Below are 115,548 nucleotides of genomic sequence, written 5' to 3' on the forward strand. Positions count from 1 at the left end.
CAAGTAAAAGAAACTTTGAGTAACGCAAAGGATTATTTTAAAAGAGAAAATTGACAAAGGTCCTTAGTGCCGGATGATCAGGTTTTTAAAAGAACTGTGCAGCACTAAAAGTTGTAAAAAAACACAGTAGGAAATGTAAGCAAATAAATTGCCTGGAGAGCGGTTAGAAACTGAGCACATCAAATAAAAATATAAGCAGGGCCAATCAAGATACTGATTTGGATGTTTTCGACAAAGATGCCATTCATTGTCACATATACTCATATTTTGGAAAAAAGTATTCACATTAAATAAACTCCACATTAATTTGAGAAAGGCCAACTTGTTTGAAGGAAGCAAATAATCACTTACTATTATGTTGAATAGATTACATTTTAGATACAAGAAGTTTGGCAATCGAATGATTTGGTATAAAGAAGGGACATTGTTGTTTCCTGGAGATGTGGATTTGTTAAAGAAATTAAAAAATAAACTGGATGGACAAGGCCTGGGTCCGTCCAAGGTCCAAGGGTGAACTAACTACACTGTTCAAGGTACCATAGAAATACCAATTGGGAAAGGGAGATACGGATTCTCCTACACGTTAGCATTTCTGCTGGATTCGGAGATGATTGAATGGTTTTGTTAGCTTAAGAAAACAAGTGACTATTGATGGTCAAAAATAAAAAACAGAACTACTGAAATAGTTGCAGAATCACGGTATATAATATGAAAAAGAAATTAAACGAGCCGGGCTATTACAGTTAGTTTGTATAAAACAAACCTATTGGGTTTATATGAAGTTGACGAACTCATAAAACAATTTGCACAAAATTATTCAACTCCTCCCTACCACTGCTATTACAACAGCATTGAATTAATTTGGCCACAACTAAAATGTTTTTTCGCAAGAAGCAACATAAATTTTACTGCCAATGAGATAAAACAACTCACAAAAACGCTATTAAAACATTGCAGGTTTAGAATGGACAAAAATAGGAGAACACACTTAAAAGGTTATATTGGGTCATGGCAGAAAGAAGTAAGTATTAATGAATGATGCAGTGAGAACACCGGGGAATCAGACAGTTCCAATGGCAATGAAGAGGAGGGCAATACTTATAGAGATGAGGAAATAGAAGAGTTTGGCTGGGACGATGAAAGAGAAGGGGGAAAGAGTGAAACTTAAATTCTCTTAACTCCTGCTTTAAACGACAGAATTTTAGACCTTGTTGAATATTGATTAATCATTATATATATATATATATACATGTGTGTGTGTGTGTGTGTGTGTGTGTGTGTGTGTGTGTGTGTGTGTGTGTGTGTGTGTGTGTGTGTGTGTGTGTGTGTGTGTCTTGTGTTCGTGTGTATGTCTCTAAACTCCTCCAAAACGACTGGACCGATTTTGATGAAATTTTGTGTGTGTGTTGAAGGAGATTCGAGAATGGTTTATATTCATGATTTGGTCCGATTTAAATAGTTTATTTAATTAATTTTTTATTTATAAATTGATGTTGGTTTTTAGAGTGTTTTATATTGGATCCGGCAGATTGCGCTACGACACGTAATACAAAGTGAACTGATACTTAACAGCTAGCTTAGAGCATTAAGCGACATGAGACAGAAGTATTTATGCTATTTTGCTCGAATCAAGCATATTATCTAAGAATGTGAGATTTAATATTTTCGACAAATATTAAATTCGGTAGTAATGTTTTATTTTACTAACTTGAACACCAACCTCGTGGTATTAAAGCAATGCGGCGTATTTCCTATCCTATAACCCAGTTTGATTCAAAGCAACTTGAGCCTTATGATGAGGAAGCAATTTTGCGACAGGGCGGTAAAATAAGGTGAGAACAGAGCATGCGTGAGGTGTTCGGTGGTAGTGACTGTCTGAGATTGCATAGTGCGGAAACATTGAACTGAAACCTCAGCTAGTTCCCTCCCGTTCAATCGTCCGCTATTGGGTGTTTTACTTTTAATTCAACAATAAGCAATCTTATTATAAAGTCAATATAATATTATTACGATTACATTTTTATATGTATATTATTATAAAATGTACATTTTACTATAAAGTATAGTATATACTTTATAGTAAAATTGACATAATAGTAAATACAGATTACTAATAAGAAAATTACAACTGTGTCATTTAAATTTAACATATGTTTAAAAGGTCCACATGTGTATATCTAATTGTTTATTATCTATTTATTTAGAGGTTAATGTACAAATGGTTAATGATGATGGTTAAAAACCGAAACACGTGCATGTCAATAAAAAGATTTTTAAACGGGTTTTAGTTACTTTCATTACGTTAATAATATTGTAGGATATGAATTGAATTATTCTAAATTATTTGTATTTATATGAGGTTGAACGGTAGAGAGGGCTAGACAACCTTTACTCCGCCTCTTTAATAAAGGTATTTTCATTTAATTTCTTTTTCTAATTTCCCTTTTTTATCCTTTCTTTTTCATCCATTATCGTTAATTCAAAGCGAATATACTCTTTATAAACGCTTTAAACATACAAGAGCTTAACACCAAAAATACACTGGACACAGGCAAGACACTACATTGTACACACTCATGGGACGAACAGTTAATACAACAAAATCACAAAATAGAAATAAAATTACTGATTTAGATTCTGTCCTATTGTGAAGGAGGTGCGAGACGACACTGAAATAGGCTATCTGATATTATTATTTGCATCGCGAAAGTAATAAGTAACCAGTATCATTAACCAAACAGCTGAGAGTTGGTCCATTGGGCGCAGGGAGAAATGGATGTGAGGTGTGTGAGGGAAGTGTGTTGGATACGAACTTACCCCCGTTATACTGCACTCTACAACACTAATGCCGGTTTCCATAAACCACGGGGCCTTTATCACTGTCACTGACAGAAAGATTCCTACAAACAGCTAACAATGTCTTGTATGCAAAGCGTGGAAATGTGGGGATAACATTAACAAAATGCGATACTCACTAAATCAAGAAAAATCCAAACGCTACAGCAGCAATGCCTATCGGTTAATATATGGTCTATCAATTAAGACAAAGCTGGACTGACTGAATGACAACAATCTCTTAAAGGAAGCGTATACATTTTCCTAATATTCGATTCTTAATACGAAGTTTTGATGTTGGTTCTTGTGTACAAGTACGAAGCTACAAGACACACAATGTAAAGCGGGAGATAGAAAAAGTAATTAGGAAAGAGGTCTACATTACTACATCGAAATAGACAACGAAGGATAGAGAAACACGTAAACGAAATCCAATATTTTCCACGTAATTCAAGGGGGAGGATGACTTCGCTCAATATTTTACCTCTGTGTTTAGGACCTAATCTATTCCGTCAATCAGCTGTTTACATTACTTTAGTGTAACAGCTGTTTACAATTAAACTCCAATGTTTATGTTCATTTTTCATTATTGTAAACTTTGACTTTTAGGTTAAGTTAATGTTCTGTTGATAGGAAATTATTAATATATGCATTGAAGGGAGCAGTAATTTACAAACTAATAGGCTATCGTGCAGAATTTATTTATACTTTAAAATCAACTCCATCAACGTAAAATATGAAAAATACGTGAAGATTATTTTAGCATAATCCAATCGGCTGTTTATTATATTCTAAACTCATATATAATTGTGATTTTTCGTTTTTTTTTATATAAAATAAGTTTATTGTTAACCTAGCTTGACTACAAAATGATGCAACAGTATATGAAGGAACTTGAACAGGTAATTTGTCCTATTAAACTTGAGTTTATAGGTATTTTGTATGTCTATTTTCGTTAAGAGACTAGTTGAGAGTAGATTGTTGATTGAAGAGTTTTATGACATTATGAAAGAACGACCCAGACGTAGGCCTAGCCTAATAATTATTGTTAGTGTGTCTGTGTTAGTTGCAAGTGGTGTGATTTCATGCCCCTACCAAATATTAAGTGGTAATTGTGAAATTAATGGTGCAGAATGGTAAAATATGATATTTTTTTGTTAACCTACTACTATCATCCTTACGAACAAGACAGTAAAAAGTATCATGGGTTAGGAATTACAAATAACGAAGTTGTAGAACATTAACAGTGGAACTCCCTTTACACATGGAGCAATATTTCCTTGTACATCTGCGCAGGATGTCACTTGATCTTGTGACAATGATTCAACTCTGTGTTGATGTTAGCTGCTGTGTCATCTTTGGGTACGTAAATTGACAATAATACTGAAATCAAGAGATTTTTGACCCAAGTAAACAATGTTTTGATTCTTTGGTATTATCCGGAGACCACTGTTTTTGGAAGAGTTTTTCTTACTGGGAACGTTTAAAATTACATTGTTGAAAGAACACAGACATTATTTGAATGTGAAAATTGCATGTCATTATCAGGTCTTGTTTTCTGCCTCCTAAAAAGAAGCAATGTTGGCAAGAAGGAGGCCACTCTGTTTCTATCTACTACTTTTTATCACATGGTTTAGATTAGGATCTCATTTAGGATCGTCTAATTTTTTCCACATCAGATCATGTTAAACGATGTCGCATGTGATCTGACATCTGAAAAGTAGGACAATTTTAGATATAATCTGAAAATTGGAAATGCCTATGGCCATCAGTGCAGGCTATAAAACAACCCTCGAGATCATGTGAGCACTTGTGAACTTTTTATGTTTGTAAAATGTAGTTCTCTACTTATATGCACTAATAACAAGTAATAGATAGGGATGTAGTGGCCTCATTTTTATTTATATCGCTTCTTTTTGGGATGCAGAAAGCAAGAACTAACCGTGATAATGACATGTAATTTTCACATTAGGTTAAATAAAGTCTGTTTTTTCTAATAATGTAGTTTTCTGGGATCCTGGTAAGAAAAACTTCCAGAAATAGTGGCCTCCGAGTAATACCAAAGTACTGACGATTTTGTTAATTTAGACCTGCGAACAATTTATTTACTCGAGTAGACATGAGTGCCTCTGCCCATAAGCGCGTGACAGCACGTAACGAAAAACCACTTGAGATTACCTATCACTAAAAGATCAAATTCTAGAGGGGCTGTTTACAAATGAAAATAATGCTAACAAATTTAACCAAACTTTCTAAAAACTTAATAAATAATATAAAAAACCAATAATTAAATAAATGGCCAAAACTAACCTAAACACATCAATATAAATTTTTACCTAAGTACAACCTAATAAGAAAATAACCGAGCTTTAAATGAATGGATAATTACTGAAGAACACTCAACATTACTGTGTTGGTGGATAGAGGTTAGCTGCAGCTACACTAAAGTTGTCGAGCTTCGAATATGGTTGGGGGTATTTATCCTTGAAGAGGAATTCTGCCAGGTACCTTACAAAGTGGTCAGCACGGACACCATATCGGCCCTCAACGTCTCTCAATAGTATTTGTGTGAACATCAGTATTTGGATTGATGAAATTGAGAGAGGTAGAATATCTTTATTTACAAAATCCTTAAGATTAGAAATGGCATCAATATTAAAAAATTTACAAACGTTTGAAGATTAATAGTCATTCAGATTAAAGCTTCTCCAATTTAGGATTTCAGCAACTGTGTAGAATGGTGGTGAGTGAATGATTGATGGGTGTCGAAATCCCCCGTTGCCCAGACAGTTATATGCTCTCCAGCAGTCGCTTACTATTGTTGTACCCAGCATAACCCATTCCTTTATAACTTCTAGCGGAGTATTCCTATCCCACTTTTCTAATGGGACAAGGAAAGATTCCCTACTCTGCCGTTCAATGCTCCTGAAACTCACTGTCACTGGATTCTTCTGCTGCGATCATGTTTCCTTTTCCCAAATTTCACATCATCAATTTCTACAACTGTCAGAGGACCAATTTTTTTTTAGATGATGTAGAAATATGGTGGACTTTATGGCAGAACTAATGTGCTAAGAGGGTAAGTGAAAGAGGAAGGAGTGAAATGAAGTATATGTGGCGTAATGTGAAGTCTGATAATTAGTGCACATGCTGACTTTGGTGATGTTTTATTTTATGCTTTTGCAGGAAGGTAAAATAACTCAATTCTACAGTACATTTTACTTTAAAAATATGTGGGAATCACTATTGCCTAATAGTAGAGGAACCAAGGGCCAATTTAAATTATATAAACATAAAATCTAGTTTATTCTAAACGATATGAGGAATTCCTCTTAAGAGATAAAATGATTGTTAGTCGATTGACCCTAAAAATGAAACTGATTGAAATGGGATGTTATCAAATAGGTTAAAATTCCAAGTGATTCTTTTTTTAGTTTACGTCTGTAGACTTAACTCAGTGATCCAGCATGGTGATCTGATTCAGTATGCCGACGACACGACTCTTTGCTTCAAAGGAAAAACTACACAAGATTTGGAAATCACATCATTTGTGGAACTGACTTCATGCATTCAGTATTTTACTGACAGGAATTTGAAAACGAACCAATCAAAATCAAATGTCATCAATTTCTGCCTAAGACCAAGGGAATTTGCAAGGCAACCTGCTGTATTTGTGGACGATGTCCTTTTAGAGGAAACTGGATCCACGAAATTCCTGAGGATGTACATTGATCAAGGTCTGAACTGGGACGACCACGTTAAAAATGTATGTGCTATAATTACTTCTGGCATATTTACCTTGTGAAGCCTAGCGAAATACTATTCCCCTGAAGTCTTAATGACGGCATATTTTGGTCTCATATATCCGCACTTTGCGTATGGCTTAAGACTGTGGGGGGGCTGTGCCAAACACAAGATGGAATGCGTTTTCAGGCTTCAAAAGAAGGCAATTAGAATTATTGCAAAGTTGAATTACAGAGAGTCGCGTAGGGACTTTTTTAGGGAGCTAGGTTTGCTGACATTGCCCTGTCTCTATATGTTTGATGTGATCCTGTACTGTCAATCGAAGTGCACTTTAGTCCGGGGCAGGGACTTTCATCAGTATGAAACTAGAGCCAGGGACAACTTAAGAGTCCATAGTCATAGACTGGCGGTATCTCAGCATTTACTGCATCAGGTTGGCGTCGGCTTAATCAACAAGCTCCCTGAAAGTATAAAAAAATGCAACTAATCAAAACCAATTCAAAACTCGTCTCAAATGCCTGTTGGTGTCAAAAGCATTTTATTCGCTAGAGGAGTTTATGATGAGTCGCTGGGATATCTAAAAATATCTTAAATTACCAAAATTTAAAATCTGGATCCAAAGATAGTGTGAATAAGTGAAATGTAAGTCTGACTGTGTGTGAGTGTGTAGAATATTTGCTGTTTGAATATATGACGACTGCTATACAATGGTATATATTGTCTAAAAGCAATAAAGAAATGATTTGATTTGATTTATAGGTCATATTTCTTTCCTTTTCATAATTATAACCAACTGCCAGTCACGTAATAATAGTTATATAAGCATCCAGAGAGATTGCTTTTCAGTTAAATAGTCGTTATCCAATTAGCTGATGTTAATTTAACTTTTATTCTATGTGTTTTATAATTAATTTTAGGTGTATAAAGCTAAAAATGTATGACATGTAAAATTATTTGTCATGTAACATTTTTAATTCATTCAATATTCTCCCATTTCAACTTCCTCTAAAAACTAGCATAATGGACCATGGGTTTCATTCATAGGGGAAATGCCTTTATTAATTTCATGGAACCTAGGTTATGTGTTTATACAATAATGACAAAAATCTTGCAACATGTGCCTACAAATCTCTGTTGATTTAAAATTTCAAGTTTGAAAACAAGCTAGTTCGGGATTGATTGATTTCAAGATGGTAGCCTTGAAATCTATGACAGTTTCCTTTCTTTTTCATCCACGGTTTTTGGGAAATGGTTGATTATTATGGTATTTCACATACAAGGTGTGTTCAAAAAGTAATGGGAGTTTTTAAGTTTCACATGTTTTTAGAGTGCGATAGCCAAGATTTTATTATTATGTTTTGGTACTCATGCTCTTGAAGTATAATAAAATTTCCACCTGTATACTTTTCAGTGGCAGCTGCTAAGGTTAAACATGTTTCATAACTCAGCAATTTTCCTTTGTTACGAAAATGGAGCAAAGAATATTTTATCAAATTTTGTGTGAAAAATGGAATAAAGTGTAACAAAATGTGGGAAATATTAACAGAGACCTATGGTGAGTCTGCTATGAGTAAAACAAGGGTTTATAAGTGATAAAATGTTTCAAAGATGGCCGTGAAGACAGTGAAGGTGACAAACACTCCGGACACCTTGCACAACAACCAATGAAAACGTGAAAAAAGTGGAAGAAATGATTATGAAAGATCGCTATATTACAATCAGAGAAGTTGCTGATGTTATTGTCATATCAATTGACTCATGCCATGACATTTTTTCAAATGTTTTGGGTTATGAAACTTGTGCCAGTAAAATTTGTTAAAAATTATTAAAGTTGCTCAGAAGTAACTAAATGAAGTAAACAACAATGCAGAATTACTGAAACTTGTTATAACAGGTGACAAAACCTGGGTTAACGGATATTACGTAACTAAGGGTCAATCATCCCAGTGAAGGCATTCTGGATCACCAAGACCAAAATAGGCTTAACAAGTGCAGTCGAACCTGAAGGTTAAATGTTCTTTGATTTTAATGATATAGTGCATGAATTCTTGCCACAAGATCAAACGGTTAATAAAGAGTTCTACCTGCTAGTTCAACATTGTTTGTGTGAAGCAAAAGAAACACCTGAAGTTGTGTAAAAAATTCATGGCTTGCATCATGATAATGCACCTACTTGCACTTCATTGCTTGTTCATGAGTTTTTGGCCGAAAACACAATGCTCCAGCCTCCATATTATCCAGACATGGCTCTGTTTGAATTTTTTGTAATGCTATTTTTTATGACATCATTTAACAAGCATAGATGACATCTAAGTACATCGTTGAAAGAGCTAAAAGCTATCCCAGAGATCGGGTTTGAGAAGGGTTTCAACGATTGGAAGAAGCACTGTGACATGTGGATAATATCTAACGGGGACTATTTTGAAGGTGACAACATTAATATAGACAAATAAATAAATATTTTTTCAAAGCATTACAATTCCCAATATTTTTTGAACATACCTCATACATACACAGACTTACCTTTAAACTATAGTTTACAAATCCAACAAATTTAGGAAGTATTATTCACCACTGAAAACTATGAAATTTTCAAAAAAAGTTTTTTGTCAGATTTTGTCATTTGGAACCTACTGAACAAGAACATAGTACCCTAAGACCTATATTTTAACCCTAAGTATGAAAAATAACGTTTTTTGCAAGCGTGTCAATGTCCAAAATTTCACATTTTTACTAGATACCTTATTTTTTACTAAAAACATCATAATCTTTATTTCTTTGATATATTTTCATTATAAATATGTAAACCAGATATTTAAATCTAGTTTAATACACATATCAATTATTGTACTGTTTTATTTTCATTACTCTATGCTGAAGAAGAAGAAGAAGAAGTAGTAATAGAATAAAAACAAAACAATTTGTGTTCTGTCATCCGTCATTCTACTGTTGAGTTTCAGGTTGTTTGTTTTGAGTAAATTTTAGTTCAGTTTTATGCCATAAAATATGGGAAGAGTCAAGAATACAAGAAAAAATGTTGCTAGAAGAAATAAGGACAATATTGCAAAGCAGTATGAGGAGCAACCTGCAAGTCTTGTAAGTATTGATACAGACACAGGTATCCATGATGAAAGTGAGGTTATGTTATTACCTAATGATGATGTTACTATACCAAGTACATCTGAACCAGTTACCTCATGTTCTAATAATGAGAATGAAGTTCCCGATAAACCTACTGACTTCGCGCTTTACAATAGCTATAAAACAGAAGTCACATTTGACGATAATGCTCCTAACTATATTTTTGTAGATGGAAACAAACTATCAAATTTTATGGAAACATTTCCTTGTCCTGAGTGTGCAGGGAACCTTCAAGTCCATCAAATGCCTTCAAAGGGATATGCACATGCTTTTAGTATATGGTTTCAAGAATGACAAAAATAATTTTGAAACGTCTAACAAAACAGTTATACATGAGGGCACGACTTCACGCTTATCGTACAATGTAAACCGAAGTATTGTACAAACCTTTAGTAGCTTAGGAAAAGGCCTTAGGGGATTAGAGGCATTCAGTATGTCAATGAATATGAAGTCTATGAGCTGTAACGCATATTATCAACATATGAGACAAATGGAAAAACAATACATCAAGACGGCAAATGAATCCTTGGAAAAAGCAAGGACAGAAGTAAGAAAAGCTTATTCTATCATAAACAATATTGATTTAGATGACCATGACCCAATAAACATTTCCGTTAGTTTCAATGGGAGCTGGCAGAAGCGAGTGTTCACCTCAAAAAATGGTGTTGGTTGTTGTATCGATGTGATAACCGGTCTAGTAGTGGACTATGAAGTTTTATCCAAATACTGCAGGGTTTGTGATAAAATTAAAAAGAAGCTGGGTTCAGGAACAGATAGATTTCAAGCTTGGTTTGAAAGGCACAATCCTAATTGCCAAAAAAACTATGATGGGTCTTCGCCGTCTATGGAGACTGAGGCTACGGAGCGGATATAGAAAAGATCGGAGGAACACGGATTCTGTTATACAACATTAGTGTCAGATGGTGACTAAAACGTTTAACCACTTTACAAATCTAAATCTTTATGAAACTCCAATTGAAAAGGAAGAATCTTTGAACCATGTAGCCAAGCGCCTTGGAACTGGCCTCCGAAAAATTGTTTTGGAAAACACCGGAAAGGGCAAAACCTTGGGAGGGAAATCATATTGTAGTTTGAAATTAACAACTATAAACAAACTGACTACTACCTACTACAGAAATGCCATTCAAACCAATTTAGGACATGTAAAAAAATGAAGAATGCTGTCCTTGCAACTCTGTCTTATTGCTCCTCAACTGACGATAAACCGAATCACCAAAAGTGCCTGGAGGGAAATTAATCCTGGTGTTTTTACAACCGGGCCATTGCCAAAGGTGAAATACCTGGCCTTCACAAGGATAATGTGAAAACCTCGTTGACTGAGAGAGTGGTTTAAAATTCGACCACTATGCCAGCGTCTTGCTAGTGACGCGTTACTCACCAGGTGCGTGTCCGGAAAAACACAAAACGCCAACGAGGCTTTGCATGGCGTAATTTGGACAAAATGCCCCAAAAATACCTTTGCATCTCGAAGAAAACTAGAGATGCAGGTGTGTGAAGCAGTATGCCAGTATAATACTGGCTATAGGCAAGCAATATCTGATTTTCAAATGTCAATTGGTCTTAGCCCTGAAAAAAATGCTGCCAAGATTGCCATGCGCTTCGACAATAAAAGACTAGCACTGGCACAGAAACGCAAAAAGATGAAGTTCACAGAGTACAGAAGGAAGTTGAGACATGCACAGCTTGAGGAAGAAAACAGGAAAATAGAAGCGGAGGGGAAAACATATGGTGCCGGTGAATTTTGAACGTCACTGACCGAACTCTGTTTTTTTTACAATGTATATATATATATATATGTATATGTATTTTTTATTGAACACTGACGTGATAATGTGACCTAATATTGATGTATAATACAACCTTTTGACCTAATATATTGTGAAAATTTATTTCAGAACCATAAACAAAAAGATATACGTGATATATTAGTGTTGAACCTACGTTTACTTTCTATCACAGTTTTCCGAAAGTTTGAATTTCAACAAATTTTCAGACAAAAATCGATATATCTTGGGAACTAATTGAGATTGAAAGTTCATATTTTTACCACATATTAAGTAGATCTTTTTCTAAATATTTAGGTAGAATTAGATTTTTAGGTATATATGATGTGTAGAAACATAATTTTATATATATGCATGTTTTTTTTTTTTAAAGTCTAAAGTTTACTGTATGAGTTTATTAAAACCACTGATGCTACCATGATAAATCTACCTAAATATTTAGATTAGATCCATATCTTCAAATTTAGACCATGAGCAGTGCAATATGTTGGATAGTTTCTTAGATATATCAATTTGAAATATGGTCTGAAAAACGCAAAAATCCCCTGTTTTTATTCGCTGTAGGCTGTATGTGACAACTTTTTGGCCATTTTATATTTTAGTATTTTTGGTTAGCCTACTACACACTATAAAAGAATGGTTAAGCCATGTTTATTGTGTATTTAAAAAAAGTATGTTTTCAGTGGTGAATCCCCTATTATTAAATTAATTAGAGTAGGCCTATATTAAGTGTAAATTTTAGTACTAGTTTCAGCTTTATCTTTTTTAAGAATTGGTTATTATGAATTGTCCTATACAGGCTTTTTATGAAGTAATTAATTATTTTTAGGCATACACTAGAGTTTAAATAAACCAAAATCTAATTAACTAAATTGATTCTAACAAGAAAAACATATTTTATATTAGGTCAACATAAATAATAACATTATGATAAAATGTAACTTAAATAAAACACAATGTTTTCCAATTTCGTTAAGGTATGACAGTATTGGTCTTGTAAATGTTTTTGTTTTTACAAAATATTGACAAATTTAAAATCAGTATTAGGAAAAATTAAATTTATTTTGTTATTATAATGAATCCTATGATGATTGCCTTGCTCAGGAGCCATTTGACCCAGAAGAGTTTGTGGAGCGCTTGGCATGGAGGACAGTGGACAGCAACCGTGAAGAGGGAAACAGCACATTCGATCCTGTCTTGATGCATGAGACATTTTCGCAGGCAATCAAGTAACAGCATTATATTAATATCAAGTTACAAGGAAACATTTTATTAACCCTTTTGCACCCACTAATGTATTCGACATTTTATTTTTTGGACAGCATGGGTATCTTCTCGTTCATCCTACATCCAAATTTTCAGACATTTAGAAACAAAATACATTTGTACTCAAATTGTAATGTTTTTTTTAATCTTGGTATGTTCAGAAAGAATGTTTTTATCACATAAGTTTGTTAAAAGAATTGTAAATAGTCAACAGTAGCTTATATAATATAGTAGATGGCTGAGCCCTAGAGTGGTGTCCTTTCTCCTCTTCTGTTGTACCTAGTTGCGGACAACCTACTTGTGTCTTTGAATGACAGTGGTGTCTTTAAACAGGAGAGTAAGCAGATGGTATTGTGATTCTTGTGAGCGACTAAGTTCAACACAACAGTCACGGAACTGACCAATGCTACTCTGAACATGGTGGGGAACTCGTGTGATGAGATGGGCTTTAGTGTTAACTCCACCAACGCTGCCATGGTTACTTTGACTATGGGGCGTCAGTTAGTGCATATTTTTCCTCAACTGGGGCTCCATCAGGAAAGGGTCATCATAAGAGGGAGATAGTCTTAAATGGAATACAAACGTGACAGGTGGGTCTTGGGGAATTAAGTCAAGGTTTTCAGAAATATTTTATTGTCATTTAGCTTAAGTACAGCGATAGACAAAGTCAGCTTATTCATTTATTTACATACAGATAAATTAATAAATAAAACACATACAACCCCCGTAATTTTGTTTTTTGTGTCCTTTTGTGGCTTTATGTGTCCCTGGTTAGACCTGCACTAATGTTTGGGGCTGTTGTCTGGTGGCCAATAACGGGGGCCAAGATGGTGGTAGCTGGTCTGGCTAGCATCCAACGGTTGGTTTGCTTTGCTATAACTAGGGCTTTTCCAAGAATGTCTGGCGCAGGTCTAGACTGTTGTCTCAGCTGAGCCCCCCTGGACATTGTCATTCGGCCCATGGCCATGAGGAGTGCCTATTATCTTCAGCAGTTGGGACTTTGGTTGTCCTCGGACTGCAGCAAGACACTGCAGAATTAGCACCCTGATTCAGAGATATGCTCTGCACATGATATTTGATCAGATACCACAAAGATTTTCCTTCGACATATCCTTCAGAATTGTCATGCCTTCTTGAGAGGTTCAGTCAGAGGAAAAGAAACCTCTTCAACCAGTGGAGCTTGAATGGTTTACAGACGGCTCTAAAACAAAAATGGCACAGGTGCCAGAATTGTCGGGGTGAGACCATGTAGGGAGCTGGTGGTTTCTATGGGTCCTTATCCCAAAATCTTTCACGCAGAAGTCACAACCATTATGGAGTGTGTTCGTGAGAATCTTTGTCTGTGGTATAGGAGTAGTACAATTAGCATTTTTTCACAGATAGCCAGGCAGCATTGAATGCGTTGGGCTCTTGTGTATTCACTCCCAAACTTGTCTGGGATTGCTATCAAATCGTTTCTTCCGTTGCCAGAATCAAAATGTGACTGAACGTTGGGTTCCTGGTCATGAGGGGATCTCTGGGAATGAAAGAGCTGATGTCCTGGCTTACTTGGACTCAGCGTCCAATATGTCGGATTCTCAACTGTTCTGTGGCATTTCTAGGTGTGAGTCCTTTGGGGCTGTCACAGAATGGGTTCATGCTGATTATGAGAAATGGTGGAAGCTGCATCCGGGTCTTAGAATGAGCAGAATGGTTCTACAGTTGCCTTCCCCTAGGGTGGCGTCTGATCTTCTCTCACCAAGTAGACTGGTGTCTTGTCGGGTTATGGGTCTGATTAAGGGACATAGTCACCTGAGGAAGCTTCTTCACAGAGTCAGTATCCTTCAGGAGGATCCTCTCTATAGAATGTGTGATGAGCAGGATGAAACTGTTGAACACCTGCTCTTTGACTACCCTACATAGCAAGGGACTGGTATGCCATCTTTGGACAAGGGTGACAAATTTCCCCAGGAGGACCTGAGTTATTTTCGGCGACTGAAACCATAGACTGGTCGCCCTCATGGTGTCCTTTTGGAGTGTGCAAAAGTCCCTTGAAGCTTAGGTGCATGGCAATAGGCCGCCCCATAGAAGAAGAAAATGGCTGAGCGTTTGTGAAGCCTATCAATGATGAGGCTGGAAAAATGTGTGTGTCTGTCCAAAAGATATTTTGAAAACAAACTGACATAGATTTAAAATTTTGCATGATTTTTATATTAGCAATATCGAGTTCAATGATGGAGCATGTCACACAATGGGATTTGGCTGAGTGTTAGCAAATATTTTTACATTGGTCTTATAGATAACCGTGATGCAACAAGAAAATAGCAGCATAAATAAATTTGTAAACAAGCTGTGTATTATAATCTTATGAGATTTAATATGTTAAACATTAAAACATATGTAGATTATTCATACTGTAAAAAAATAAAATAATAGAGTGAAAGTCAATGTTAAAAGCTGGTAACAATATATGATTTGAATGCATTCTTGTGTTGTAGTATCCTCCCTACCTCACCGGATCTTTTATTATTTAAACATTGCTATGAAATTTTCTATTATTTTTATAAAAGAAAACACAATTACTCAATAATTTTAATTTTTTTCTCCTAAGGCCTTTCGACATCAAAGATGCCATTGTTAGGTGTGAATCAACGGTTTGAAATAGCATAAATATTTTACTTCTGACTCGGCAGAACTTGAAGCTGGGCGCTTAGATGCGGGGGGCAGGGGATGCTTCTGTAATGCTTCTGAAATCTGCGTCGAGCAGAAGACCACCTCACAGGACTACCATGACTTTTTAAGTTGGAGGACGTGTTGAAAGCTGGTTTCAAGTATAAAGATACTCTCCTTCACCTTCTGGCTGATGTTTTTCTGCCTTCATCACCGCCAATGTGCTCAGACATTTGCAGAGTTGCCCCTCCTCCTCCTACTATCCAGAGCAATGACAGCCTCTTAGGGTGTTGATTTTGCTGACGCCTGCTCCTGGGGGAGGGTCTGAAGCTGCGGATTGTGAAAGTCCTCCCCCTACTGTACCCTAATGTGAAAGTCAGACCGGTCAGCCACAGACACAATATAATCTGAGCTGAATTGCCTCCAAAACATAGGCAGTTCTGATAAGCAGTGGCCTTGGCAAAGCAATCCCCCCCTCCCCCCAAGGTTGCAACATGGCCCTTTTCCTGGCCACCAAACAGCACTATTATGACCAAGGGGATTTTTACCAGCTCATAGTCGCCGATTTTTGCCGGCGAGGTCATTGCTGCCTAAGCTGATCCAGGACCCTGTACTATCTGGCAGCCAGTGAAGTGCAAGAAAAACCCAGTTTTTAAGCTGTACCCATTCCCTAACAAAGATGTCCAATGTCACGTCAAAGGCTGAATGACACAGATCTATGGCCACAAGTCGACCGGAATCATTTGGTGTGGAAAGCCAGGCTATTGCGTTTAGTCAGAACATGGAACTTTGAAAAGGATACATGTAAAACAGACAGGTGCTCTCCGCCCTTTTAGTCGCCTCATATGACAAGGAGGGATTCTGCAGTTTATTCTAACCTGGAGCCGCATGGGGGTAAAACATTTTTTAATAATTCATCTAGCTACAATAATAATAACAACAATAATGTCTCTAACCTGTATTCGAGAGAAACTGGATAATAACAAATGGGCATTGGTTTGATGGGGATGAGTTGGTTTTAATTTCTCAGACAGTCTTCAGAGTTTCTCACACAAATCAATAGTTTATACGAGGGGGTACCCAAAAAAAACCAGAATTATTTTATAAAAATTATATATTATCAAATTTTTTACAATACGACCTTATCTCCTTCAAAATAATCTCCATTACAACTAATACACTTGTCCCAACGGTATTTCCATTGATCAAAACATTTTTTGTAGTCATCTTTAGAAATGGCTGCAAGCTCGAGCTTCGTTTTTTTCTTAACCTCTTCAACGCTGTCAAATCGTTGACCTTTCAAGCCTCTTTTCATGTGTGGAAATAAAAAAAAGTCGCATGGAGTGAGGTCAGGCGAGTAAGGTGCGTGGGGCAGCGGAAACCATGCCGTTTTTGGCTAAAAACTGCCTAACTGAGATGGCTGTGTGTGCCGGTGCGTTGTCTTGGTGGAAGAACCAGTCTCCAGTATGCCCCCAATCGTGTCTTTTCTGGTGAACACTGTTGCGCAATCTTCTTAAAATCTCCAAATAAAATGTTTGGTTGACAGTCTGACCTGGAGGAACAAACTCAGAATGAACAATGCCTTTAGCATCAATAAAGTAAATCAACATGGTTTTGATGTTTGATTTGACTTGCCGACATTTTTTTGGACGAGGTGAAGATGGCGACTTCCATTGGCTTGACTGTTGCTTCGTTTCTGGGTCATAACCATAGCACCATGACTCATCACCAGTAATTACCTTTTCCAGAAAATCGGGATCATTTTTGAGATGTTCTTTCAGAAGGCGGCAAGTTTCAACTCGATGTGCCTTTTGATGGTCAGTCAGAAGTCGAGGAACAAATTTGGCAGCAACCCTTTTCAGTCCTAAATCTCCTGTTAAAATTCGCTGAACCGAGCTCCAAGTTAATCCACTACTCTCTGATAGTTCCTCAATTGTCTGTCGACGGTCGGTGAGCACAAGTTCACGAATTTTCTCAACATTTTCGTCCGTTCGAGAGGTTGTGATGGACGTCCAGAACGAGGTTTGTCTTCAATCGACATGTCGCCATTTTTAAATTGAGCGAACCACTCGTAGACCTGAGTTTTCCCCATAGCATCATCTTTGTAAGCTGTATTCAACATTAAAATAGTTTCTGCAGCATTTTTACCAAGTAAAAAACAAAATTTCACAGCTGCACATTGTTCACTTAAACTTGCCATGACAAAAAACGAAACAAGAACAAAACAGGGTTAGCGAAAACAGTCACTACGAACGAACAGAATGCACTAGGACAACGGAACTGGGGTCACTGAGCTCGCAATGGGTTGCGCGACACACGCCTAGCGGCAGGAATGTGTACTACACGCTGCCGGCTGCCAGCAATACAATTTCGGTTTTTTTGGGTACCCCCTCGTAGACAGACAGGTTATGGCTAGTACAAATAACCACTTCTCCATCATGAAAGATAATACATAAAAATGTGGAGTCTTTGTGTGGTGTTTTTTTTGGGTCTGTGCTATGTTTTTAGTTCCCTAAACATACTTGTGATTTATAGGGATTTACAGTTACTCTTAGAACGCCAACAGAAGAAATGTGAAAAGTTAGAGCAAGCTTGTCATGATGAAGAGGCTAACCACTGGCAAGATATTTCCAAGTTACAGGAAAAGAATAAGGTAAGCAAGACAAAAATCTTAACTTTTCATTCTTAACTCTGCACGGTTGTTATTTTTATTGTTATGTTTACCAGTAATACCAATGGCTACTAATGTAACGGATGTGATAGTTATCGCAAGATAACTGAGTCAAGCAAAGTTGAGTGGGCTGCTGTTTGGATGGGTGAACATTGTGATCCTGTCCTTGGAAACAGCCCACGTGCCTGGCCAATGGTAATGATTTGGAAGTCATCTTTAAGCCGTTGGTCACCAGGGTAACTGTAAGAGAGGGCTTCATAGCCTGATGAAATAACACCCTTTACCTGTAAATACCAATGAAATAAGAAATGAAACCATATGTAAGGATAAAGTTTATAATGTGTCATATTTCATTGTTCTTCATTTTCTGATAGTTATTTAAACCTAGGGTCCTAGACAACAAAAAGTGTAACAGAATGAGACGAACTAAAATTTGCAATGAATTTGTAGATTTGTATTTATTGTCTTCATAATAATAATCTTGAGTACACATTCTTTAAGAAACATGTAATATTATAATAAATTAAAGTATTTCAAATTAAGATTCAATTTGAATAGTATTTATAGAATTATACAATAATTTAATATTACAAATAGTTTTTAAATGCCTTTCCAATTTAAATAGACTGACTATTGAGTTTCAATCACTATCACTGATATCAGAATTGTACTTGTAATCACTGTCTAATAACAAAGCATAAACAAAATCCTGCAATATTTTTACAATCATTACGATCAATCTCTCATCAAAACAAATAACACATTTAAACCTCGCATATAGTAGCTGACAATAAAAAACAATGAAAAACCTCTTGAACAAACCGGTGATCAATTCAGTGTTGCCAGTAACAAGATGAAATTAAATGCATTTTTCGCTTAGCAAAAGAACTAGTGAAGACCATAGCAACAATACCTAGCAGGTACTTTAAGAACGAGAAGAGCCCATAATAATAAAGAATGGTTAAACATAAATGGCGAGACCAGTGTCGCTCGGCATTCTTGCTCGGACTGCTTGGTACGTACGAAACCAGCTCGTCTGTCTTCCCCAATCAGTTAAAACCTAATCGTGGTCTGACAAGTTAAATAAAGGAGTACGTGTTCTCATATCAGAAGGGGAGACACTAGTTATCATCCACACTGGAGGGGAAAATGTGTTTTTTTCCTAATGCTCTGATGATATAGAAGGCATCAAAACATTCGGGGGACTGCCACAACAATGTAAACATAGAAATTTTTATATAATGGATAACTGAGAGACTCTTATTTAATTTAAAATCTAGAAGTTTAATTGTAATAGAAAATGACTCCTATAATTTGGTGCAAAAAAGGCACCAACTTAATAAAGCAAAAATAGACTTTAAAGATTTGTTTGGAAAAATTACATCCCTAATAATGATGACATGTTTGTACCAGGACTCTACAGATTAGTGTTCTTACATAAACCTAGATTTTTGGAGGTCCGAAGGGTGTGGAATACTCTAGTAGAATTTTAAAATATGATGTGTTAAAACAGTGTTTTTATACATTTCTACATATTTTTCATAGAGAGGTACAAATACACTGTTCCAAAGCATTCTGACTCAAATCGAGTTCTAATTATTATAGTGAGTTGATTATGATATAAATTGTGAACATCATTATTTTAAGTTTCTAGAAGGTTTCTGCACACACATACACATACATATATATTTATAGAGCATCAAGACAGTTTAGAATTACATTATTATCTTAAAACAATCTGGCATTAATTTGCTATTGTTACAATTGCATATTAGTGACGGAACTTTGTGTTATGTTTCAGTCAACGGTTAGCCTGTTCCAAGAACTGGACGAGAGAATAAACTTTGTGGCCACAAAAGTGATACACCTGGGAGACCAGTTGGAGAGTGTCAACACACCGCGATCACGTGCTGTCCAGGCTCAGAAGCTCATGAACCACTTTGCGGAGTTCCTCTCTCCTGGCCCAGTCATGGCAGAGTTTACGCAGGTCAGTTACATTGGCTTGGGTACCTAACTATGGACTAAATTTGTGACAAAACATTGTTTATGAAAATATATCTTTAACAATGTTGTAAATTAAATTAAAACATGAATTTTATAATTTTGTGGATGAAAGTAACATTAATAGATTTTTGAAACAAAATTCTAAAATTGGTGACATTTCAGAGTGTGAGACTTAATATAATTCGCTTCTTAAAAACAACATCCATTACTTCTGAAACTTTAAAGTTTTTATAGCAATAGGCTTGTTGGTGAATAAGCCTATAAAGCTCTGTGAAATTTACAGTGTTATAAACACAAACCACACAATGAAAACTGCAGAAGCAACGTGTAGTCACTATCAACAACAATTGTGGAAACCGACACTGAGGGTGAGAAAATAAAGCAGTTGGCTATTGGCATTTGTTTGGTGCCAGTAACCGTAGTATATAAGCCACCCTTCCCTCTTCATTCTTTACAGTCCATGCCAAAAGTAGTGATGGCACTATCATTCGCTTTTTAAATCAAGTGTAGCAGACTGTACTCAGTTGAACCACAAGAGGGGTAGAGGGAGGAGGACCGTGTTGCAGACTGTCACTCTCCCTTCACCAGGCTTCACACTGCCTGGCTGAGTCTATACAACAAACGTTGGCCTTGTGCAGAATGAGGAACTCATCTTTATGGCTGCGAGTCCAATTTCTACCATATCATAGTGAATTAATTGCTTCTTAACAGTGTTAGAAATTAAACCACAGGAAGGTTCATATTTGCAAGCTTTTAAGTAGTTAGGTGCAGCCAAATAGTTATGTAAAACATACATTAATAGTATAATTATATAAAGACACCTATAACAAGAAATACAAGTGTAAGTAATTATTAACCAGACTTGTCCATCATCTATTTCTAGAGTAAATACAGTTTTGAGTAAATCTTATTAGGTCACATAATCTCCTCTTTTATTGACACATTTTTTTCACCACCAAATTTTTTTCATCCCATAATATTTAAAAATTAAGTTTGTTGTATCTGCAACTAATTGTACATAATAATTTCCACTCATTTCTCGTCATCATAAGTGGTGACCTCATAAATCTTTTTTAAGTGCCCCAAACATGTAGAATTCACACATCAACAAATCAAGACTATAGGGCGCATTTTCAAGTGTTTAGCACTAACATTTTGGCAAGTTTTATGCCCTCTCATGACAAAAATTTAATAGTAATAATTTGCTCAACAGAGGTTTCTAATTCCATAAATATTCTAAATTGTCACCTACACCCATTAGGGAAATAAATAAGGAACAATAAACATTATAGGAAGTTTTTTTTAAATCTTAGGACAAGAAGTTTAGAAGCTGCACATAGTCCTAAAATGACCTTTGTGCTTCTTCCGGAATGACTGGATATTCTTGATGGGTAAGGTTGGGGGTACGGGCCGCCTCCTGTCAAGATCCATGAGGAAGAATTTAGGGTATTAATCTTAGTCATGTCTCCTCAGAAGAAGGAAGAAGCAAAATCTGAATCAACTTTTCTAGTCAAAGCAGGCGGAGGTGGCACGCCCTTATTTCTAAGCTAGCAAGAAATTTTGTTACTTAGGGAGCCCCATCAACTCCAACAATATCTCCCACACCTATCGATCTACCCTTGCACCTCAGAATCTCGACATTTGTAGTTAGCGATTTGCCTCTCCTGGATATCCGTAAGGTTTCCCAGATTAAGTGACACATCAGTTTTTGCTGTACGCAGTGTAGGTTCAACTGGAAAGTATAAACTAGCCAGAAGTGAGGAGTTATAAGAATATACTATACACTGTAATTATATATGAACACAAAAGCCCTATAAACAAAGAAACTTTGTAGTCTCTTTCTGAACTATTAACAAAGCACTGTTAAAAAGTATGCCTTTTGCCCCTTATCACCCCTTCCTACAAAAACCCAAAGCTGTAGGTTGTGCAACTTTTTACAACTTATTTCTAGGAGGGTATAGAACAAAATGCCATAAGCTCTTTTGATGTTGGGGTTGGTATCTAGATAAGGTTTACTAGATTAAGTCATTAGGACACAAAGGTATTACTCATTTATTTTTCATTTTATTTCTTCTATTTGTTCCACTATTATGTAAACATAATAATTAATGTTAACTCTTTGTCAAGGACTTCAACAAGGGATAGTTCCCTCAGCTCGGTGGGCCACACCGAATAGTCCAATCCTTATCCAGGTGTGACCTCAAAGTGCTGTTATCACTCGACCGAATAAGGAACTAAATTAATATTTCATTATTTACAGCACATACTATAGCAGGCATTGTTTAGATTGGATTTTATCCCAGTTTCAGTACCATGGTAGCTGTTGTAGTGTATTGTATCATATTATGAAAATATTAGTGCGTTTAATGGAGCACAGTATCAAAATATGGAACTAAGTTTATATTATGTTGATGTAGAGTGAGACATACTTGAGGAGGTACTGAAATCTACATTTAAGTAGGTAAACCCACAGCTTAAATTACATATTACTCAGTACATTTATGAGAAAGAGACTAAATAACCAATAACATAAATTTAAACTTAAAGGTAGTAAATATTGTAAGTGTTTGGAAATTGCATTTAAATCCCAGTTATTGAAGGGGTTGGGGCTTAAATGCATAAATCCGAGACAGAGTGACTTAGCCGATTACACTACGATGAGGGGACAACTACCTGAGTTTTACGAGACATCAGTTTGGGCTACACTTAATGGGCTGTTAATTTAACTGCCAAGTTAACACATTTACCACAATACAAGTATATACTGACTTTAGGACAACTTGAATAGTAAGTTGTGTACAATGCAGCCAATGTGTTAATGGATACAATGAAATGGTATACTAACTTTATACAAGCGTGAATTGAGGAATAATGATTTTGATCCTCACAAAATAAACTTTTTAATTTTGTACAATAATAGATTGTTATGATTTTTCACAACAAATTTCAAATCAACTTGCAAACACATAAATATGCCCAAAACTTCTCGTGTTTTATAGAACAATTTAAATTTTCAGATTGATGAGGCAGCAGATGTTATACAAAAACTACATTTGATTGCTCAGGAACTACCCCCAGGAAAGTGAGTACAATATCATTCAATACAGTTCACTGTATATTTACTGTCAATGATGTTTATTGAATTATATCCCTTAACCTGTTGGATCCCGTAGCCGCACAGTTGCGACTGAGGCAAGTGTGCAGTCGTGGCCCGTTGCCGTACTGTTGCGGCCGCGCGCAGAGCGTTTTATTTTTGCGTTTTCTTCAACTCAATTCGCTAAATTAAATGACGTTCAATATACCGGGTTACTCGGGAGAACACTGGCTTTCTCGTGAGGTATATTTTGTTTCGCGCTACGATACTTGGCAGCCTGTTTTTACTCTAAACGTCGAGGCGTTTCAGCCGGTTGCTGTTGTTTGTACACAATAATTATGGCTTCGCGTAAGCATGAGTTGTTTGATCAAGATATTAATGAATTATTGGGCAGTGAGTTTAGTGAACTATCTGATAGTGACGACGAAAGTGATGTGGATATTTTCAGTCGTGTAAGAAGTGGTGATTTTATTTTTAGTGAACTAGTTCGTGATGCAGACTTCAACCACGATTTAGGTTATCTCGATGAACCAGTACCAGGACCATCAGGTGATACTGTTTATTCTAATAATCGTCCAAATAAGCCTACTTTGGATAGTGTTGACTTGGTAATAAACGAGGTAGTTCAAAATTATAATCCCAGAAATGACTTTACTGGTAATGAAGGAACTGAATGTAGGCCTAACCCCAAACGTAGAAAGCTACCTCCAATTACCTATCCCTGGGTGAATGATACCAACTTTATTCCGCACATATTTCCATTTGACAGCTCAAAATCTGGAATAAATGCTGATTCTGGAATAAGTAAGGAATCTACAAACCTAGATTTTTTCCTAGTTTGTTTATCCTAGTCTTATTAATTTATAAAAAATAAACTTACACTTGGAATCAAAATATATATATATATATATATATATATATATATATATATATATATATATATATATATATATAAATTTAAATATGTATATTTGAATTTAGAAATATCAATAATATGAAATAAATAAACATAAAAATAAAACTTATGAGTATATGATTATGCAGATGCAAAAAATAACTATAATGCAAAGTAGTAACCAAGTGCCAGAAAAAACCCGGGCCAGCAGATGCCCCTGTGCTGCCATAACCCGGGACTCAACAGGTTAACAAATCAGTCTGACACAACTCTTGTTAGTAACACTCAGATATTTTGCTTCAGTAGTTCAGTAGCTCTCTAACAATAATATATAATTTCTACTCCTCAGTGAAAGTGCATCTATAACCTTGGAAGTCTTTGCTACTGATAATGTGTGTGCATGCGTGTGTGTGTGTGTGTGTGTGTGTGTGTGTGTGTTTGTTTGTGTAATAGAAATATTTTTATATATATATATATATACTGGGTGGCGCAAAAAGGCGACTTGCAGACGGCCGGCAGTGGTCCCCCCTCCTCACCTTCCACTGGTACTAAGCAGTTCAAATCCGACCATCCTTTTTGTGCCACCCAGTATATATATATATATATATATATATATATATATATATATATAATGTATTATAAATAATAATTAAACTTTACTTGACTAATCACAGGAGTAGTTTGTCTAATATTAGGGTAAAACTTTATTTTGTAATGTTACAAGTTTCTTACTATAAACTGTTGAAGATTTGAAGAGGCCAAGAAGAAGATAGCAGTGAAGTACGATGAGATCGAGAGGGCTCTGATAGAGGAATTTGTTGAGGCCCATCGCAAGTATGATGTAAACAGAATGCAGGAGATAGCTGCCATCCTCTCACACTTCAAGGGCTACACTCAGTGTGTCGATGCTTTCATAGAGCACAGCCAGTCAGTAAGTACCAAGACTTATTTATCTCAAGACATTTCTATGGCTCAAATTTATTTCCCTCAAGGTTAAATAAAGACTTCCAATAATTTTCATCTGCTCAAGCAAGGAAGTAAACATGAACGCAAGAATTTCAGGCCCATCTCCATATTACCAAAATGTCTCCAAAATAATAGAGAAAATTGTTTTATCCAGACTTCTCAATCATCTTGGCTCCAACAACTTTCTTCCTGACAGACAACATGGTTTCCTTGCTGGAAAGTCAACCATTACTACTCTGATTGACTTGGTTGAGCACTTATTTGACAGCATTGGCTCAGGAAACACAATCAGCAGTATTTTTTTTTAACCTTAGCAAGGCATTTGATTACGTGGACCATAATTTACTCTTGTCTAATTCGAGCTCACTAGGCATAAAGGGCACTATCCTAAAATGGTTTTGCAGCTTTTAAGTGGTTAAAAACAAATAGTAGTAACTAAACACTCCTTAAATGGTCAAATGAAAACTGGAACATGGGCTCCATTACCTAGGAGAGTGTCCCAAGGCTTTGTAATGGGCTTGTCTACTATTTGTTTTATTTATATCAGACCTGCCTCATCATATTTGTTATATAATGTTTTACTTTTAATTCAAAGTCAGTTCTAGAAAGCAGACACACCGGGATGTTTTTGTTCAACAACGGCCTGCTTAATATCCTTTCTCAAATTTTTTTAAAAACACAAGGATGCTGTTTGTGGAGTTCCCAGGCGTCAACTAGTTCATTCAACAAAACATGTTTAAATCACCTTGGATGGAATAACCATGTTTATGAATTAAGCTATCAACTCAACTCTGCTATTTTGGATTTCAAAAGAGTGAAATCCTTAGTACTCCTGAGGCAACAATGATGGCTTATCATACATTTTTTGTCACGTATTAAGTATGGTATAATCCTATGGGAGACAGTTCTTGTGAAAATCTGCAAAGAATCGTGGTTTTACAGAATAAAGCTTTTATAATCATAGCTAACCTACTGATATATGATAGCTATGAGAGAAACACAAGAATCTTAATATACTGACTGTTACATCCCTGTATATGCTTGATGTCTTTTCACTATCCTGCAATTTAGACACTAAAAACAAAGATTTTTCATGGACGGCCTACACAACATGCAGAACACTTCATTATTCCATCTCATAGAACTGGTCTGTTTGAACAAAATCTTCATATGCGGGGTCAAAGCTCTTCTACAGAGACACATAATGTTAAGGTGCTGAAGAAAATGCTGTTAAAATGGCTTGTGGAGAGCTCAATTTACACAATGAATGAATTCTTGGCTCACTGCTCAGCTTAAATGACTATCAAAATATTGTTTGTGCTCATGTTTTTTGTACATTAATAATTACTATAATGTTTATTGACACCAATTTTTTAATCTATGTTCAAGAATAAAGCCTTCTGATTCTATCGCTGTGGCATAGTTGGCTAGCACCTACTTTAGCAGATATCTTGGGTTTACCTCTTGCCAATGTCATTATCAGGCTTATATGGTTCAGGAGTCTTATCGACTGCTCTTACAAGGAAAATTAATACAATAATATCGAGTGACATTTTTTCCTCTGTTGCAAAAACCCTGTTATATAAAGAATTTAATATTTCTCGCTGTCACAAAAAAATTTTCAAATTATTATTTATTTAACTTCAATAAGAATCTAGATATTACTTAAAGAACTTTTAAGTATTTATATAGAATACAATCATATTTACTTATATCTGATATGCCTTATTTACTTACATGTAAATTTATTGCATAATAAATACAGTTATTTTTAATTTCCTTTATAGAACACATTTGGTGGCAAGGATGTGTTCAGTGATGTAATCCCAATGTGTGAGAAGAACTTCAATTTGATGAGTCAAGTTTTCAACAATCCTGAACAAGTTATGGGCAAATTTGTCCTAAACATTTACCACTTCAAACTTCAGGTAATATGTTTAAGTTATCCTCAATAAAAAGTTCTAATATATGCCAAAACATTCCTCCTGTATGTATTAAATTTTGTATTTCACTGTATTTACCCTACAAGAGAACTCAGTAAGGTTTATGTTGAGACATCATGTGGGTTTCTATGGTTCCAATTGTATTCTTACATGAAATCTTTAAGAGGGTTTACTAGTTAGCTGCCGACTGTGCATCTGAGACTCCGCTTTTAAGATAGGGCTATAGTTTAAAACTGCAGTATAAATAGAGATTTGTCTCAAAATCATGAATGTTTTACTTCAGAAACTTAGGTTTTAGTGTCTAAATAAAAAAAATTGTTAAAAATATAACAATCTCTTAATGCTAATGGTTTATAATTTATGTTTTATATTCAGGTTTTTTTGGGGGGAAAATCTATACTGAATATAAGTTATAAATAGGTAGTGCTAACAGATAGTTGAACTTTTAACAATTCATTAACCTTGAGAAACTGAATAAATAAATAAAATTTCAATTCCTGAAGTGGAAAATATTTTTAGATTTGAGACGAGTTGCTACCAATAATGCAATTTTAACCCTTCCCACGTGGAATTTATCTTTCAATTTTGACTCATAACGCGTAATTAACTTTAAAATTTTTGTTACATTTTACCAACTCTAATTTTTTTTAGTTAGTGGTGGCTATTAGGAATAAAAAATAATACAGTATCACAAAATAATCAGACCCCTATATTTTTTAACAAATTTTCAAATTTTACAAAAAATCGTCAGGATTCGCCATTGCATAGAACAATATAGGCCTATAACGACACAACAAATAAAGTTATAACAAAATAAAAAGATAATATAATGCTAAATACAACAGGAACACAAAGAGTAAATAAGGAAATATGGCAAAACAGTGTTAAAAACTAAAATATGCCGTGCCGGGATATATCCGTTTACCGTGAAATGGTTCGCCGCAGACTGAGGCTAAATCACGCCACGAGGGGCAAAGCCACGCCCTCCCACCACTGCGACGCGCCAATGAGGTTCAAACTGTAACATCTGCTTTTCGGAATAAGTATTCAACACTCCCTTGAACTCTAGCGGATTCTACGGCAACTACAATTTATTAAATAACGCAAAATAGACTTTGAAGGACATATCCGTTTACCGCGTTTCGGTCAAAATTTGGCCTAACGGATATATCCGTTTGCCGCGTGGGAAGGGTTAATCTTTAGCAACATGTTAAAATGTTAGCCTCAGATGTGCGGTCAGCAGTTAACCTAGTGTGTCCTCTTAAGTAAAAATCATATTTTAGTGGATTCATTAAAGCTTGTAAGTCCATAGCTCCTAATATGTCAGTTAACCTGTAATGTTGTTACACAATAACACCAATTACTTGGTTTAACATAAATAAGAACAAAAATTATGTTAGAATTAGAAATTATTATCAGAAAGAATTCTAATAAGAAATCTAAATCTAAGAAAGAAATCTAACCTATTTAATATAGTTGTTGGTATAAAGTACTGAAGTTTTACATGGACTTTCGTAGGGTTCCTAGTTAACATATAAGGCTCAAATTATTTTGAAATCCCTTTGGACTTTTCCCCTACTTAAATTAGTTGTGGAAGTTGGAGCCCTCTAGTTGGTGTGCCAATTTGATGAGAGCCCCACTTTGGCAGCGTCAATTTGTTGTAGGCCCTCGTTGGCAGCGTCATTTTGATGAGTTTGTTGTCCAGGTGTATAGCGCCAATTTGCTGTGTGTCACCCCCACGTTGGTTGCGATAATTTGCTGAAAGCCCTTTACCTTGACTGCGTCAATTTGCTGCGGATGCCCTCGACGGTTATGTCAATTTATTGATAGTCGGTTCTTTAGAGTTGTTGACTCACCATGTAGTTGTACGCCTTTTGTCACCAGTGGCACGTTGTTGTACCATGTTGCTCATCATGGTATCGGTCGCCATCTTGCCCAATGCTAGCTGTATTCCCTTGGTACTACTCAAAAACTTATTAAATTTGAACGTCTCTATGGTGTTATCGCCAGAGACAAGTCTGTGTGTATGTCAGGGTTCCAAAAATATGTTAAGTAATGATTACAAAATTTAATATCACTCCATCACACTTTTTATAAAAGGGATATTCAAAGAGAAAGTCAAACCAAGTGACCACGAGATTAATTTATTAAATGTCACACTCTCAACACATTTATAATTTCACTCACCTTGCAATGCTTTGATAATTTAAAAGTCTAAAACAATATCCCATCCTTTGATTAAATTTCAATACACTATATACAACAGATCACTACTATCCAGGAGAATCAACACAACCTCCTTGCTTCAAGTCTGGTGAGAGAAGACCGTATCTCCGTATAAAAATACGGATACCGACTCAAAACAATACTCATCCCCTCTCTCGTTCAAATCAGCGTCTTCACGAATAAATATAATTTGATTCTTTTCTTATAATTGTCGAAATTTATCACGTTTTACTATAATTAATCAATTTAAGTCTTTCCATTTTTCTTTTTATTATTTTTTCAAAGCTTTTTATTTAAATTTTTAGCAAACATGTGCTTTTATGACGTCATCAATATACAAGTCATTCATACCACAATTGGCTTTTCTGCGTAATTCTATTTAGTGTTTTGTAAAACACAAAATTTTGGTTATGTTTACTTTCATTTTAATTAATCAAAATCTTTTCCCGTATAAAGTTCAATAAATTTCTTCGTTATTAGTTAAATAAATTTCAATTCCGACAACATGTGATTCACTGACGTCACAGTCTGCCGATTTCATTGACGTCACAGTCTGCCAATTCCCCGCGAATATTCAAATGTCGTTAATTTGACCTGTTACACAACCCCCAAATATAAATTGATCACATATTTGTTATCAATTTATATTTCTCCTCCAATTAAATCTTTTAAATTTTTGAGTCCAATTAAGCTATTATTTAAAATTTCTTGATAATTTTGTTTAAAAGTATTCATTTAAAAGAAAGTAAAATATCAAAGCAAATGCTTACAATCATATTACACAAATTACAATGTATTTAAATGTTTACACAAAATTACAATTAATACAAATATAAATGAATATATAAATCAGCTACACAAATTACAATTAATATTAAATGATTACACAAATTACAATGTACATATAAATCAATTACACAAATTACAATTAATACAAATATCAATGAATATATAGATATATATATATAATTTCAATAAACATTGAATCGCAAAAAGTACTTGGCTCCGCCGGGACTCGAACCCGGATCTCTCATCGAGTTCGAGTCCCGGCGGAAGCAAGTACTTTTTGCGATTCAATGTTTATTGAAAATTAAATAAGGGCTATTGCCATTTATACAATTTAATGTATATATTATATATATATATATATATATATATATAGTTTATATATATATATATATAAGAACAGTACTAAAGTTTTAAATATTTTTAAATTGAATACATGTAACTCTATACGTTTTGAATATAATGTTTTTAATGTGTCCATTTCACATAACATAATGTTCAATACAAGTTAAACTCTATTAGATTATACACTCACAAGTTATAATAATACACAAATACCTTGTAAAAATCCTAAATATATTCTTACTGATAAACAATATTGTAATATCCTTATATTGTCATCTCCTACTGGAAACATATTACATACACTATATACTATATTACATTATCCTTGTCACATCTTATTCTAAAATATTTATACAACCCTATACTAATCTGACTTACTCTTATTCTATGAATCTCTTTAGTTCCCTTACATTACGGATGCCAAAGAATTCATTATTGTCTAGTCTGGTTAATGCATATGCATTTTCTCTTTTAATGCCTGCGATTACATATGGTCCTTCATAAAGTAAGAAATATTTTTTAAATCTTCTTATCTAATGCATTTGATAAAATATGGTTTTTTTACTAATACTTTGTCACCTATTCTATACTTAATTGGATTTAATTTCTCATCATGTCTTTTATTCCTTTTTTCTGCCTTACTTATTAAGTTTTCCCTTACCATTCTAATTTTATTCAAATGATTAAATTTACATTCAATTGGAAATTTAATTATTTTACTTAGAAAATTATCAGATCTTCTTCCCAAACATTACTTCATATGGTATTGCTTCAATGGTGTCCTGTACTGAATTGTTTTAACACATGTTCAGCAAATAACAGAATGTCAGGCCATTGAGTGTGTCTTTTATGACAATATATCCTACAAATTTTATTTACTTCTTTATTTGTCCTTTCCACTATTGAACTTTGTGGGTGATAAGGTGTACTGTGATAAACTTTAATATCTAAGTTATTAAGAGTTGTGTTCCACAAATTTGAATTAAAACATGGACCATTGTCGCTGGACTATTGCTTTCATTTTTCCTACTTGAGGTATAAACTCTTTAGGTTACTTTACTTAATACACTTCTACTGTTTGGTTTCTTTATGGCATATAATTTCACAAAATTTTGAAAAAACATCTACCATTGTTAATATGTATTGTTACATTTCCTCTTCCCTTTGGTAATGGACCTATCAAATCTATTGACACCAAGTCTAGCACATTCTGAGATATTATATTCATTAGTCTACCTTATTGTCTTACATTCCCATGTTTACTCTTTTGGCACAATATACACTTTTTTTAACTGTTCCTTTACACTTCTTTCCATATTCTTAAAAATACAATACTCTTTAAGTATATTAAATATTTTATGACCTCCTAAATGTCCCATATTTTAAAATGTGTAAAATTAACTAAATCCTTTTTAATACCTTCTGGAATACATACTTTCCATACATCACTATTTTCATCCTTTCTCTTAAAAAATTATTCCTCTATACTCCATAAATATTTTATTTATTTTTTCATAATGAACTCCTTCGCTGTCATTTAAGATATTTTTTTATATCTCTCAAATACTCATCCTGTTCTTGTTTTTTATCTAGATTCTTTAATATTTCCTTTATCTCACTATCTTTAAAACCTAAATCAATTTTGTTGTACAAAACCTTGATACTGTATTTTTCTACTGAATTCTGACTATCCTTTTGTGTAATCCTTGACAGTATGTCTGCTGGAATGTTCTCTTTCCCTTTAACAAATTCTATTTCAAGATTAAACTCTTGTAATGCTAAAGCCCATCTCAACAATCTACCATTTGTTAATTTACAACTTTTTAAGAATGTCAATGCTTTATGATCTGTTCTCACTATCACTCTGGGATGTCCTATTAAATATGATCTAAATTTTTTACAAGTTAATACTACAGCTAACAGTTCCTTTTCTGTGATCGTGTAAAAATTTTTGCGCTTGTGTTAAAGCCTTGCTATAAAATGATATCACCTGTTCCTCATTAATTTCATCTAACTGATATAATATTCCACTAATGTTAAGGTCACTTGCATCTGTATTTAAATAAAATGGTTTGTTAAAATCTGGATGTTTTAAAATGACTGCATTTAAAAATTCTGTTTTAATTTGTCCAAATGCCTTTTCCTCTTTTTCTGTCCACTTCCATTCTATTTTATTACTCAATAAATGATTTAACTGTCCTATTAAATAGCCATAATGTCTTTGAAACTTTGCATAATACAAACATAATCCATTAAACATTTGTAGTTCTTTTATGTTTGTAGGTCGTTTAAAATTCACTATCTGTTCAATTTTATTTTTTATCCATTTTAATTCCTTCAGCTGAAATAATGTATCCTAAATAATTTATCTCTTTTCTTAAAAATTGTGATTTTTTTTTAATTTGACTGTTATTCCTCCTTCTTTTAATCTACTTAAGACCTGTTTCTACATGTTTTAAATGTTCTTATATGTGTTTGAAGTGATTAATATATCATCCACATATGTAGTTACAAATTCTGTCAAGTCATGACCTAATTTTTAGAGAGGGTTTTTTAGTGAGGCAGTGCAGAGATGGATTACTACGACACACATTGAGCTGACTACTTAGCATGAACTACATCTAAACTACATCTAGCTACACTAACATCTAAACACACACACATGCACAGACAAATGAAGTGAATGAGTGGGTAAATTTTCGTTACTTCTGTGATCAACCAGATTTTGTTAAAAACTAGGATGTGTATATAATGTTAAATATTTATTGTTATTGTTGTTGTTTTGATGGTTCATGTTATTTATTGATTGATATTTTGTTATTGTTGTTGAATGTTTAGAGATTTGTTGCTTATATTTAACTATTTTATAGAATGTTATTTGTTGATGGGCAATATTTTATATATTTTGTTTATATATCCAGTTATATAATTTATTATCTATTTATACTCTGAATAATGTATGTATTATCCCCTTAATGCTATATAAAATGCCAATATTTAAAAAATCTGGAGTTATAGAAGCACCACAGCCACACAAAGAGCAATATAACATTTTCTTGAAAAAGCATGAACTATAAACTGATTAAAACAAATAATTAATGAAACTGTAATTTTGTATCTTGCTTTTTTTTAGGTTTCATTATGGACCTCACCGATAAGTCATGTTGACTTGGTGGGGGCCATGATTATGTAAAATTATGTGTTAAAAAAAAAAAAAATGTAACAACGCAGTACTAACATTCAAACCATATGGTAGTCTTTTATATTGTAAATTCCTCCCTTCGAAGACAAACGCTACATATTTTCTGGACTCTTTACTTAATTGTGTTTGTAGAAATCCCTGTGATAAATCTAATGATGTCATATATTTGACTCCTATAAACTTTTTTAATACATCATCTATGTTTATTGGTGATTCCCTATCTGGTTATTATGTGTTGATTCAAATTCCTGCTATCTAGACATATTCTCAATGACAGATCCTTTTTAACTACACACACCAATGGGTTAGAATATGGACTATCAGACTCCTCTATTATGTCTCCTTTCAACATATTTTATATTTCCTTTCTTACACCTTCTCTCTTTGAATAAGGTATTGGATAGGATCTTCCTACAAATGGCTTTTCATTTGTTATATTTAATTTGGCCTCATAATTCTTTATACAACCTGGTTCATCTGAAAAAATATCTTTATTTTTCATCAGTATACTTTTTAATTTATTTAAATCTTCATTTTCCTTTACTTCACAATGTTCTAATATTTCTAAAACCTGTTTATCCTTCTCATCATTAACTTTGTCCTTCATATTTTCTGTATGCGTTTTACATAGAAATTCTATGTTGTTCCAAGAATTTTTCAGCTCATCTTTACTTACTAATGTATTTATGTAATTGCACCTAATTAACTTTATACCATTGACTATATCCTCTGATTCACTGTTTGATTCAGTAAATTCAACATTTAATACTTCTTTATCTACCTCCAACTTTATCTTACCATGTTCAAAGTCAATTTTTGCATTGTGTTCTCTTAAGAAGTCACATCCTAGTACTATTCCCAAGTTCACTGCTTTAACTACTAGAAAATTTATTTGAAATATTTTATTCTCTATTTCCACCTCTATCATGACCTGTTTATCAATCTTTTTACTTCTAATACCTGTTACTCCTATTATACTTAAATTTGTTACCGGCAGCTCTAAAATTTCAAGTACACTTCTTTCTTTTATCTCATTATAATACTTTTCTGACATTATTGTCGCCTGGCTTCCTGAATCTATTATCATGTGATACTCCTCTTTATTTATTCTTCCAAGTATCTCAGGTAGTGCTTCTGCTACTGGTTTTATGGAAATTTTATTATAATTATCTTCATTGGTCAATTCATCAAAGATGTCATTCTCTGGTTATAAAAGCTGTATTCACCCCTAGTCTTAGTCCGGATTTTTTCTTGTCTGATCTTATCAGATTTCTAAGCTCATTTGCTAGAATTGTTAGACCCTCTTTATTCAGATGTATTAAATCTTCACACCATTTTCCTTTATAGAATATTTCTTTTCCATATAATTTCACATTACAGTCTGTACTATCATAGTTATCATAATACTTCTCTGCCACTTCTAAAACTGTAACTTTTTCATTATTTTCTTTACTTTTTATATGTTCATTTATTCTTTAAAGTTTATTTAAATGATATTTGTCATTCTCACCTAACTTTGGTATGGGTGGAATTGTTACCAAGATTATTTTATCAGCTTTCTCCAGTAAAACCTCTACTAGTTTGTCATAATCATTACAAATGTTTTTTACTTCTTTATCCTTAATAAATCATTTGTACCTATCATTACTATTAGCTGTTTTTCTAAATTATTTGCATGTTTAGCTCTCTGGTTAACTGTTCAATTGTCTGACCTCCTATGCATAAGTTAATTCTCTTTCCTCCTTTCTCTCTATATTCACCTCTTAAATTCATTATTTTTTCCCAAATCTCCTAAGTTGAGAATCTCCTATCATTTGGTATCCCTCAAAATTAGGTTCCTTTTTCTCAATCGTTTCCTTCATTCTAGCCTGTCCTACCCATTTGTTTTCCATCCGGTTTTCCTCTAGTCATCTATTACCTCTCATACTTCCTCTTCCCTTTGTATATTCTTATTGATCTCTCTGATGTCTCGTTTCGTTGTTTTTCATACCTTTCTTTCTCCTTTCCATAATCATTGTATCTCTACCCCTATTATTACTTTGTCTTCTCCTATCATTCTCAAACTCTACTCTCTCCCTATTATATGTGTTCCTATTGTAGTATGAGCCTACTCTAGTCAAATTATTTCCTCTAATATTCCCTCTAACTTGTTGTCCCTCTATATGGTGTATCTCTATGTCCTAAATTCTTGTATTGATTTACATTTTTATTGAGTGTTGTCTCATTTCTCATATCAAATGATCTGTCATAACTTCTATATGTGTCACTATTCAGTATATTAAGTTGATTCAACAGGTTTTCTAGATCTTCTGATCTTTCAACATTTTGGGCTGCAGCAATTGCACTACTTATGGTTCTAGGAACATGTTTGCTTATATATGCTAGGAATGTTCCCATGTCAATTCTAGTTTTCTAAATACTGGCTTTTATTATAAAATTCCAATACATAGGTTACTAGATTATCAAATCCAACCCTATATGTACGTTACCCATTAGTTCTTTTTCAAATTTTCTCTGTTCTCCTATGGACAAATATTTCCCTTTAAAAAACTCCTATAAAATTGTTCAAAGTTTTTCCATTTATTTATATGCTGTCGCCCCCACTTTCCTGCTTCATTTTTCATATATTTTAAAATTATCAATACCTGGAAGTCCCATCCTTCTCCATTTTTCTCTATATATTTTTTACAAGCTTCAAAAAATTCCATAGGATGTACATTATTTTTTATTGGATCAAATTCCAATAAGAATATTTCCGTGTTTGCTGGTTGGCTTATCCTCATACCCACCATGCTTTGATTTCTCATCATATTCTCTAGTTGTGTTTGTTTGTTTTCTAATTTACCTAAAGTTTCATCCAATCTCTTATTCAGGGATTTTTCTACCCTATTTCCCATGTCCTCTATTTCCTGTTAAACTACTGCCCGTTACTGACTTGTTTTCTACATCCCTACTTGCCTTACCATTTTCTGTATCCTGGTCAATTTCTAAGTTAGCTCTGTCCCTATCTACCCTACCATTTAATTCATCTAATCTTGTTTTAAATCTCTTATTTAACTTTTCTAATCTTTGATCTATTTTCTTTTTATCATCCTCAATGTGTACAAACCTTTTTTCAATTTCCCTCATATCTTCTTCTCTTTCATCTTTTAATTTCTTTATCTCCGTTGTAACCTCTCCTCTAAACCTGACTTTTAAGTTTACTCCTCTCACCTTTGTTTTTCTCAGCTTGTTCGTTTATTTCAAGTCTGACCCCCTCCTCCAAGTTCTTTAAGTCTTTATTTATCTCTACTCTCATAACCTCCGTTGTCTCTACTATTTTATTGTTTAACTCATCTCTCATCTGTTCCATGTCTCGTTTTAACTGCTCATTACTTCTTTGAATTTCCTTTTTTAGTTTCCTCATTATTCTGATCTATTTTATAATTCAGATCCCTTAATCCCTCATTATTTTTATCCATCTTTTCATTCAAGTCCTTTCTTAATTCCTCATTAGTTTTCTTTAACTCCTCATTATTTTTATCCATCTTTTCATTCAAGTCCTTCCTTAATTCCTCATTATTTTTCTTTAACTCCTCATTATTTTTCTTTAACTCCTCATTATTTTTATCCATCTTTTCATTCAGACTATTCATCATAGTCCTCATGAATGCAATAAGACCTTCATCCCTATCAACTCCTACTGGACTACTGACTCTGCTAACCTCATTCTCTAATGAATTTCTGTCATCTGTTGTCGACACCTCATGTTCTACTACTGTATTAGGGGATGACCAACCTAAAAACCCTGTATCTCCTGAGCTATGAAGATCTATTTCTACTGGTCTAAATATTGGTGCGGGCCCTTCATTATTTTGTTCGCCTTCCATTTTGTAGCCTATGTTTAATTTGAAAATTTCTATTATTAATTTTAGGCCTAATATTTGTTTTACTAGCCTACCAGGAAAATTTTACCAATTTATATTATAAACTAGGTTGTTCAAAGTTATCAAACTTATAGACTAACAATAATTTGTCATACTTTTCTAGACACACACCTGAAAATACAATTACATAAAAACAGTGATTTTCACTTAGTCTAAAATATGCTACACTAACCTACTTAAATTAGTTGTGGAAGTTGGAGCCCTCCAGTTGGTGCACCAATTTGATGAGAGCCCACTTTGGCAGCGTCAATTTGTTGTAGGCCCTCGTTGGCAGCGTCATTTTGATGAGTGTCCCAGGTTATAGCGCCAATTTGCTGTGTGTCACCCCACATTGGTTGCGATAATTTGCTGAAAGCCCTTTACCTTGACTGCGTCAATTTGCTGCGGATGCCCTCGACGTGGTTGTGTCAATTTATTGATAGTCGGTTCTTTAGAGTTGTTGATCACCATGTAGTTGTACGCCTTTTGTCACCAGTGGCACGTTGTTGTACCATGTTGCTCATCATGGTATCGGTCGCCATCTTGCCCAATGCTAGCTGTATTCCCTTGGTACTACTCAAAACTTATTAAATTTGAACGTCTCTGGTGTTATCGCCAGAGACAAGTCTGTGTGTATGTCAGGGTTCCAAAATATGTTAAGTAATGATTACAAAATTTAATATCACTCCATCACACTTTTTATAAAAGGGATATTCAAAGAAAGTCAAACCAAGTGACCACGAGATTAATTTATTAAATGTCACACTCTCAACAATATTATAATTTCACTCACCTTGCAATGCTTTGATAATTTAACACTTTGAGTGCTGGCCCTAATGACATGTAACTCTGTAGAATGCTGGGCGTTTTTGGTGGTTTTCAAAAATTTATTTTAAAAAAAAGTATTTAAGGTATGAGAAAAATACTTACATGCCTTAATTCAGCTTACTTTCGTCTTTCTTTTAACGTGAGATTGTTAGTGGTTTTTTAAAAAAACTACACATAAAAAATGCTTTTTTTTAAACATATATTTTTGGAAAAAAATTATTTTTTGAGACAGTTTTTTTATCTAACTTACTAAACTAAGCATATATACAATTATTTACAATGACCCATTTACAAATATAAAACTGTCCTTTGAATAATACAAATCATGTTTTTATGTTTTGTAGTTTTTTTTGACAAAAAACTATGCCGTCATATTGATGCCTCGTCATATTGATGCCTCGGCATCACTTTCGCTGTCAGCAATGTTTTCAGCATCTGTAACATAATAATATACTATGTAAAATATGAATATATTTTCATTTTTTTTCATAAGAATAGATATTAGTTGAATAAAGTTAATTTATTATAATACAAATTATAGTTTGATTCACGAAAACAATAACATAACCAAACTTTTAGACTGATGTTTATGTGATAGATAGACTTACTTATTCTTACCTGAAGTATATGTGTCTAATCTTCTTCCATTAAAATCAGGATCAATGTCAGAATCGTTCAAAAATACTATCTACACCAATAAAACTTATCTTCATTTAATACATCACTGATCGCAACGTCGTTCAAGCTGCGAGAAGCCATTATTGCGACATCGACTGCCGGCTGCAACGAACGTCACGTCAGCGGCACGTAAACAACGCGACCGAAGTTGCTTTGTCATTAAGCTCATACAATACATCTGACGCTTTTCTAGCGGTGAATTGTGTTACTAAAAACCCAAATAACATTGTAGAGTAGGCAAAAACCGTTTAAATACGGACAATGTAATATAATACCAATTGAAATGACAACCACGTAAAACTACGGGATTAGCATTCTTTGGAAGTTTCGCCGTTCCGTAAAATTACGGGATTAGCACTCTAAGTGTTGAAAGTCTAAAACAATATCCCCATCCTTGATTAAATTTCAATACACTATACCAGGGCTGCCCAACCTACGGCCCGCGGGCCGAATCCGGCCCGTGAGTCAGTTTTATGTGGCCCGCCTTGTTGCCAAAACAACCAAATTTGTTTACAAGCATTTGAAATATTAAATAAATACAAATTTTGAGAACCAAGCAGTCCAGCCGATTTCACGTAGAACGAGCCGTGTTCATTTGGTGGAGTATGAGTGTTGAAAGAAGTAAAAGTAGTTGCAGACAGATTTCACTGACTACGGTGATGGCTGCCGAATAGAGCGCGCGTAAAGCACGGCACAGCGCGCGGTGCGGCGACGTAACCCCTACCCAACTCATGGTCACCACTCGCCACGTAATTTGTATGTCCTAGTATCCTAGTAGGATTAATTAAAATAAATGTATTCAATTTATTGGTGACTTTTTATTGTTCCCTCAGAATTAGAGCAAACATCCAAAAGTCTGGGTTTATATTTATTTCTACTAAAAGAACCTAAAAACATAATATATTATAAACCTTTACCTAAACAACTAATAAATAATAAGAAATTACAATAATCAGGAAACAAGGGCCAAATAACCTTAAAACTCATATTTTGCACAAGATTTCTGGAACAAAACCCCGGGCAATACGTTTTGTTTGGGGTTTCAAAAATCCCCTGGGATGTTGGCCCGCCCTGGCCATACAATGTGGCCCTTGGGTAAAAAAGGTTGGGCACCCCTGCACAACAGATCACTACTATCCCAGGAGAATCAACACAACCTCCTTGCTTCAAGTCTGGTGAGAGAAGACCGTATCTCCGTATAAAAATACGGATACCGACTCAAAACAATACTCATCCCTCTCTCGTTCAAATCAGCGTCTTCACGAATAAATATAATTTGATTCTTTTCTTATAATTGTCGAAATTTATCACGTTTACTATAATTAATCAATTTAAGTCTTTCTATTTTCTTTTTATTATTTTTTCAAAGCTTTTTATTTAAATTTTTAGCAACATGTGCTTTTATGACGTCATCAATATACAAGTCATTCATACCACAATTGGCTTTTCTGCGTAATTCTATTTAGTGTTTTTGTAAAAACACGAATTTTGGTTATGTTTACTTCATTTTAATTAATCAAATCTTTTCCCGTATAAAGTTCAATAAATTTCTTCGTTATTAGTTAAATAAGTTTCAATTCCGACAACATGTGATTCACTGACGTCACAGTCTGCCGATTCATTGACGTCACAGTCTGCCAATTCCCCGCGAATATTCAAATGTCGTAATTTGACCTGTTACAAACTGCTGTTTAGCACAGAGTAAAAAAATTAAAGTTTTAGTATAAATATGGATTTTTTTAATCACTCTTGAATGACAGATAACTTGTTGCCCCTTCTGGTTTTTATAATCCTGTTTTAACCCTTTGCACTCCCCGTCCGCATGACAGTACTTGTGATTTGCACTCCTCTGGCCACCTCTTATGGCCCAAGGTCATATCCTCTACAACTCTGAATATTTTGTTGTGAGCCGTGTCGTTGCACTCCTCTGTCCATATGTAGTGGCCGATGCTAAAATGCTCCTAAACTCCTCTGGCCACCTCTTATGGACAGTGACATTTAACTATATTACATTTTTTGTAAATAATTATGTTATATATATAATGTTCTGCCATATCTTGGCTGATTCTAAACTATGTAATCAACAAGATTGTACAATTTTTTGGGGGAAATGTTATTTATCTGTTTCTTAAAATACAAAATAAAATAACCCTTTCTATTGATGACTAGACTATAGATGAATGAAATATTTTTAAATAGTTTTATTAATTTTTATGCCACTTATTTAATGTAAAACAGCAGTAATAAATATGAAATAATATTTTTGAAGTCTGTTTTGTAAGATGATTGCCCGCTGAAACTCAGCTGGCAATTATCAGCTGGGTGACTCATGACTATTTAAACAAACCCAAACAATTACCTTCCAGTGAGCTATCGTTGTTGTGACAACCAATGAGATTCTTGTTTTTGCTTGTATGTTATTTTCGTTCAGATATTTTGTCACAGTTTGATGACGTAGTTCTAAATAATTTAAGGTTTCCATGTTTTCTTCTGTGGGTCGTCCCCCCATGGTTGGCATGTCATGGTAATAGCAAGGAAAAATAGTTTACATAGCCATATGACACTGTGCAAAGTTTATAGATGTTATCTGCTATGGTTTGTAAAATATTAAGCCGTACCCAGACTTTTCAAACACCTATATATATATTAAAATTTGCCTTAGAATTAACTACTTATATCTGTGGATTTGCTTGTAGTAATTTTGCTTTTTACCTTTAAAGAAATATATCTAAGACTTTGATTTTTAAATCCATGCAAAATATATTAAATAATTAATAAGAAAAAAATGAAAGCAACGCTTTAGCATAAAAAGATCATTTAAAATTTGTCCTTTTAAAATGCCCCTTTAAAATCACCTGTTGTTGTGATTGTGAATAACATGTCAGAGTGGAACAGACATCTGGCACCATCTATATTCAGTGTAGTAGAGAACATGACCTTGGGCCATAAGAAGTGGACTGAGGAGTGTACGGACACAGCTGCGCCGAGAATTCACAGAGTGCAACAGGTAAAGCACCATGTCCACCTCTTAGGGACTGAGGAGTGCAAAGGGTTAAGAACGGTAACCAACTTTCGCCCTAGAGGGGAATTTTATTTGTTTCAAAATGTTGTAATTCATGATGAAAGAAAACATTGATTACCAATTATTTACTTACTATTAACCTGTTGAGGAGTACTAAAGCCTATAACTGTCAATCTCGTCAGAGTCTAGTAGAATAAGCAAAATTATCATTAATGGACTCCAGAGAGTAAAGAACAATTTTTGTTGTATTTATTAAAAATTTATTGAAAAATGATAAAAGTTCAAGATAGTGCATTGTTTTAAATATGGTGTTAAAACTGTACATTTTGTTTTTTTAGAATTTTGCCAAAGTATGATAATTTTTGTGAACACTCGTACATATAAAGAATTCACATTTAGTGCACTCATTAGTAGTATTTTTTATTTATGCTCACTACGTATTGTATTTGAGAACACAAAGCAGTGTTTTAGTTTTCTTCATCCATTTTCCCTTGCTGGTAGAGGCTGCGGGAAATGGTGACCTGACAAGCGTAAAGGCTGCTTGGCTCCACTAGCTGGACGCAGGACAGCTGCAGCCTCTTATCTCAGTGCAACTTGTGTTTCATATGTTTATATGATGATGTTTATTCGAAAGTCTATAATGTGAAGCTGCGCATTTGGGGGTTTTGGCTGCATTTACTCTAATAAGATTACTTTTGTTCAGATAATCACAGTATTCATGAAATGGTCGTACTTCAATCTTCACTCCAGGGCAATAACTGATAATAACCTATGTAGGAATTGGCACGAAAAAACAACAGGAAAATTGGTAGCATTGCTGTGATTATATATTCTGTCACTAGGTGCCAGCCTACCACTATAGAATGTAAACAGCCATAATATTAATTATTATATAATAACAAGCCTGTGTTAAAACCGTCATTTGGGATGTCAGAACTCTTTTGTAACCACTTTCAGCTACTCCACAAGAGGTCAAATGAAGTAATGTGGTGGCGATTTGTGTTGAACTTAACTTTGTGGTTGAGTCGTGTGTTACTTCTACAGTACATGTGGGTTCTGTTTATTCTGGGTCAAGACTGTATCCAATTACAATCAAAAGTCCTTCATATTTTCATCTTACAGTATCCAATAATTTTGCTAGCAAATATTAAAACGTTGGTTATGAAGCTTGCCAAGTAATGCTCATCATTGCCAAATAATAATTGTGTTTAAATATATTTATAATTTTCAGAAATACATTGTTGGAAAACTCTCTGATAAATCAGATGCTGACAAATATCTAAAGAACCTCATGGATTTATATAGCAGGTAAACATATATGTATTTTGTATCATTCTGCAGTGAATATATAATATCCACTTTTCAGGTTATATACAATTTAATTTGGTTCACAAAAATAACATGTCTATTGCTGAACACTGATAATGAATGATTTCAATTAATATAGTGTGATGAATATTGGATAGTTTGCTTTTGGACTTCTCATACATTTTTTTTAATTGTAAAATTCTATTATCTGTAATAAACAATTATAGAAAAAATGATCATGGAAAAATTGACTAGTTAATAAATGAATTAATTAAAATATCTAGTAAAACACACTAATTTCCTGGAGGCATACAATTACCCTCACTCAAACACAAAGTACAATAAATTTATGAACGTCCTTCAGCACTCCTAATGTTTCTTGCCTGGTAAAAGACGGGAACCAATTAATTAGAGCGTTAAAGTATTAGCTTAATAAGAAAAGTAGGAATTCCCATTTAAATCTACATAATTATCTAAATAACATTTTGCTACCTACCAATGTAGTTGTCTGCTTGTACTGCAAACTCTATTTTTTACTTGTAAGTTTTTGTTTGTTATCAACAGCTACCCAAAAGAAACATAAATATTTTACTGAATATATAGGATTAATAAACAGTTTGGAGACCCCCTGTCATTATTGTAATAACAGGTCACACTAGAAAAACTAAACTCTGCACAACTTTATGTCATGTTATGAAGTACTCTTTGGGCATAATTATTACTTTGCTTGCAAACCCAAAATGGAGGATTTTGGGAGCAGTTAAAAATTTCAAATGATAAGCCCCATCGAGTGACCTCTCATTTTGAAGGTTCTGATAAAAGAAAACTAACAATGCAAACTAGAGGTATAAACCTAGTACAAAATGGCGGCCAATAAAAAGTTTTAGAAGTAAGAATTAACTATTTACATTTTTAAATTAAAAATACCTCATTTTTAAGTTAAAAGAATTATTGGGAATTCCTAACTGTAGGAGAACTACATTCCACAAATTATGGTCTTTGTCAAGTGTAATCAGTTATTTTTATTAGTCAACTACTTCCCTTTGATTTTTCCCATTTAATATCTTAAAACTGAGAAGTCACTGAGTAGTGCTTTCAATTAACAATTTTAGCTGCTCCAAAAGACTACTTCTGCCTAGGTTGTAAATAGTTAATTCTGATTTTTACAGCTTTCAATTGCCCGCCATTTTGTACTGGGTTACGATAGAGACCTCTAGTTTGCGTCGTTAGTTTTCTTTTATCAGGACCTTCAAAATAAGGGTCACTCGATGGAGTTTATCACTTGAAATTTATGAATTGCCCTCAAAATCCCTCATGTTGGGTGTCTGAACGAAGTAGTAATTATGCCCAAAAAGTACTTTTCGTAATATGATATATAGTTTTGCAGAGTTTAGTTTTTCTAGTATGAGCCATTACAATAATTATCAGGGGGTCTCCAGACTTTTTATTAATCCTGTATTGGCTATTAGTATTAAATGTTCATTACAAACACATTAGTTTTATTATTTTCAATATTAATTAAAGTAAAAGAATACTTAAGTGTAACAACATAAGCCTAATCAAACAAACTATGTGGGCTTCTTTTATTAATGGAGTAGACTGATGTCTGCTGTGTGAGGTCACATGATCAAATCAAAGCTTCTGATTGGTCCTGTACATTTTGTCTATTTATGCTTTGAACTGCATTAATTAAATTTCTGGTTTTGCTTCTAAGATCACTTTTTATATTGGAAATCCTTTGAAAACCTGTGTTTTACTTCTCTCTGTTTTCACTTTTGTATACAGCTGATTTAGTAGAAAAATATATAAATAACATTTATTTTACATTTTCAAAAATATTATTCTTTGCTTAATGCTTCTGGACTCCCCAAATGTGCCACCCAAAATTTCACATAATACCCAATAAATAACATTTAATACATAAGATAAAAGATACTAACAACAGCAATAATTTAAAAATTTAGACCATAGAACATCTCCAATTATACAACAAATACCTAACATCGCCACTAAAAATATGGCAACCGTGCCATTTTAAGTTGTAAATTATTTTTTAATGAAGTGGAATAAATTGCAAACACTTTTCATACTTGTCTTTGTGTATACTTGGTTTATAATTTTTTTTTCTTTATTCATCATTGAGCATTATACTGTACTGAAGATAATAAAAAATAGAACGAGCTGTAAGAAACAGTAGACTCTATGATATTAATTTTCAGAACTGTCCAACTTTCCAAGGAATTGTCCCGATACAACATGGGCACCGACGACACATACCTCAGCACTCTGACAAGGAACATCTTCCAGAAGTATTTCGACTCCTATATCAGGTTAGAATAATTGAATAAACCATCCTGATAACAGTACACTTCTCTTTGCCAATCATTCAGTTTTTTCTTGTGTAATTAAAGGCAGTTTGACAAAATTAAGGATGCTTTGAAATTTCTTATACAGTGGAGTCCCGCTAATCCGAACTAATTGGAACCGAACCCAGTTCGGATTAACCGAAATGACAGGAAAACACATGAAGAATGGGTCTATTTTGTTATAAAGTTATCAATATTGTTTATTAAAACACGTTTTCTGATTGTTGTAGAATATTTTATGCTAAAAATGTGTTGGACTGCGAATACAAGCACAGTTAGTAAGTTACAGTACACTATAGTTCACTTTTGTAACGCACATTGAACATGTATAAGTGCTACGAAGCAGTACTCTCCACCCTTAGCACGCCAAAAATACATACACACTGACTCATAGAACAACTGCACATTGCACTGTAGTCTGCGGTGATCGGCAGTGTGTCGTCTGTTGTCTCAGTGAAAACGATTCTGATTTAATTTTTTGTGTAATAAAGGTGTAAGGGTAGATTGTTATGGTAAGTAAGCGAAAGCATACCACCATACCACTCTTAAAGACAAGCTAGATGCTCTTTGTGCAGTCACTCAAGAATCGATGGAGTGTGAGGAGGAAGTAACAATGAGAACATGTGTGATAAAGAAGAGTTGGTGCCACACGAAGATGGTGCAGCAGCGCTTGACCTTACCTTACACTGATATACCTAGAGCAACAACAGGCTACTGCTACACCTGCCAATATCATGTTGATGACACGATGATGAAACTATGCGTCACCCAATATACTATCTTCAGTGTGACAAAAGACAATTACTGAATTCATTTCTGTTAACAGCTAATATTGTACTCAACAATAATACCAGTATTGTAGGTCCAGTTATTGTTTGGTTTCAATTCGTAATTTAACACATACTTAACCTATAAGTTGCAACTTGGTACTTTGTTTAAACTTTATTATCTATGTAATGTACTGTAGCGTACACAATTCATCATGGTAACAACTGTACGCGTGTTTAACACTTTTACCGTATCATGAAATTACAATCACTTACAGTATCATCCGGTCTCACAGACCTGAGGGAGGTTTTTTTTTTGGGCTATTCTTGTTTTTTTAGTTCAGATTTAAACACAAAATATATTTACAATTATTCCCTGTTGATAACAAAACTACAATTAATATTTTTTAAATTTTTATAATTGCAAAAATTATAAAATTTAATAATTTGGGGAATTTAAAATGGAAAATAATATTCTAGAATACTGGTATAGTATAAAGCTGTATTTACAAATATCAGAAATACACATACATTTTTACCAAAGCAATTAAAACTTAAAAAAGGCATAAGTACATACAAAAAAAGTATCCACAGATTTTAGATTTTCTGAACACATGAAATGCACAACTTTCTGCTGCACTTCAAACAGATGCGTTGTCCGCGTATGATACATTTGTAATTGGTTTTTCTTTCCTTAGCAGCTGGGCACTTGGAACATGACATGTCTTCCGTTTTTCCAGTTTGTCACTAGGAACACATTCATTAGGATTTGCATCTTCTGTTTCTCCAACGTACTCCATGATGACGTGTCTAATGTCTCTTGGCAAATTTTGAATTTCTAGGCGTCTTGTCATGTGAGGCTTTATAAGTTTTAAGGTCAGACGTTTTATGAATTCAAATCTTGTAATGAGTGGATTGTTACCTAAGGCTCTTGCTCTTGCAGTAGGCCCGGGTAATGGTCCCCTCAAAATGTTATGTTGAGGTGTTCTGCGCTGCTTGGGTGGCTCCTTTCTGCACCATACGCTACCTACCATCTTTCCCCCAAAAAAAGTCATCTTCAGATTCCTGAACCAAATAGTTTTCGACACTATAGTGGATGTCATCTTTATCTTCTAGTTGGGGTTCATCAACAGCAAAACTATCATCACTTTCACTTTGATTTAGTTCGTTATCAGACACTACATAGTTTGCATCTTCATCCGAATCGTCAACAGGTTCATCGTCACTATCATCCCCTTCAACGTTATGTAAGAGTCGCTCGTTAAATCTTCCATCGTTCACTCTTAAAATTTCCGAGTCACTCATGATTATAACAAGTTATAATAAAACATAAAAACTAATATATACAAACACGTAATAACTATTCACACTTTAACCGTATCGCCCGGTATGACAGACCGGTAGAATAGTTACAGTAACCGTATCGTCCGGTACAGTAGACCGTAGCGCTCACAAAATAACTGGACTGATTCAAGGTCAAACGCCCTAGACAAACTAAAACCAATCAAAAACGGCTCAGGAGAGACCGGTTGACAGCTACTGAGCTTGAGGGAGCAACCGAACACCAGTATTGCCAATTTCAGAAACATGAAATTCCCCTCCGGTCTCACAGACCGGTGATACGGTAAAAGTGTTAATAAAAGTTTTTTTGTATCATGCCAACATTGTCATTGTTTATGTAACTATTTGCTATAACTGTGCATTATCGTTATAAATAAACATAAAAGTTTCTTCTTGGACGTGTTCGGATTAGCGGGACTCCACTGTATTAGTATTAGAAATTATACCCTATAATTAGTGTGGACATCATACGTTATCTCATTTGGTTCATATTATAAGATGAATCAATCCATCAAAATCATAAATAACTACAAAGAATAAAAAATGAACAAGACACAAAAAATATGTTTTTAAGCATTCAAAAATATGAATGTAATCTCTGTAATAAGTATATAATGTTCTAGTTATGAAACATCTTGTAATTTTTTAAATAAAAATCCTCAAAATATGGGTGGTTGTACAGATCAAGGCGGTATGTTTTGCACCCACCATAGTGTCCTTCTGTTGATTTACCCTTCACAAAATAATTATAGCAACCCACTAGAAAGCTTGTATCAGACTAAGCGACAGTGATGAGGAGCTTGGAGACAAAGATCCCTAATATAGTGTGGGCTAAATCCTATCACATCTACTTTTATCGGGATAGCCATTGTAACAGCCACAGTGTTCCATGTTTACTTGTGTTCTACTAGCAAGAAAGACTACTAACAAACTGAAGTGTGTGTGTAATAACACTGCAATTCAGTTGATGCGCAGGGGTTAGCTGCAACAAAATCGCACTAAATTCCATCTTTCCTAAATGATCTAATGATCTATTGTGTTAGAAATTATTAAATTACAAAACATGTTTAACCCTAGAAGTGGCATGATTTTATGTTTAAAACACCGTGCCACTACAGAGAATTTACAATGCCACCTCTAGGGTTAATTTGGAAATGATGAAATTAAATGATCATGTATTTATTATTGAAGGAAATTAGACATAGCATGTTCTGTCTAATGCTAGCCTAAAATTGCACTTGGACCATAAGCTTTTGTTGCTAATAAAAACATGATCAGTAAAGAAACAGTATTTTAAAGCTGTATTATTTTGTTTATACTGTCTACAACTTGGCAGTATTCCTACTGTGTGCTCAATGTAGGACTAACACAACATTCCAAACCTGGTTTGCTACCTTTATTGAAAAGAAATTGGACAGTTATTATCTAAGACCCAAGAGTAATGCACTTAAGAATGCTGCTTGTGGGCATGCTCATCTCTACTTGCCCTTACACTTCAAGCCATATCCATATTGACAGTGTGTTTAGAAGTTCAGTTTTTAATACACAGCTCACGGAGTCTCGGTTTTTCTTTATTGTATGGATATACTAATTTCTGTTGAACAGTGAAATATTTGAACACTAATTTAAACTGGCAAAATATGTTTGAAGTTTGTTTGATAACAATTTGTCTAATGAGATTTAATGTCCATTCATATGGACTTGGCAACTTTCACATCATTGTCACAAGAAATGTCATGTTTTAAGGTCAGAGATGAGATATTCAATGTATTTTCATTGCTGTAGTGGAAATGGCTCTTGAGATATGTTAAAGTCTACCACTGCTTCATTGAAAATATAGATATCAGCATGATTCTTTGATTGATTTATTATTTTCAGTAGCCAGCTGAAAATAAATCTAGCAGCTAACAGTTTTTTATGTATTAGTAGCTGAAAGAGACTTTTAGAAACTTAGTAATCCATTTGTGTACATGAATGGTTTTTAATGTGGCCATTCAGATGTATACTACATAATAATCATAAGTAAGGGCCATTAAAATCATCAAAGGAAGCTACAAACATGAGCTGTGAGGGGCTTCACTATCCAGCATCAGAATGTACATTGTCTGTAGACTAAATCCAATATTCTGATTAAAATAATTTAATTTTCAACAATAGGTACTAGCTAGTGCTGCCACTCTGTCCTAAATATTGCCTTCATCTTACAGTCATCTTACCAGCCATTTTCATATAAATTGTACAGAGCTGGCTGGAAGTATGAGCCAGGTGAGTACAGTTGGGGAAGCCTCAAAAAACTCAGATTTGGAGTACACTTGATTGGTATGCATAGGTCTATTCATGTCAAATCATTCAGTTTGAAGAAACAATCAAAAGTTCATAAATTAATTAAAACAAGTATTGTAGCACCATTAAAAAAATATTGACATTCTTCAAAACGAAGTAAATCAATCAGTAGTTTGTTTGCATTTTAAAATAGAAACTCCAGGTTTATAAAGTACTGTATTAAAAAAGCAGAATTTAATAATTTTGTAATTTTATATTTAGAAGTGCTATAATCTGAAAAAGTAGAAGCAATTTCGATTAATATTTTAATATTGATTGTTTTAGTATAGAGACTAAAAGTCTGAAGGAGAAGTGCATAACAATATTGAACAAGTATTACGAGTCCAAGGGTCACCAGAAGAAGCAGTTGCAAGTTGGAGGGTAAGAACTATTCCACCATTATTTGTCTACCAAGAATAATAAAAATAATATGAAAAGCCATATTCTAGCACATTTACTGATTATATATGCTGCCTCAATAGTTTAGTATAAAATATACAGATTTTAATTTCAATTTTTTTCACAATTCACCGCAACTTATTTGAGCTTATTAACTTTTTTAGTTGCAGAGAATTTTGTACACATCTGCACTAGAACTTAGTATTTTCTGCTTGTTCATGCTGGAAGCTCTGGTTAACAATCTTCAATGCATTAATTACATTTCAAAAATTCACTTGGAGTTTTTTTGACAGTAAAACATGCTATAGTTTAAACTATACTATCTTTATTTCAGCAACCTAAGTATAGTGGTAATAAAAACATTTTGGTCTGTAGTATAAGATTTATCTACAAAACAAGGTTATAATTATTTTAAATATTCACTAAAAGAGCACAAGGTTCCTGGATGCTTGATAATACTGAACATAAACCTTCCATTTAACGGTTAACAAGTGAAAAGTAAATTCAAGTTTGAAGTGATTTCCAGCTGCCACTTAGTGTTCTGTTTGATCAAGAATAGTATTATAGAAAGTTTAATTTTTGAGTAAACCAATTAGTGAATACATGGAGGTAATAGGTGAGGATTTACATTTGTCTTGTATTAGTGTAATATATACTGACTTTTATTTAACATTCTTGTTCTTGATAAGTCAACAAATGTTCTGGTTTTAATGTCACTAATGGACTGTACATGTTTATTTACATTAAAATCTCACAATAATACTGAATATATCCAACTATAAGGGAAATAATTTAACACAGTCAAAATTAAAATTCAGTTAGCAGAAACATATTGATTAATAACTAAATATTGATGATTTTTTTAATCCAAAACTTGATAAATGATTTTATTTATAGTTTTTTATGTTTTAATTCTATAATTTTTACACTAGTGTCATAGAAAAAAATTGTTTCTGATTAAAAAAATAACAATAAATTGATTTTTAGGCCGATCTGCATTTTTTGTTTATTACATTCTTAATTTTTATATTAGAGGTTGTCATTCGTAAAGGATAACATTTAGACAGTCGTACAGTATATATATGGCACTGCATGTACTAGAAATCTGGCATACAAAATTTGTCTGCAAATTTAAAGTCTAACTTTGTGCTTGCGATTGGAAGTTATCAGAGAGTTGTGTGTAATCTTGAGGTTATTGTTTTCTTAATTTAACCCTAGAGCTGGTATGAAACGAATTTTCGTCGCCAAAGGCCCGTCTGATTTGGCAACGACGAATATTCGTCGCCAAAGTAGACATGTACAGTTATTGAAATTGTAGGCAATTAACGTCATATAAATTATTTATATTTGATATATTATGGAAGAGCAATAACTATAGTACTGATTTACTGTTCTTACTTCGATTATTGTCTTCTTTGTTTACCGTAAAACATAGTTTTTTTGGACAGCTGACGTGAACGTAGTAAGGGTCAACCACATTGTTGTGAAACTGTAGACAAGTGCCGGGTTTTGTGTTTGAGGTTACGAATCCAATAGTATTTGGTGTTGTTATTATTGTTTTTTTTAGCTTTCTTAGGTTATAGTTTTAGTTGTTCAGTATGGGTGAAAACTTTAGAGACCGATCAAATGATCTCAAAAGAGCTCTCAGGACGGGATCTAGTGACGCTGAGTGAAAAATGAAACTTTGTATATATTGTACATATTATGTAAATAAGGTAAGATTAAAATTTATTATTTTATTTTATTTTGTTTGTAACTGTCATACTTATATAAGTATATATGCATTCAAGAGATTATGTTTACCCACGAACAATAATATTTATTTAGAAATGTACGCATTTTTGAAAATAAGTAAATATGGGTGCTTTTTCATACAAAGCCCTGTAACACATACGTTTTGAGTTGAAAGTTACAATAATTATATATTTTTGGAATCAGGACAAAATTTCGAATAAGTTATACATTCACGGTTTTGATGTAAAGCTTATTGCTAAGCAGTTACACAACTTGAATATGTACAAAAAAAATTTCCAAAAAACATTTTTCTTACATTTTGTAAAAAAAAATAAAAATATGTTTCCATGGAAACAATAAGATATTGTTATTATAATGCTCTCCATATAGTTGTGAATACATTGACATATAACAGTTTATATTTGGACTAACAGTTATGAAATGTGATACATTATAAGAAACGTCTGCGAGGCTGTTAAAATAGAGTCGCCAGTACAGAGTGACACCATTGCCAGCTCTAGGGTTAAAAGTGGACAATAGTTATACAAATTAATTAACTTTAAAATAAGTGGAAATCGCTTTATTAGTAGTGTACTATCAAACCATAACATTTTCAACATGACAAAGCTATATTCAGATTTTGATCCACTCAAAGATTGATGATACCAACTGAATATTTATCTGAATAGATTTCAGGATTTGAGGCGAGATCTTCAGGCCGTGATCGGTACAAGAGCCAATATCAACATTGCTCAGATAGAGGACTACGGAGGAGAAACATTCCTGTCCGAGGAGATGGCTATAGCTCTCCTACAGGAAACCAAGCTGGCCTTCCAACGCTGTCAACTGGTGAGTGTTAGTGGACATTGTTATGATGACTAATGTTTTAACTTAATTTTTTATCAGTTGATAATATCTATTACAAGTGGCCCCTCCATGAGAGTAATCCATCCGTAAAACCTTAACGTAAATAGACAATGTATTCTGTTGCATTTCTGAGCATGATTTGTGAGGTTTAGCATGACATACTGAATTTAATAACTTTAAGGTGACACAGTACTCCCTATCTTAAAGTGTTAAATCAGCACTTTTTCGGTACACATAACGTTTTTAAAAGTTATCCAATGTTGCTGAAACTTTTACAGCTTGTACTGTACACATTACTAGCAATAATAAGAATGATTTTTGTTACATAAAAAAAAATAAAAAATGGGGAAATTTTTTTAAAAAGTCAAAGTTTTACAAAAAAAAATGTATAAAATTTTTTAAATAAAAACTAATTAGAATTTTTTTAAATCCTTCTTATTTTTGTTAAGAACACTAAAAAGAACAAAAATGTGAAATTTCAGCTTGATCTGATAAGAATTGGGGTAACAATGGTACCAATGTGAATAAAAACCAGGTTTTTGGGAAAGCGTGTTTTATTGAAATTAAAGTTTACTCACACAACAATCAACTAAAATAGGCCTACACCATACTGTGGATTTGCATCATTCATTTCTTCATCTTCCAGCCTCCTTTTGATATTTCTATTTCTCTTTGCCTTTCTTGCCTTCTTTTTGAGCTCCTCAAAGGCTCTTTCCGCATCTTTTACTCGCCTCGCATCTTGCTTTTTTAGGCCTAACATACAGTTGGGTCCTGCTTCTCCACACAAGTCTTCCAAAATACTGACTTTACCCAAAGCCCGCTCAATATAACACAACACAGCATCTACCACTTCAAGTTTTATTGTCAGTCCATTCACAAATTTAGATTTAGAGCCTAAACCAAACCAGTTGATTAAAAGCTTCATTTCAATTCTGTGTCATTCCATGCAAACAGTGATTGATAGGCTACTATTAGTGAGGTCTCTATAAACAGGTTTGATGACTTTCATTACAGCTGATGGCAAGGAGTTAGTGTGTTCAGGACATGGAAGTCCTCTTGCTGCTGCCCTGTTATATTTGCACTGTAAATCCCCGCCAATGAGGCACATACCATGTTGCGGTTCAGCATCAGTTGAGGTTTTGTGAAAAAAAGTTGCCCAAATCACCTCTTTCATATCAGTAACAGTTTTGCCTAAGGTAGATCTTATTGCATTACCATAATACTGTTGTAATTTGTCAATTGTGTCATCAGTCAACCTGCCACATCCACCCAGAGCCTTACCATCAGACAGCGTTTGTTTTTTGTAAGTTTGTCGAAAACGTCTAAGACGTGTGCGTAAACGCTTTTGAACATGTTCCACACATTCAAGCTTAGTTACAACACACTATCACCATATGGTTTGTGGGCCACAACAGTATCATAGGCCTTGCTGTCTCCATCCCTCAAAAATTGGGTGTACCTAACAGGTATGTTACGTTTGTCAAACCGGTGGAAGATTTGGAAAACACCGGCAGCCTCCATACCGTCACTTGTCCCTTTTCGTAGTTTGCTAAGCAATTGTCATGATCTTTTCTTACATTTTTACAAACTGGACAGTACTTACTAAGAGACAAAACATCCAAAACTTTGCCATTTTCCACACTAGTCACTGTAATAACTCCATGCTTGGAAGTGTGTCCACGCTTCTGCCACGTTCCATCTACTGCAACACAAATTTCACTATTTCCACCATTTCCTTGCACAGCATCATGCATGAGCTTTTCAACACTTTTCAAAACTACATTGTTGTATCTGAAAAACTTACTAGGTGGTGGAGGCTTATTCATGACAGATCACAACGTTTCCGTCGATGCTTGGCCCTTTCAGATACTCCGAAGACCATACACAAGGCATAAGTTGTTCTCATAATGGGAAGAGCTTGTAATTTTCGATGACGTAAAAGATGTCTTTTCATCACATTCATTAAAGGACAAAACTAAACTGGAAACAATGCCCTTACGTCTAGTTGTATTTTCTACTAATGTTATTGGTCCTGAACAACTACGACTAACTGCGAAGTTAGCAATTTCTTTACATAATATTTCTAAGTCAACTAGGATGTACCTTTACACATTTCCTCTTGTATATACTCAGATTTGTCACCTGTCATAGTCAGATATTTCAACTTTCTTTTGATGCATTATTTTTAGACACAGGACTTGATGATCTAGACCTATGCCTAGGCGTACTTTCTGTATTTGGCACGTCTGTTGACAATGAATCATTAGGCCTAACCCTTTCTTCAGCCTGAGTAAATGAATATCTATTTCCAACAAAATATCTTTTATTAAAACGTCTAGTTTTTATCCTAGGCATTGTGAAACACTCAAGATAAACTGTATGAGTTCACAAGAATTACTGCTAAAAGAAACAGTAATAGATTGTACAGAACATACACACAAACAAGATGTAAACAATAATAATGTGTCAGATGTCAAACTACAGACTGCCGATGAATTTTTATATTGTAAACAGAATAGCCAACCTACAACACAAAATAGTACAGGCAGTAAGAGGATGTCTACTATAACGAAGTACCAGGCAGCATCAGTCCTGAAATGGCCATAAAACTCATTGCAGTCCTCCAGATAACCATTTATTTTGTGTATAAAATAAAATTGTCTATACATATATTATACATCAGTGGATTCAGAATCAAATAAGGAACAAAAAACAAAAAAAATCAAATTTAAAAAGATTTTTGAGTACTGTGTCACCTTAAACTAAGTTAAACAAGTGGTTTTATTGACTTATTTTTTGTTGTCGAACACCTCCATCTGAATTATATGCAAAATTTCACCCAAATAGGGTAATATATTCTGAGTGGAATATGAGCCCTTAAGTTTTTTTAAGCTCTAACCTTAAAAACAATGAACAATTAGTTTAAATGAATAAATATCTTAAATTCAATTTATTACTAGTAATCTTAACGTTAATCTAGTATCAACGTTAATTCAGTATCTCTATTTCTGACAATGTGTTCAGTGAGTACGAAATATATCATTGCATTTCAATTTGATTTCCCTCTGTCAAGAAGAAGAGGACTAACATACCAATTAGGAAAGTAAGACTGTTGTTCATACCTCTAAAACTGTCTTAAAGCATTTAGACCAGTGGTTCCCAACCTGCAGACCACTCTGCCTGAAAGATAATTGTCTCGGACCACCCATTACATTATTACATATAGAAACCCGTAAAAATTATGTAACATATTTTGGAACATATTTCGTGGTACAAACTTTTAATAGGCGTGTATCGCCTTTTATAGTCAATCCATACATTTCAATATTAACACATTAAAATTATATTGCCATTTACAAATAAATTGTAACTTTTTATTCTCAAATAAATTCTGAATTTAAAATCTTAAGCTCGAGATTTTGCATTAAAAGAATTTGTATGCATTTTTGACGACCTCTGCCTATGACCAAAGCATTAAAACTGTCGAAATGTTATGTGACATGGCATCGGCAGCTGATACCATTGTTTTCTTGGAATGTTTAATGATTGGCAGGTCACTTTTGACATTACATAACTGATCTTTTCATCCATCTCTCATGAGTTCTTGGAAACCATAATCCGATAAACACAGCACTCTGTTATTGTTTTTGTTTTTGTCTATTTTTTCTGATTGATGCAATTGCTTTTATTCTCTGATGAAGTACATGAACATTTGTATACAAAAATATTTTTATATTTTATCATCTGAGAAACGTACTGAATATGAAAGAAAAAAATTGAGACTTTTTTGTTGTGTGCAGTCTGTGCTGCAGTATTGATTATTAGCTTCAGGAGGTTAAAGAAGTGCATTAACCCTACAAGCGGCAGTCAAAATTTACTAAATGGCAGGCTGATTTTGGTCTTATTGCAGAGGGTCTGCAATTCCCTTATAGAATGCACATATCAAACCTAAACTCTATAGTGTTACATATTGTTGTAATAGAGGTTAGTTGTAATGTATGATGATAATAAAAGAATATTTTTATAAATACATGAAAAAATGGTTATGATGGTATACATTTATTCTTGTTTTAAAATGTTATAAAATCCAAATGCCTGAAAAAATATTAAACTTTTTTAAAGATCTTGTACATACTAAAGATTCTAAATTTATTATTCTTTATAACATTGAATTTAGATTTTAGAATAGGTTTTAGATAATTATTTTGTTAAAGAAATGGCACTGTGTATAGTATATAAGATAAAAGTAAAAATTAATTGCATAGAAATATAATCAAATTCACTTTTGTAAACAATTAAAATCACTGTAAGAAAGTATAATATTGTTCAACCCTTGAAATGTCATTGAGACTGTTAAAGGAAATTGCATTATGAAACTATTAGTTCCAAAACTATCTGTGTACTTTTGTATGTTTTCTTTATTGAACAGTGCTTATAAAAATATGAAATATAAGCAATATGAAAGTTTGTAATAAATAACATGTACAATTTAATATAGGTATATAATAAATTGCATATGTATTATGTGTGTTTATATATATATATATCAGTGATTCAACTTACTCTACCAATGTTTTATACATACAAAGAAAATTATGTTTCTACTGCTAATAATAATTTGTTATTGTTGTGGAATAGTTGAAGTCTTTTTCAATGTAATAAAGTAACAAAATAAATTGAATTGCATCAAAACTTGTTTATATAAACATCAAAATTAAACACACAGATTATTTTTGAAAACCATAAAACTAGTGGTTCTAAAATCAGGGCCAAAAGGACAGGATTTCTGAATCGGGCGAACTGTGATGATGGCGCGTGCAGGAAGTCCTGTGAACAATGTAATCAACATGTGCTGGCCACCTTTTTATACAATATGCAACACTGTATTTATTCCCAGAAGAAATATAAAACCATTTTATCACTGAATCGTGAAGGACGATATTAAAATAAATTGGTTTTAAATTTTTTAAATTTTTAAAATTTAAATAATTGTGTAACAGTTATACAGTTGCATTGAAGTATACTATTACATTTAGTATTTGATTTTAAGGAATATTTTTGTTTATTGAGAGAAACCTGTAAACCTAAATAATTAAACTTTTTACTTGTTTCAAACTGAAATAGAATGTATGATTTTTTTATTATAATTCATATATATATATATATATATATATATATATATATATATATATATATATATAAAATAGGCCTAAAATTAATTTCAAATTGAAAAATATTTAGTATTTTTTAGTGTTTTATCTGATAAAAAAATACTAATATGAAAGTTTGTGGATGACAGCTGTCACAGCAAGCAGAGCTGGCAGACAATGCTGCCCGGATAATGGATGTTCTGCTAGATCAGCTGATCACAGAACACGTGGAGTATGCCATAGAGCTGGGACTGCAGGCTGTGCCCATCCCAGAGACCAAGACTCAGCAGCCACAGGTCTACTTCTTCAACATAGTCAGTCAAGCCAATGCTGTCATCCATCTTGTCGAGAAACAGTTCAGCGACAGTCTCATTCCCATAGTCATGTTGGTACTTCTTACATATACAGTATAATAAAATTAACATAGTTCACAATTAAAGCAGCCCACATCAAAATAGATGGTGACTGGTGTCCCCCCCCCCTCTTTAACCTGCTTCAACAATTTTGCCAGTCTTACATGTATAAAGTTAATGATCTGTCTCAACATCAGGAAACAGATGGTGGTTCACAGCGATATCGCAGCACTGCCTCAAATGTCGTTGGACTATTTTGGTTTGGGCTGCTCTAGTACTCTTAAGAAAGACATTGTTGAAACAACACCCTTTAAACTGTCAGTATTTGGGACATTTTTGTGTAGAGTAAATAATTATTTTTTTTATGAAGAATTTTGATTGCAATTGATGGCTAAGACAGCACAAAAGAATTGTAACCCTTTTAATGCCAACATGTGCCACAAGTGCACGTTTTCTTTTTCTTATTGCGTAGTTATAATTTTCGGCTAAAAGCACTCAAATCTGGCATACTGTATCTATGCAACATAGAGATTGTAAAAATGTATACCCTATCGATTGTTGTTATAACATTAACCCATTGCGGATGGTATTGTTTTGGCGTGCGGGCACGAATTAATTTACGGTCAGCGGCCGCACGAACAGCAATGGTGTATCACATCGTATCACTCGCTATTGTATACTAGAAAATTCAGCTGTGAAGGTATTCATTCAGATGGAACATGGGACTGCTGAGGTATCCGTGATATAGGAACGATAACACGCGAGCAAGGTTCCGGGGTGGCAGGGATGATGTCTGAATCATAGTCTAAATAAAGCGGCTCGGGCGAAGCGATTACAACATCCGGGCCATTGTCTAGACTAAACCCGCTAACATGTACTTCTACGTCGTTTAGTTCTGTGTCACTAACCTCAAAGGTATTATAATAACAACTGAGGAAAACACCCAATCAGAAGCGCTAAAAAGCAGAGAGTAAACTGATATGAATGATTTTTCAACTTCGACATACAACTGCGATCTGTAGAATATTTATAAAACTGTTGAAAACTCTAAATGTAGACCGTTGTTAAACACTCTTAGTTGACAAGTGAAGACGATCACCTGATCTATCAGACATTAATAGAACTATTTGGAGGGAAACTTAGAAGCAGACCGCTTTTGCGACCTAAGCTCGTCATCGTTAGGCCCGGCTGTTGCGTAACGAGCCCAGCTCGTCAGTGATCCGCAATGGGTTAACTTGGCGGGTTTCATCTATGTATTTCTTCAGAGTTTGCTTGTTGTTGCAATTGATTGTTTACAATCTATTACGTTGTATCGTATTTTGCAACAGAATTATTGATTTTGCTAATGTTTTTGCATGTATGTGTTCATGATTTTATTACACATTTAATATATAATAATTTATTATTTTTAAAATGTATATATTGTCAAAAAATTGCCTTTGTAGTATGAATTACTTGTAGTATTATTTTTAGAAACTATTTCAACCATTGAGAAACATACCAAGTGTAAATAAACATTTATAAATGTCAAATAATACTGTTAATACTGTTAAATGTGATATTTGTACCAAATTTTGCATGATTTTGAAAAAATTGTTTTATAGTCTATGTTTTCAAGGTAGGTGCTTCAATTTTTGTGTGTGCTCTTATAGTTGAATTTAGAATAGACTTAACATCCTAGTTTTTAATTAATGCTTTCTAGAAAGCACTTATATAGCCTCAAAATCATTATTTGCTTATACACATAAAACAATTTTAAGTTAGTAAAAAATGCCAAATTATTTTTTTTACAAGTCCATTGGTAGACAAAAACAAGACATATATGTCTTACAATACATACAAAAGTTATGAATTTTATAGAAACAGCTGTTCAAAACAGCAAAATTGGCCTGGCATTTTTTGCACGTCTTTTTAAAAAACAGGCTGGCCTTTTTTGTAAGAACTTTGAAAAACTGTCTGGCACTATGAAAAACTGTCTGGGACTAAGAGGGTTAAATAACATTGATAAACTTTGTTGGCTGAAATAAATGGACATATTCAGCTGTGTATTGGCTAGATTAATAGTGCCTACTTTATTAGTATAGGGATAACACATTGTATTGTTATTTTATGTAAATTATTTTTACATTCACAGATCCACTCCTAAACATGGAGAATGTCTACAAATGAAGAAGAGAATTTTGGATCCAATTGAAACCAAATTAGATACCGGTCTTGACAGGTAGCTATGAATTTTATGTTTTAATTTAAGGTAATTAGTTAAACTTTAAAATTCTAAGTCATTTTACCACATTATGTATTTAAAGGAAAATGTGATACCTAAAAATTATGTAATGGTTGCCTCATTCTGTTAAATTAACTACATTATTATTATTGTTTTTAAACCATTGACATTTTGAATATTTTTTAACTGTTTGGAGACAACTTGATAACAAAAAAGTAAGCATGAATACTATAGTACTAAGGAGTTTGGAAAGGATAAGGTAAATTGCTATATTTTAAGAATTACAAGTTATATTATTTATTGAATATATTTTAATGTAGGCCTCTAAAATATGTGTCTTTTACTTGAAACAAACGTGTGTGTGTGTGTGTGTGTTTATAGTACTTATATTAGTACGTATTATAAATTTAAATTTTTAAAATCAAACTATTCCTACATATAACATGACAAGTGTTTGTATTTAGATTTCTTATTTTTGAGAGGTGTAGAAAACTAAGAACGTACAAAAATAATTAAATACAAATTAAATTTACAATTAACACCAGGTACAAGTATTAACACAAGGTACAAGTATGCCACACCACGTGGTGTAACAGGTTTCGCCAAAATTGCATGCATAATTTCAAATCTATAGCTCATTTCATTCTTGAAATGTCCTTCGGACAGATACACAGACAGACACTCATACAAAAATAAGTGACACATCATAGAACTCATTCTTGTAGAAATGAAGTATCATGCAATATTTGAAGTCTATGTATGAAATCTTTCTCAACATATCTTGCCACACATTTAATTAAATTTTTTTCATTAACACGTTCACAACATCAGCGTTTTTCCTGACATTTTTATTTACTGACGAATTTTTCAATAATACAGGTAAAAAACCGTAATTGGTATTTTACGTCAAACGGTTTACACCTCAAATTTCAACCGGAGCTTTTCCCTTCACAACGAGGTAGCGAATGACGGCGCGAATTTCGCACTTGGCAGTAGATACGATCGACATTTTTCGTGAGAGATGCTACTGCTTCAAGAGTTTTCAACACACTAACCTCGGATTTGTCTCATTTTGAAAGGGGAAAATTCAGGCTACGCGGCAGCGTTGCCAACATGTCAAAAAAGTTTTCCCTACAGCTGTGAGAGTACCAGTACACTTATTTTCTGGACGTGCCTCGTATGAACATTTAATGTATCATTTTATATATATATATATATATATATATATATATCTATCTTAATTTTTAAATTGATGATCTCTAAATATATATAAACGTATATATACTTTGTATATAAACAAGTGTAGATAGACAGACAAATTATAATAATATTTGGTTTTCAGTCCATATTTTCTATATTTATATAAGTGTATCATTGTATCTGTTGTTTCCAGTCCCAAATAGCTGATTAGTAGTGCACAAAGTACTGATTAATAAAACTTGTTTCTTGTATAAAAAAACCTTAATGACAAATTAACATAATTTTTTAAATAATTTTAAGCTTGCAGATCGTGTTTCCTCTCTGTGTTCATTCATTATCATGTGTCTGCTGCATTTATGTATGGACAGACACATCTGCTAAATTTGGTTTACCTCCTAATTTTTGCAGTTGTATAAATATGTTCTATACAATTTATTGCTTACATAATATGTTTCTATATAAATATTTTTTATCATGGATAGGGATGGTTTGAAGTTATCTCATACATTTTAACTCTGTACTAGGCAGTACGTAGTAAGTGTGAACACCACTATGATTATATACTGTCAGGATGATGTATCTATACCTAATTGGATGTGTATATGGACATGTAAGTAAATACATCTTGTAAATAATACAACAAGAAACTAATAAGTAAGTGAAAAACAAGTATATTTTGATGCCAACTTTATAATTAATATGTAAAATGAAAATATAAAGTAAAGATTATGACTTAGTTTGCAAAATGTAGTAATTTCTCTGACCCTCTGCACCTCCCTTCAAAATAGAGTGGTATTCTAGTGTTAATTTATGTCTTATCTTGCAGTCTTCAATGGTTTAAAAATAGCAGAAATTGGTTTGGTGACAATTTCATTTAAAATAAACCAGCTTAAAGAAGTTATGAAGAGTAAAAACCAAATATTGGGAATCAACTTTTTTGATTTTGAATCGTACTTAAGGTTCATAAATTCTAGATTTGAGTATCACTTATGTATAAATAAATAAATATATATGGCCTCAAATACCTCAGAAGTACATGTTTTTATTTTGGAAATTACATATAGTTCCTTTATTATGAAATTCTCAGTATTTATTCTGAATTTGTATTCATTGAATTTATTATTATTTCATAGCCAACCTGAAATATTGGATCATTTGTCTGTTACAGATCCATAAATGCAGTCGTTGGCTGGGTAAAGATATTTTTGCAGGCTGAACAGAAGAAAACAGATTTTCGACCAGAAACAGATGTGGACACATTAGCATCTCCTGTAAGTGTTTAGCCAGCTCTGAAAGTATGGTATATCACTCATAGAGCTGTCAACGTTTCTTTTTTGTCTGTCTATCCACACGATATCTTGAGAATGAATTGAAGTAGGCTATAGAATTTAAATTTTGCATGAAGCTTCATTTTTATATAGGCAACATTGAGTTCTCAATGTTCATAGATGTCTCTCCATATGATATGTTTTCATAGTGTTAGTGAAATCTGTCAGCTGAATATCTCAAGAACAAATTGAGTACTATACTTTAAATGGATTGAAACTTAATTTCTACATCAACAGAATAGAGTTTGGATGATGGTGCATGTTTCATGAAATTTGGTGGAACATCAGTGAAATATTGTACGAAACTTTTATGAGTCATATTACATGACTCATGCTTGGTGTACTTCAACCTTGTTCACAATTAGTTTTATTTCACCAGAACTAACAGTTTTCTTAAAACTTGCACATTATAACACTACTAGTAAACATATGCATGATCATTTGCTGAGCACTAGCAATGTCTATTACCTGTTCAGCTAGAAATGTTCCACTTCTGTCTGTCACATGTGCAGAATCTTAGTCAACTCAGGAAAATCTGGGGAAATTTGAAAGAAAGAAACTCAGATGATACAAAAATTGTCACTTTAAATACAAAAATAAAATTGAAAAAAACGCGAAACATACAGGTAAATTAGACAAAATTACATAAACTAATCTAGTGTATTGTGCGCCATATTAGCAAGAAACAGGCAACTTACAGATGACACAACGCGCCATAAACATCCCCTCAGCTGCTTACTTTCTGTGTGTGTGAGTCAGTCAGTAGTGATGACAATCTACTGGCATCACTGTACATTTAAAACGAACCTACAATCAACCCAGGTACATGAGACCACAGACCATTCTTTCATTTTGCTATCATTTAAATTTTGTTGTTGTAAAATAATTTAAAACATTAACACTAGGCTTTGTGTAGGTAGCAAAAGTTGTATCATTTTGTAATGGGGTATTTAAAAAAGATGTATGAGTACTCATGTATAATGAAATTGAGTTATGCGAAAAGTAGTTTTTCAATTTTATTTCAACTTTCAAATACATTTTTAAAATTTAGTGAACATGGAATAATTTTGTTATACATCGTATAGAAAATCTTTTTACCATCCATATGTTTAAACATAATTAATATCTCTCCTTTGATGGATGCATTTTATCTCTATAACTTAAGTCTAGTTCTTACCTTGCAGAATCAATTACAGCCTAAAAATGAGGACTGTAATACCTTCTAGCTCCTGAACAATAGATACTGATAGGGATGCTACTAAAAATAAAACTGGGGATGGGGAGAGAAATTATGGGAAATACTATTTCATATTTCTTTTTTCTTTGTGTAAAGTATAATACGTAAGATTAGTTTTAAATGTTTGTCTTGTTAGTCAAAAATAAAATTATAACATTAAATGTCTCAAAATAATTAGTATATCACAAATATTTATTGTGATAAAAAATTGTTTTTATCAACCTAAAACTAAAATATAGAATATGCATAATGCAAATAAAAGTTTCGTAAATAAAATAAAAATAGATTTTTTTATAATTTTTAAAAATATCAATGCAGTTTACTCATCAGTTGTATTTTATTATTTAAATTATTTTACTTATTATAGAAAAAGCATATTTCCCTTAACTAATTGTAGTATTAGTATTATAATAATATTTTAGTTTTAGTATTTGTAGTTGTTCTAGGAATTTAGGTAACACTGAGTTACCTTAATGTTTTATTTTTCAAGATATCAATAAATAGGGAAATTTTATTAAATACTTTTCAACTTGAAAAATTTAATTAATAAGCATATCTAACTACAGTTGACATTGAGGATATATTTTATACTGTTGTATCGGAGAAAGTTACTGTTCAAAACCAGTGCTCTGGGAGAACTTCAGGTTATCAAACACATTCTGCATCCCTGATGTCTGTATATTTTTCTTTTTGTCCACAATATCTCAAAAACAAACTGACTTACCGATTTGAAGTGTTGCATGAAACCATATTTCTATATAGGCAACACGGAGTTCAATCAATGATGGTGCACTCCTTGGAGTTTGGCGAGAAAATAGCAGAATAAATAAATTTGTAAACAAACTGAGTGCAATCATCTGAGATTTTAACATGTGACATATTAACACATGTAGTCTAACTACCCCTACACATACAACATCATCTTTTGGTGATTTGGTTTTGCAGTCTTTTATTTACAATCATTGCTATGAAATACAACTTAATGAAAAAATGTTAATGTATCATTTATTGTGGCAATATATCTCAAAAGATTTCATTTGTAAACTTAAATTTTGCATGAAACTTCATTTCTACATAAACAAGGATGAATTCTACATAGCGCATGTCCAATTGTGGAATTTAACTGAGCGTCATATAAGCCTATCACTGACACAGATTTTCTTTTTTCTGATGGGGGGATAAAAAATTTATTTTCTGTATTATTGTCTGTCTGTCTGTTTGCAAGGCATATCAAAGAATAAAATGAGGTATAGACTTGAAATTGTGACTGCAACCTCAGTGAAGCGTATTATGCGACACATGGTGTGGTGTACTTCTACCTTGTTTGTATATAGACAAGATAGAGTTTGATGATGGTGCATTTCCCTTTATGCAATTAGGTGGATTGTTAGCAAAGCTTATAACTTAAGGTGATATCCTGTGAATTAATAGGGCTATAAACTAGAAATCATACATTTTTGCTCAAATACCACTAAGGATTTTTGCAACATTGCTTTTCTGTCTGTCTATCTACCTATGTGCCTATTTTTCGTGGGATATCTCGAGAATGAATTCATTTTTAGACCTTAAATTAGATAAGAAGATATAAAAAAGATGTATTAGTACAATATATTTAAAGAAATAAGAATATAATAGTTACAGCCCCCTCTTACCACCAGAAAATGTCTACACCATCCTAGATCCTTGACTCCTCATGCTTGTTGTCCCTGCTTTAAAGAGTAAAACCACCATTGTAAAACGATAAAAATATATAGGTACATTTTTATTTCAGCTGATTTTATTGAGATTTGAAATTTACTTAATTCAAAGCAAGACGTGTCTTAGAAGACATGAAATGTAGGAGTGCAGTACTTCGATGTTGTGACTTATATTCAAATCATCTGGGCAACACGAAAATGGAGTACACAAGGTGTAACCTGATTCTGTTGTTGTCATTGCGTTATCTACAACCTATATAATTATGTCTAGGCATGTAGTGTGGTGGTGCAGTACATGAGCTCCATAGTGGCTCACATCTGAGATAGTCTCGACGGCAAGAACGTGGAGTACACAATGTGTAACCTGGTTCTGTTGTTGTCATTGCGTTATCTACAACCTATATAATTATGTCTAGGCATGTAGTGTGGTGGTGCAGTACATGAGCTCCATAGTGGCTCACATCTGAGATAGTCTCGACGGCAAGAACGTGGAGTACACAATGTGTAACCTGGTTCTGTTGTTGTCATTGCATCATCTACAACCTATATAATTATGTCTAGGCATGTAGTGTGGTGGTGCAGTACATGAGCTCCATAGTGGCTCACATCTGAGATAGTCTCGACGGCAAGAACGTGGAGTACACAATGTGTAACCTGGTTCTGTTGTCATTGCGTCATCTAGAACCTATATAATTATGTCTAGGCATGTAGTGTGGTGGTGCAGTACATGAGCTCAATAGTGGCTCACATCTGAGACAGTCTTGACGGCAAGAACGCGGAGTACACAATGTGTAACCTGGTTCTGTTGTTGTCATTGCGTTATCTACAACCTATATAATTATGTCTAGGCATGTAGTGTGGTGGTGCAGTACATGAGCTCCATAGTGGCTCACATCCGAGACAGTCTCGACGGCAAGAACGTGGAGTATGTTATGTGTGAACTTGGCTGTCGCTTCCATCGTGTTATCTACGACCATCTGCTGCAGTTCACCTATAATTCCGCAGGTAAATAACGAGATATATATATATACTGTATGCAGGGCTCCACCCCACTGACCTCTAAAGTTGTGAAAATTTCCGTAAGAAATGCTTTGGTGCAATCACATGTTATCAATTTACTGAAAGAACCTGTTAACCCATTGCGGATCACTGACGAGCTGGGCTCGTCACGCAGCGGCCGGGCCTAACGGTGACGAGCTCAGGTCGCAAAAGCGGTCTGCTTTTAAATTTCCCTCCAAATAGTTCTGTTAATGTCTGATAGATCGGGCGATCGTCTTCACTTGTCTACTAAGAGTGTTTAACAACGGTCTACGTTTAGAGTTTTCAAAAGTTTTATAAATATCCTACAGATCGCAGTTGTATGTTGAAGTTGAAAAATCATTGATATGAGTTTACTCTCTGCTTTTTAGCGCTTCTGATTGGGTGTTTTCCTCAGTTGTTATTATAATACTTTTGAGGTTAGTGACACAACTAAACGACGCAGACGTACATGTTGGTGGGTTTAGTCTAGACAATGGCCCGGATGTTGCAATCGATTCGCCCGAGCCGCTTTATTTAGACTATGATTCAGACATCATCCCTGCCACGCCGTAACCTTGCTCGCGTGTTATCGTTCCTACATCACGGATACCCCAGCAGGCCCATGTTCCATCTGAACGAATACCTTCACAGCTGAATTTTCTAGTATACAATAGTGAGCGATACGATGTGGCGCACCATTGCTGTTCGTGCGGCCACTGACCGTGAATTAATTCGCGCCCGCTGGTGCCCCGCGCGCCAAAACAATACGATCCGCAATGGGTTAAATGTAATTGACAAAATGATCATATTTTAAATTTATTTAATTCCAATTTTAGATTGGTATCCTTTTATAGCCTTCAAACTACAAAGCTTTTATTCTTGATCAGGTCAACAATACGAACTCAACCATGGTGTCGGAATTATAATTCATGTAAATCAGAAGTTCACATGTTCATAGCCTAAAATAACCATTATGATAACTATGGACACTGTAATAATATATACCCAAAATATGCTTACTTCCGTTTCAAAACTTCATTGAGTCGTACCATTTCATAAGTACGTGAGTACGTTAGCTTAAAAACTACAAACTTCAATTTTAAGATACCCCTACAATGCCCTAGAATAGTTCATTTGTTATTGAAATGTTGTACCGGTTCAATCAATAATCATGGAATATTGGATATAAATTTGAGTTGTTTCACAGGTACTTATAAACACTGTTTCACTCTACAGCTTCATGGCATCAAAACACTGCTCTTTAAACTTAAATCTATAATGTATCAGAGATTGGATATCTTTCAGTGACTCTCTCTTATCGCAAGAATGTTTAGAATGACATTTAAAAAGAATATGCCCACAATGTCCCTGTTTTACAGTAGGAAGCCATGGGTAGCTGCTTGTTTAGATGTAAAAATACTTGTATATTACAAGTTTTAGATTTTCGAAACGTTTGTATGAAAAGCATCTATTTCTCGCCCTTTTAATCTACTTCCAGATTAGTTCTTTCCAGTGCCATAGTTCAGATTGCCTCATTGTTATAAATAATATAATGAGGAAAAAATATATATATACATACATAACATTAAGAAGCCTCCTACAGTGAAAAATGTCTATTCCGGCAGAATAATTCACTTCTGGTTGAATGTTTTTGTGGTGCCACAATTTAGTTTGCCTTGTTGCCCCGATCAAGAAAATATATAAGAATGTAGTCTTGAAAACCAACTTCATTTTGAAAGTCTGTGTCTACGTATAGCCTTTGAAATATACTTCCAGTTCTAGGTATTTATGATGCCATACATAATACTGCCCCAATGAATGAAATATATACATAAGGACGCTTGAGAAGACTATTTTGGGTTCTGCTTTCAGTGCTTGTAATCTACTTTCAGTGTTAGGAAAAGAGTGGAAACCACTTAATACAACATATGTTCATACAACATTGAAAATAATTGTTTGTAATATAATAAACAATAATACACCTTTTAACACTTTTGATAGATTTTATTTTCGAACAATGTACATTTAGAATTAAATTAATTCATCATCAGGTACTTGTAGGTTGAGGTAAAAAAAATGTTCGAGGCTACATCTCTAATGTGTTTGTAATAGATTTTCCTTGATAGAGATCTTGTTTTTCGGACTGTAATCTTGGAATGAATGGCTCATAGTAGTCACTGAACGAGTAAACTGTTTGATGGTGGATGTGTGTTTTTTAGATGCTAAGTGCTATGTGGTGATATTATATAAGTTTTTTAGTTCTTCTGGAGTGATATTAGTAGATTTATGAATATGGCAACTATCCATGAGCAAGAGATTCTCATCAACCATTGGCTAGATGAAAGTGACAATGAAGAAGACGGCCATTTTGCGGTGTAAGAACATATATGGATAGCAATGAAAAAGAATTTTATGAAGAATTTAGTGAAAATGACTGCATTAGAAAAGTTTCCGGTTATTACCTTTAAATTCTAATTTAACCCATAGGTTCTCCTTGTATGACACCCATTCTGTGTTTCTCGGATTCCTATACTGAACTTTTTCAAGTTCCAGGTCTCCGATTTTAAAGGAGATGTTAGCATGATCAGAGAGGGAGGGCTTGTCACACACATGCCAGCTTTGTGTCCGATTAACCATACCTCCCATCATCATGGTCACATCTATCACCTCCCTACGCATCCGCGTGCGAAACATAGGAACATTACCCACATTTGCAATCACCAGACTGCGGAACATTATATACTCTGGAAACGACTTGCCTCTGCTGTTTGTGTTAGTGCTGCTCCACACCTCATTGTGTGAATTAGCATCACAGCCAATCACCAACTCCAAACCGTTCCTCCTAACATGATCTACCCTTACAAATCCATGGTTCCTTTATCAGAGCCACATGAAATTCTTCCGCTAAAAAGCGTCTTCAGAACACAGCTTAAGCAGCTTTACTGTGCTGCAGATTGACCTGAAAGACCTTGATCCCATGATCAGTTGCAACACCTCTCATCCTCAACTGGTCTGCTTGACCTCTACATCAACACCACCAACTGCTGAATCTTCGTTGGTGGGTAGTTCAGCGAGATGAACAGGCAGACACCCAAAACCAAACTGCAACTGCCTGCTGTAACCTTTCCAGATCAAGCTCTGTTTGGTTCTTGATTTCAGGATCCATAAAAGGTCCAACGAGTACTGAGGAAATAAAAAGTCTGCCCAGTCAGAGCCCTGTGTGACCAGGTAAGGCTATTTACGCTTGGGAGGGCTCCCACCTCCCGAGAGCCCCGTTCATGATCCCTGTGCCATGCATTCCTTAGGCACGGGTTGCCTTACACCATGGGATTCGATTAGAATCGTGTGATTAGAAGAGGGCGATAAAATGTAATGACGGAAGCTGCAGGTTTGAAGGGTAAAACAAGAAATGCAGTGTCCGCTTTTGACTCTTGGAAAATTTATTTTACGTATGAAATGATAGATCATATTGTTGAAAACACAAATATATTTATAGAAAGAGTCATGCAGAATTATACCAGAGAAAGAGATTATTTGAACACAAACTCAGAAGAAATAATGGTATTTTTGGGATGTAACACCACGTTTTGAAATCACCAAAAGTGAATTTCTCTGACCTTAGGAAGAAAAGTATTTTTTCTCCTCCAATAGACCCTCATCAGTAGTAAAATTACTAATAGGACCCATAGATAACACAGGTAGAAATATTACATGTGATAATTTATTAACAACAGTTACACTTACCATAGGTCTGTTGCATAACCACTGAACTACAATAGTAGGAACAGTAAGGAATAACAGGGTAGAGATCCCTCCAGTGCTTGTAGAAACTACAATTTTTTTTTTGCTGAGAAGTGTACGCTTGTAAATTATGTTCCACAAAGAAACAGAAATGTTATCTTAGCATCAGCAATGCATTATTCAGAGACTACTGACCTTGCTTCAGGAGACAATAACAAGCTTGAAATAATTACCTATTACAACAAAACCAAAGGAGGAGTAGATGTTGTTAACCAGAAACGAAAGCAGTACGAGTGTGTAATAGATGGCTACTAACCACATTTTTTCCTTGATGGACATAGTAGTATTAAGTATTCAGATCATCTAACAAACCAACAATGGAGTAGTTGCATCAAGACAGGCTTTTTTGAAAGATCTGTTCGAAATCATCTAGTGACAGGTTTGGCCAATCCTATGATGAATCCAAAACTAAATACCCTCATAAGAATGGAACTGGAAATCAAATGAGAATAAAATCCTGTAATAAGAGACGAAAACATTGACCGTGAAAAGTGCAGTGTTTGTTGTCAAAAGAGAAATACAAAAACAAGGAGTCAATGTGCAGTGGTGTTTCAATCTGCGGAGAATATGCAGTGACTTACCTGGGCTACCTATCACGGTGAAAAAGGAGGTCAATCTGATTACAACAAAGACTTAACATGGTAAACAACAGCAATGGGCAAAGTTTTTGAACTGTGTGTTCTCAGGAGTTAATATGTGACATTATTATTCATAGAGTAAAATGAAAAAATAAAAGATTGGCAAGTCAATGTTCAAAGTGTGTGACAAGATTTGATTTTATCACACTCTTGCACTGTAGCACTTTTGTTGCCCATCAGAATTTGTGTTATTTGAACACCAGCAAGATATTGAGAATAATTTAATTTGTAGACTTTTTTTGCATGAAACAATTCTTACGAGGCATGTTCAGAAAGTAAGTAGTACCTTAAAAAAAATCTTATTACAGAACGAATCTCACAATCGGCAGGATCACTAATTGTTTTAAACCTTCAGAGAAAGCTGAAAACACAATGTAGAAGTAAAATGACAAGTCGATAGCCAGTGAACAAGGACGACTAGTGCGCATGCGCAGAACACTGATTGCAGTGCTACGGTGACAGTAGAATGAAACGTTACTTACATTCTGAACACACCTTGTATGTAGACAAGAAAGAGTTCTATGATGGTGCTTGTCCAATCACCATGCTGGTGCTTGTCCAATCACCGTGCTGGCTAGCATCATTAAAGTCTATCACTCAGTAGCACAACACATTTTGCTGTTTGTTGTCTGCTGGGGGTATGTAAAAATGTCTTTTCTGTCTGTCTATCTTTCTGCAGGACATCATGAGAATGAAATGAGCTGAATAGATTTGAAATTTTGCAAGCAACCTCAGTGAAACCTATTACATGACATGTGGTGTGGCTTACTCATACCATATTGTAGTATAATACTAGACATTGTGACGGACTAAAGTACAATACCATTCTTATAGTATTATACAAGTGTGTAGAATAGTCATTTAACCCATTCACCTACTTCGACGAAGCCAATCCGCTGCTTCCGGCGCAGGCCCTGCCATACTTCGACGGAGCGCTTCCGCGGCTGTAATAGTTCATTTTAAACTCAGATAGCTGCACTAATCAAACTATGTTTAGTTTCTATGGTTACTTGTTTGTTTAGAACAGTATTTTTTTTCATTAGTTGGCTTAACCCTCTCCCGGGCAAACGCCTCGAAACGCCTCCAATCGCCTCCAACTGCTTTATCAACGCCGTCTGCTTTGTGCTGCTGTCTTACGATTGTTTGGGGAACTAATACTGGAAATATCTATTGGCAGTATCATTGTTGCCTTGTTTATTCATAGTTCTATGACTAGGGACGCTATCTAGGATTAATAATTTGAAACGATTCATTCATTTCTTCATTGACGGTGATCTTGTTGTTTAGTAGTACAATTCTTTCTGACTTGTGCTGCTATTTTGCATAATTTGATGAACTATTTGGGACTTTTTATAACCACTTATTTACTGAAATCATTTCGTTAATTGTTTTCGCAGTCTTTACACTTGGTTCTGTACTTCATAAATGGCAGGTTCAAGATGTTTGCGTGATAGCGAAATTGATCGCATTTTTGACAATGAAGTGGATGATGAAGGTGATGGTTTCAGTGACGATGAAAGTTCCATGAATAGCGATGTATTTAGTGATGAGGAAATTCACCATTCTAACCAAGAAGATAGGGACACTGATGACTCGCCACGTGATCCGGCGCTGCCTCGCGCCGACGGCACCGCGAACCGTGTCCCACCATTGCCTCGCGCCTCTGGTACCGCCACTTGGGTCCCGCCTGACTGGTCTAGACAAAGATAACACTAGACAAAGTCTTAGTGTTATCTTAATTTTTATATTTATAACCCTTTATATATAACAATTTATACAACGATTAAAACAAGATTTTTCATGTAATTTTGACTTTTTGTTTGATTTTAATTTACCTCATAAGGTTGATATTTTTTTAAATAAATACAACGTTATTATAGAGGATTTAATCATCTTTGTAACGATGTACAATAAATAATAGTTTTATTAAAATAAAGTTCTTAACGTAGTAAAAACGCGAATAAGTGTGCCCTAGCGGCAGAGCGGGCGATTTAATTCAGCCCAGTAGCGCCAAAAGCGCGTCGCGGTAATTCGACCGGGAGAGGGTTAACTGACGTAAGCAAAGAATAACAGATGAATTTACTCCATATGATACCTGTTGTTAGTGTCCGTAAACATGGCTGGTAATAGGTTACGTGACAGTGAAATAGATCGTTTTATGAACGATTCTAATTATTGTAATGAAGAATTCAGTATCGGTAGTGATGAATCAGAGGTGGAATGGGATCGTTTGACACGGGAACAGTTTGAAAATGTTCAGTGCTGCTTCACATGGACGTATGCTTAGAGGCATATCACACTGTTGTGAACTACGAGTACTAAGGTGTGAGAGTTCTATATAATGTATGTGTGTGTGTGTGTGTGTGTGTATGTGTAAATATGGTATATAATATAAAAACGATATAATTGTGTGTAAATGTACTATAAAATATACAAAATTCTTTTGGTGTGTGACTTCTAAGGACAAATTAGGTAGGCTATACAATAATAATTTCGTTGCATGTTTTCTTAATTTTGGGAATAAAATATTGGTGGTGGCCAACATAAAATTTTTTGAATGAATAAATTTATGTTATTACCGGTATATTATAAGTAATATCTCGTAATACCTTCATTCATAGTTTTTTTTTTTTTTTTTTTTTTTTATGCAGTGAGTTTTAAATGGTAGGTAAGCTCAAGAAAAACACTGCTACAAAATCTTTTTTGAAAACAATGATTTACTAGAAAGTTACAGCTAAATATCTGCACACCTAAATAATGGGCAAAAATAATGGAATTCCTTGGCCCTACTGTGTGCTAAAATATTAGTAGGTGGATGGGTTAAGCCTGAGAGGCTGGGAGTACTTGAGAAGTTGCTTCGATCAGCATAAAATATACAGTCCTTTTGAATCCTTTATACATAGAATATTACATAAATAGTGACATATTAAAATTGAAAATTATAATTTTACTATCAACAAAAATCAATCTTATAAAAAAGCAGACTTATTTTATGGGATGTGTTATTGTTTTATTTTACATGCAACTAGAAGTTATAGCCTATATCAGTAACTACCTTTCAATTAAAAACAACAAACTCTTGTTGAAGGAGCGATGTGTGCAATCTGTGATGTAAACGAGTACCGCAAATGTGTAAAGGAGCTGCGGTCGCCACTGGTAAACACACTGTTTGACACTCTCCATGGACTCTGCAATTTGCTGCTGGTCAAACCAGAAAATCTCAAGCAGGTCTGCACAGGCGACACTCTGGTGAGTCCAATGTGAAGTGTTGTCATTATAGGTCTTAGTTCTTTTGATACTGATCTTTGAGTTAGCACAATGTAGTGAGTCTCACTTGAAATCTAAAGCTTCTTGTAATTGATCTCAAATTTCTCTCAGTGGCAGTGTTTAAAAAAATATATAATGTTATATAACATTCTATACAGTATTCTAAAAACATCTTATCTGTCAAGATAAAAAATATTAATTGAACATTTTTGACCTTTACCAAACTTATAATACTATTTATTAATATTTAAAAAATAAAAATATACAACAGATAGAGAACGTAAATTTGAGTAATACATTAAAACGTTTCAACAAATTTTAGGTTTAAAAACTATTTTTATAGATTACAGATAAAAACAATATAACATAAACAGATATTTCAATTTGCAAGAAACCATAAAGTAAAACTTGATGTTCACCTTCATTGTCCAAGCTTCTAACTAATAATTCATGTCATATAATGAAACATTAATATAATTAATTAGAGATTTTATAACATGTGTAAATTGAGTATTAATTCTTTGATTAGTATCAAAAAATGATACTGTTTGATCACAGTTTAAAGTTGTAATTAGAAAGACCACCCATCACCTTCTTTGTTTTAACCAAAACCCCCTAAATTTCGACTCCAAAGAACTCTGGAAAATAATTTGTAACACACAAGAATACTCCAAAATGGTACTTTAGGGGGGAGGAGTATGGGTAAATTTTTAAGATTTTCAAATGTAAACAGTTTACAGTTTGAGCCGTACCTTATTTTAAAAGTGGTATTTCTCAATCATCCACGATAAAGCGAAACTTTAAATACAACAAATGTTAGTTTTTAAGATACATATTGATAGGTGTAATCAAAGTCATACCTTGCTATTTGAATTTTTTATGTTGAAATGTCCTAAATTTGAACCATTTGAAAAAATAGGAAATGTGCAGAAAAGTGATAACTGTAACATATTTTTAGAAAGAGTACTTTTTTGGTACCCTGGATAAAAATTGGGATGTGCTAAAAATTTTTTAATGAGGTTACAGTAAAGGAATTCTTAAACCGTGCATCACAATTAGTTGACATTTTGGTCCACCCTGTATACAAGAAGTGAAATAAATTAAAATATTTTTAGCAAAATGATCAGGCACCTTTAAAATGTGGTACAGCTTGATCTGCCTTTATATTTGAAAAATTTTTAAAAAGGACCCAATTTGGGATATTTTTAGTTGTTCCAAATTACTGTGAATTTTTACTTAAGAACTCTCTAATTTTAGAACATAATTTGAATAGTGACATCTTGGCGTCAGTTACGTTATTCACATTTTTATACCTGTGTTGAATCTATTGCGAAATTTATAATTCTTATTTAATTTAAAAAGTAAAAGTATGTCTGAAATCAGCAGACTGCCCAAGTACTTGTACTACTTTACAAAACAGTAATATGCAATAAAGGAGTTCTTCTCATTTTAATACTTTAACCCTCCCATGGTTCACTATACAACTCATTATAGTTCAGCCAGATACCAATTTTAGCTGGACTGATGGCATAATCTAACCAATAAAATAAGTACTGTGAATATGTTATGAGAATAATCAAATGGATTACTGAGCAATTACAGATTATTTGTAGAATTTTACTTTAGATTGGCCTAGTAGTCCGTGGAGAAATCAATAAAGGCAACTACAGCAGATCTTGATCTAATTGACAGGTACGGAGAGAGATTTAAATTTTCAGAATACTGACAGTCATTGAATTCTATATATTAGCTGCAGATCTACTCCAAGTTGTGCCAGCTCTTGCTAAACACTGTAAACAAATTGAAAGTTATGTAAACACAACATGAATATACAGCCTAAATAATATACTAAAAATAACAATTTAATTTTAGTTTTTAAATTAATAAAAAGTGAGTTGCAACATTGAATAATAATTGTAAATAGATAAAAATAAGCTATTTTAACTTTTATACCAAAGAAATTTTGATTTACATGTTTAAGATCAGTTACTGAGTAGACAAGGTATTTGTACTGATTTTGTATCTGTAAATACAAGGGCTGTTTTTTATTTCAATCTCTAATCTCATGCCATGAAGGCTATGTCTACGGTGTGAGCAGTAGTCAATCGCGTATCTTCCCCACTACATTTGTCACTGCCGAGTTCAAGTAGTCAGTTTAAACTGAGGTGCAGTTCCATAAACATGGCTGCCTTTATTGATCCTCTAGCCAAATGTAAGTTAAAAATGTTATTCATTTCCTGCAAGCAGAAAGGAATAGTGCAGCAGAAATTCATAGGAGAAAACATCGTAATTGATGGTTGTGCATAAATCACATCAAAAGTTTAAACAAGGCTGAAGGTCAAATTCAAGGAATATCAGGAATATCAAAGTTTAAGCCATTCGGCAAGTTTTGTGGGTGTCAGTCAACATTTTTGGCACCTAGCAAGTACAAATCTTTTTTTAGCTTATGTGTTTTGTAACCATTGAGTAAAGAGAATATTTGGCCACTTCTAGAAATCCACAGACCAAGGCACTTATTATGTATCAGCACTTTGTCAATTTGTTCAACAAGGCTGTCTCTAGCGAAAGACTTGCGTCCTTGACTTCCTTCATCTTGCATGTCAGTTTGGCGGCCATGTTTATGTAACTGCAGCTCAGCACATACTAGCTACTTGAACTCGGCAATGACAAATGTTGTAGCAGGGAAGATGAGGGATCAATTACTGCATACACTGCAGATCTACCATGTGTCTAGCCGGTATGGCGTGAGTTCGGAGCTTGAAAAAAGAGGCCCCCATACAAGGCAAGAGTTTTATATCAATAATTTTGTTTTAAATTAATGTTTTCTTGTGTTTTAGGCTGGGTTGGATCGTTCCATTCTGCTTAATTTCATACAGCTGAGAAGTGACTACAAGACACAAAAATTGGCAAGTTCTCTTAAAGGACTTGCAGCATAGCTCATTCTTGAATAATCCCTGTATACTATTTACTTTGTAATTATGTATTTATTATTAATTTATAACAATTACAAAATATTATATAACTATATTTTATAACAAATGATGTATTGTATTTGCCTTTTATTTCACGCCCTTTAATTAATCCATTATTGCTAATAATATTCAGGGTTTAAGCCCCGATCGCATTTTGCGAAATGAGCAGAGAAAATGCAAAGCTGTTGAGAAAAGCTTTTGTAAAATTGCGACGTAAGCAAGAAAGAAATTTTCAAAAAACCGTATTTTGAAAATTGGTGATATTATAGGATCATACATTTTGTCATCACATTTAATTTCATATAAAATATTAGACACTGTACGGCGATGCCAGTTGACAAACTGACGCTTGCCTACTCTCGGATCAAAAAGTATAGATACCCGAGTTTGAACGTTAACCACAAACTAACTAATATAGTTAAAATTATGGGTGTTACATTAAACTTAACCTTGTTTATTTCTGTGTCTAGACGTATAAAGCAAATTATTTACAACCAAGTTTTGTGTCTGTAAGAATGAAAAAAAAGGTACCCGTTTTGGCAGTTTACTACTGGACTGCAATTTTGAAAGTTAAATTATTCATTGTTAAACCTGCCAGGGGACCCAAGATCATATGAAGAAAGCTGGTGGGAAGTTGTTTAATATATATAAACAATATTGAATTTATTATGGTCCCTTCTGGCGCCCACGACAGCCGCGCGTTCCAACAAACATGTGCCAGCCACGGCAAATTAACAAAATCTGTTTAACAAAGTTAAAGTGGTGGTATTAAAACTATATTTTAAATTGTGTTTACAAAAATAAATTCCTTTTTAAAACTCAATAAGATGACCAATGCTGTTTTTTAACCAAATCTGGTTGAGAATGAAAGTTCAAATAGTTCCAAATACCTGGTTTGGCAACACTTTATCCATATAATTCAAAAATTCTAAAATTATATACTCCAATTTAGTACTTTTGTACATATTATCTTGTATAAAACTTTGGTATTGCAAGGTCTTAATAGGATTACAAGTTTTCCTGGTTATGAATGTTCAAACTGCAATTTGTAAGTACCAAAAGAGGTATCACTGTTGTTTTTACCAACATAAACACTTAAATTTAATGTTTGTAAACAATTTAACGTTTTGACTCAAAAATAAACAAGCAAGATTTTAATTTAACTCCCGTAATTGCTGAACTAGTTAGTTTGTGGGTAACGTTCAAACTAAGTTATCTATACATGTGAGGGTAGTATCCAACCAACAGCCGTGCTTGTTGCTATGACACCAGAATGAAAACAAATGTTGTATGCTTCTAAACGTCTTGTCGTGGCATCTGTAACTAGCACTGGGGATTTTTAGAGGTTATGTTATAGTCTGATTTTATTTTTAAATGACATACATTCATAAAAGGTAAAGTATGACCAAATTGGCCTAATTAGTTTTTTACAGATAAATTGATGTTGAAAGTAACTTTTTTAACAAAAAATTACCTTACTATTTAATTAATTTTGTATTTTAAATTAAGAGAAAACTTCTTTTTTTAATTTTATTTTCTAACTACACTGCTTTTAATAAAACCCCTAAAACATCTTTTAATTATTGATGTCATAAACATTTTAACAACACTATATATATATTAATGTAAATATTGGTAGTGGAGGCTAAAGTATTATAGAACTTCAGATTGTTTTTCGATAAGTATTATTGTAATCTCCCGCAAAATAACAATGCCGTTAATAAGTGCTAAAAGACAAATATTTTTCCTAAAATGTCTGAAGAGCTTGTAGCATTTATGCTAAAAACATTTTCATCTCAGCTTAAACCCTGATAATATTTCAGGTTGAGTTTTTTCTTAAACTTTCAGTTATTTTGAATTTTGGAAAGAACGTTCCATTTTGGCTTGATTTTTGTTGAAAAAATTGTATTTTATTCAATACAAGTTAGCATTATTCTGTGAAGTTAACTGTCAAATATTAACCCTAGATATCGTGTTATGTTAACATGTTAACTGCCACGCCTATATCTAGCGAGATCCCTGTATTGCCAAACTGTTCCATTCAATATATTATAATCATATGTTATTTATTCATCTTGTATAAGTTAGTTATAATGACTTTTGGCAAATTATTAATATAAGGGGCTTTATTAAATATGGACCGATCGGGTCGGCAAGGAAAATATTTTGCTACTAAAAATTGTTGCTGACCCGATCGGTCATGCAGGTTTGACTCTTGTAGAACAATTTTATACTGTGCGGTTGGCAATACTTTAGATTTTCCTCCAAACTATCTACAGATGTATCGTTTGCGCGCTTTACTGTTCTCCCAAGCTTCTATTCTAGTCAATTTTGGACGCAAAACGAGATCTAGTGGTTGCTTACAACTGATTTAGTGCTATTTCTTATAATTTATTTGTAATGTTGTTTTAAGTGTTTATAAAAATGAGTGATCAACTTGATGAGAATGAAATAAATAGGTTTCTGAATATTCCTGGTATGTCGAGTGAACCTGATCATGATGACATTAGTGATGGCGGTTGGTTTAGCAGCGAATATGAGGATATGGAGTGTGATAATACGGACGACCCGGACTTTGTGCCAAGTGATACGTCGATCTCTGAAAGTGATGACAAAAATATGCAGGATGAGGTTGACTTGAATGTGGTGAATAGGGAATTTTACGAAAGTGGGAGCAGGCTCAACCACAAAGTGAGCAATCTGTTGAAGACCTGAATGTACTAACCGAGAGTGATGTAAACAATGTTGTGTTTGAAACTTTGAATGAAAGATATAAGAAACTAAAGAATAAAGCCGAAAAAGCTCAAATGAAGAGGAAATGGAGCTTTCCTGAAGGTAAACAACAAAATATTATATTTGATGGTAGCTCAAAATTCAATTGTAATTTTGCCAAAAACATCTGAGCTGATTAACTATTTTTTTGTATTTGTTATAAACAACATTCTATAGATTATGGTTTATGAAACCAATAGAAATGCGGCTCAAGTAATGCAAAAAAAAAAACGATGAATCGCAGTATTAGGCTTAGGAAATGGTGGCTAACAAATCTTGATGAAATTTTTAGGTCTTTTGTTGTACATGGGCCAAGTTCCATTGCCAAGGTTGACTGATTATTGGTCCACACGAATCCTTAACAGGAACCTAGTTGCACAGCATGTAATGAGCTGGAATCATTTCAAACTTCTGTTACGATTCTGGCATTTTAATAATAATGACAATCTTGAGCAGGAAGGTCGCTCAGCTAAGGTTTTGCCCCTTATTAATCATCTAAACCAATGCTTCAAGGCAAAATAGTCCAGTTGAAAACTTGGTCATAGATGAAAGTATGATCCTGTTTACAGATCTCCTACTCTTTAGGCAATACTTCCCAAGCCCAACGAAGCCCATAAATATGGGATCAAGATCTTCAAAATCTGTGACACAACTGAGTATACCTTGAAAATCAAAGTGTACATGGGAAGGTGTACTGGAGTTGATGATGGCTCAACCTTGGCAATGTCTGTTGTAATGGAGAAGTTCAAATGATGTAGACGAAACATCCCGCTGGGTTTGCTGATACTGGTAAAAAAACCAGACAGGGCAAAGCAATATTGAAGCCAATCATTGAGGTAGAGTATAATGAAGTGAAAATGGGCATTGATCTGTCAGATCAAATTTTTCCCTGTGGTACTGCTGTACAAAAATCAATGCATTGGTATCAAAAAGTTGCTGAAAAAAAGATGTTACTTAGAACTGCGACCGTACATGCATGGCTTGCATACAAGGACAATGTGGGTGCTAATGCTCAGAACAGACAGAAATATCTGTATTCTATCTGTACGTTTAGAGAAAAAATTGTGTATTCCTACTAAACCTTGAAGATGGAATTGTACAACCTGTGCGTGTAACTGGCCACCACCATCTTTTGGATACAACTACTTTCGTGGGCGAAGGCGAAAACCGGCAGAGAATAAGAAAAACCTGCAGAATCTGCTACTAGAGAGTGGCGAGGCAAGATCTTCAAACAAACAAAAAATTGAAGAAGATGACTACGCTCTGTGAAAAATGACCTCAGAAGCCTTTCCCCTGTAAAGACTGTTTCAAACACATTCATAAGTAGAGAAAAATCTAAAAGGCAATTACAGTCCAAGTAACCATAACGTACCATAAAGTATTGCTAGCTAAACTAAGGCTAATAGGGTTTTCTAGTCATGTATTAACTTGGCTGAGATCTTATCTGTCAGGGAGATGGCAGTGTGTAAAAGTGGATGACATGACTTGGGACTGGGAAATTGTTACTTGTGGGGTGCCACAGGGATCGATTCTTGGTCCTTTATTATTTGTACTGTACGTGAACGACATTCATTCTGTACTTAAACATAGCTCATATCACATGTATGCTGATGACCTGCAAATCTATTCACACTTTAAAATTGACTCCATTAATGAATGTATCACCAAAATCAATAGTGACATTACAAATATCGTTATGTGGTCCAAAAATCATGGCCTGAGAATAAACCATGCAAAAACGAAACCAATCATTATTTGTCACTCTCGTTTACGAAACTCAATAAACTTCAATACTATTGAAACGTTAACTGTAAATGGTAACACCCTGCCATACTACGACAAAGTGAAGGATCTTGGTTTGACTATAAACTCAACTTTGACTTGGACTGACGCTGTTGCGGAGATTTGTAAACGGGTTTTCGCATCTATTCACTCACTGAAACGTTTACAACGATTTTTACCAGAACATATCAAGCTGCTCTTGACTAAATCACTCGTACTTCCACATTTCAATTACTGTAACTCCGTGATCAATGATATGACCATAGTGCTGAGTGAGAAGCTGCAAAGAACTCAAAACTATTGTATACGTTACGTTTACGATGTGAGACGGGAGCAGCACATCACACTGTACTATATTCAGTCAAATATTCTAAAATTAAAAGATCAAAGATCCATCAAAATTTAAAACTAGTTCATTCAATATTGAAATTTGGTTTTCCAAGATATTTTTCTGAATATTTTAAATCTGTGTCTCATGTAGGTGTAAGAAGCACTCGCTCTGGCTCATACATTTTGAGAATGCCTCAGCACAGGACTGCAGTGTTTGATAAGTCATTCCATGTAATGGCTTGTAGGTTGTGGAATGCCCTTCCCCAAACAATTACTTCCATCGATAGCAGTTCCCGGTTTGTGGCGAAACTGAAAGATATGTATCTTGAGCGGTTAGCCGGGGCAGTTCCGGTCTGAGATGCTGTGGGCGTGACACTGGCAGAGGGATGAATGTGAGATTGTGTGTGAAAAAGTTCATTTAGCAATAAATACTTTAATTTATTTGTATATTAAAATTATAAATTTATATTATGTTTTAAGAATAGTAGAGATGGTTAATTTATTAATGTGTTAAATTTTAATTATAACACGTTAAAATATTACATTAATTTCACCACTTTGTGTAAATGTAATTATTTCTTTATTTTATTATCTTTATTATGTTTTGTTTTATTTTTAGATAATATTTATTTAATGTTTTAAATTTTACATTGCAACAGGTTAAGTGTAAGAAAGGGCCATGCGGCCCTAACTTTGCCTGTAAAAATAAAGAATTTTTCATTTCATTTCATTTCCAAGTAACGTGTATTTAGACCACATAAAGTGCATTTGTCAGTTAATGGTATTTTTTATGTTAATTTTAGTTCAAGCAGTATTGTTTTATTTCTTAATTTTTAATAATAATTTTTCTATCAGTAACGAGGTTTTTCACAAGAGAGAAAATATTTGATTCATGTCAATGTTAATTAAGTTACTCAAATAAGCATATTTTTCAAATGTTTAGTATTCATTTTGTATTTCTCTTTTTTTGCAAGTTTAACATTGTATTTCATAAGTAAAAATAACATTGTACACATGTGTTTTTTATTTCAAACCTATACAACAATTTGCATACAAACAAGACGTTAATTTTCAGTAATTATGATATAAATCCATGTTTTTTAAAATCAAATACAACATAAAACATTTTAGTAAGATTTAGAGCACCTTTTCATGTAATATTATTTTTCTAAACACAGTGTCATAAATCTAAAGATAAATATAAAGAAAATCTAGCCGGCCCAATCGGGTCGGCACATTTTGGTCTAATGACTTGCGTTTTTCGAACAGCTGTAAAAGGCTTAGAAATTACACATAATGCTATCTAGGAGGCATGGAATGTACCTTGTTGCAGTAATACAATCGTTTGCCACTTGCTATCAGGGGAAGCCATCTATCGACTAGATAATAAAACTCTGCCTCTGATATGCTGGTCCGATCGGGTCGGCGGAATATTCTTCTGGTCATCTTCAGCTTTTTTCAGAAAAATCAACAAAAATATGTCCCTTGCATAAATGATGTATTATTGCGTATAGTGTTTCTTGTAAATAGATACAGATTCTACTAATATAATTGAACAAATATTCCCATTACCCAGAATTGTTTTCAAGTAAAATATAATGTTTATTTTTATATTTCTATAACATAGCAATCAACTTTCACCCTGTCTTATGTAAAACAAACATAATTTTTAAAAACATCCAAGATATACAAAATATACTATTTTTATAAGGAACCTTAGAATTTTAAGAAGTGTAAATTATTTTCCTGGAAAAATGTTTACAAAAAATGTAGAAACACGAACAATTGCTATAGTACACAAAAATAATTTGTTGCCTAGTTATCAGTAAGCTGTAACAGAAAATATAGTGTTTTATTACAAAAAAATATTCTCTACTGTTGATTTTTATATGAACAATCAAATTGCACATTTCAGTGGAAAACCAATATTGTTCTATGCAAAAATTTTAAACAGCCCTACCATATTCAATAATTTGAGTTATTAAACACGTTCTTTTATTTAAATTTCATTATATCTTATATACTAAGCTATCATGTAGGATCAAGTACATAATATTAAAAATTATAAAAATAAAATGTTAGAGGGTGTAAATTAACAGAACTATATCAAATTTTGACTTCTAAAAATTAAAATTATTAAAATATTTCACCTTTTTCCTTACTGTATGTTATCAATACAGTTGATACGGGAAATAAAATAATTGTTCAAGTTGGACAAGAAGTGAATAGTGAAATGAAAACAAAACAAAAATATTATGTGCTATGAATACTTTGGAGGTCATCTTCAGCACTGTCAGGATCTTGATAGTCATCACCACAGGCCTCAGAGTGAAGAAGTAATGTATCAATTTCTAGTTCATTTAGAATGTGTGACATTGCATGAATAAAATATAAGCAAGTAAAAATTATAAAATTAAATATTAATTGAAGTTTTTAATTATAAACTAATAAGTTTTAGCTTATAAAACTAAAACTAGGCTAATTAGTTTTTGGAAAAACCCTAAAACTGCATTTCATAAATCATATACCTAAACTGACATGATACAAACATCAGTGATGGCAAGGATTGTAGAAACTAGAGCAGCTTCATCCTTCAACTGAACAGTCAGCTGTATTGCCATTCCATAATGCAGAATATTGCCATATATAAATTGATAAGGAAACTGTTCAGCTATTCAGTCATTTTATTATGTGATTACATTAAAGTTGTTTGAGTACTATGATAGAGCGCCAGTGGGTACATATATATTCAAGGTTGTTTAAAAATCTATTAAATATCTTTTAAACACTTTCTAACAATGTTTTTAAAGCATAGAACGCTCTTCAGACCTCCAAAGTATCAGTCATTGAAATTGTTTACCTAAGGGTTTTGGAATGTTCAGATCAGCCGCTGATATAAGTGGTGTTGTAAATAATGTGTTTGCTATATCTGATGTTTTAACATTAATAGTTTAGCGTTAACAATATTACTTTGAAACTCACTCCAATCAGTTTTCAATTTTCCACCATAGAAGCCTATTAATTGAAGGGAGAAAGGACTGAAGGGATACGGAAATGAGTGTATGGTCACTCCCTGATGGATCGGGAAGTACAGACCAATTGACTCGAGTTGCCAAAGCCAGACTGCAGATAGATAAATCACACAAAAAATACGCTTGTCCTAAGGCACAAATGAGTTGCCAACCAGTCTAGGGGACGTGCTGACCTCAGAGTTTATGTGATCCCCAATGAACTGGGAAAATACAGATCATGGTGAATCTGTTATTATGGAAAAAAGAACCTGACACTGATCATGAGCCAACTTCAACAGAAGCAGATGTTGAGACAAGACAAAACAAACATTACACAATCTACAAGTGTTTTGGCACTATCTCCAGATGATAGATGTAGAAGAGTGGCTTGTTGAAGGTTATGTTTCGGAATCTACAGCCAATGGATCTCGATGACGACCAAATCATTGCTGCATTTTAGGCAAAAAAGGAGGGATACTTCCGCAAGGTCAAGATTGACAAATGTGAAACAAAAATCCATTACTGAATTCTTTAAATAAGGTACTATACATACGCTTAAGATTTTATTCACGTTTTCATTTAATTAAAAAACTGTTAATGTTTGAAATGTATTCAGCAACATAGAAATGCTGGTATTTACAAGTACAATAAAGTTGTCCGCTTATTGTAGTACACTGCATACATGTAGTTTTTTTTTCTAGCTTTTTTTCTCCTCCAAATATCAGACATTTTGGCCGTTGACAGGACCGAGCCATGGTCGGATATTAGAGGTTCCACTGTTCATAGAGGATAGAGATGACGCTGTCTTTAGTACCACTCAAGACCAATAGGGGATCTGAAGCCAACCAATCAATGCTTGGGCTCAGGTGAATGCTTGTCAAGCCTCTTGCATGAGCATGTTACACTCCAGGAAAATCATGTGACTCAGCCCTGCATCAACTGGTATGCTGGATTGAGAAGGCACTATCAGCGAAAGAAGTAGCTATAGGTGTCATTCTGGACATTGATAGAGCTTTAGACAATACAGACACTCTGGCGATAGTCAATGTGGTCTCATGACGTGGTATTGAGGGTCAAATATGTGACTGGGATAAGAACCCACTCCCGGATAGGGAGGTTACCTCCAATCTTATGTGAGCGAGCATCAGTGAAAGGTCTATCAGGTGTTGTCCCCAGGGTGGCGTCCATTCTCCCCTTCTGTGGAACCTAGTTGTGAACAACCTACTTGTGTCTTTGAACAGAAGTGGTGTCTTCACATAGGAGTATGCAGATTACATTGTGATTCTTGTGAGTAGTAAGTTGAACACAACAGTTACGGAACTGACCAATGTTGCTTTGAACATGGCGGGAAACTGGTGTGATAGGATGGACCTTAGTGTCAAACCCATCAATGCTGCTGTGATTGCCTTTACAAGTTGGAGGGTATTGGTCAATTCTTATCGAGAGGCTCTTCCAATGAGTTCAGTTCGAGCTCAAGTACTTGGGAGGGTACTGAACTTGGGATCCCACAATGATTGTCGCCAGGGGAAAATTATGAGGTCTTAGAGACTTAGGCTGAGGTTTTTTTATCGGATTTATGTCTTCTTTGGTTAGACCTTCACTAATGTTTGGGGTGTCATCTATTAGTCAAAAATGGAGGCCAGGATGGCATTGGCTAGTCTGGCTCGAGTCCAAAGGATGGCTTGCCTTGCTATCACTGGGGTTTTTCCAATTGCGCCGGGCACAGCTTCTCAACCTCTGCAAAATTAGCCTCCTGATTCAAGAGAATGCTCTCCATATGATCTCTGCTAAGATTCCTTCCACAAATTCTTCAGATTGTTATACCTCCTAGAAAGACTTGGTCGAAGGGTAAGAAACCTCATCTACCAGCGGAGCTTGAATAAGTTTACGGACGTCTCTAAAAAAGGAAATGCCGCAGGCACCAGAATTGTGGGAGTAGGATCATGTAGGGAGCTGATGGTCATTATGAGTCCTTCCTCAGTCTTTCAGGCTCAAGTCACAGCCATTATGGAGTGAGGTTGAGAATCTTCATATGCGGTACCGTAAAATGGGGTAAATAGCAACACTGGGGTGAATAGCAACAAAACTTCCGAAAATCTTTTACAAAATGGTAGAAAGGCACAAAAACTGATAATCCACCGCGGGATATTTTTTTTTTGAAGCTGCAAACCTTGAAAGTTACAGGGAAAAATAACGTTGTTGTGTTGGCATCACTGTACTACTGTGTATTGAAGACGACACATGTGCTTTTAATAACCTCAACAATTGAATCTTTCTAAACTTCTCATGTAAGTACCAAACTAAGTTCTTTCATACAACCAAGTAGGTTTTTTTATTGTGCTAAAACATCTATGAGATCGATTACAGGAGTTAACAAATCTATCTATTCTGAAACATGTTGTTCAATAATTTTTAGGTTATCATGTCAGATATTTTTTAAATCACGGGATGAATAGAAAACAGAGAATTGTTGTGTTTCTTTTCACCCCACGGATTACAAAATTAGATAGTAAGGTTATAAAAATTATATATATATATACAATATTTTGTTGTTATTTTAGTGCTTGTTTACTGTCTCAGTTAGTATGGAGTTATATAGTATGCTTAAAATTTAGGCTACTATGAATGTTACTAAAAGTAACCAATTTTCAACAGGTCTAGGCCCAGGTAACCTAAATTAAATCTCAGTACCTACGTACATATCTTTCTTTCTCTCGTTTTAACAACTGTGTAGTAAATGTTTTAACATATATTATGTATCGTACTGTACATATAACATACCCATGTGTGTATGTTTAACATATGTACGGTAACTTAAGAAACATTTTTATGTTCGATATGAAACATATGTTTCAAGCACATTTTAAAAACAATTAGGTCTAATACAAAATGTTTTTTTCCAGCATGCCGAGAAACTATATATCTCTCAACAAACATAAAAAACACTCGGCTGAAGACTTAAAAAGGGCTCTGAGTTTAATAAATGATGAATGAGCTTAAAGAGTAGCGGCAGATTGCTCTGGCATTCATTACAGTGTGCTTTATAGACACATGAAGAAAGGTAGCGAGATGAAGAAGAAGGGGGGACAAACTGTATTGTCAGAAAAGGAAGAAAAAATTATTGTTGACAGACTAAAAACAGTCGGTGAATGGGGTTACCCGATTGATTCGATCACTCTACGGCTGTTGGTGAAAGAATATCTCGATAGGCGTGGAAAGACAGTGATCAAGTTTAAAGACAATCTTCCAGGAAAAGATTTTTGTGTATTCGTTTCTACAACGCTACAAAGCTCAATTATCTTTCCGAATGTGCCAAAACATCAAACGGTCTAGGGCAGCCGTAACACCTGAACTCATCAATGAGTATTTTGATAACTTGGAAGTCGAGTTAAAGGATGTCCCCTAAATCACACATTGTTAAACTACGATGAAACTAACCTGTGTGACGACCCTGGCCGAACAAAAGTAATAACAAGGAGGGGCTGCAAATATCCTGAAAGAGTAATGAACTCGACCAAAGCGTCCAACTTCTGTGATGTTTGCTGCGTCAGGTGATGGAACCATATTACCACCATATGTGGTATATAAAGCTCAGCATCTTTACGACAGCTGGAGGGAAGGAGGTCCAGCCAACTCCCGGTATAATCGTACTAAAAGTGGATGGTTCGATTCCTTCTGTTTTTCAGATTGGGTTGAAACTGTGGCTTTACCTTACTTTTAGACAGTTTTGATGGTGTGAAGTATCTCATTGGGGACAACTTGTCCAGCCACCTGTCACTAGACGTTATAAAAAAAATGCAACGAGAGCAAAGTTAAGTTTATCTTTCTACCGAGCAACTCAACTCACATAAACCCAACCACTAGACGTCGCATTTTTTCGACCGCTTAAGATATCATGGCACGCTATCCTCAAAGATTGGAAAAATGGGCCAGGTAGGTACGAGGCTACTGTCCCGAAAGATAAGTTCCCCAGCCTCTTAAAAAAGTTTTTGAGACTTGCAAACCTAATAATATTATATCAGGTTTCAAAAAGTGTGGAATAATCCCTATAAACCGCAAACCAGTGTTGGCAATGCTTCCAGGTTATGGCGTTTCCGATAGCGCTGCCGTGAGTTCAGCCCAGTCGTCGGCTGCCAATACACCTGGTACTGTATGTGAAACACCCTATTGAAGCAATTGATTCTTGTTTCAAAGAGCTTTTGCAACAATTGAGGCAAGGTGACTCCCCAAAACCGAGGAAGAAAAGAGTGAAGGTTTCGGTAGCAGCTGGGAAGAGTGGTCGGCGTCCAAGATTTTGTTGAGATGTCTGAAGATAATCCCGAAATAGTTGACCAAGCTGGGACTAGTACCGGTACCAGTACTGGAGTTTAGGGAGGCAGGCACCAAGATTACAAAAAAAAACAAAAAAGAAGGCAACCCAACCATCATCGTCTGACAGTGACATGTCAGACTATTCTGTCCAAGACACAGACAAAGAATTAATCTTGTCATCTCCAGACGAAGAGTCAGGTGTAGAGGAGCCCTTAAATACGCAATTGTCATTTCTTCCCGGAGATTTCGCTGTGGTAAAGGTCTATGGGAAAACTAAAGCCCACTTCAGACTATATGTTTGCCAAGTCAAAGATTATGAAGAAGGTGGTTACATCTGCCAGTTCTACAAAAAACAACCTTTTGCGAGAAAATTTGCTGTTACTTCCTTCGTAAGCAAAATCGATGTTGTCCGTAAACTTGGTGTTCCAATTGCCTTTGCCCCAAGCACATCACGTTTTAACAATACCATTAGTTTTGATGATGATCTCAGTGGACTGACATTATATTAAATAGTAGAAGTCAATCAAAAACCTAGCTAATGTTTGCTGCTTGTTTTCTTTTGTACCGGTAACTATTTTTTGTATTAATAAATTGTTTTACATGAAAAAGTGCATTTAAAAATCTGTTCCCATGTTTTTTTATATTGTAACATGTAAAAAGGTCGTAAAACAGTGTGTTTCCATTCATCCCAACACTGGGAAATAGAAATATCTAGCAAAAACAACAGATGTTTCTATTCACCCCTTTCCGTGGGGTGAATAGAAACAGTAACATTTTAATTTTTTTGGTGAAGGATATTTAAAAAAATAATTAATACTGCTTAATAGAAGAAGGCAAGACCGGAAAACTAAGGTAATTTTTCACTGGTTTTAGCATTAAATTTAATAACTGTTTTTTAGCTCCAAAGTTGAAAAACTGTTGCTATTCACCCCGATTTACGGTATAGGAGTAAAATTTAGATTTTCACAGATAACCAAACAGCATTAAAGGTGTTGGACTCTTGTAAGTTCAACTCCAAACTTGTCTGGGATTGTTATAAAGTTGTTTTTTCCCTTGACCAACCTGGGGTACCAAAATTGTGTCTATGCATAAGAATTTGGTACTTCTGGTAGTAATAAGCATCTTTAAGTCTTCAAATGACTTCTCAAACTGTTAATATTCTACTGCAACAATATTATTTACTTGCTTTAATTTTCTGTTTTATTTAATACTTATTTAATTATAATTTTCATCTCTGTTTTGAGACAGGACAGAAAAGTCCCATGAAAAGTCTAGAAATCCTCCAGCAATTGCTGAGTCTTCAACCATTTCATCATCATGCATAGACAGTTGAGAAGGCCTCCATAAGCATTGGTTAGTGTTCTTTGCTACCATTTTCATCTATTATCGCATTTAAAATTATTTTAATTTGTCAGAGATTTTCAAATTAAATCGTTTATTGTCAGGACACTACAATAGTGTATAACAACGTCAACAAGTTATAACATGTGAAACAAGTTAAAGAAGCATACTATTACTAGCATTGTAAAATTCATTTACAATATATATACACTTCTTAAGCAACATGTTTTTTATGGAGGTTTCAAACCTAGGCCTAGATAATTTTTTTATAAGTTCAGGTAAATCATCGTACAAGTTGATTCCCAGATACCTGAAGCTACTTTGCATGCTTGTGTATTTACACTTCATCAGCAACAGATCATTCCTATTTCTAGTAAAATAGTTATGGTTATCACAAAGGCTAACAAGGTCATTCAAATTATCTTTAACATACATCAAAACACTTAATACATAAACAGATGGCAGGGTTAGAATATTAAACTTTGCAAACCAAGCTTTACAGTGATCTCTGTTAGGTACACCAGCAATCAATCTAACAGCCCTTTTTTGCAGAATAAAAAGTTTTGTTGCATACTGTGTATTGCCCCATAAGGTGATTCCATAAGTGATAAAACTATGCACATAAGCATAATATACAAACAATAAATAATCAGTTGAAATTGTACCCTTTAATGCCCTAATTAAGAAAACACCTTTAGCAACTCGAGAGGCTATATAGTTAATATGATCATGTCACTTGAGATTCGACTGAACATGTATTACAAGAAACTTAATACTATTGTCGCTACTTTTATTGTAAAAATTGAGAGGTAGATTAGATCTTGAACTTTTTCAATGTTTATGCCAAGTTTATTTGCAGAACACCAATCAAAGACAGTAGAATTCTTATCGCTAAGTTTATTTACACCGTCCAAGCCTGATTCAGCACTAACCGATAGCCTCAAGTCATCTGTAAAGAGATATGTATTATTTAGATTTCCTGGGAGATCATTTATATAAAGAATAAATAATTTTGGCTCCAGTATTGGGCCTTGCGGCACTCCAAAGTTAACAGGTTTAGTTTCTGAATATGAGCCATTTAAATATACACGTTGTGACCTATTTGTCAGATAAGAGTTCAAAAGATCGAAACCTAATTGATTAAAACCATAAAATTTCAGTTTATTGACTAGAATACTATGTTCAACAGTATCAAAGGCCTTTGAAAGGTCGTAACTTCTAAAATTAACATTTTTTGTTCAAGGCCATCAAAATGAGCACTTCAAGAGCCTGTACCACTTTTATGGTACTGCAATTAGAACGGAAACCAAACTGAGTCACTGAACAACTTATTTGACTCTAAATAATCTACAATCTGCCCATGTACCAACTGCTCAAAGATCTTCAACACAGCTGGAATATAGAAATAGGTCTATAGTTGCAATGCTTGTCCATAGGACCTTTCTTATGAACAGGAATAACTTTAATAATCTTAAATATATCAGCAACGGTTCCACTATTAATACACTCATTAAACAAGTAAGTCAAGACCTCACAAATATGTTTGGCAGCAGCTTTTAGTATATGTGCATTGATACCAAAAACATCAAAACATGTGCTATTGCTTAGGCTAAGAATAGCTCCATAGGTTTCCTCCACCATTTCCTTCAAATTAAAGTTAAAATTTACAGTCTCTGAGTTACAGGACTTGTCAAGATAATAAAAATAATCATAGGTACTATTACCAATGCTTTTACAAGTTTCTTCCACAGAAGAGATTAAAAAATCATTAAAAGTGTCAGGTTTGAGAAATTCGAGACTTGGGAACTGGCCTGCTGTTGACTTTGGCTGACATTTTTATTATGCCCCAAGCAGCTTTGCTTTTATTTTTGGATCTATCTATTATACTATTGTTATGACTAAGTTTAGCTCTATTAATCTCACTTTTATACGCTGCTTTGAGACTTCTATATTTTGCCTTTACATCCTTATTATCATTGGTATTTTGAGTAATAAAATATAACTTATCCAGCTCAGACTTAAGTTTAACAAGACCATCATGATACCATCTAGTACATGAACTTTTAGCTTTTTTCTTTCTTTCTTGCAAGGAGAGAGCAGGTTTTATATTTTCTTGGACTTCATCTTGGTGCTTCACGTCATGCTTCTTGTTATTTGATTTCTCAACGATAGCTTGGTTTTCTTGAGAAGAGTCTCCTATATTCGTCAAGAGGAATTGACTAGACCTAGCAGTAAGTTGTTTAACCAGAGCAGCCACCTACTGTCAAAGCTCACAAAGACAGCTGGTACCAACTATTCAGGGGGAAGTTTTATCTCGAATAAAGTTAAAATGTAAATAAACACATTTAAATCTTAATTAGTTGCTTGATTAGATGAGAATCCACAAAAAGTTCTAAAAATATTGCTCTGAATAACTAACTTTGCCACTGACCAGTGCAATAAACAAATCATTTCAAGAAGGTTCTATTCCTAATTCATTGAAACTAGCAAAAGTTTATCCTAAACACAACAAAGGTCCAAAAAGTGATCCCACTAACTACAGATTAAGTTGTAAGTTATAATGCCATCAACGGATAGGAGGTTAGGATCCACCTGAGCCTAGACAAAGTTTTTTACTAATATGGTAGATAAAATGACCTTGTAACAAATGTAGCGAAAACAAAAAGAATCCTCTTCGAAACTGGAACAACTCAACAGAGTATGCAAACGTACATCTTAAAAAAGAAGTGATACTCCTGGGACTAGTTATTTACATAGATCTTACTTGGACAAAACACACTGACAGTTACGCAAAGGATTTCGGCTGGACATTTCTGCCTTAAAAAATTAAAAACTACTGCTGATATCACCACAGTTAGTACTTTGGACTTTGTGAGGCTCATATCACATATGGTATAATTGTATGGAGAGGCACATCTAGTATGGAGGGAGCTCTGATTTTACCGAAATGAGCATTAAGAATCCTGGGCAACTTACAAGAAATGGAAACATCTAAATGCTTAACTACAAGGAATTAAGAATCATGACAGTTGTTAGCTTGCACATAACAAATGTAATCTTAAAATGCTGACAAAGAAATAACAATATTTATTTATACTGAATAAGACATGCACCCACTTTGTTACTCTACAATACTGAATGATCTTTTTGAGAAGAAACCTGACTATATTGGCAGCATACTCCATAACCATCTTCCAGACCATCTAATCTACAGATACTGACTTGTAAGACTGAAGAACAACTTAACAAACTGATTTATGAACTGACTAGACTACACTTTGGATGGGTTCAACCATTCTGTCACTTTTGTAAATTGTATGAATATAATGTCACCATTTTTTCTCAAATAGAAAAAAAATAAAGATTGTTCTATTATATTGACTTTAAACACCTTATTTAACTAAGATCTACCTGTAGATATTATTTTTAACAATTTAAATAGTTTTATTTCATACTTATTTATATGACTCATTTAATTCCCATCTTTTAATTGTATAATACAAAATTTACTAATTAAATTTTGTTCGCAACTTTTAACCATTAGTTTTGTATATGTAACAATTTAACATATAGAAGTAATAGCTTGCCATCCTGTAAATGCTTTGAATGTTGCTACTAATTAACTAGGGGTGTACTAATTACATCAAATGTATCATGTTCGAGGTTTATTGTAAATTTTACACTGCAAAGTTGCAGCATATTAATACTATTTGTTCTTGACCAATAAAATATTTGAATTTCCATAAATAAGTTATTGAGTTATAATGGGATATAAATAGTGGGTATCAGTATTAATATGGCATCCACATTAATCATTACTTTTCTGTTGCCATTCTAAATTCTTTTACTTAAAACAATTATGTGTTGATCCCTTTGTTACATTTCACAAACTATGAAAAGAAAATATACAGTTGGTGGAAAAAAACATTTATTCGAGTAAAAATAAAGTACAGGTAACATATATGATGATTCACAAAATAAATATTGGTAGACTAGATAGACCACAAAATATTAGTAAATTTTCACTACATTATTCCCATTAGGAGTTTAAATCAATCAGAAGCATATATAAAACAAAAACGTCTGAAAGTTCTTATCAACAATTAATTAATATTGTAGGATTTTCAAATGATCTGTACTTTCTCTTTCTCGACTTCACAATACAGCTGTTGTACACCCATTGTATTTTGTGTATTAGTCAATAAAAGATAACCAGGAATTGGGGTTGAACCGGGGGGTGCCAAAAGGGTATTGGTGTTACCCAAAGTCAGTAGAATTCACTACTGCCATGTCAGGTGTCAACTGTAACCAGTTATCACAGTGTAGAATAATTGGTGTTACCCACATTCAGTATAACTCTCTACTGCCATGTCAGGTGTCAACTGTAATACACAGCTGTAACCAGTTGTCAAAGTGCAAAGGGTACTGTTATCCACTGTCAGTAGAATTCACTGGTGCCATGTAATACAGCATTTACAATACAGAGCTGTAACCAGTTATCACAGTGCATAGGTATTGGTGTTACCCACATTCAGTATAACTCTCTACTGCCATGTCAGGTGTCAACTGTAATACACAGCTGTAACCAGTTGTCAAAGTGCAAAGGGTACTGTTATCCACTGTCAGTAGAATTCACTGGTGCCATGTAATACAACATTTACAATACAGAGCTGTAACCAGTTGTCACAGTGTATAGGTATTGGTGTTACCCACATTCAGTATAACTCTCTACTGCCATGTCAGGTGTCAACTGTAATACACAGCTGTAACCAGTTGTCAAAGTGCAAAGGGTACTGTTATCCACTGTCAGTAGAATTCACTGGTGCCATGTAATACAACATTTACAATACAGAGCTGTAACCAGTTGTCACAGTGTATAGGTATTGGTGTTACCCACATTCAGTATAACTCTCTACTGCCATGTCAGGTGTCAACTGTAATACACAGCTGTAACCAGTTGTCAAAGTGCAAAGGGTACTGTTATCCACTGTCAGTAGAATTCACTGGTCCCATGTAGTACAACATTTACAATACACAGCTGTAACCAGTTGTCACAGTGTATAGGTATTGGTGTTACCCACATTCAGTATAACTCTCTACTGCCATGTCAGGTGTCAACTGTAATTCACAGCTGTAATCAGTTGTCACAGTGTAAAGGGTACTGTTGTAATCCACTGTCAGTAGAATTCACTAGTGCCATGTAATACAACTGTAATACACAGCTTTAACCAGTTGTCACAGTGTAAAGGTTTTGATGTTACCCAGTCAGTAGAATTCTGTACGTTTATGTCAGGTGTCAACTGTATTACATAGCTGTAACTAATTTTCACAGTGTAAAGGGTCTCTTTCTGGCTATCTTGCTTCAGCAGCGAGACTTGTATTTTTATCTCTTTACCGACACAGCACCTCCTTATTATTTTTTCATTTACATAATGATAAAATTATATATATATATAGATTAATTATGATTTTATTATTAAAAAAGTAATTGACTTAACCAATAACCCTTTAAATTTATTTTATATGCAAAAACACAAGTAGATTTGGGAAATTGGATATCAGAAACAGGTAACATTTTAAGTGTAATAAGTCGGTTATCAATATTAATGTCTAAGTAACAAATATACAATTTCTCAATAATACGATTAATTAGTTCCACATGGCTGTATACGTCTAACATAATTTCAATTTTATAATTTACAATATTTAGTACAATTTACTAAAATATAAAGAACATTTCAACCTTATGTTGAGTTTCAAATGACATAGTTGTACCTTTATATCTATAAAGTTAAAATTTACAGTGACCAGTGGAATGTACCTGTGGCCTTGGGTTGTAATGGCAACACCCCACACACACAACATGGACAGTAAGCCCCAGCAGAGGGTTGTATGTCCCATTAGTTAAGACTCTTCAACTCCACTCAATATGTACAACAGAGTAGCCAAAATAGCCAAACGGAGTATTATTTTTGTGTAACATTTGTGTTTTTCAGAGTGATAAAGAAGGAGCTAACTTTATTTATTATCCTTCAAGAAATAATTTAATGTTTTATGCAGTAATAATTTCAATTATATACGATTATAAAATTTACTGAGTCCAATGTAAAGAACATTATTAAACACAGTACATTGTGATATTTTATAGCTTGTTTGTATTCAAAATATAATTTAATAATGTTCATATATTTATAAACTTGGTACCACATACATACATACATACGTACATTTTTATGTATGTGTATATATAAACGGATGATAATGGAGTATAGGATGGCGGTAAATACAGGAAGTACAACTTTAACATTATAACTATTCAAATTATTTTTTGTATTATTTTATTATAGTTTTTAATAAAATATGTATCATTATTTATATTATTATTTTTTAACCCTACATCCATTCTTGGAATCCAACAATTTTAGACTGCAATACATGTTGTTGAATAAACAAACTTATTGTAGGGAAAGAATATAAATTTAATGTTACAGGTCTATAAAGTTCAATCACTAAAATTTCCATCTTACAGATATCTTCTAAACTCCAATCAACAGTTTCATTTAATTTTAACACAAATTGTGAAATGTGTATGTTTTTTATGAAACAGATTTCAATTTTACTTAGTTTATTTGGTCTCGTTTTCTAAAAAAGTCAAATAAAATGATAAAGAGTGTTTATTAGATACAGAACTAGACTATCTTAACATCATATAATGCAACATCAAGACAATAAAAATAGACTGTCTCCAAAGAAACTTCAATGAACTGCAGTTGCAGTTATTAATCAATTCAGTGAAAAACTTGCATCTTTTTTCTATGAGCTGCAATATATAACACTCATATATTTATTTAAAATATATTTATTAACCTATTGTGGATCAAGAAATAAAATTGACAGGTCGAATTTATACAACGGCATTCCCCCTTGCCATATTTCATCATAAATATTTTTTCGATTACTAGCAAACTTAATTACTCCAGATTTGATGTAAAAAGAAATTCAAGGTCCCCACCCAACCCGGAAAAGCGAGATTAATCAGAGAATTTCATTCTCCATGAAAACACAGTTAATAAGACATGACTTTAATTTACAAACTATAAACATCTCTGCACTTATGATTAAATGTGTTATTAACATGTGTTATCACTGTGACTATGTCATAACTCGGTTTACACATGAGCGAGAATTGTGCAAGCTTAATTGCGGCGATCAGTCAGTCCTACACGATTCGTAATATACTGGATTAAATGGAGCAGTTTAATCGAGAGAATGCAAGCCATCCGATTGTTGCCGTCCACAGTGTGCATGCACGATGAATTGTTCAGAACTTCTTTTACAAACCGTTCTACATCAAACATACCGACATTCAATTTTCAAGAAAAGTGGAGTATCCGCAAGTATGGCCAATTGACTGTCAGCCTGTCTGAACCTGTTGTGGTGTATCTGAATAAGATAGCCTTGTTATCGAAAGGCCTCACCAAGTAAAAAGTTATACTATATTAGTTATGATGAGTTTTCAATGTAAAATTTAAAATATAACATATAAAAGACCAATACAAGCTCAATTTTTAACATTACCATATATTTTTGTTTGTTACTGGTAACAATGTTTAAAAAAATAATTCAAGCCTGAAATTTCTTCTTTTTTTAATTATACATTTCTAACACAGAATAAACTTATTTCTACAATAAACTTAAGGTTATCCAAGCTTTTTCAGATTCTAAAATTTTCTCAACATTGAAATATTACAAATATTAAAATGTAGCACATACCTACAATATATTCTTTCCAATTATAAATGAAAGCCAATATTTATAATTTAAATTTAAAAATGAATGAAGTAGAAAATGCATGCTTATTACAATAATGTATTATATCATGTTACCTTTCCTTTTTGTAACACAATAAGAATTCATCTTCAAGTTAAACGTATCTTACAATGGGCAACAACGTAATTAATAAAATTGAATTTTTATTTTTCTCTAATCTTGAAATAGATACCTTTTTTTGGTAAATTATCCAGCTATTAAGAAGAGTTCTTTTGCTGGCATAATATAATTGTTGACATCAGAGCATTACTGATCAAGTTATCGGATCCTGATTTATTGCCATTATTCCAATACAAACATTATCTACCGTTTATAGCCCTCAATTAGAACAAAGTCTAATTGTTGTACTAAGTAAAGCTTTTAATTAAAAGGGTTATGTAAATATTATTAAAACTTTTAACAATACTTAACACTTTTAATTAACTTTATATGTTACTGTAATGAGTTATCTTTTCCATGGAGTAGTTTTCTTTATAAAAACTATCGAATTCTGTTTATAATATTTAAAATGTTACCATACAAGCTACATTTCTTAGAAGAAAATAGGAAAAAATCAAAATTAACTTTCTACTGACTGATTGCCACCAAAGGTGGTTGAGATGACTACAAACATCCGTAAGCATTTAGTTACTGTACATTATGAAAACCAGCTTGGTTTATTTGTATCCTCTAAAAATTAGTCACAGTTTTAAAATCTACCTTACTTCTTTAACATGACAGACATAATTATATGTCAACTACATGTTGGATTCAGTTATAGTGTACAACAAATTTGAATAGTAAAAATTCTCCTGGGCCAGCCTCACTAGCTTGACCTCACTCGAAGAGCGTACGAGTACAGGGTACCGGGAAGTATCTAATGGCATAGCGACCAATTAGCGCATCCGGTAACTGTTCGATTCATGGATCTCGCACAGTTCACCTTTGAAATCAATGTCAAGAGAGAAATCTAAATCACGGTTGTTTCGCTGGTTAGGCTTCATCCCAAAAGTGCCGTAGATTTCTTCATTCTTCTTCACTGTCATGTAATCATTGAGGTAGAAAACAGTCTGTTTCCAATGAGTGTAGGGCGCCTCAGGGGCTGTGCTGAACCCTATCCGCTTGTGACACTTGGTGAACTCTATGGTGAAGAAGGTCACCAGTGCTTGTATGTAATCGTTGCGTCTCACTTGGAGGTGGAATGGAGCGCTGAAGTTCAGATCTGCCTTTGTCACAGTGTATAAATCCACTTCCTTGATTAAACACGCATTGGTCACCACCTAGAAGATAGTAAGTACAATAATGAAGAATTAGTTGGCTATTCCAAACTGATATAAAGTACAATCTGCAAAATCCAATAACCACTTTCTGTTCTAATTAGATAGCATTTGCAATGTACTAAATTTCTGCACTTGAAATAGACTATGCTAACCTAATAGAAAATTGTATGATTAAAAAATATAAAACTTCCACATACATTTAAAAATCCCACTAGAGATTTACAGTAAAAGTGCAGTAGTTGTACAACTGTAATCACCACCAGCTCTGAAAACCTAATATTATATGTATGTATGTGTGTGTGTATATATATATATATGTATGTACAAAAAGTATGGATATCCCATATTATGAACCCACTTAGAAAAACCAACTCAGTATAAATCTATAGAGTACAAACTACTTTTTGGTTAGTGTCACAAGGTTGATCTTCCTCCAAAATACCAAATTTGAGGCCCAACTAAAAACTTTAGGAGTGCAAAAAACCACAAATTTTTTTGAAGAGGCAGGCAGAATCAAGGACCTTTTGAAAAACGGACAACTCAAGACAGCTATTAGAGATGAAAGTCAATGGATATTTCGCAATGTGTTGTAGAGAATCCTTATTTCTCAACTCGTTCTGTTTCAAAAACATAAATATTTTCCAAATGTCTGCATGTAGTTTTTTGCGCAATAACAATGTAAACCTTACATATCCATTTAGTTCATGACCTTTCTGAGGACGACTTTGATCGCGAGTTCAATTTTGCGAGTTAATGATGAGAAATATTGATAAAAGTATAATAGCATTAAGTAACATTATTTTTGACACACAAAGCATCATTTATGCTAAATGGCAATATAAACCAGCACAACTCAGTAATGGTCTGATGTTAACCCCCCACTGGATAAGAGAAACAAACACAGTATCCAGAAAAATGCAACAGCAAATTATTCTGGCTGTTTGGTTAACAACAAATAACTTCAATGTAGTCTGAGTCCAGCAAGATGGAGCATCTCCGTACTACAGCCGGGATGTCCGTATATATTAAGACACACCATCTTTCCCAATCGCAGTATAGGCAAAAGAGGAGATATAGAGTGACCTACAAGGTTACCTGATTTAACACCATTAACACCATTAGATTACTTTGTGTAGGGCCACATTAAAGACATGTATAAATCAAAACATTTTGTTTCTTTTGTATATTATTAATTTATATAAAACTTTCACACACATGTGATTAGATAATGCAAAGTATAAACATTCTAAAAAATTCTTATCAAGATTTTCAACATCAAATTTTTTTGAGAGTATAATAAACAAATTTTACAATAATTTCTTGAAATATTCTAGAAATAATGACATATAATAAGTTATACACAAATTGAATGTCAAGCATTATCAAGCATTTGTACAAAAAGGCTGGAAAACAATGTTAGTAGATTTGGCGCAAAAGTTCAAAAATTAATAAATAAAGAAAAAAATTTTTAAATAAAAGAGCTGAAACTATATTTATTTTTGTTAAGTATAAAACTGTGCCCTGGTCAAGCATTATGGTTCGTGCAGACTAACCTGTGAAGTAGCCTTTTCTTATCGTAAAGCTTTTGTAAATGCTTGGGAAAAGAACATTAGATTCGAGAGACAAGGAGAAAAACCTCAGAAGTTTCTAGGAACTAATCTCTTCAGCTCAAGGGGTATTAGAGAATACGAACCCACAAATCTAAATTGGTTTTTTAAAAGCCTCAGATTCAAGGATTAAATACAAGTACGGGAGCCGCAAAGGTCCTTTTAGGATTAATTGCAGGGTATTAGACTCCTCACTCAATTTAAAACTCCTTTAGACTCCTTCGCACAATTAAAAAGGACCTGTTTTATGTCTGGCACTTTATGAGCGTGGGCATACAAATATTTGGAAGCAAAAATCTTATGACAGAAAAATTATTGCATGGCATCAAAGGGATTAAAAACTCAAAAATACATAGACAACATTTTAGGTAAGAACATTTTTTACTGTGCAATATCAATTCACCAATTAAAATAATTAAACTAAGCACTATTTTAAACAGTAGCATAATATTGTACTTAAAAAAGGGAAATAAGAAGAAATATACTAAATTACCTGTTTAGGGTCAACTACGTCCACAAGTGGTTCACTGATTGCCACCTTGCGTATAGAGCTCATATCAAAGCCATACACATCGTCCCACCAGTTGATTTTCTCATCCTTGTACTGTCGGTCCTCGATACCGCAGATGAACAGCGTGGCTCGGTCAGGGAACAGCATACCCCCTGGTTTGAGCCACTTGTCCCTTGCATACAATACTGTGTCCAGCATAGACTCATAGAATAGGCAGTATCTAGAGAAAAATTTATTTCTTGATAAAAGTATGATAATAATTGAGATTTTTCCTAGCTGATTTATTTAATCAACAGGCAAATTGCACATTTTTAAATTATAAAAAAAAGTATGAACCCATTGCTGTTGCATCATAACTCTTTATGACACTTATTAATAATAAAACCCTTAGCAAAACACTACCATCATCAGCAAATAAGCAAATTTTACTTAGTGGGTCATCATTGACCAATTGCGGCAAACCCTTTAAATAAATTAAAAACAAAAGAGGTCCAAAAATATACCCTTGAGGTACACCATGTTTAATTTCTAATAGTGGAGATGAATTGTATGTTATTGTATTGTTAACCTCATGTCTAATTTCAACATACTGTCTCCTGTTTGTCAAATAATTCCAAAACTAGGCTATACAATGTTTTTCAATACCAATAGAACTTAGTTTATATATCTAAAAAAGAATGAGTGTTATGTCATACACTATCAAAAGCCCTGCTAAGATCCTTAAAACATCTTCTCTATCCACAGAAATATAATTATAGATTCTATAAAATCAATTCCTGCCATGACAACTGGATCTACCTTTTCTGAAACCATGTTGATCATGCAAGGAATTTCCCTCCAAATAAGTAATGACAAGGGGCGATAATTATTCAGTTCTTTACACCCCCTTTGTTGTATAATAGTATTACCTTAGCAATCTTTAATCTACTAGGAAAGAGTCCACTAACAAAAGAAGAACTGACTAGATGAGTCAAAGGTAGAGCCAAGCTGATTGAGGCATATTTAATTACAGGTATCGGAACCTCGTCAAATCCTGTTGACCACTTATTGTCAAATGAAGAAATTATTTTCAACTGTCCTCATTTGACACTGTTGCACATCAAAATTTAGACACTATTGATTATGACTCCATAAAGTAAAAATCCTTTCCAGTCTGTTGAGTAGGTTTGGGTTTTATAGATAAATCCACAAATTCATTGAGAAACTATTGAAAATGCAGCTTATTGTTTGAAGATCAAAACATAATGTATTAATAAACTTAATTTCAAAATTTCTCATATTATTTTGCTTATTTTTAGTTTGCTGATTTATAATATTCCATGTAGTTTTACAAATATTATCAGAAGACTTTATAGACTTATCAAAATGTTCCTTTTTAGCTGTAATTATTTTGTTCTTGTAATTATTTTTACAGAATTTTAAATGTTTAGTCAAATTTTTATTCTTATTAACTCTAGCTAACTGACTTAATTTAAAGAGGTTTTCTTTTTCTTCTTTTACTTCTATCGTAATCCAAGCTTTGTGACTCACTTGTGATCTTTTAACATTACCATATTGTCTTTAGTGAAATTTCTAAATTTTTTAAATTTAGGTTTATTAGTGTCACTTTTACTTATATTGGCATTTAAAAGCTTCAAGATCAATCCATCATGGTCAGAGATTTATGTATTTACAGGATATACCCTCAAGATATTGGAAATTAATGTGGTAAGCACATTATCTATGGCCGTTCGAGAGGTGGACGTTTAGCTAGTAGGAAAATCTACCAAATACAGTAGTTCGTCTTATACATTCCATGAATATCTATTGTCTAGTGGAAGAAGAATTGATAAAGACTTCAATATTTATATCACCTATCACAATTACATTTGTGTATTTTTGTAAATAAATATTAAGAATTTGATGCAATTTTTCAAAAAAGATTTGGACAGAGCTATTTGATGAGCGATAAACACCAAGGTAAATTCAAAGCATTTGCATTCCATTAGGCAACAATCAAATTCTTTTTAGCCTTCTCTTTATCTTTATGTAGACTAAGAAAGATTCCAAACTTTAACTCAATAGTTCAGTTTGTTTTCAAAATATGGTACTGATACCAGACTACGACTTTTTCGGTACACAAGATCAAGATTGAGAGTACAACGCAAACGTTGCCTCACTAGATCCAGCTACTGTATGAAGCAACACTCGTGTGCAAAAGAAAAAAACTTACCCCATCCATTCCGATATAATGATATCGACTTCTGTGATATCATCTGGCATTGAGACTTCCTCCACTTTTCCTTTGACTATAGTGATGATATCAGATAAATTGTTGGCTTCGACAATCTGCTTGGCATACTCGACGATGTTTGAGCATTCAATACCAATGACACGAGCAGCTCCTGCCTTCGCAGCAAACATTGACAAAATACCAGTTCCACAACCAATGTCTAGGACAGTTTTTCCCTAAAAACATTTAAGAAAATTATATTAGATTAAAACCATACACTTTTTAAGCCAAGTGACAAAGTCAAACCGTTATAAAATATACTTACCCTAAACAAATGCTTATTGTGAAACATTGAATTCCTGTATGTCAGAGTCCGCACTTCATCTTTTAACATCTCTTCGTGTATACCAAAGTGAGCATATGAATCAAAATAATAATCCCTAGAGGTCATCTCTTCCACATTCACTTGATCTTCCTTGGAATCAGGAGAAAGAGACGAATCCTTTGGAATCTGTCCATTAGTTTGTATAGCATCTGCAGCTACTTCCATTGATTCCATTTTTCCTATCTGAAAGCAAATGTAAAATCTGTCAATACAAAACAGTAGTATTTGAAAAGAAATTTTAGATTAACACATGCACTGCTGAGACTGCACATGGTCACTTTGTGCACCCGTATAATTTGTTAGTTGCATAGCAAGTTATTATTTTATTGAGGTTATCCGTTAGTGCAGTGTTGTTCAGCAAGTAATTGACTGTTTAGATAAATATTTACGAAGATGTATAAAAAATGACACAAATGATTTTATCCAGTTAAAATATGTGCACTGTTGCCCTTGAGAGGTCTAACCTTGTGACATATATGCCGTCTGCTTGGAAATATTCAGTCAAGAAGAGGGAACCATTGTGTAAGGACGTTTTCCATGTACTCAGCATGAAATTAAAACTACAATAGCATATGTAACAATCAGATCTTGTGTTCTTTTGAACAAAACACTACCAACCCTGGAAACACTACCCTGGAAATGATTCAGGTAGCATATGGGAAAAACTTTTCATCCTGGACTCATGTTTCTGAATAGCACAAAACACTTTAGAGGAAGTACAAAGATGCTGGTTCATGCAGGCCTCCATCAATATAAAAAAAGGTAAACATGAACATCATCGATAACATGCTGTGAGAACATCGCCAATTGACACTATGAAAGATTACTGACATGATGCATATTTTGTATTGATCTGATCATTGAGCGAAGGTAATACAGAACACCATAGAGCCTCCCACCCCCCCCCCCCCGCACAGGGTATAACTGATGCGAATCACACTAGGAAACTTCGTCAAATATCTCCAGTAAAGAAAAATATTGATGTGTTAAGTGAGCAGCAATGTTATTAGCTTTAAATGTTACCAAAAAAAGCTGAAATATAATAACCAATGTCATATCATAGCACAGTGAAATATTGATGCACAAAAACAATTTCAGCAAATGATCAGAAAGGCATGTCATGTTCTATACTAACTGTACAACAAATATGCATCCAACTTTTATCTTCTGATACTGACACGCCAAAAAAACCCCTCTGATACTGTGACTCTGTACAGTGAATACCCACCCCTGGTAAGAATTATTTTTGAACTATTTTTACTTCCTGAAATTTAAATATGAAAGATAAGGCAATTTCATCACCACTATATTGTATGTCTGTCATAGGTACTTGTGGAAAAAATATACTAGTGTGTGAAAATATTAAATATGGTTTTACTTTTATTGTGTTGTAGATTCGTTTTTTATTGTTGTAGATTTGTTATTTACCATGAAAGCTAAATAATAAAGTATATATTTTCATAAACTGGGTGAAATTTAGCACATTTTTCTTTCAATTTAAAATTGTTTTTTGGCGTGGTCTCTGCCTGGTTTTGAAACTACATATTTGTTTTGTTTTAAATCCCAGCACAGAGAACTACAGCTACAACTTCGTAGATCCCGAAACTGGGGCCAACACGCAGCGTGTAGAAAGAATGTGGGGTAGTACGAAGTGGCGCAGAAAGGTCCAAAGTGGAACTGCTGGACCACTTTGGATACAAGTAGGTATCATCTAGATATTTACTTGACAGAATACATGTGGCGGTCGGAAGTAGCGGAGACCGCAGGCGATAGGTCTGATGCGTTGTTAGCGGACATCGATTGTGGCCTTCTGGGATGACGCCAATATAAAATAACCATTTTTTCTCTCTGTTCATTGTTGTAAATATATTCACATGTTTTTTTCCTCCTAACTGTGCCCAATTAGTAAAAAAATAGGTGGGGTCCGTATAGTGCATAAGTACCAAATAAACTATTAAATATGAATCTTATTTTAATGCATTTAACTAATCAGTTGCATTTTATCACTTAAAATTATTTGACTTATAAAAAAGCATATATTTCTTAACTTTGAAAAATAATGTAATTTTGACGAAGCCTATTGTAATCTTTGGAGTACTTAATGGCCAATAAAACTTCTGATTTCTTATAATTTTTGTATTAGTATTTCTAGTTAATTTTGTAATTTAGATAACCAATAAAAATAAATAAATTGTATTGAAATATTTCTAACTTCCAAATTATATTAGTAACCGCAACTTACTGAAGTAGATGCCATCTAAATTGCAGTATAAACTTGCACTACCAGAAAAATTTACCACTAAAAAATAGTGCTATGGAAAGATTTTGGGTAGTCAAACTGATTCTCCATCTCTGAAGATCAGTGTTAAAAAATAATAACATTTATCACTGATAAAATTCTTTTTTAATTTTCACTGAAAATGAATGATATATAGATACATATCTTTATTGATCTTTAAACATTTACATGCAATGGATCTCGTCACAATATGATGCAATTACAATTTGAAAGTTAAATCAGATCAAGAATTATATTAAAATACATATACATTACATATAAACAATGATAATCAACCATGCAATAAACGCAAAGTTAAATCACGGGCATAATACCATTGAATCAAAACTAATGAGCAAAAATCAAGTTAACCATAAACGTCAGCCTGGGATTTTTGTAATACACATTTTACAATTTTTTTACCTAAATTATATTTAGAACAATACTAAATTCTGAAAACTGGGCTGCAACCTGACTAATGTCACATCAGCTCCAGGAATAAATACTGGGTATAAATCTTTATTTACTTTATGTCCCTAGATGAAATTTCATAACTATAGGAAATAATAAAACAAAATATATAAAAACATACTACATCAATGCTAAATAAAGGGAATGAATTGTGCTTCAAGGGGAGGCTGCAATGCACTAATTCATTTTGTTCAAGGAAATTTGGTGATTTATGTTGGCAGCTATGATAAACTGAAATGATGGTACGATTTCAACAAAGAGACACACCAGTTTATGTCCTAACTGACTGGTTTTGTTTTACTAACCAGTTTTCCTAAACAAGTGTCTTTACTTGAAAAATAAACGAATATATCAGTTGATATCTTCTAATATATCTGTATACAAAAATATGGACTTTGTTTCAGAAGTTGAATAATCATTTTAAATGTTCCTAAAAAAATAGCCTGTGATAGGTTTTATATTATTTTCAATTTCAAAGTTATTTATTTTAGACTCAATTTTAGTACATCTTGTATATCCTTGATCAGAATAATATGGCTGTACATAACCAAGTTGTGCAAAAAAATCCTAAAATAGTTTTTATAATTTATTTTTGGTACTTTGGGATTATACCGACCACACCAGTATGAAGAACACAAAAATAGAAATTTATAGAAACAAACATGATAGAACGAAAAAACAACTCTTCAATTACAAAATTACAAACTTACAAGAATTTCCAGGTATTGTGATCGGTATTGTTGTCGCTGTTATCTTATCTTTCTCGAGAATCCTGATTACGGCAGGCCGCGCGGCATCACGTGATTTGCACGGTACATCATTGCCTTTCCATTACAATTCAATTTATATTTCTGATTAGCCCCTCTAGAATTTGATATTTTACTGATAGGTACTATCTCGAGGGATGTTTTTCTTTCGTCGACATCAGCGCGGGCTTCGGCAGCACCTTCGGCACTCGCATTTTGGGTGGCGGAATGTGATCAAGAATAAAAACAAGTTTTGAGTGTTTTTTTAATAAAAAGTTTAGTTTGGTAAATGTTTGTTTTTGTTGAATTTTTGTGTTTGGAGAAATGTAGAGGTAAAACACGGAAGTACAACAAAGCGATGCACCAGCTGAACGGGCGGCGAGACTCTGCAATCACGTTATCTACTAGACGCTCGACTTTGACCTCTGTCTGAGGATGGGGAGGTGTTTGCGATAAGACAATTCCTGTTTTATATTGACGAAATATTGTTCTACGCTAATCTAGTAATCAGTAGAAACGAAATGTGAAATAACGATTCATGTCTGGGTGTGGTCGGTATAATCCCAAAGTACCTTATTTTTACATATTGAATTATCTTTTATTAGACCATACATTTTTCAATTTACGGGGACTTACATAACTGATCATAACCTCAAATAGCTATTTATAATATTGTACTATATATGTATTATATATATATATATATATATATATATATATATATATACTGAAATCTTTTTGGCAAAGTTATTATATAAAGAGTTGGAATATGTGGTCAAATAGACTTAAAAAATTACAAATAAATATGCTACAAATTTGAGCTTGTTTCAAAAGTTTTAACCAAAATACACTATGCTTTTGTAGTCAAAACTTTCTTTTTTGTAAATACTAATTTCATTTTAACAGCCTGTTCTTTACAATAAATAATATGTAGACAGATTTTTTGGATAATTTAAAACCACCTGTATTTTAACCACCATATTCTTAAATTATACTGCAGTCGCCTTCCTCCAGAGTGGCGTCTGACCTTCTCTCACTAAATAGATCAAAGTCTTCTCGGGTTATAGGTCTGATCACATGGTCACCTGAGGAAGCATCTTCACAGAGTCTGCATCCATCAGGATATACGCTCTGTAGAATGTGTGAATGTGTGAATCAGGATGAAACTGCCGAACACTTGCTCTTTGAATGCCCTTCAATAGCAAGAGAGCGGTATGCCATCTTTGGTAGTTTGGACAAGGGGGGTGAATTTCAGGTATCAGCGTGGGACAGCACTGAATGTGCTGCCATAGATAAAAAAACATCCTTCTAGATAGTATCGATCAGTAAAATATAAAATTCCAAGAAACTGAAAAATATGACATTCCAAGAAATTGATCACCAATGCTTGTAAACTAAAAATATAAATACAAACTCACCTAAATTATATTATTCTACTTAATAAATATGTCAATTACTGCTAACCGCTACCACAAAGATCAATTACTGCTAACTGCTACCACAAAACTAAACTTAAGGGGAGATCTCTACATGGCTTTACATGCGTTTAAATGGGAAATTTAAAATGTCAAAAAAATATGAAATTTTAGTAGTATAAAATATATTTTTTTGTCATCGGCATGACATATATATATATATCAGCTCCAGCAAGATACAGATATCACGTGAAAGTATAAAATGATATAAAATACATTTGGTTTAATACACTGAGAAACTTTTGTTGAGCTATCAATGAGTTTGTATTCTTAAATTTGCATATAGGGGTTTTAAGTTTTCCACAAAAATACACACAGCTCCTGGATGACACATAGCCTATACCACATGAAAGTACACAATATGCACTACATTATGAGATAATACATGTGGTTTTATGTGCTGAGAAATATTTTATTGGGCTACCAACGAGTTTGAAATCTTAGATTTGCATGCAAGTAGACGGTCTGAGATTTGTTTTTCTTAAAAATAAAAAATGGCTCCAGGATGACATATAACATGTGAATGTACACAATATACACTACACTACATATGGTTTTACCCTGAGTTTTTTTTTATTAGGCTACCACCAATAAGTTTGAATTCCTCAGGTTTTGCCGATAGACGATCCGAACTTTATGTTATTTTCAAAAATACAAAATGGCTCCAGGATGACACATATACCAGTAGAAAGTAAACAATACACACTACCTACGTTATGATATAATACATCTGGTTTTATGCGCTGAGAAATATTTTATTGGGCTGCCAATGAGTTTGAAATTTTAGATTGCAAGTAGACGGTCCGAAATTTGTTTTACCTAAAATACAATACTACTCCAGGATGACAATTATACCAGTGAAAGGACATAATATACATTATAATATATATATATATATATATATATATATATATATATATATATATATGGTAATTCTAAGCAATATATGGGTCAACCTCGATTTTTCTCATATTACAATATAATGTTCCAATAGTCAATTAGAAAAGGAAATGAGTAGAATTTCTTGCCGGAAAGCAGTTATAGGGAGCAGGCAACCGCCAGACGGTCATATATTGCTTAGAGTTACCTATTAGTGATCAGGGGCACTGACGTGATCTGGGCTTCAAATTTGGAACTACTCGAGTTAATTTGTTTTTCTAAAAGAGCAAGCAGCGCGAAGCGCTGCGCAGCGGGCAGGCATCGTGCGTGATCCTTTTTTTTATAAAAAATTTCTGATAAATTGTTATTACATATTACAATATAATGTAGGTAATGTATGTAAAACAATTTTAAACACATAATTACATGCTGGAAAGCAAAGTAAACCAATATAATCCGCCCAATACAAAATCTCCGTAAAAATCTGGTAAAGGAATCTGTGTCATTCCTTTGGCCTGAATCAATTCAGTATAGACGAAGATCACGCACGATGCTTGCCCGCTGCGCAGCGCTTCGCGCTGCTTGCTCTTTTAGAAAAAAAATTAACTCGAGTAGTTCCAAATTTGAAGCCCAGATCACGTCAGTGCCCCTGATCACTAATAGGTAATTCTCGCGGTTGCCTGCTCCCTATAACTGCTTTCCAGCAAGATATTCTAGTCATTTCCTTTTCTAATTGACTATTGGAACATTATATTGTAATATGAGTTGCCTGCTCCCTATAACTGCTTTCCGGCAAGAAATTCTAGTCATTTCCTTTTCTAATTGACTATTGGAACATTATATTGTAATATGAGAAAAATCGAGGTTGACCCATATATTGCTTAGAATTACCATATATATATATATATATAAAATACATCTGGTTTTATGCCTTGAGACATTTTTTATTAGGCTACCAATAAGTTTGAAATCTTAAGATTTGCAGGTCCTAAGTAAGAAAAACTTTCCCAAACATAGTGGCGGGTAGGGTACGATAAGCGGACCTGGGTTTTTATATCGAAGAATGTAATCATCGATAAGTAATATTCGCATCTCAAATCCTAGACTATCAATCGATATAAAAGTATCTATAGTCCATATCAATCATATGTTTGAAATTAAAATATGAACTTAATATTTACAGTGATCAAACAAATTATTATAACCAAATTTAGGAAAACTGAAGGCGACCATATCTGCTCCTCTCACAGTTAGGCTACAGTTGTTTCTTTCCCGAAAATTTCACAAAATCGGTTTTTTGGTACGAGTCCAACATGTTGAAACCACAAAAAACACGTCCTATCATCTTTCAAACCAATGTTGTGTAGTTTTCTAAAATTTACTGCCATTTTTAATAATCAAATGCTACTTATGTAAAATTGAAATATTACCTTAAACGTGTATTATTTGAAGTGTTTACAGCTGTTGATATAGATTATTTAAGTTAATTATTCGAAATAATTAATTAGTATTGATTTATTATATCGATGGTTATGATTAATTAATATCGTTTACCAATTTCAATATAAAAAACCGGGCCCGCTTATCGTACCCTACCCATAGTGGCCTTCAAATAATACCAAAGTACCATTTCTTTTTTGGTACTTTGGGATTATACCGACCACACCCAGACATGAATCGTTATTTAACATTTTGCTTCTACTGATTACTAGATTAGCGTAGAAGACTATTTCGTCAGTATAAAACAGGAATTGTCTTATCGCAAACCCCTCCCCATCCTCAGACAGAGGTCAAAGTCGAGCGTCTAGTAGATAACGTGATTGCAGAGCCTCGCCGCCCGTTCAGCTGGTGCATCGCTTTGTTGTACTTTCGTGTTTTACCTCTACATTTCTCCAAACACAAAAAATTTAACAAAAACAAACATTTACCAAACTAAACTCTTTATTAAAAAAACACTCAAAACTTGTTTTTATTCTTGATCACATTCCGCCACCCAAAATGCGAGTGCCTCCGGCCATCAGCGCGGGCTTCGACAGCACCTTCGGTGCTGCCCCGCGCTGATGTCGACGAAAGAAAAACATCCCTCGAGATAGTACCTATCAGTAAAATATCAAATTCTAGAGGGGCTAATCAGAAATATAAATTGAATTGAAATGGAAAGGCAATTATGTACCGTGCAAATCACGTGATGCCGCGCGGCCTGCCGTAATCAGGATTCTCGAGAAAGATAAGATAACAGCGACAACAATACCGATCACAATACCTGGAAATGCTTGTAAGTTTGTAATTTTGTAATTGAAGAGTTGTTTTTTCGTTCTATCATGTTTGTTTCTATAAATTTCTATTTTTGTGTTCTTCATACTGGTGTGGTCGGTATAATCCCAAAGTACCTCTTTTTTTTATGGTAAATCTTAAGATCAGCGACTACCGCTCCAATCGCTGTAATTTTTTACATACTAACACAGGTTAACATAATTTCACCGAAAAAAATAGTCCCGATTGTCGCTGGGGCCGTTTAAAACCCCCCCCCCCCAAAAATTGAAAAAAATAAAATTTAAATTAAACAAAATTTTAATTAAAACAATTAAAATTTAAAAAATTGTTTACTTACCTTAATGGTATTTTTATATTTCTCATCAGCCCCTCTAGAATTTGATATTTTACTGATAGATACTACCTCGAGGGATGTTTTTCTTTCCTTGACATCAGCGCGGGGCAGCACCGCTCGCGCTGATGGCCGGAGGCACTCGTTTCAACTAATTAATTTGTAGCTTGTCTTCGTTGGAAGCACATTGTGCGCACAAAACACATTAGTATAATAACACGCTTTTCATCAAACAAACATGCATCGAAACATGAAGAATAGCGTGTGACAAGAACCATCGCATGCCATGTCAACAACTTCACTAATTATTCTTTGTCAATGTGGGTTTGTTTGTTGGTGTCTGGCGGTCAATCGAAGCCGTCGTATAGGTCACGTGATCCGCCCGGCCAATCGGAAACTTTCCTGTTTGTCACGTGACTACTGTCAACTCATCAAAACGACCATGGTCGGCCATTGTTTTTAGTTTGATAGTCGAAAATCTTGTTATTTATGTGTTTTGTATTGCCAACATTGTACTGCCAAAAAACGGGGTTTTATATGTTAGCAACAATCGGGACTATTTTTTTTTTCGGTGAAATTACGTTAACCTGTGTTAGTATGCAAAAAATTACGGCGATCGGAGCGGGAGTCGCTGATCTTAATATTTACCTTTTTAATTTCAATCCCCAATTAGCCTAGTCTGCAAAATAAAAGTAACTTTGGTGAAATCCAGGAGCCTTCTCAACTAGAATGGGTAGAATCACTAATGGGTTCTTTTCTGAGTATAATATACATAATTTATATATTATGTTAAAACTCACAATGCTTAAGGTGCTGGACATATTGAGTTACTAACTATCCATGCCAGTCAAAGTATTGTATACCTTGAGGGATTATGAGGCTCTTGGCAGTCAAAGGGTTAACTGAGAACACTTTGGTTAGTTTTCCACTTTTCACTACTTATTCATTAGAAGGCCTTTCACTGATGCAAGTAAGTTGCAATCAATAACACGGAGTTTTTATTTAAATATTATAATAACATTTTGAGGAGTTACATTTGAAAACATTAATCTCAAGATCAGTTTAGGCAACTAATTTCCAGAATTCTAGAAACCATCCAATGGCTAACCTCCACAATGATGATACCACAAATTTCTCACTACTACCTATAGCTAAAATATTGGAAGTAATAAACACTGTATGAATACAATAACTAAAACATGCAATTTTAAAACAAAAATAGACTAAATTTACACTTTAAAAATCATCTTACTGTTGGTAAATCCGTTGAACTGGCGGCTTCAACGACTGATGCTGAACTCGAGGAGGTACTTGTCGCCATTTTATTAAATCGCAGTGATCGCACCGCTTTTATTCCTTATTCGCCATCCAACCTCCAATCACAAAACATGAACGCTGTTGTATTACTGTTTCAGACTTTCAGTCTCACCAACATTACAGTACAGGAAGTCCAGTCTAACCAACATTCCAGTTTCAGTCTTACAGATGTCCATATACGTATCTTTATGAATCGAGAAGGCGCAGGCGTAGGTCAAGAGTACATAAATATAATACGTATCTAATAACCATACTTACTTGAACTCTCCACCAGTTGGTCTATATGGCATTGGCCGTTGTTAAGATACCGGGTATAAAGTCTCCTACATTTCAGGAAATGTGATAGTTAAGGTAGGAAGGACACATAATAAATGGGCTCGTAATCTATAAAACATAGTTTAATTTATAAAACTATGAAGAAGGAGACAAT

General features: G+C 33.8%; 2 protein-coding genes across 3 annotated transcripts; one reads left to right on the forward strand and one right to left on the reverse strand.

Annotated features, from left to right (window-relative positions):
• The first annotated feature begins 3,401 nt into the window (after window positions 1-3,401).
• LOC124375039 (exocyst complex component 5) lies at window positions 3,402-78,064 on the forward strand. 2 transcript variants are annotated; one of them, XM_046833167.1, is made up of 17 exons: window positions 3,403-3,737; window positions 12,630-12,754; window positions 17,976-18,093; window positions 19,913-20,098; window positions 23,133-23,197; window positions 24,852-25,035; window positions 26,858-26,998; window positions 43,237-43,313; window positions 45,533-45,643; window positions 50,395-50,490; window positions 52,932-53,091; window positions 58,409-58,644; window positions 60,747-60,833; window positions 63,205-63,307; window positions 67,147-67,303; window positions 74,846-75,006; window positions 77,862-78,064. In XM_046833167.1, exons 1-17 carry the CDS (start codon window positions 3,705-3,707, stop codon window positions 77,958-77,960), a joined length of 2,139 nt encoding a protein of 712 aa, XP_046689123.1. In that variant the 5' UTR covers window positions 3,403-3,704; the 3' UTR covers window positions 77,961-78,064. The 2 variants fall into 2 exon arrangements, with proteins under 2 accessions (XP_046689128.1, XP_046689123.1); XM_046833172.1 differs by lacking the exons at window positions 67,147-67,303; window positions 74,846-75,006; window positions 77,862-78,064 and adding an exon at window positions 66,570-66,675 and having other exon boundaries at window positions 3,402-3,737.
• A 17,390-nt stretch (window positions 78,065-95,454) lies between these two features.
• Window positions 95,455-115,206, reverse strand: LOC124375056 (protein arginine N-methyltransferase 1-like). The gene is made up of 5 exons (XM_046833183.1): window positions 115,054-115,206; window positions 105,288-105,530; window positions 104,963-105,198; window positions 102,733-102,970; window positions 95,455-100,632 (listed from the first exon to the last, which is right to left on the reverse strand). The coding sequence occupies exons 1-5, from the start codon at window positions 115,120-115,122 to the stop codon at window positions 100,249-100,251; spliced, it is 1,170 nt and encodes a 389-aa protein (XP_046689139.1). The 5' UTR covers window positions 115,123-115,206; the 3' UTR covers window positions 95,455-100,248.
• Between the last annotated feature and the right edge of the window lie 342 nt (window positions 115,207-115,548).

This window comes from Homalodisca vitripennis, chromosome 1, assembly GCF_021130785.1.
Source record: "Homalodisca vitripennis isolate AUS2020 chromosome 1, UT_GWSS_2.1, whole genome shotgun sequence".
Taxonomy (NCBI): domain Eukaryota; kingdom Metazoa; phylum Arthropoda; class Insecta; order Hemiptera; family Cicadellidae; genus Homalodisca; species Homalodisca vitripennis.

What these genes read in the sequence shown, in the direction of transcription:
- LOC124375039 (XM_046833167.1), top strand. Translation starts at nt 3,705, where the DNA reads ATGATGCAACAGTATATGAAGGAACTTGAACAG. An exon ending in ACATTTTCGCAGGCAATCAA is followed by an intron (nt 12,755 to 17,975) that starts GTAACAGCATTA and finishes TGTGATTTATAG; the next exon opens with GGATTTACAGTTACTCTTAG. An exon ending in TCTGCACAGGCGACACTCTG is followed by an intron (nt 75,007 to 77,861) that starts GTGAGTCCAATG and finishes CTTGTGTTTTAG; the next exon opens with GCTGGGTTGGATCGTTCCAT.
- LOC124375056 (XM_046833183.1), bottom strand. Translation starts at nt 115,122, where the DNA reads ATGGCGACAAGTACCTCCTCGAGTTCAGCATCAGTCGTTGAAGCCGCC. An exon ending in GTTCAACGGATTTACCAACA is followed by an intron (nt 105,531 to 115,053) that starts GTAAGATGATTT and finishes ATTTGCTTTCAG; the next exon opens with ATAGGAAAAATGGAATCAAT. An exon ending in ATTATATCGGAATGGATGGG is followed by an intron (nt 102,971 to 104,962) that starts GTAAGTTTTTTT and finishes ATTTTTCTCTAG; the next exon opens with ATACTGCCTATTCTATGAGT.